Below are 144179 nucleotides of genomic sequence, written 5' to 3'. Positions count from 1 at the left end.
CTTATCCAGTCTGTGTGATAGCCGCAAAGACTCTCGGCAAATTCATAAACCAGCCTTCTGATTTAGAGCCCCCCTTCTGGGAGATTTATTGTGGTCACCCAGTAGACCAAGTGCAGGCCACTCTAAAAACAGTGACAAGAGTGTTTCTGAGCAGGCGCAGCTGAGAGCCCAACCGTGGGACAGGTGGCACCTGTAGGGAAAGAGCTCCCTGTGGGAGACATGACTTTCCCAGGGGACAGCCTGAGCCGGTGGCCCGGGTGTTTAAAACACTGCCGTCAGCAGGAGCTGCTGAGATTTTCCACTCTGCCTGATGCAGTGCTGAATGGCCAGTGTGGAAAAGAACCTACCAGAGCTATGCAGCAGGGCTTCCTGCAGGAGCTCAGGAACGGCAGCTTGGCAGGTGGACAGGACCTGCACGGGGCTGGGGACAGCTTGTTCGGACACTCCCCACCTAGTTCCAGTCCCGGGGGTGTTCTCATGGAGCACAGGCCTCTTCCTTCGGCACCACACCCAGGTGGCACTTACTCATCAACCCCTTGCCAGGCCTCAAACTGGATTTGCTACCTCACAAATGCCCGGCCCCTTCAGTGAGCAAGAGGGAAAGCCATCCACGGCTCGGGCCAGGCTCACCGTCAACTCTCACGGCTGTCTTGTCTCTCACCCTCCTAGCCTCTCCACCGTCAGGTGAGGTTTCCCGACGCTTCGGTCGGTCTCAGCAGAGAGCTGCTACTCTTTCCTTTGACCGAAGAAGATCAAGGCCTCTGCTCTTGCCTGGTTCACACAAGGACCCCCACCAAGGGAGTTGGGGTTAACCTGTGAGGGTTAACCTGCTTCTGCCTCTCTGAGAGCTCAATGATTGGGACTCAGCCTCGAGGCTCCCGAGTAGAACGCTTCTCTGCATCCATGTATCCTCATGATGTGGATAATATTCTCACGGGTTATTTATTGGTGAGATCAAAAGAGTGCTGCCAACATAGGTTTTTTTTTTTTTTTTTAAATACCTGGCAGATGTGAAGCCTTCAATAATTGCTGTGGACAGTTGTATAGGTGGGGCACTGCTCAAGGACACTGAGCTGGAGGTAGTGGGGGTGAGTGGGTCCATGTGCCGCTTACTCAGGCATATGCCTTGGCAAAGTGCACCCGGATAAGACTTCTTTTCCCAAAGGGCACCAAGTGGCCATGCTATTGTTGTTGGGAGGTAACAGCGCCTCCTAATTCGACACCTTATCCTAATTCATGCAAGCTCTTGGCACCACTGGCGGCTTTTATTAGTCGTTCACACACTCTCAGGGCTATATTCTCCTCCCAGCAAGACCTTCCCCAGCCTCATCTCAGTGACTGGCTGATTTTGCTTGGGGACCACTTCAAGGGCTACTCTCAACTGTCTCCTCTGGGGTTGCTCTGGGCAGTGCTCTGGGGACATTCAGTACCAGGGTTCGATCCCGGGTCTCCCTACACACCAGACCTGTATACGGCCTGGCCTCAATGATAACTGCCTCCCACTCAGCTTCCAGCATACACGAGAGCTTGCCCTCAGGACACCACTCCATCAGCCCCAGGCCCACAGGCCCTGCCGCACGGAGTCCCAGAGCCTGGATCTCCAAAGGAACCTTCTCTGTCAGGGATGGGCAGCAGGCTCCCACCAGGGCCTCCTCTTACCCGGTGAGGCTGGATGTGTTTCCCTGCTTCTCCGCCAGGGAGGCTGGAGGCCATAGGAGCCATCTAGGCCTCTCTCCCGTGACAGTGCTTCAGGCTTTGAAGTGGCCAGGAGCAGTGGTGTTGGCCCCTGACCCTCTCCCTCACAGAGGCGCCTTCCACAACAGCCAGGACACCCCTCCTCTCTCCTCTGGACCATTCTCTAGTGCCTACACCTGGCCCTCTGCGAGAAAAGGCACTGAGAGCTAGTGTGTGCCCTGGGGGTTCAACCTACCCTCTCCATCAAGTACAACCCCTCGCCTGTAGCCAACTCTTTCTTTATTGAACGCAGAGGTGTTCAAGAGTGGGAAGCTACAAACCCAGATGCCTCCCCGACAATACTTTCTCAGGTGTGCAAGTTTTAAAATTTTTTCTTTCTTTTTTTTTTTTTGTTTTTGGACCACACTGCCAATGCTTGGGGGTTACTCCTGGCTGTGCACTCAGGGATCACTCCTTGGTGGTAAGTGGGGGATGATATGAAATGCCGGGAATCGAACCCAGGTTGGCGGTACAAGGCCAGTGCCCTCCCTACCTGCTGTACTACTGCTCTGGGCTCCCAGGTGTGCGATTCTGCCAGGAGCATTGCTAAAGAGGGTGATATGCAAAACCTGCAACCCCCACCCCCACCCCATCCCAATGCTGGACCCATCCAGGGAGAAGTCTGAGCCTTAGGCACAAATTTGCTCACTTAAAGATTTCTAGAAGGGCCACTGAGTAATTGTTTTCCGTCCAAAAAGGGGGCAGTAGGTCAAATAAAGTTAAAAGCCTCAGCAGTCTACGCAGAAATTCCTCCTTCCTCTCGCTTTTGGAGAAACGGTTCACCCACATACCCTGTCACCCTTGCAACCCCCCAAGGATTCTGCTGGATCCGGGATCTATTCCTGGTATGATGACAACGTTAGGGATGAAGAACCCCTGGGCTGAAAGTTCAGATGCTTGTCCCTGAAATCCAGGGGTTTGATACGGCAGCACCTCTGAATGTGAATGAGCTGCAAGACAGGCCGTGAACACAAAGGCTTCCTCCCATCCACGGGGAGAGAAGGCTGTACAACCACTCCATGGTTACCCGCAAGTAGAAACTACGAAGACAGAGCGCGGCTCAGGGTACCGGCAAACCAGGCACTGTGGTACAAGCGAGGAGGTGGCCCAGGTTCTCCCTGTGCTTTTGTCATGCCCCGTTCAGGGCAACCCACAGAGAACGGCTTTATCTGGCAGCCTCGGAGAGGTAGAACTGGTTTGGAAAAAAGGAAGGGCCCAAAAGAGGAACAAAAACTAGAGCATGGCTCTGAAGCTGCCCAGGGTGGAGGATCTGGTGCCCTGCCTGGGTTTGTTGTTGTTGTGGGGGGATGGGGGGGGTGGTCTTCTCACTTCTCACACCACACAGAGAGAGCTAAAGTCGCAGTGGGGTCCTGCTGGTTGGCTCAGTAAAATAATTTCCTTCCTCGAGGCCGGCAGCATGTTTGCTTTTAAGGAGCAACTGGGATGAGAAGCCGGGCAGGAGCTTTGGGGAGCGTTTGTGCTCGTCGGCACTCAGAAAGTGGACACACAGGGCAGGTCTTGGGGATGGGCTTCCAGGTCAGCTGGCCGAGACAGCTGCAGTCCCAACAGAAAGCCCCCAAAAGAGGAAGCGGGGGGTGCCTTGCCCCCAAGCAGCCTCTGAGCTCCACTATCTCACAAGGAGAGGGGGTGGGAAAACGAGCCCCGTTCCTCCTCCTTCCAGGAGTGAAAGGAAGGCGGGAAGAGAGCGGGCCAAAGAGCGGGGCGTGCTGGGCCACCCGGCCAGTCCTCGGGCCCTGGTCCTCTGCTCAGACGGTCCAAAGTAACGGAGCATCGGGAACACCGGGCACAAAGTCGTCCCACCGCGTTTGCCCAGGCTCCAGCCTCGATCCCTGTGCGCCCAGAAGGGGAGCAGCGGGCCGCGCCGGGCTGCAGCCAAGTGACGCGGGGGTCCGCCGGAGACAATGCTCCCCGCCCGGCACGGATGCGGGGGGTCGAGGGGTCTCCAAAGTCTGCGGGTCCGGATCCTAGGGAGCCCGAGCTGCCCCCATCGGGCGCAGCTGCCCACCCCCCCCCTCTCCGCCCGCCCCGCGCACTAAGCCCACCAACCCCGGCGACCCCCTCCGCGCGCTTCTTTCTCCCAGCATCTAAGGGGCTCGGGGAGGATGAGCGCCTCGCAGCTTGCGGGCGCGCCACTCACGTTTGCTCCGGGGGTTGGATCCCCGCTCCGGGGAGGTGGCGGGGGGGGGCGGGAAGAGTCGCTCGAACCCGGGCTCCGCACGCGGGTCCCCGGGGAACGTCCGGCGGGACGATCAGGGAGCAGCGAGCGGCGAGAGTCGGTCGCGCTCCCGCCTCCTGGCACCCCTCGGCTGGGCTCTAGCGCGCGGCGCAGTTACTCATTTCCTGCATGTCACAGAAACTTTTTCCTCCAAATAAGAACAAAACACCCGCCTCTCCGCGCGGCCGCGGAAGCCCGTTAAGGAGGCCCGGGAGAGTTAGCGGGAGGCGGCCTGGACTCAGTCGCCCAGGCCTGCCCTTTGAGCCGCCCCCCAAACCCTCCGAGGGCGGCAGCACGACGGCCCGGGGCCCCCGGCGAGGCGGGGTCTGGCGCCCGGGACGCGGCTGGAGGAAACGCACCGGGAGCCGGAGCGCGCGCCCTTAAAAGCGGTCCAGGCCCGCCGTCTGCAGGCGGCTCGGCGGCCGCGCCCTCCCCGCGCTGGGCGCGCGGCGGGGTTTCCGAGCGCCCTGGACTGTCCCTCTGGAGGGAAATATAAATCCAGACCCGACGGCTCGTCCCGTCTCTGCTTCGCGGCTCACAGGCGTGGACGCGAGCCAGCCGGTGGCGGGGCAGAGGGACGCTCGGCGGCTGGGCACAAAGGGCCGCGCGCTCCCTTCTCCAGGGGGCGCTTGAGTCCCCGAAGCCTGTTGACTTGGCGAAGTTTCACCTCCTTTGGGGACAGACAGATCCTGCAAAACCTGGCGGGCCCCTGCCCAGGCTCGGTGGGAGATGAAGTCCATCGCCTCCTCTCTTCGCCCCCCAGGACCTGCCCAAATTCCACAAGTCACTGGAGGCGGCCGAGGAGGACGTGGATAAACCCCACAACTGGGGGAGCCGACGAGGGCACTTGTGTGTGTGTGGGGGGGACATTAGGGGGGAACACAGTCCAAAATGACTGTTAGCATTTCTGCTGTTGTAGGGGGCTTCACTGCACTCCTCTGCCTTTCCTCGCCGGGGGAGCCAAATCGCTTTAACACTCTCTTGGCAGACACGAAGCAGCGGAGTCGGAAAGATAAACAGGCAACAGAAAAAGTTCTAAAAATAGGTACCTCCACTCCCCCTACAGCCCCGCCCCCAGCCCCCAACTCCCCACACCCACTCCTGCCCCCCCCCCCCGCCCCCTCCGCCCCTGGCCTGGGCCATTTTCCTTTTCTAGCCTCTGCCGGCGACCTTTCCTTTGCAATCTCGACAGTTATGGCAGCGGTTTGGGGCCTGGCTGGGAGTGCAAGCGGGAAATGAGGTGATTTGGAGAAACTTAGGAAAGAGCTTGGCGTTTCCAAAACGCCTGCAAGACTGATGGGCATGCGGGGACAGGGGGTGCTGATACTCACCCCTCTTCCTTAAGCAGCTCCCGGGATTCCTGGGAGGCTGGGACAGGGACAGGGACACATCTCCAAAGCCCGACCTTGTATTCTCTGCGGAAGATTCCAGGTCAGGTCTGCTGGCGGCCAGGGGCAGTGCTCCCTCCTGTTTGGATTGTCATCCCGGGTGCTGTGCTGTTTCTGCCGCTTCTAACCTGCTGCCCATTGATGGGATTTGCTTTTCTTTCACACCTGGTCGTTTGACTCTGTGGCCTGCTGGTCGCCTTCATTGGCATGCCCTGAGCCTCAGCACAGTCTAACCCGGCACCCAGGCCTGCTGTGGCCTCTTATCTCACCAGCTTCATATCTTTCTCCTCACCACCCCCCCACCCATGACTCTTGGAACATGCGCTTCTCTGAATGTGTCCTGTCCTTCCTCCCATCCCCCCCATATCCACATGTATCTTCTGCCTACAGGCTTCACCCCACCAATTCCTCCAACCTTGTCACCCCCAATGTACACGCATATCTTTTTGCCTGGCTAATCTGTGCTTATCAGTGTTTAGGCCTCAGAATAGGTGTTTTGTCGCCTATGAACTCCCACACTGGGGGTTTAGACACCCCAACTGCCCTCTCCCGTGACTTTCCACAGCCCCTTCTTACTCTAGAAAAGGTTTTTATTTCCTTAACTTTGTTTACTATATTCGAGATGGAATGGTTACCATGTCACTGTCCCTGCCATCCTGTTGCTCATCCATTTGCTCTAGCAGGCACCATAACGTCTCCAAGGTGAGGCTTATTGTTACTGCTTTTGGGATATCGAATATGCCACAGTTAGTTTGCCAGGTTCTGCCGTGCGGGTAAGATACTCTCAGTAGCTTGCCGGGCTCTCCGAGAAGGACGGAAGAATCGAACCCGGGTCGGCCGCATATAAGGCAAACGCCCTTCTCGCTATGCTATCGCTCCAACCCATAGATAGTGTAACAGGTAGGGCACTTGTTTTATGTGTGGTTGACCTGGGTTTAACTCCAAGCATCCCATAGGGTCCCATCCCCAAGCACCACTGGGAATAATTCCTGACAGCAGAGCCAGGAGTAAGCCTTGAGCATTGCAGGGTGTGGCCCCCAAACAAAACAAAACAGACAGGCGAATCTAATGGCTTCAACTTCTGAGAACAGGAGAAGCCAAGCAGTCAGGAAGTTTGTCATTAAACATGGAAATGATGGGAAAATACCAACAACAGGAAGAAAGAAAGAAAGAAAGAAAGAAAGAAAGAAAGAAAGAAAGAAAGAAAGAAAGAAAGAAAGAAAGAAAGAAAGAAAGAAAGAAAGAAAGAAAGAAAGAAAGAAAGAAAAAGAAAGAAAGAAAGAAAGAAAGGGAAAAGAAAGAAAGAAAGAAACAGAGAAAGAGGGTTGAAGAAAGAAAGGAAGGAAAGAAAGAAAGAAGGAAAAAAAGAAGGAAAGAAGGAAAAAGAAAGAAGAAAAGAAGGGATCTTTTGGTGTGAGGCAGGGAGAGGACCCCAAATGCTCCTTCTGGTGTTTGGGTTAAATGTTAGCCCCAATGGCTCAGTCCTATGGGCTAGGACCCATTCAGGCCTTGGGTTCTGGAAAGTCAGAGGTCTGGACTTAAGACTCCTATCTGAAGCTGGGACCCTGGAAATGCTCTAGTGATGGATGGAAGAGGAAAATTCTCATCCTGGGCCATTGCCACAGCAAAGAAGTTGTGGTGAATAATAATAATAAAAAAAAATCTGCTGCTGAAATTCGCACCCCCAGCCTGCATGGACCTGCACATATGTGACAGCCCAGTCCACCCACCAGTGTATTGGGACTTTCTGAAGCCATAATTAAAGCTGGTTTTAGAATGGAGAAAGTCTGTGGTCCTGTCAGAAGCGGATGCAAACCCCACTGTTCAGCCTGATTCCCTCCCATCACCGAAGATTACCTTATAATGAAAAATTATAAACCAAACTAGGAAATAACCTGAGGGACTGGATTGGTAGTTGCAGTAAACAGGTGTATCTATCCCTTAAGAACTTGAGACAATAGAGCAATTTGCAAGAGACCATTTAATTACGTTCAAAGTAATTACAGAGAAAATGATAAGACATATCATTATGGAAAAAACAGCTTAACATGAAAATTTTACAAATGAAAAGATAGAAATAAATGTCATCAGGGGCCAGAGCGATGGTATAGATGGTAAGATGCTTGCCTTGTGCGCAGCCAACTCAAGTTTGATCCTTAGCATCCCATATGGTTCCTCCAGGAGTGATTCCTGAGGGCCAGGAGTAAAGTAATCCCCGTGCATCACTAGGTGTGCCCCCCACCCTCCCCAAAAAAGAAAAGAAAATTTTAAAAATTGAAATAGAAGAAAAAGGGAAAGAAATGTAATCATTTACATGGGGAAAATAAGCCCCTGGTTGGAATTCTTTTCTGGAGAAATACCAGTCAAAAACTTAACAACAGCAAATGAACAAAACAAAATAATCCTCACTGAAAAGAAAAAGATAAAGAAAAGAAACATGATAATCACATTTATAAACTGGCTTCTGAAATTCTGACAGAACTTAATATTCAAGTAAAAATAAACACTATGTAACATGATGAAAATGAAGCAAAATTCAATCCCAAAGCCAGTATCACTGGAAACAGGGAGAGATCAGAAACCGTTATGCTGAAGTCAGTGTGAGATGAAGATGTCTTCTTTCATCTCTTGTTTATTGAGAACTGTCAACCAAGAAGGTGTGTGGTTGTCAGTTATAGAACACCAGACTATAATTTCCATGTGGTTAAGACTTCCCGAGGCCTAAACAAATCAAGGTCAATTTTTATATAGACAAACCAGAGGCCTGTATATAGGCAGCTGCTTTGGTTCAATGCTTTAGTAGTTTGGGGACTGGCCAAAGGGGAAGTTTTGATAGGCACAGCAAAACTGTACTTCGAAGTATTTCCCCCTTTTAGCCTCTCATCAAGAAAGGATGGGAATCTCTATCTCCCTACATCTTTTTTGTTTTTCTTTTAAAACATTTATTTTTTAATTGAATCACATTGAGGTACACAGTTACAAAGTTGTTCACGATTGGGTTTCAGGCATATAACATTTCAACACCCATCCCTTCACCAGTGTACATTTCCCATCACCAATGTCCCCAGTTTCTCTTAACGCTTGCCCCCCTCATAGCAGGTACCCCTTTCTCTTCCTCTCTCTCTCTCTCTCTCTCTCTCTCTCTCTCTCTCTCTCTCCTTTTTGGGCATTATGGTTTTTAATACAGATACTGAAGGGTTATAAGGTGTATCCCTTTATCGACTTTCAACATTCAGGTCCTGTTCAACAAGATAATTTCCAACTATTATTGTCATACTAGTCTCTTCTGTATCCTAAGTGCCTTTTTTCCCCTTCATACGCTTGTGGCAATCTTCCAACCATTGACCAACCCTTCTGGCCCCTGTTTTCCCTGGCCTTGTATACTAGTTTCATACTATATTTGGCCCTCTCCTTCTGACTTATTTCACTCAGCATAATACTCTCCATGTCCATCCGTTTATAAGCAAATTTCATGACTTCAGTTTTCCTAATGCCTGTGTCCCTACATCCTTTTTGGCATCTCTTTTGGCATCCTGCACTTAAATTCGGAGGGAAACTTAATGGGAGCAACAATATCAACCCATTTTACTTATTATATATGAAGTGTGAACCGCAACAACTTCACCTTCATTCTCTGTTGATTTGTTCGATGTCTGTGTGTGTATGTGTGTGTATGTGTGTAAATGGGATTTAAAAAAAAAGACTATGATTATGGTGTGAGGTGTAGCATCCAGTTCCACAGTGATGGGGGCCTTGTGACTCACAGTGGGCTTCACTATCAGGAAGGCTGGAAATAAAAAACAAGCAAACATAGGCACAGATTTCCGCCCCCACCCCCGGCTGTGGTTATCCCAGTATCTGGAATTAAATACAATACAATGGGAAAGACAGGAAGTCAATGCTAGTCATTAAGGGTCTGAGAGATGGGGGGAAAAGGAGCATTTTCTTCGATTTAGCTAATTTGTCACCCTCCTGATGTCACCCTTGAGTGCAGTTTCAGGAGAGAATATTTTGTGGGCCTGCAGGCATTTCAGAGGTTCAGGCTGCTTTGCTGAGCTCACTGCAATGGTATCAGCTCACTGGCTTTTGGCTATTTCTTTCCTCAAGGTCTGTTTTCGGAAACCCCCTCTTCCAGGAATGGCGGGGGCGGTAGGTTCTGTGCAGATTATTTACCAACAAAGGAAGTCCAGGAAGCTGGGTCACTTGTCAAGTGCATATAGTTGGTTAGTGACAGTGTGTAGCAATTGGTTCTAGACATTGTTCTGAGCACTTTCCATAGGACTCATTTAGTTCTCATAATGGGGGTGGGGGGTGGGTGTGAGGGAAACTGGGGACATTGATGGTGGGAACGGCATGCTGGTGAAGGGATGTGTGTTGGAATATTTGACTGAAACCAAATCATGAACAACTTTGTAACTTGTGTAATCACAAAAAGGGCAGCAGTGCTCTATCTCTCCCGCCGCCCAAGTTGAGTAGTCTCACGCCGCTTCCTCCACCCCCGGGAGGTGGATGATGATGGGCAGGCGAAGGGTGGAATGAGGGCCAGGCCGGTTGGTCTCAGTTGCAGTTTATTCCATTCCCATCTCCATTCTCCTCTGATTCTCCTCCTGCTTCTTCCTCCCCCATGCTACTTCATTCTCCTTCTCGCTCTGGATCTGGATCTGGATTCCAATCCCCCAGCCCACTGTTACAGCCTAGTTAAATCCCCAAGCATGAGGGATTGGGCTTACACATAGGTGTGGTCACAATCAATAGGGTTAAAGTTCTTTCCCCCAGGGGATGCTGCTTCTAGGACAGATTCTCATACAGCAAGATGACCCGCCTAAGGGCAAAATACCATCTAGGGGTGCATTTCTCCTTTCCTTAGTACAACAAGCATACATTCATAATATTAGTCATTTTGTATGGACACGGTAAGAGATACATTAAACTTATAGAATTGCTCTCCTGGGGCCATCTCGATCTCAGACTACAGTGCTCAGGCCAGATTAGTCTTTCCTATCCCTAGCAGGGTCCTTATCTCATCGTTAGTTTTGGATCATGACAACATTTGTCCATGATCAAGCTCTTAACTTATAGTTAAGAATTGTGGCGCTTTTACTTGGCCCATATCCATGCCAGGGTAGCTCACAGCTTGCCCTGGGTCCTTTCAGTCCCTCGTCAGGACCCTACTTTGGGGGTGCTAGGAACTAAGGGCAACTGAGGCTTAAGTTGAGAAAGCAGATGCCCGAGAGTGAATAATATTTGAAGCCAATAAATCCCAAGTTACAAAAGCATAATATTAACTGTCTTCCTTTGTCCATACAAAAAGGACATTGCTTTAAAGTAAACTATTCAAAAGACATAGGGAGAGGAGAAAGGCAATATTAACTTACAATACAAGTTCAGTGTCCTAGAAAAATCTAACCTTACAAATAAACAGAGTCTGATTAGGGGGAAAAGCTGATTAATTGGTTGGGGAAGAGAGCATAGAGAAGTGATTACAGATAAACAAAGGAATGGGAGTGACTCAGGAGCACTGTGATGGGTGTAACCTGATAAACCTAAGCTCCTTGTGGCAGGGGAGAAAGGACAAAGCAATGTTATCCTACAGTAACTGTGTATCTTTGTAACAGTATATCTCACTGTGAATCATTTTTAAAAAATGCATTTTTTAAAAGGAAAACAAAAAAGATGTAGGGAGACAGTGATTCTCTTTTAGAGGCTAAATGTGTGTGTAGGGATTAATAACATACCCATTTAACAGAAGAAGGCTTCTGGCTAAGTCTTTCTTAGCCAGAAAGACTAAGCAATTGACTTGGGGTTAAGCAGCTAATAAGTAGACCCAAAGTTTGAAGCAAAAACATTGGCTTTGGAGTTTTTCCTGTAACTATTCAGATTTTCTTTCTTTTTTTGGGGGGGGGCGGAGAGGGGTGCACACCTGGCTATACTTAAGGTATACACCTGGCTCTGCACTCAGGATTACTCCTGGAGGGGCTCAGGGAACCTTGTGGGGTACTGAGGATCCAATCCGGGTCTGCCACGTGCAAAGCAAGCAGCTCCCCTTTTAATTCAAAGTAAATCCCCTTCAAATGTATAACCACACTGAATTCCCCCAAGAACGAGATTCTAATAGTTGAGTGTTTTAAAACTTAAAAAAAAGAATGTTTTTGGAACCAACATACACATGCATACCAGTGCATTATAGTGAAAGAGTTTTCCTGGAAGCGGTCCTTATGCGCACCATATGTGATATGCTCTGGCATTTTCCTCTTTATTTTCTTCAATCCTTCCTTCCTTTTGTTGTGGCAATAGTGGTGGGGGTGGGGGAGTTGCTGAGCTGGGGGTAGGGTGACTGGGGAATCTCATGCTTTTAGTTGCAGTGCTCATCATTGCAGTGTTGACAGTCATGCTCACCGGGGGGTCACATCCCTGCCTGCCAGGGGTCACTCCCTCCCACTGCCTGTTATGCTGTGGATCTGTCAGGACCACATTCAGTGCATGTGGGGACCTCCAGGGATCAAACTTGTGGCCTCAAGCTTGCAATGCAAGTGATTTTGTTACTGAGCCATTCCCTAGGGTTCTCCTCTTCCTTTTCTTTCACTTCCTATCTCTCACCCTTTGGTTAAAAAAAAAAAAAAGTCTGCAACTTACTTATGAATCATTAACTGTAGTTTGGTACCACCAAGCAGGTAGAATGCTTGCCTAGTGTGTGGCAACCAGGCACCCAGCACCTCATTTGGTCACCACCAGGAGTGATCCCTGAACTCAGAGCCAGAAGTAAGTCCTGAGCACTGCTGAGTGGGCCCCCCCACCTGACCAAATCAAAGCAAGAACAATAACAACGAAAAACCCTTACTCTTTCTAGCATACCTCCCTGTCATGAAAGATGTTAGTGGTTTGTATGTTAAATTTACATCTGCATCCTCTTTGGAGTGGGAAAGATAGTCAGTTATAAAGATGGCGCACTGGGGCTTGAAAATAAGCCACCAGGCTATAAGAGTAGGAAAGCTTTTATTAACCCATTCATTCATTTCTCCTCCCATTCATCCCTTCAGTAAATATTTGAGCACCTACTCCTTTTATACTAAACCAGGGTCTGGCAAACAACAGCCAACTGTCAAGCACCATCTGCTTGAGTAAATAAGGTTCCACTGGACGGCAGCCCTGCTCATTCATTTGTGTATTATCTATGCTGCTTTTGTGCTACACAGTTGAGTAGCTGCTACAGAGGCCGTGTAACCTGGATGCTAACTAGTTTCTTTGGAATTTTTTTGTCTTTTTTTGGAAATCCCAGGGACCAAGCCTATGCAGGACAAATACACAAAACCTCAACTGCTGATTGCTGGTCCTCAAATTATTTTTCTAAGCTGGTGTGTTATAAAAAAAAAAAAGCGGTTTGTAGCTCTGGTGTAAGATTCTAGAACACAGAGGTAATTCAGTCTGGGATCTGCCGTTCTGGAGGCTTACATTATCCTGCTTACTCTCAACCGGTTTCTAAGATGCTTGCCAGAGGGGGAATGTGCTCAAGGCAAGTGGCCTCCCTTGCATTACCTTCGAGAACACCTGTTCACTCAAGATCCTCAGCAGGCATTTTTTGCAGCTGAAATTGTTCGGTAGAATTGGCAGCAGATATTGGGAAGAAAGCAACTACCTACAGGGTGCAAAAGAGAGTTATTCCCTTATAACAGCAAAGAGTTTTTCTTTATAGATGCCTATATTGGCTGCTATGAAAAACCAGTCGTCAACTTACATTGAGTACCTGCTGTGCACCCGCCCTAGGGGTGTAAAAAGCACATGTTTCTTCGGCACTTGGATCAAGGATGGGAAGAGAAAGGAGATACATTGTGCTCTACCCATTCTCTTGTGTATGACAGAACTGCTGTGGCCGGAAATGCTTTTATTTAACTGCCTTAGATTCTTAAATATCTGTGTTCCAGTAGTTGTTTGCTTCCCTCCATCACGAATCACTCTCAAGAGTAATTGCTGTGTGCCTGAATGCATAAGCTAATTATCTTTCTCCTTTCATATCTCATTTCCTTCCTCCCCTCCCTACCTCCCTTACCTCTCCGTCCCTCCCTCCTTCTCTCCCTCTCTCCCTCCCTCTCTCCCTTTCTCCCTCCCTCTCTCCCTCCCTCCCTCCCTTCCTCCCTCCCTCCCTCCCTCCCTCCCTTCCTCCATCCCTCCCTCCCTCCCTCCCTCCCTTCCTTCCTTCCTTCCTTCCTTCCTTCCTTCCTTCCTTCCTTCCTTCCTTCCTTCCTTCCTTCCTTCCTTCCTTCCTTCCTTCCTTCTTTCCTTTCCTTCTTTCCTTCCCTTTTGTATTTTGACCATCTCTCATGTGTCAACATCACAGATGTACAGATATATAAAAGAAAAACCAGGTCCTTCTAATTTGGTATACGAGACATAGAAATAAACACACAATTCTAGTGCAGTGTGTGATAGACGGACAATCAGGATTTCTAGCAGTATAGAGAAAGATTGCCTAGCTAGAAGCCTTCCTGGAGGAGATGACACTGAATAAAGCTAATCAAACACTAAGCACTGGTCTTAGAATATTCTATATAAGGGACCTGTATATGTAAACTTGAGGGTGTTTGAAAAAAAAATGTTGTCTTATGGGGATACTAGACATAAGAACCTTAACTCAGTCGTGGAAAGCTTCCTGCTTTGATTTTCAAAAATCGTATTTATTTATGCATTTTATTGACTTTAATTATTTATACTAGGAACAGGCAGAGTTACTCAAGCTTTAACCGATCTGGTAAGCTAACTGGTATGTCTAAGTCCAGACTGATTGTGGGTTGAATACCAGACAAACTACACTCAGCCTCCTGGAGAAGAATAGCCAGCCAAGCCTGGGAGTCAAACCAATCACGCCCCCAAATCAGTGGCCTGAGAGGTGTGTGCAGTTGCTGCTAAGCCAATGAAATTCAAGGCAGGGAGGAGACCTCTCATTTCGTTTCCTGGATGAAAATGATCCCCTGCAGTGGTGGGTCAGCCCCTTCTTCCACCTCATCTTGACCCTTTAATCTTCCTAATAAATCTGCCAGAGCCTGGCCGCCTGCTCTGGTATCAAGAGGGGAGTTTGCGTGGAGCCCTTCTGGGAGCCGATGTAAGATGTCCAACAAATGCTCTGCTTAGTTTGGTTCGCAGCTGGCCGGGAAGGGGGCAGATTAACGGAATAAAAGATGGCCTGAGCAGTTTGGGAGAGCACCAGCCAGCTGGGACCCCTTTCTGTCATGGAAGGTGAGCTTGGGGTCGACTGATAAATGGTCACAATTTTCTGCAACACGTGGGCTTTTAATCTTCCCAACCGCCTGAAGAAATGTGGCTGGACATAAGACCAGAGCACATCCTACTGTCATTTGCAGCCCCAAATGCAGAGCTCAGATTTTACTCATATTCAATGCAGCAACTCAAACGGGATCTGTTATCTGGGATATTATATTTTTTCTTTTATTGGATGGTGGTGGAAGAAGAATGAAAATCACTTTATCTAGCTTCAACAAATACAATGATTTTAATAGGTGAAGGCGGAGAATCTTGCAGAATCCAGAGAGCAGAGGCTGCTGGACTTTCTTCTCTCTCTGCACTTGATAACCAGGGATAGTGACCCCAGGAGGCCGGGAGACTCAGCCAGGGAAGGCCCTGCTTCCCCACCCTTCTGGCTTTCCCCTTCTCATCTGCTTTATTCTTCCATCTTTATGGCCTTTCCTTATTGGCCCCTCCTAGAATTCACCTGCTCAGTTCCAAAACCCAGTAATGAGTAGCTTCCAGCTCAGTCCCACAACCCCCCAGGAAGAAGAATGAAAGCAGCTTCTTATGGGTCAGATCTCCACCTCTGGGCCTTTCATGGGTGACCTCGAGGAGTTTGGTAGGACTGTAATGAACATATTGGCTTTGAGGAGGAAGATTCTTCTGGGTAGGAATCATTAATCTCAAATAGGGCCCTGGAATTCCTTCTAGGTGCCTTCTGTTTCAATAGAGTGGCCGATTTCATGTGGGCTCTTGCCGCACACACTGAGAATTTACACCTGGGGCTGCTTGTTTGTGCTTCTTTCTGCTTCTCTGGATTTTTTTCTTGATATCCTCAGGGGAGGCTGCTAAAATCTCAAGGCTAGGACAAATGGAGACGTTATTGGCGCTCGCCCGAGCAATGGACGGGACGACAGTGACACAGTGGTAAGTGATCCTCAGTAGATGTTGTTGCAGGGATGAACACTTGGGAAAGCCATGGCACAGCTTAGCGTAACTAGGTGTGTGTGGTAGGAGGCTCTCAGAGCAAGGTTTAGGCAAGGAACTTTGCAGGGATATTTTAGTTCATGAAGAACTCGCACAGCCGAGTTCTCTGGCAGAGCTGATGAGTTATGTCCTTGCCTGTCCCCGTTCTTTGAAATTACAGCCACTTCTCTGCTCTTCTTCCAAGGCTCCATCATTCATCCACACCCTCCTGTCAACATTAGTGCTCACTGACCCACCCTCCCTATTGCAGTCTTGTCTTGGTTTCTGCCCACTTCCGATACTGTAACCCTCCATCCTTATAACTCATGTGTATCATTTAAGGTCAAGTTCAAGGGCTATATCTGTCATGCTTTCCCTAATATGCTTTCATTGCTCTTCCTTATTTTACAGCTCATTTCATAGTCATTTGTTTAATAGTTTTATTCTTAGAAGAGTGATGGGCATTTTTTTCCATCTGCTGGAACTGCCATCATAATGTACAATGGACTTAAACAACATATATGCATTTACTTACAGTTCTGGAAGCTAGAAGTCAAGTATGTGTCAGCAGGTTTGGCTTCTCCCATGGCCTCTATTGGCTTGTAGACAATCTCCTTGTCTCTGTTTTGCGCCGTGTGCAGGCTTCCCCAGTGAGTGTTTGAGCATGGAAATTTCCTCTTACAAGGACAGATTGGGTGAAGGCCCACCTGAATGGTCTCATTTTTTTTACTTAGTCACATCTTTAAAGGCTCTGTCTCCAAATACAGTCTCTTCTGAGGGGCTGTGATGGGTGGGTTAAGGTTTTAACATTTGAATTTTAGGGTGAGATAATTCAGCTCATAATGCTGATGGAGACAGGGATGAAGAAGACAAATATGGTCCATGTCTTCTTGTGTCAGCCTGGTAAGGAAGGCAGATATTAAACGACCTATTGAGTGAATGCATAATTAACCATCACTGTGTCAGCTCAAGAGGGAGAATGCATATGACTTGAAAGGGTAGTCTGGAGGTTGGAGGGGATAGTCAAGAAAGGTGTCCCCAAGAAAGAGATCTGAAAAAAAGGACGGATGGAGACAGCTAGATAAGAGGAAGCCTTGAGTTTGACAGACAGCAGTAACGATTTGCAAATTCCCAGTAGTGGCAAAGAACTCAAAATATAGACAAATAATCAAAAGAAAGCATTTGTGCATTCATTCCTTCCCACAGGGCCATACAATTGACACCCCTGTATGTAGGTAGAAGATACCAGAAAGGTGTCATATCACACAGGGCATTGTGTACTGGCATCCTCATTTCAATGTTTACTACATTCTACCTTGGTCTGTTTTGAAATGTACTGTGTGTGGGAAGGGTGGCATGCATGTTTTACTTCTCCTTATGCTCCTTTAAGGAAGTGATCCTTTGTTTGATTCCTATATAGACACCACAAGGAACAGCATAAGACTGTGTATATAGTAGGTGCTTAATAAATAAACTAAGTGGATATGATGAAAAATGAGGTTGATAGAAGAACTCTTCTTTCCTTATGGATTGACCCAGTCTTGAATTTTTCTCCTAATGGCGCTTCAGAGGGAAGGACTTTTGGTAGCATGATGCCACCTAGTGCTCTGTTTTATTACAACAACGAAGGGGGAGTTGGTGATGAGTTCATTGTCTTTGTAAACTGAAAGATTAGAAAGGAAGGATTTCCTTGAGTGCCTAAGTCAACTTGACCAACCACCCATCCTCTCTGGTGTCAAGTGTTCAACCGTTCATGTTGATGTCCACCCGCACCTCTTTCCTGTGAGTTGGAAATATTCCATTCCATTTCCTGTGTCTTCCTGGGTTTTCATGTCCATGTTTTTCTGTTCTCACCTAAGCAACGCTTTCAGACATTTAGATTTCTGAGTTCCCACAGTGCTCTCTGTCACCAGGCATCTTCTGCCCTGTTGGCATCAAATCAAGTAAGAATTGTGTATTTTTCTCTCTTCCTCCCCCCCCCACCCCCGGACCGATGTCAGATTGTGAAGGCATTTAGTCACCTCTAGGTTCCTGTGGCCAATGTGGCACCTGCCTGTTCTTAAAAAAGAAGGATCTTTAAGGAAAGTGTTTTGGGGATTGAAGTGACCTTAGGAGGTTCTTGGGAAATGGTACACAGCTCATAGCTGACGCTAGTACAAACATGGGGGGACCGGAGCCTTCTAGGTTTCTCTCTGCGGTGTTGCTTCAGGCTAACGAGTCTCGCTTGCAGCATGGCCGTCCTAAAATAGATATTCCCAATGTGAACTTCGGTCTCCTATAAACAAGCAGCTTAAGTCATGTCACCTGCTCCATCCTCTGTCCATATCTATGAACACTATTTAATTGGTGCAACCTGCTTCTTCAGCTTCAGCTGCCACCTCTCACACACTGCATGCATATTATGCCTCAGTCATATTTTATCTTCTTTACCCACCATGTTGGTTTGGTTCTTGACTGAGATATCAGTGTAGAAATGTTAATTTTCTCCAAATTAACTCATAAGGTGATGACTGGTGTTCGAATAGAAATTCTAATAGGCAACTTGAAACATTGAAAATTCTACAGAACGACAAATAAATAGTGGAAGTTTGACAGACACGCAGGGCTGAGGTACTTGTCCTCCAACCATGATGACTGGCTACCAAACCCTGGTAACAAAATCTTGTTGTATAAACCCAGGAACAGACCAGAGTGTTCAGAGCAGACCCAGGTAGATTTGCAAAATTCAAACTATTTTGGAAAGAATGGGTCAATCAAAGACATTGAAAAATTGGCTTATTCCATAAAGAAAAAGAAAATCAGATCTTTATCTTGCATCATGTATAGAATTGAACTCTAGATGGATTCGTGGACTAAATGTAAAAAACAAAAAACAAAAATAAAAAACAACCCGCCCCAAGAACCCACCAAACTAAAAGCTACAGGAAGAGATACAATATTTTTATGACTTTGGGATTGAAAAGGATTCTTTAAATCATACTGAATGGGGATGCAAATGGTGCAACCATTCTGGAAAACAGAATGAAATTTCCCTAAGAAGCTAAAAACAGGGCAATATGATCCAGCAATCCCACTGCTGGGTGTATATGTGGAGAATAGGAAAATAAGCTAAAAGTTAAGTCCACCCCAATACATATGCAGTGTTACTATTTATAATAGCTAAGATATGGAAGCAAAGTTTTTTTTATCATGGATAATGAAGATGTTCACACAAAGAAATATTATTCAGGTATAAAAAGATAGAACTTCACCATTTGCAAAGAAAACTGAATGAACTTGAGGGGTTAAGTGAAGTGAAATAAGTAGGAAGAAAATAGAAGCGTTACATGATTTTACCCATCAATGGAAAGTAAAGGTATAAAAATTTATGAATGAACAAAATAAAATAAAAATAACCAGTGGACATTAACAACAGAACTAAGGTTATCCGAGGGAAAGCAGATGGGTGAGAAAAAGATGAAAATAAGCGGGTGATGCTGGGAAATGTACACTGGTGGAGGGATGAATGTTGGAACACTGTACGACTGAAACTAAATTATGAACAGCTTTGTAAAGATCTGTCTCACAGTGATTCAATAACAAAATCTTAGAAAGAAAAAGAGGGCGATGGGATTATTTTTTTTCTGTAAATTAATCATACAAAATATCTATAAAAAGCAAAAAAAAAACCCAAAAAACAAAAAAAGACGCAGGGCTACCAAATTAAAGATTGTTTCACAAAGGACAGGAGAGAAGTTTCCAGCCTTTGGAAACAGATTAAAATTTAGGCTGTCCAAAAATGTTTCACGAGTCATAAAGAAAGAGACCAATAGGAAACTCAGCAGGCAAGTATAAGTAGACAACTCACAGAAGGGACCCCAAGTGATCTAAAGGTGCATGAAGAAATAAATATTCAATTTTACCAGGAGCCTAAGAAATGTGAATTAGAACAAAAATGTGTTGATACTACCTCCTCTGATATTGACATGTTAGAAAATTGCAAATTCCACGAATGGGTATTTGTAAGGCACCTAGAATGGAAGCTGGTGTAGGAAACAGTATTTGTTTATGAAGGAAAGAGAGGAGTGAGGACAGGAAGCCCAGTTGTACATGCTGGAGTGTAGTCAAGGGCACAGTTCTGGGGTGTGACCTAGTAGTGCTTGGTTAAGGACTCAGGTTCCCACCAGGCTACCACCAGTCACTTTGTGCTATTGTGCCCCCTATAGGGTAGATGAATTTGAAAAAACCACACTTTTTGTCCACTCTTTAAAATCCGGACTTGATTAAGGAGCTGAGCTCTGAGGGAAGAAGGGCAATTTTTTCTCTGGTAGCTTACTTGACATGGAAGAGAAACTCTTGGCTGTTTTTCAGTCCTCATTGGCCCCTCTGGAAGAATGTCTGCTTGTATGGGACAAGACCTTAGCATAACTGAATGTGATGGCCCCTTTCACCTCCTGTAACTTTAACACTCCCTCTTCTTAAAGTAGATATATCTACTACAGAAAGTAGATATATGTTTCTACACAGAAATAGATATATCTATGTCTATATCTATTTCAAGGGAACTTTGAAACACAGATCCATAAGGGGCCATGGACAAGGAGAGCCATCATCACATTGCTTGTGGCATGGAAGTCTTGATAGATAGCCATCACTTCGTGGGCGGAAGTTAAAGTGAGGCAGACATCTAATATGGAACATTATAAACAGCAGCCAGAAGCAATGAACTGGATGACAAAAACAAGTGCAACGGGGATCTATCCTCTAATTGAATATTGAGTGAAAAAATGCCCAAAATGCAATGATCCCCATGTCCAATATCAGTACTAAATTTTAAAACTTTTCACTAGTGAAAATGCAATCCATTTTTCAAAGCTGCCTATCAACCAATCTAGCTTAAATGACTCCATGGGAGAGGAAGGGTTGATGGGAGAAAGGGATCAAATAAAATATGGGGTCTGGAGAGACAATGCAGCAGGTCGGGTGCTTGCTTGCACGCAGCTGAGCCAGGTTTGATCTCGGGCGCCGGCATCCCATAGGTTTCCCCTGAGCACTGCCAGGAGTGATTCCTGAGTGCAGAGTAACTTCAGGAATAACTCTGAGCATTGCCACGCGTGGCCCAGACAGACAAAGGTGTCCTACACAGTTCATGAACCAAGACGTTTAATTTCTGCAGTTCCCTGGCCCTGAAGGTGGCGGGAAGATGAAGGAAGGGCCATGAGAGAGGAGCTCCTGATGCTGGGCACATTTTTATGGCGTGACTCTATGTACATTTTTTGTTTTTTCCCAGACAGCCTTGAGTTCTGTTCCTTATTTTTCTCACCTTTCGTGACAAAATACTTTGGAAGCAGGACCCGTTTTCTCTTTCTTCGTTGGCCTTCGAATCTTCCCTTATTCAGAATCTTCTGGGCCACATTTCCTTCTAAACGTGGGCCCTTGCTTGTATTTTGCCATCACCCTCTCTGGCTTTGTCTCAAGTGCACGCTTGGCTTTTCAGAAGCACCGCCCCGCTCATTACAGCCCCGCCCACAGGGGAAATTTGCATGCCCGTCTCCGGCCAGGCGCCCGCCTCCGAGGCTCCGCCCCTTGCGAACTTCCCAGGCCCCGCCTCTAGGGGGCGTGGCTGTTGCCAGGCGACGGGAAGACGCGCCGAGGGCCGGGTTACAGCCATCAGCCGGGCAAAACAAAATAACGTGGCGCCGCTTTAGACGCTGGGGTCGGGGATTCTACTGTCCCTTCCTCAGACTCCGGTCCACTCTCCGAGGTCTTCACAGCGGCCGCTGAGGCCATCCCCCAGAGAGCGACAAGATGTCCGAGGTCAGAGTCAGCGCCCTCTCTCTCTCTCTCTCTCTCTCTCTCTCTCTCTCTCTCTCTCTCTCTCTCTCTCTCTCTCTCTCTCTCTCTCTCTCTCTCTCCTCGCCCCTCCCCAACGTTCTCACCGATTGTTGTCACATCCTATTGTGTTTCTGTTCCCACAGCCTCCACCGATCCTTCCCACCCGCGGCCTTACCCACCTGTTTTCTCCCCTTTGACTCTGACCATCCTCTTACCTTCTATTCTTCCCCATTATTGATCCGCACGGTAGGAAAACTCATGACTCCTGAGTGATTCACGTAATTGAACCCTCCTCAGTTTTGAGTGACTATAAGGTGATACGACAAGAAAGGTCCTTCTAGAAGGATTGATGCCACATTGATGGAGAAGACCTAGGAGAAAGTTTCATCTATAACCACTGCTACTATCGTTATTCATCGGTACTGCCATCCTATCACCAGCTGACACACCTTCATCAAGGCCCCGGAACACAACACCACTGCCCCCTCTTACCACTGACCACCCGCCTAGCCCCCTCCAGTCTGTCCCCCATGTTCTAATTCACAGGCACCCTTACTGATGAGGGGTCGCTTCTGTCACTTGTTCAATGATCCCTTAGAATTTCTGTAACCTTGGCAACCTCAAGTTGCCATCATCACCACATCCTCCCTGGCCCTGCTCCAAAGGACTTCATTCATCAGATCCCTCCCCCAATGTCATTCATCTCGTGGCTAGTGTCCAGCAGGAGCAGCTCTGCTCTTTTCAAGGCTGAGTGAGAAATGAAAATGTCCTTGTTAAAGAATTGACAGTAGAATAGTAAAAGCAGTGTGGGCTCTGCCTGGTGCCACAAGCTTGGGGCCTCCTACAACTGCATATGTTACATTCTGTGAAGCCAGCCCTGATCCCAGTCGCTCTAATCACCACCATGCCTCCACCTCTAGTTGCAGTTTCTTGCTTCTTTCACACCAGTGGTTTTCACCCTTCCTGTGGATTGGGTTTCAACTCTTTCATACCAGTGAATTGTTGAATGTTAAAAACCACTGTCTACACCAGGAAGATCCCCTATCATTCCAGCTTTTCCATCTCTAATCTCCATTGTGTGGACTAGCAGAGTAGATAACAAATGCTCTTGATCACAACTAAGAGCTATTTTTTTCTTTTGCTTTTAGTAGTATATTTTAATCCACTAAAAAATATTGGTGGTGCTCAGAGCTACTCCTGACTCTATGGTGGAGATTAGGGCTAAGTGCCCAGAAATGCTGGGAAACCAAGTGGTACCAGGGATTAAACCCAAGCATCCCACATACAAAGCATAGACTCAGTGTATTAAGCGATCTCTCCGGGCCCTGGCCTGAGTTATAAATAAGACCCCATTCTCCAGCCCCAGAGTATATATTTTTAATGATAGGAAAACTCTCTTAGTTATAAAAGTTTCCTTGAAACCTTTCTTTCTTTGATAGTTTCCCATTCCTTTGCTAATGCCAGGCATACAGGGAAAACTCAGCCTGCAAACAAATCATTAGGCTGGTGATCAAGTGTTGACGTTAATACCATTTACAGGGATAGAACTGAGAACATTGCTGTGATAAATTTTCGTGTGTGCTCATGTTTAGCATCGACAAGGGGAAAGCATAGAGCAGTAGCAGCAGCATATTTTCTTAATATGATTTTTCCTCCTTTGTGGAATTTCTATATTGTGATCTTGGCAATAATCTGCTTTTAGTCAGGAAGGAAACCTCTGTTGAGTTTAACATCAGAACTAATATTATTATACAAAAATGTTTTAGTTTATGTATGTGACTCTACATCTATTTTAAGATGCGAGCTCCGTTTCGCTTACATGTCATCTTTAGAAATTTAATCAGCAGTAGAAATGTTTTGGAAAACTTAAGATATGTAGTTTTATCCAAATTGGACAAAATATAGAAAAAAAAACTCAAAAACTAGAAAAAAAGGATTGGGGGTAGAGAGATAGTACAGCGGCTAGGGTTCTTCTTTCTTTTTTTTTTTTTTTTTTTTGCTTTTTGGGTCACACCCAGCGATGCTCAGGGGTTACTCCTGGCTTTGCACTCAGGAGTTACTCCTGGCGGTGCTTGGGGGACCATATGGGATGCCGGGGATCGAACCCGGGTCAGCCGCGTGCAAGGCAAATGCCCTACCCGCTGTGCTATCGCTCTGGCCCCTAGGGTTCTTATTTCTGGTGTGCTCCCCAAACAAACAAAAATCAAAACAAATTGGACAAAATGGGGTTGTCTAAGCATAACTAGATTATTTACTCAAATATTTTTAAGAAAATTTGAATTTTACTCTATTATTGGGATTAGACATGCTCTCAGCTGATTTTTAAAATTAGTAATTGAATTTTGATGCCAAGGTTTACTTTGGTGTAGGCTATAAATGCATATCTTACAAATATCAGGGAGTTCTTTTGTACCATAACAGTTTCTTGTTCAAAAGTCACGAGTGGTTCCCTGTGGTTTATAGAATAATTAATTCCATGCTCCCTAAAATCCCATTCAAGGTCTTCATTGTCTGTGATTTACTCCTTGCCTAGTTTCCTCCTTCCCTTTGCCATACTTCTTGCATTTTAGCCAATTTGAGCTTCTCCCCACCATCTCACAACTTGAGCTTTTAAAGCAATTTCAAATGCTGGATACTTGTTTTGTCTTAAAACTTTTGTCATGCTTTTTTCCTCTTTATCCATTTGGCCTTACTCAAAGATTGCTTCCTTTTAGAAATTTACTCTAATATTTGCTGTTGGGGCAATTCCTTTCTACTGTAGGTCCTCATAGAACTTAAAACCCACTTTATGGCAGATATCAAATCAGACAACACCATAATCTTGGTGCATATCCCATCAGTCATTGATATTTAGGCTTTATGAGGAAGACCTATTTATTGTTACTATTTGACTAACAAACTCAATCCTATTGGTGTATCTCCTAAAGCCTTTACTGTTCCAGATTACATGTTGCAGACAATCAGTATTGGATGAGAGGTGTCTTGGTCATTTAAAAACTATTAAAAATTGTGCTATATCTAACAAGTACTATGTGTATTTATATGCTAGGGCAGCTAAAGTGTCACAAATTGGGTAATTTATCACTGTTATCACTGTCATCCAATTGCTCATTGATTTGCTTGAGCGGGCACCAGTAACATCTACATTGTGAGACTTGTTTCTGTTTTTGGTATATCAAATACACCACGGGTAGCTTGCCAGGCTCTGCCCTGTGGGCGAGATACTCTCGGTAGCTTGCCAGGCTTTCTGAGAGGGACGGAGGAATCGAACAGAGGAATCGTGATTTAAAGCAACAAAAATGTTTAAGAGTCTTGAAGCATGAAATCAAAGTGTTGGATGGGGGCTGTGCCACTGAGATTCTTTCTAGCTTCTGGGTATAACCTGAAGTTGTTAAATTTCCGTGACGTTTTTTTACCTCTATCCTCACATGATTTCTCCTGTATATGCTCTGGGTTCAAATTAGAATTCCTAATTATGTTGAGATATAATGGACATGTACATTGTGTAATTTTAGGAGTATAGAATAATGATTTGATATATGTATGTACTCTAAATGATTAGCACAGTAATGTTAGTTAACATTCATCACCACACCACACCTAGTTCTAAAGAATTTATAACTTTCTTAAAAGGACACTAGTGATACTGACTAGAGCCCACCTTACTCTGATATGACCTCAACTGAACTAATTATGCTGAAGCTTTATTTCCAAGGAAAGTAATATTCACAGGCACTGGGGGTTAGGACTCCAACCTACCATCCTGGGGGACACAATTCAATCCACAAAACTAGAAAAATAAGAACTCTTGTGTAGTTAACCCCTGGGTTCTTATTTAAATCCTGGTCAGACTTGTTTAATTTACATCTCTATATCTAGTCTTAGGACTGGAGCGATAGCACAGTGGGTAGGGCGTGTCTGGCTTGCACATGGTCAACCCAGGTTTCATTCTTCCTCTGTCCCTCTCAGAGAGCCTGGCAAACTACCGAGAGTCTCCTGCCCACACGGCACAGCCTGGAAAGCTACCCGTGGTGTATTCGATATGCCAAAAATAGTAACAAATCTCACAATAGAGATGTTACTGGTGCCCGCTCGAGCAAATCAATGAACAATGGGACGACAGTGCAGTGCTATCTAGTCTTACATTTAAAACTGATTTGCTGCCCATTTAATCATGGAAAGAAAATTTGGAAAAGTCCTGTGAACATCACATATTTCAGTATACTGTGAAGATAACCTAGCCTAACTTTTTAAGGGATAAAAGTTATCGATGATCTTTTCGGATCATGTTCCACTTTTTAGATAAGTTTCACCTGGAGTGTCCATCATTTCATGCTACTTATTCCAGGATAATCTTTGTGACCTCAACGTGTCATGCCTTCCCTTGGTAGTCCTGGTGTCAAAAAGAATTAGAATGGAATGAAAAGAAAACAGGGTTTACAAAAATTATTATGGCTATCAAAACTTAGCAAGTGCCTACTATTTTCCAGGCACTTGGCAAATATTAAGCTTAGGTTATCTCATGTAACCTAATCCTTAACAACCCCCATGATGTATGTAACCTATGATGAAGGATGCAATGCTCAGTCCCATCCTTCCTCTTTTGTACAGGAAAAAAATGAGAAGCCAGTGCTGGAAGAAATGGCATTTGAAGAAATCGAAAGGGATTTCCAGCAGGTTCTCAGTGAACTTTCAGGAGACAAGAGTCTGGAAAAATTCAGGGTTGAATATGAAAAACTGCATGCTGTCTTGAAAAGGTCTTATGATAATGAGAAGCGCCTGATGGCCAAATGCAGGGAGCTCAATGCAGAGATTGTGGTGAATTCTGCAAAAGTCGCCACTGCCCTGAAGCTCTCTCAGGACGATCAAAACACCATTGCATCCCTGAAGAAGGTCAGTGATCTCTGAGAAACAGAACCAGTGGGGAGTTGTCATAAACGCATCCTGTATTTAATGCCTCATTCTTTCATTATATTGGCAGCTCTAGGCTGGCAGTAAAAGAATTATTAAGTAAAAATTTACTTGATTTATATATCCATTACACCAAGGGAATAATGTTTTTAGGAAATACTGAGTTAGCAAAAATAATTGGAAATGACATCTAATTATAAATTCCAAATTAATATTTAGGCATTAAGAATGTCATACTCTATCTCTAATCTTAATCTTAGTATGTCTTGTTGGAGGCAAGATGAGTAATTCAATATCTCAGGATGATAGCCTATTTGAGAGATTTGCATATTTATAATTTACATACTATTTTAGGAGAGATTACCTTGGAAATGCCCAGATGTTAATTTTCATTATCTTATTTTTCCTGTTGCCTTTCCTTTCACCTTAATCTTCCCAGCTCCTCATAATAGGGAAATGGGGATTCAGTCTGGAGAAGAAGTATTGTTTTGACTTACACTTTAATTTTTTGTTTGTTTTGGGGTCATGTCAGCTGTTCTTGCACTACTCACTACTTGCTGTTCGGAGCTGATTTCCAGAAAATGCTTGGGGGAACTTGTAGTGTTGGGGATGAACTCAGTTGTCCAGCATGCAAAACCTGTGCTCCAACCCTTTGAGCCATCTTCCCAGCCCTACACTTTAATTTTTTGTTCTTAAATATGTCCATTATTTTGAAGGCAAAACATAGATGTTCCTTGGAGATTATAGAGTGACATAAGATTAAGATATTTTACCTTGTAATGAAAACTCTAGTCCCAAATCATTTGCAAATTTTCAAGACAATTTTTTTTGATATCATGCAATTAAACTTATTCCAGTTCAAATTAATTTCCAAGACTGGTGCAAAGTAAAACATAGCTATTTTCTTAGAAATTTAATTTTTTGGGGAGGGTGGGGACACATTTGGTGGTGCTTAGGGTTAATTTCTGGCTCTTTGCTCAGAGATCACTCCTGGCAGAGTTCAGTGGATCATATGGGGTGTCAGGGATCAAACTCAGGTCAGCTGTATGCAAATAAGCACCCTTACCCATTGTACTAAGTCTTCAGCCCCAGAAACAATTTTTACAGTGTTATTTTTTTATATCCTTGCTGAAATACCTATCTAAAATAATTTTATTATAAAAACACTTATAAATAAGAGCTGGAAATGGAAGTAATAGAATCTAATTGGGGAAGTTGATTTGGACAAAATTTCATATAATCATTATTCCATTAAATATCCTCCATTTCTTTTGCTAAAATAGTGCATATGGTTGCTACATAAATACATAAGACTAAACTGATACTTGTTTTGAAACTCTAAATTATGGGATATCATTACCCCAGAGTCATCTGTCTCTGAAATGTGATTGTTGGCATGGATTTGTTAAATTAAATACTGTTTTGCTCTCATTTTGTTCCTTGTCAACATAAAAGTAGAATATTTTTACCTGTGCCTTGTAGTGTCTTATCTGTGTAGGATTCACATTATACGTGGCAGAATTTTGCAAGAAATGTAATGGCAAGGTAAAACTTGGGGTCGTCGCAACATTTGCTGTGCTCTGATCATGTACTAAAAAGGTCAGTTTCCTCTTTTAAGTATTTATTTACTATTGCACTTTGAATTTCATCATACTATGAAAGACAAAGCTGCATGAGTCACTGCTTTCATTTTCTACTTAATATATATATACATACATATATATATTGTTTTTTGAGAGGCCAGAGAAATAGTACAGCAGATGGAGCACTTGGCATGCATGTGGGCCACCCAGGAACCCAGGTTTGTTCCCTGGAACCACATATAGTCCCCTGAGCCCCACACACTTGCTTGAGAGACTTTGGAATCAACAAGGCTGCTGTATATAATTAAGTAACATTGAAGACCATCCTCTGACAGCTTACTCTAAAACTTCCATTGCTCTCCAGGAGCTCCCTTGAAACCTGGAATCTGTCAAGAGCTTCTAAATTAGAGTTTTGGATCCAAGACTAGACTGTTCCTCCCCACCCCCGTGCTGCATAAAATATCTGGACTTGAAAAGTACCTAAGCTTACTTTTTTTTTTCACTTTTGTAAACCTATCTTAACATCTTCATTAGACGTAGTCTCCCCAGCTACAGTATATAAGCTTGTGGCTATACTCACCAATATACTAAAAAATATTCATTGCTAGTATCCCTCTATTCAGCAGTACATGGTGAAAATTCAATAAGCCTATGTAGATTTTCTGCATAATAGATTAATATATCTTCTTGCTTCCTAGAAAGGACCACTCTATGGTTAATCTCTCATTCTTGTTTATTTTGCTTCTTCATCCTTGTGTGGTGGTTCTCACTGATATCCCATGACCTATCTAGGAAATTGAAAAGGCCTGGAAGATGGTGGACGTAGCCTATGATAAAGAACAGAAGGCGAAGGACACAATTCTTGCCCTGAGAGAAGAAATAGTGAGCTTGACCAAACTGGTGGAGCAAGGGTCTGGACTGTCCATGGACCAGGATAGCAAGTAGGACACAACCTTCTTGATACTGAACTTGCTTTTACAGAGGCCTCCTTAACAGACGGGGAACTGGCTACTGCATCTAGAACAGTGTTTCTCAACCAGGGGCCATATGGTCCTCTGTGGCCTTCAAGATATTCCAAGAGGACCACAGATGAGATCTGTATAAATGGGGGCCACAGCACAAAATTAGGGGGATAACTGATCGGAAGGAAGGAAACAAAGTCATGAGGGGCACAACAAAGATGGCAAACACTGATCTAGAACTTTTGTGTGTGTGTGTGTGTGTGTGTGTGTGATATTGCACTCTCCTTCCTTGTGTCCCTAAAGATAGTTTTTTCTTTCATTTTCCCGTCTACTACTTCTGCACACTCAGAAACACCCGATTTGTGGTTATATTAAATTGCTCTCCCCCTCTTTTAAAGAACCAAAACTACAAATGATCTTAGGTTTATTTCTCTTGAAATTGGGCTAGAGTCATCTGCCTTTCTGCTCAGATTTTTCAGTCCTCTTGTTAGTGGGCTTCCATTCTGTTAACTTCCCCATTATTTCTGCTCTAAACTTTGTCTTCTTGGCTCAGTCTTCTCAGTATTACTTGATTTTCACCCCCATGACAAGTTGTGGCTATCTCATGTCTGGCCCCATGCTAACTAAGCTGGATTTAGTAATAGACTCCTAGCTGATCTCCCCATCTTCACCAGGGAGACTCTCCTCTTTCTTTTAACTATAAGTCTGGAACATTCCAGACCGATGCTTCTGAAATGTGTACCTGCATGCTTCCACTTTCATGGACCTGCCCACACCTAAGTACAGAGCTCGCAGTCTTGAACATGATCTTCACAGCTCTTCATAGGTCTGTCCCAGTCAGTTTTGGGACAGTTTCACGTCATGGCCCCATACTTTTGAGCAGGATGTTTTAGTATGCCAGGAAGACCTTTTCTACACTGTGAAAAGAACATCTTTCAAGATTCATTGCAAACACCACCTTCACTTAGCAACACCTCTGTTCTAGTTCCTCTCCATCTCATCACTGCTGACCAGGCTGAAGAGTGACCACGCAACCCAATATCCATCTCCTGTGTGGTACCGATTACCTTGTATTTTTCTGTGTGCTTCTCTACCCATGAGGATGTGAACTTCTTGAAAGGAAGAGTCTGGGCAGGGCACACAGTGCCTTGCATTAACTAAGGAATCATGAACCAGGATAGCTTCTGATTGAATCTCATTGTTGAATTGAATCTCATTCAGCTCCTGACTGAATCTCATTGTTGCCTTGGGTTCCTATGCTTTCTAGATGCATATGTGCATGCTGATAGAGAGTTCTAAGTATAGGGATTGGGATGATGGGTGGAAGAGAATAAAAAAATCAGTAGATGTGTATGTAAAGATGGGTCCTGCTTTTCTTGCTAGTAAAGTCAACTACATTCAGAATCACTTCTAAAGAGGACGGTGAGGGAACAGATTCAGTCAGGTGTATGTTTAAGTGACAATGGAAACCTGGTGAGGGGAATGGAAGACACTCTGGTGTACCTGTCTTTTCATGATGACCTGATTATTTGAGGTTTTCTTTCTGGAAAAGAGTTTGAGTGCAGCTTAAGAAATTATTTTTTAAATTGAGATTGAGATTCTGTGGTTTGCAATACTCATGCATGTAATTCCAACACAAAAATCATAATTATTGTACTTACCTCTTTCTCCCAAGGACCCACCATCTCTTCTCAACACCTGCCTTCTCCCAACCTCTACCCCCGCCACCTTTGGCCTATGTTGCAACCTTGCCTTGTATCTTTAAGTCCCAAACATGCACGAGAGATCATTCTGTTTCCTTTCCTTCTGACTGACTTTCTGAGTGCAGTTTTGAAGGCTCCTTATTAAATATTTATGCTATAGCCAAGCTGTTGATAAGTAAATATTGTCAAGTTGACTGTTTCGAAGCTATTTGATGACTGTCAGCTGCCAGGTCTCTTCTGCTTTCTGGCTCTCAAAGAGCTGCCGTACTCTAGAATATCTCTGCTGCATAAGGCACATCCGACAAGGTGTCCACATCCCTGATGTGCAGAAAGTGAGGCCAAATCATATATAATGATTTTCAAAATGCACAGGTGACTTTGGCTCACAGTTCAAATCAATACATAGCATCACAAATCCCTCTCCATGCCTCCAAAGAAAAAGGCATTATGGAAGATTTTGCAAATTTTGTTCTTGGGAATGTTTAATCTAGATCATGTCCAGGTGTGGGAAACCAGTCCCTGTGGTGAACGGTTGGAAACCAGCAGAAATGTGTCTGATGTACTTACGCTTATGCTTCATTATAGGCTTCATAGTGGTGATAATAGCCCTCCAGTAGGTGTATTAAACAAATCATTTCCTAAATTGACATCTCCTCGAGGTTAATTACATCCATTGCCGACAACAGTATAGTCTCATGGTAGCTAGATTAATTAAGAGGTGGGGGAAAATGGAGAGAAAAAAATCACCCACCCTGCCTCCCCAATTCTTTCTCCTATATTCCTTTCCTCAGAGGTAACCAGTTACCAGTTGGGGGGCGGTCTGCTTTTTTGCAATTTCCATAAAAATGTCAACAAAACACAGGTATATAGAGATCCAGTGATTTCTTAAAATTCAGAAAAGTGGACATGTTGCATATGCTTCTATAGAACTACAGGAGATGTATAATACTATAGAACTATCTAGCACACAGACAGCGCCTGGCCAAGACATACAGATCTTTCTCTTTCTCACTCAGATCATGTTTAGGCTTGACCCGAATGAATCTTTCCCGTGAAAATGAGCCAGAGGCTTTTAGCGAAGGAGCCCTGAGCAGAAGCAACCGTGCTCTGATTTCTGTGTTCTCTTTTAGCATCCGGGATTTACTGAAGTTCAAAGAAGAAGTGACCAAGGAGCGAGACCAGCTCTTGTCGGAAGTGGTGAAATTACGGGAGGCCTTAGCGCTAAGCACTGACCAGCAGCAAGAAACCGAGCGCAACCGAGAAGAGGCCGAGCAGGCCATCACGCAGGTGGGGTTGGTGCAGACGAGGGCACCTGCGAGGAGCATTGCAGGGGGGCACAACGCCTTCCCCAGCTCCCTTCCTTTCCTTCCTCGCTGGCGTTTTCCTGTTGGGGCCCAGAGGAAGCATTCACTATTCTGCCTGTTTCTCTGGCTTGTTCTTACTGGAGCAGTTTTCCTTGTCATTCTTCCCAGCGTTTACTGTTGGAAGTCAATTAAATAGGGCACTGCTTAGAGTTTTGGCTCAAGAAAATCTCCCTGAGGAAGACCATGGCACCCTTAATCTGGGGGAGAGTGGAAATAGTTTCTTTGGCTCTTGGTGAGGAAACCCTATAGCAAATTCTTTTTTTTTTTTTTTTTTTTTTGTGTGTGTGTGTGTGTGTGTGTGTGTGTCATACCCGGCGATGCACAGGAGTTACTCCTAGCTCTGCACTCAGAAATTACTCCTGGCGGTGCTCAGGGGACCATATTTGAACTGGGATTTGAACCCGGGTCGGCCACGTGCAAGGCAAACACCCTACCCTCTGTGCTATCGCTCCAGCCCCCCTATAGCAAATTATTTTCCAACATTTTTCTACAGAGCCAAAAGTCCGACAGATAACACATACTCGTAGGCTCCAGAAGAAAAAGAAGTGAACAGTTATGAGAAGGGCTTTTCAGGGACTTTCCAGATTAAACTAGAGTGCTTTGTTTAGAGATGTCTAAGGCACATGTAAAATACCATTTCATAAATAGGGCGGTGGGCTGTGTTTTATTTAGTTCCAATTGATGAATCCTTTCCCTGTTGAACCTGGCTAGAATTCTGGGCTTTCCTGTTTTATTAGATTTTATACCATTCTTGGTGGATTTGTTCCCACCCTCAGTGTGTCAAGGCTATGGAAAACAAAGCAGTGTGTTCTTGAAAAATTCTTGAACACTCAACGTGTAGCTAAATATTCAGGGCAGGCTACTACCTGGTGGCCACCTTGAAAAGAAAAGATCCGAGAGGGGAAATTTGATGGGTTAAGTGAGAGTCGTTCATCTCTTTCCTGTCTTTTCTCTGCCTGTAGTTCCAACAAGAGATCCAGCAACGTCAGAATGAAGCTTCCCGGGAGTCTCGGAAGAAGGAAAAACTAGAGAAAGAGCTGAAGCAGATTCAGATCGACATGGACAGCAGGCAGACAGAAATCAAGTCCCTGCAACAGTATGTGCAGAAGAGCAAGGAGGAGCTGCTGAGACTGGAACAGCAGCTGAAGGAACAGAAGGTGCGCTTGGTGTGGGTTGCACCACGGGTCCCTCACACAAGTAACAACCTCTTCATGGTCTGTCGGAGCATTTAGGATTTTCTTTGGTGGCTTGTAAACACCCTGCACTGCATTTGGTTTTTGAAAGCTTATTTTGGAGGGGGGTGAGCATGGGGCAGAAGAACAGGTGGTACTTAGTATATACTCATGACCCTGTGCTAGGCTTCACTTTTATGTGCGGTCCAAGGTGACATGCCAGATATTGAACCCACACTGGCCATGTACAAAGCAAGTGCTCTACCTGCAGTGTTATAGCTCCAGCCCCCAAGAAGCTCTTACGGGTGCAGAAGCTTTCTCTTTTTCTCTTCCATCTTCCATGGGCTCATTTCTTTTTAATCTTATAATTGTATAGAAGAGTGCGCATGTCACAAAAATATCCACTCAGTGAATTTTCTCCATTGTATCTAGCTGATCTTGCTCTTTGGTTACTTCTTCTTTGAACTTCAGTCACCTAGACTTTGCCTAAGGAACAGCACCCAAAAGCCCACTTGAGATTCCTCCTCATCCCTCTCTCCCTGAATGGTCTGTTCGGAATTTAATCAGACTTTACAGGCTTGGAATCTTATATAGAATATAGTCACTTTTGTCTAATCTCTGACAGTATTCAGTCCATGAGATTTATTTATGTTGATGCCACCTGGTTATAGAACTGTGTTTTTCAGTATGTAGCCATGAGCCATATATGGCTATGCAAATTTGGGTTATTTTGTTTTATTTTGGTTTGATTTGGGTTTTTGGCCACATCCCGCAATGCTCAGTGGTTACTCCTGACTCTGCATTCAGGAGTCACTACGGGTGGTGCTCAGGGGACCATGTGAGATGCTGGGAATTGAAGCCAGTCGCTCACATGCAAGTCAAACGCCCTACCTGTACTCTCACTCTGGCCCAAATTTGGGTTACTTAAATAAAATAAATTTAGTTCTTCGGTTGCACTAGTATTCAATAGCCACAGGAGACTAGTAGGTAGCAAGTTGTAGAGAGAAGTTAATATATCATTATTGAAAGTTTTATTGGACAGAGTTCAATAGACTATTTACCCTTGTTGCTGTTTTGTAATATTCTATTATATAGCTCTGACATGATCTATTTATTTATTTATTTATTTACTGAATCATTGTGAGATACAGTCTAAAACCTTCATGATTAAGTTTGTCATATGATGATTGAGCACCCATCCCTCCACCAGTGCCCAATGTTCCCAGTATTCCTCCCACCATCCTCACCCCACCCTACCCCCTGCCTCTGTGGCAGGTACACTCCTTACTCTCTCTCTACTTTTGGGCATTATGGTTTGCAATACAGATACTAAGAGGCCATCATGTTTGGTCCTTAGTCTACTTTCAGCATGCATCTCCCATTCAGAGTGACCCCTCCAACCATCATTTACTTAGTGGCCTCTTCTCTGTCTCAACTGCCTTTTCCCCCAGCATGTGAGACCGGTTTCCAAACCATGGAGCAATCCTCCTGGCCTTTATCTCTACTGTCCTTCGGTGTTAGTCTCATTTTAGGTTATTTTATATTCCACAAATGAGTTCAGTCATTCTATGACATGATTTATTTTAAAATTTTTAAAAAACATTAAAAATAAAAAATTTTATTGAATCACCACGAGATACAGTTACAAAATTTTTATATTTGTGTTTCAACCATGACATGATTTATTTTTGACATGCTTATTATTTTTAAAGTTTCAAGTTTAGGAAACTATACTCAGTCTTTACGGATTTTCTTTTTTTTGCTTTTTGGGTCACACCTGACAATGCACAGGGGTTATCCTGGCTCTGCACTCAGGAATTGCCCCTGGCGGTGCTCAAGGGACCATATGGGATGCTGGGAATTGAACCCGGGTTGGCTATGTGCAAGGCAAACACCCTACCTGCTGTGCTATCGCTCTAGCCCCCAGTCTTTACGGATTTAAAATATGACATTATTCAAAACATTTACTCAATAGTGAGTAAATGCTTAAGAAAACTCAGGTTAAATAGTCATCCCGCTGCTCATCGATTTGTTCGAGCGGGCACCAGTAACGTCTCTCATTGAGAGACTTATTGTTACTGTTTTTGACATATCCAATACGCACAGGTAGCTTGCCAGGCTCTGCCAAGTGGTCTTGATACTCTCGGTAGCTTGCCGGGCTCGCTGAGAGAGGCGGAGGAATCAAACTTGGGTTCCAATTTGTCTTTTTTTTTTCATTTTTTTTCCTTTTTGGGTCTCACCTGGCAATGCACAGGTGTTACTCCTGGCTGTACACTCAGGAATGACTCCTGGCGGTGCTCAGGGGACCATATGGGATGCTGGGAATCGAACCCAGGTCGGCCACGTGCAAGGCAAATGCCCTACCCTCTTTGCTATGGCCCAGCCCCCCCCACCTTTTTTCTCATTTCTTAAGGAAGCAATTCATGCAACTAAAAAAGTAGTTTCTTTCTTTTTCTTTCTTTTTCAGGTCACACCTGTCGATGCACAGGGGTTACCCCTGGCTTACTCCTGGCGGTGCTCAGGGAACCATATGAGATGCTGGGGATCAAACCCGGGTCAGCTGCGTGCAAAGCAAACGCCCTACCCACTGTGCTATCGCTCCAGCCCCCCTTTACCCCCCTCATTTCTTTCTTTCTTTCTTTTTTTTTCTTTTCTTTTTTTTTTTTTTTTGCTTTTTGGGTCACACCCGGCAATGCACAGTGGTTACTCCTGGCTCATGCACTCAGGAATTAGCCCTGGTGGTGCTCGGGGGACCATATGGGATGCTGGGAATGGAACCTGGGTCGGACGTGTGCAAGGCAAACGCCCTACCTGCTGTGCTATTGCTCCAGCCCCCTTTTCCCCTCATTTCTTAAGGAAGAAACTCATGTAACTAAAAAAAGTAGTTTCTTGAAATTATTTTATCTTAGGAAGTTTTCAAAGAGTTGACAAGTCATATAATATTTTTCTACTTAAAAAAGTTATGAGAATACCTATTTTTGTCATCTGCTTTATTAATCTTATGTTAAGCAAGAAATTAAACTGATAATGCATTATCTGTAATATGCACAAGAAAAAGTCTTTCTTTGACCATGAAATTTGAGAGGATTTGAACATCAAAGACTTTGCTTTGTTTTGCAGTATCCAGGATTCATGTGAAACACAACCTCAATTTTAGCGTAGCTGGCTATATTTTATTTAGTACCTATCAATGAGAAATTGGATGCTTAACTTTTGCTGGCATGGAAATTCTATTTTAGAAGAGTGTTCAAGCAATCTTCTTTCTCTCTTTTTTTCCTTTAACTGCTTTCTTATTCTCTATCTTCCCAATATTCTGCCAATAGCAATGATTTCCACTCCTGCCCTCCAAAATAATCCTCTGTTTTATAAAAGCATGTCTCCTTAGAATAGTTAAGGTAGGGAGAGGAAAATCTGACAGACATGGATATAAATCACTCCACTGCTGTTACCTGGTTTTGACTTAAGTTGTATTAAAAAGGAATTGTTTCTGCATTAGTGGTAGTGAACAGTTCCCTTTCGAAAATGTTGGAGGCACGTTAAAGCAGGGTTTGCCTCTGAAGATATAGCTTTGGAGCTCCATAGCTGATAAAACCCATTTGAATCTCGAGTTCATTTGCAATGATTATAGCAATTGTTGTATGAGATGCCTGTGAAATCTGCCAAATGGCAAAGAGGCATTAAAATATTTATCCACCACCTGTGAACAAGACTTCCCAAGGCTCCCAGAAAAAAAAAAATGATACTCACTGTGTTATTCATTAGGAGGCGTCATTTGCCTCAGCCATTTAACATTCATCATATATGAGTGCAGTAGTGCTTTCATAGGGGATAAAGAACAATTTCTACAAAGACAAAAGAAAGAGTGGCTGTTGGCATCACCTCAGGAGGTTTGTAGGGCTTCCTGTGTGAATATGCAGATACAATAATCAGATTAAAAAGCCATAACCAGCTCCTTTTACACTTTCAGATACTGAACGAGAGAGCTGCAAAGGAATTGGAGCATTTCCAGATGAGAAATTCTAAACTTCAGCAAGAAAACGAGCAACACATTTTGGTTTGTGAGCAGTTAGCCCAGGAAAACCAGCAGAAGGCGTTGGAGCTCAAAGTAAACACCCAGTCACATACTGACCCCCTTGTACTTTTTCTCTTGTTCACCCTATATTAATAATATAGGTGGCTTCTGTGGTTGGAATCTTTGGCTGGTTAACCTGGATACACCAAGGGCAGGCACAAATCTACATGTTGCCTTATACCTGGAGGCAGACAGTTCCCATTCTTACTTATAAAATCTGACTATTGATCATACACAAATGCAAATGATTGATCATTCCCGAAGCAAGCTCAGAAGTTCATCTCTGTAATCTTAACCTTGCAAGTAGCCAGTTGCCCAGAGCTAGAGACCATTGTAGGTAAAGAACAAAGGAATCAGATTCTATTTTACTACTTGCATGGAGTAGGTGGACTGGGAAGACTGTGGGAAGAGACTTTGGGCCTTTGCTTCTAGGTTTGTAAAACCATGATTTTTCACTTCTACCCAATACAAACTTCAAGGCAGGTTTCCTGCTCTTTTCTTTTTCCTCATAGAAGAGTGCTGGTAAATTAGCTCGGATAACAGTTTTATATGTTGATACATGCGGTCTGGCTACATGCTGAGCAGAACAGCTTTACATTGAGCATTTTAATCCTGATATACCTATAAACCCTATTTTGCTTATACTAGAATACTGCACATAAGCGAATGATGATTCAAATATAGTACATGCTTTGAGCAGTAAATCATAATATATCACAGCAGAGGCCTTTTGTGAAACTAAAGTACACGTACTGGTATGTGTGCATGCATGAGGTACACACATTTATTTGCACGTTTGCATTTTGTTTGCTTGTCCTTTAGCATAGAGTTCTGGGATTTTTCTGAAATCTAATCACAGGGTCTGGATTGATCACTACTGAAATTAGAACATCTTAGAATCAAAAGGGACCTTAGGTCAACTAATTTGGGCCCTGTTGGATGTAAGTCTGATAAACCATTAAAGCTGCCCAGAGGTCTTAATTCAAAAGTGTTCTTTATCAGAATGCTGTAAGTTGGAGCAAAAATGAAATGACTGCTTCATGGAAAAAATGTATTAGCTCCTAAGGTGAAATTAAAGCAATAAATTTTTATGCCATGAATTCTCTCTTTTGATAACAGGCGGGGCACCTTGAGAGATAGAATATTTTTGTTAGCAGATTCTGAACCTATGGTATTCTTTCTCTAGCCATAATCTAAGTATAAATTCAGTCTCTCCATTGTTAAGTGCTGGGAATAATCACAAGCCTTCATTTGCAGAAGATGCACTTTTTTTTTCTGCTTTTTGGATCACACCTGTCAACGCACAGGGGTCACTCCTGGCTCTGCACTCAGGAATTACCCCGATGGTGCTCAGGGGACCATATGGGATGCTGGGAATCGAACCCGGGTCAGCCGCATGCAAGGCAAAAGCCCCAACCACTGTGCTATCTCTCCAGCCCCCACACTGGTTTCTTTTCCAGTAATTTCTAAGAGTAAGAACACTTTAAACGCAAATTAAATGATAAAAATCCGTAGGAAAAAAAATCTGGTTCCTTGCTATGGGAGAATGATTATTTTGGGACTCATTGCCATCTTGTAGACCTCCTTTTATTGTCTCCCCGCTCACCTATTGTACATCTTGTACAAATTGTACATCTTGTACAAATCTGCATAGAGAAAGGAAGACCCCTTCTCTAGTTAGTACAGTTGCACCACAAACCACAGGGATCCAAATGAGAGTTGGGATATAATATAGCATTTAATAACCTTTCGAGAAAGCGCACTATTTGATTCTATAAAAACTGCTAATTGATCTGCACATTTGACATTTTTATTTATGATAGCGACCACACAGCATTCTTGTGTTGGTATCTGGAGACATATTTAGCTTTATAGCACCACCTAGTTTATTCTAACAACATAGTTTTGAGATTTCTCTGAGAACCGGTGTGTGTTGATTTAACCCCATACAACAGCTTCTCTCTGCCACAGGGAGCATTGCCCTTGATTGATTCTGAGTTTGCCAGCATCCAGTCATGGCCCTTTGTTTACACTATCTCTGATTAATTCTTTCTCACTAATTACAGGCTAAAGAGGATGAAGTCCATCAGATGCGCCTTGACATTGGGAAGCTTAATAAAATCAGAGAACAAATTCATAAGAAATTGCGGTTGATTGAAGAGCAAAAGGTAGAAGTGGAGCAGCATAAAGAAACCCTAAAGAATCAGATTTTGGCACTGGAGAGAGGTAAACGAAGAGCTATTCTATGCTTTGTCTGTATTGTCTTATTTTATGAACGTTCTAGTGGTAACAAATGTTTTGCAACTCAGGGCTCCATATGTGCAAAGCAAAACCATGAGAAAGTTTCAAAACAGTTTCGTCATTGAAACTGTACAAGGACTGGAGCTATAATACAGCGGGGAGGGCATTTGCCTCATACATAGCAGAACCGGCTTTGATCCCCAGCATCCCATATGGTGCCCTGAGTACCGCCAGGAATAATTCTTGAGTAAAAAGCCAGGAATAACCCCTGATCATAGCCAGGTGTGATGCCTCCCGCCAAAACAAAAACTCCAAAACAAAACAAAACAAAACAAAACAAAACAAAACAAAAAAGAAACTTCAAACTAGTAAGCAGAAAATCCGCAGGGCATGCCACTTTGAAACCTCAAACTTTCTTCTTTTTCTATTTGTTGTTGTGTTTGGGCCACACCCAGCCATGCTCAGGCCTTACTCTTGTCTCTGCATTCAAAGTTCTCTCCTGTCAGTGCGCTAGGGACCAAATGGGATGCTGGGGATTGATCCCAGGTCAGCCATGTACATGGCAAGCACCCTAGCCTCTGGACTACTGCTGCAGCCCCAAAACTTTCTTATCTTAAAAAAAATCCTCAATAGACATTTTTGGCTCAATATAAATCTACCTCCAAGCATTAGTCAATATTCGTTGATGAAGAAAATAACATTTATACTCTAAGATCTGGGTTCTTCATGATCTTTTTGCCTTAGTCCCCCTTTCCAAAGAAGATAAAGGACAGGCTCGAATGACTTTCCCAATTGTACCTAGAATCAGTGGGATAAAACTGAAGGATTTATAACTTCTTATTTTTCTGTTAATACTTTTACATATGGTGAATTCTTGTTCTACTCAGCTACTGACTCATTGACCTGTGAAGGAAAACTTTATGAGGGCTGGAGATACTGAAAATCATTAAGGATAGAAATTCTGGAGTCAGTTCTGCCTTGACTCTGGTCTCATCTCTGTCACAGTTGTTGAGGGAGCGCACTGAACATAAAGTACTGTGCTTGGTGCCTAGTACATATGTAAGTGCTTTCTAAATGTCACCTATTAGTATTTAGTGTTGGTAGCTAAATTTAGTACTGGTTTCTAATGGAAGTAACAGGATAGGCTCTTATCTCATTCTGAAATAGAATTATATAAGTAGGGCACAGTACGAAGTTTGGGAAGTTAGAAACACTCTGAACTTGGAAACAGATAATCTGGGTTTGCATTCTTCTTCTTCTTTTTTCCCCTGCTTTTTGGGATACACCCGGAATTGCACAGTGGTTACTCCTGGCTCATGCACTCAGGAATTACTCCTGGCGGTGCTGGGGGACAATATGGGATACTGGAAATTGAACCCGGGTCGGTCACATGCAAGGCAAATGCCCTACCTGCTGTGCTATCGCTCCAGCCCCACATTCTATCTTATTTATGTGTGTTGTTGAATTGTAACTCACTGACTGAACTAACATACATGAAGGCATAAAATAATCTTGTTAAAAGCTCAATGTTTAGATGAAATTATTAGTGATATTAACATATCTTAGTGCTTGAGGAGCAGATATTTTTCCTTCTAAGACACAAGGAAATTGTTGTTTTGGGGACAAATGTAGTGATGCTCAGGGATTACTCTTGCCTCTGCACTCAGGAATTACTTTTGGCAATGCTTGAGGGACCATATGGGAAGCAAGCCCCTGTTGACTGCTTGCAAAGCAAGCACCGTACCTACTATATCAACTCTGGTCCCAGTATATATATATATATATATATATATATATATCCTGGAATATATGGAACATATATGGAATATATGTATATATATATATTCCCATATATATATATATGGGCTAAAGCAATAGCACAACGGGTAGGGTGTTTGCCTTGTACGCGGTCAATTCAGGTTCAATTCCTCCGCCCCTCTTGAAGAGCCCAGCAAGCTACCAAGAGTATCTTACTCACACGGCAGAGCCTGGCAAGCTACCCGTGGCATTTTTGATATGCCAAAAACAGTAACAACAAGTCTCACATGGAGATGTTACTGGTGTCCGCTCGAGCAAATCAATGAGCAACGGGATGACAGTGATACAGTGATAAACATATATATTTTTAATTGAGGTATAAAATTGAGGTTCAGTTGTAGATTGTCCTGATTCATTTCTTCATTTCATTCATTCATGTACCAAATTGGGTGTATTCTAAGTGCAGGCATGAAACTGGACTTCCACGATGCTTACATTCTAGCATGAGCCGAAATCTAGTGTCCTTAGGGACAGACATGAATAAAAATGGAACTGCTAGAACTTGTTTTGTCACTAGCTTAGTAATTTCAACTTAGTGCCACATCTAAATTTCTGTACTTTTTTCTTTTAATAACTTAAGCTCAAAATAAAATTTAATATATGTTTATATTAGGGGATCATTCTCTCTCCCTCCACATGTCAAATTCCTTAATCTTGAACTCAATTCTTTATCCTTAAATTATGTGTCCAGAAGTTACTATGCTGTCTCTTCCAGCTATGTTATGGATATCATTCATGTCATTATTTATTCTTAGATAACTCTTTCTTTTCATATGCCCACAAAGAGTGGCACTGGACATATTTGGCAAGAGCATGAATCCTCCTATGTTAATGACTTTCTTCCACAGAATCCAAGAAACAATTGAAAAAAGCTGGCAGACATAAGAATTCTACATAGTGGCTGTTTAGAAAATAACTATATAGATATTGATAGCTTTCTCTCATACAAAGAATCAGGATACATAATAAAAAAATCCCTTTTGCAATGCCAACTAAAAAATTTTAAATCTACAATAAGATATTTATAAGACATAAAAATACCACTTCAGATGTCTGTTGAGGAGGTTTGATGGAAAGCCTGAAAAAACTGGAGAGATGTATCAGATTCCTGGAGGATAAAACTCAATATGAAAGAAATATGAATCTGATCAAGTTAGTCTCAACATTTAATATTTCCAAAAAAATTTCAGTGATTTCTGTTGTTTGGGACTTGAATACTGATCTAGTGTTCTTCCAGAAAGATAATTGAATAGTGCTAGAGAAATGGCTGAATAAACAGACCAATGGAAAAAACTGGAAAGACTCCAATGTTCTAAATTAAAGATAACTCTGCTTTTCTTTAAGAATATTATCGAAAATAAAGATGCTTCATGCCACTGTTTAGTATGGATTAAAAAATGGTAAAATAAACAACAATAGCAACATGTTAATAAGATTCTTTAATTAATTTAATAATATGTAATTATTTAATATAAAATTATCTAATGTTTTTAGGGGGAAAGAATAATAAAAATTATATAAGTTAAAAAGATTAACAGCTTGGAAACTGGCCTCACATGCTGTGGGAAAAGGCAGCTCAGATAGAGAAGGGAACACCAAGTAGAGGACGTTGGGAGGACCCATTCGGGTTGGAAGATACGAACTAAAAGTAGACTATAGACCGAACATGAAGGCCACTCAATACCTCTATTGCAAACTACAACACCCAAAAGGAGAGAGAACAAAAGGGATGCCCTGCCGCAGAGGCAGGGCGGGGTAGTGGGGGATGGGGTGGAGGTGGTGAGAGGGATACTGGGATCATTGGTGGAGGTGAATGGGCACTGGTGGTAAACGATCACTGTATGAGTGAAATGCAAACACAAAAGTTCATAAGTTTGTAACTGTACCTCACAGTGATTCTCTACAAATTCTTAATGTAGCAAGCTGTATATATAAAGAAATTGACCAACAAATTGCCATATCATTATTGTACATGAGAAACTTATGAATCCACAAAAAGGATAACAATTCTTGGTAAAAAGGGGTAAAGTGACAAGTGTGGAACAGCTTGAAAAAATATAAAAAGCCATTAAACATGAAAAAGTAGTTTCACTATATCTACTAATCAAAGTAAAGTGAGTTTAATGTGTAAATACTAATTTAAAAAAACCCTCTAGGACTGTTAAAGATAAAATATAAGAATAGAACCCAATGGTGACTTGAGTGGGGATTTAAATCACTGTTAATTTTTTTGGGAGATATCTGACAGGAGAGAAATATTTTTCAAAAATCCCCCTTTCGGGGGCCGATCGATAGTATAGCAGGTAGGGCACTACTTGCTAAGCATGAAACTGATTGCTTTGATCCCTGCCATCCATATGGTCCTCTGAGCCACCGGAGGGGATTCCTGAGCTCAGAGCCAGAAGAAAGTCCTGAGCACGGCTAGATGTTGCTCCCTCCAAAAAACCCAATCTAAACCAAACCAACAAAAATACCCTTCCAAAACTCCCACACCTATTGGAGGCTGGGGTGAAGGTGCTTGCCTTGCTGTGGCCACACCAATGGTTCAAATCCCAGCACTGCATATGGTCCTCTGAACACTGGTCTCCCCACCAAAATCCCCTTCGGTACAGGATCTCTTTGTCTAGAGAAACAAATGAACAAAAACTCCCACCAGATTATTGCTTATAATTGCCTGAAAAAAGGAGAATCAGCTTACATGTTAAGATGAGAGAATTAGCTAAATAAATTATATATATATATTTTACTCCTGCCCTAAATTATATATTTTCATATAGTAAAATTAGTTTTACTATATGGTAGTTACAAATTCAAGCTACAAAGCAGTGTGCATTGTGCTAGTCCATTTTGGAGTGCAAATATATGAACAAATAAATGTATATATTCTGTGTATTTTTATAATTCTTTACATTTATGTGGATTGGAGTGATAGCACAGCGGGTAGGGCATTTGTCTTGCATGCAGCCGTCCCAGGTTTGATTCCTCCACCCCTCTTGGAGAGCCCAGCAAGCTATTGAGAGTATCCCATCCACACAGCAGAGCCTGGCAAGCTACCCGTGGTGTATTAGATATGCCAAAAATAGTAACGAGTCTCACAATGGAGACGTTACTGGTGCCCGCTCAAGCAAAACAATGAATAATGGATGACAGTGCTACAGTGCAGTGCTACATTTATGTATATTTTCATAGGAAAAATTCTTGAGAGAGACATCATGACCCTAAATTGATTCTAGTAGATGTAAGCTTTCCCTCTTTTTGTTTATTTATTTCTCCAATTTCTTCGTGTGTTCAATAGAAAAAGATTTAAGGAGAGCAGTGCTTTTGGAGTCAAAAATGGTTCTCCCATTCTCAGCCCTGTCTTCTGTTGCTGTGGATCCTGGGACTGCAGCTTAATCCCTACTCCACAGTTTCCACTTACTCAGTGGGACAGGAAGACGGGCTCTCTGAGTTGTAATGGAGACCTGCTTACAACAAACAGCAGTTCTACAGCTCCTGATCACTCAAAAAGCCACTTTTGTGCCACTTTGGTTTAGGCAAGATGCTCTCCCAGGTGGACTTGACATTCTTCTTAATTTAAAAAAAATTTTAATTGAATCACCATGAGATATAGTTACAAAGCTTTAATGATTGAGTTTGTCATACAATGATTGAATACCATTCCAACACCAGTGCGCATTTTCTACCACCAATGTCTCCAGTATGCCTCGCACCATTCCCACTCCACCTGCCCCCTGACTCACAGGAGGAAGTTTCTTTCTTACTCTTTGTTTCCTTCTGGGGCATCATGGTTTGCAATAAATACTGAGAGGCCATCATGTTTGGTTCTTAATCTACTTTCAGCACACATCTCCCATCCTGAGCGATCCCTCCAACCATCATTGACTTACTGGTCCCTTTTCCATCCCAACTGCCTTCTCCCCTAGTACTTGAGGCAGCTCCCAAACTATGGATTGATCTCCTGGCCCTTGTCTCTACTTTCCTTGGGTGTTGGGCACATATTATGTTATTTTATATTCCACAGATGAGTGCTGTCATTCTATGTCTGTCCCTCTTTTTCTGACTCATTTCACTCAGCATGATACTTTCCATATCCCTCCACTTATAAGCAAATTTCATGTCTTGATCCATTGTGTAGATGTATCATAGTTTCTTTAACCATGGACTTGACATTTTTGTTTGCCTTCCTTCCTGGTAATTTAGAGGTGGAAGCGTCAAAGAAACAGGCAGAGCTTGATAAGAAAGCGATGGATGAACTTCTGAGAGAAAGGGACATATTAAATAAGGTGAGTGTGTCATAGTAACATGGGATGTACAGCCATAATCGCTGACTAACAGGTTTCAAACAAAACCTGAGGCAAACAAAAGTAGGTTAGAATGAATAATAATGCTCAGTTTCCCCCTAAGTCACAGTCCACTGTTCACTGTACACTGTCCGAAACCCACTGTTCACCACTCTATGTTTGAAACTGTATTACCACCACTTAGGACACAGAAGGACTTAGAAGAACTATCAGATAAATGCTCGGGATATTCATGATTTGTGGGTTTTGTTTTTGTTTCTGGTGTGTTAATTGATGGTATTCTGAGCTGCTGATCAACATTTTTGCTGAATTAGATATCTATAATCTGTGGTTTTTGCTACTTCAGAAAATACAAGTAAATGCTACTTTAAAAAAATCCCCTAATGTTTGAGGGTGATAGTTGGTGGTAGGAAATACTGGTGGTGATAAGGATGCCTAGTGGGTGGTAGGAAACACTTCTAGATTTTCTTCTTTTTAGGATTGTTGCAGGCTGTGGACCTTCTGCCGCACCCTACCCCCACCCCTGCTCTGATCTCTTCTGGTATTTGGGTGCAATATGATACAAAGCTGGGAGATCTTGAGACCCTCTATTCCAGCTCTCTCCTTCACCAGGTCCCTCCCAGAGGTTGTTTTCCATTATAGTCACTCTCAGGAGATTAGCTTTTTTCAATGACTTAGGGGCAACTTTCTGCTCAAGAACTTCCTTCAGGAAGGCACAGGTACACTGTTCAGAGTCAGCTTCCAGAACAGATGACCTGATGACTTTTGGTCAAGACAGCTTCATCTGGGCTAGAGTGATAGCACAGCGGGTAGGGTATTTGCCTTGCACTTGGTCGACCCAGGTTCGATTCCCAGCGTTCCATATGGTCCCCTGAGCACCGCCAGGGTTAATTCTTGAGTGTAGAGCCAGGAATGACCCCTGTGTCTCGCTGGGTGTGACCCAAAAAGAAAAAAAAAGACAGCTTCATCTCTTCAAAGTTGAAACAACCTCTATTTGTTCAGTTTGATTTTCATTCTTTCTTTACGTTTCCCAGAACTGAACAGATGTTAGCAAAATGAACTGCCTTTAATCTTTAAATAAAGAGTCTTGAAGGGAGAAATACCAGAAAATAATAGGCTATTAGATGATAGCTTTATAGCATATATCAGATAGCTTTAGATGCTAAATACTTCTTAAGAAAAATCATAGAATTTCCTGATATAATATATTCATTTTCTCCATACATTTATATATGAAAATAGTATTATTATATTTAAAATTAATTTTTAACAATGCAATTTTAATACATTCATATTTTTTTTTGAACTCATTTTACATGGACTTATAAATAGTAAGTTTTCTGTTATGATAGGACATGTAGCCTGAGTTTTATGTTTAATTTGATTTGACTGATGCTAACGTCTTCTTTAAGGCAGGGCAAACCTTTTTCTTTTTTTCCCTACTGGCCATGGCATCCTTTGTTGCTACACAGTGCCCAACATTTTGCAGGTATTCAATCAACTTTTCCTGGTAACACATTATTTCTCCATAGTCTTGATACGCTGCCTTTGTCAGTTGAATGAGGGATACAGTTTTGACAGCAGGCAGTGTTAACGTATTTCGGTTCTTTCAGTGTCATGTCAAAGTGCTTTGTCTCTTAGAGAGAAAATGTTTAATTCAGTACTTGAAAACAAAGCTGACCTTTTCTATTTTCTACACTATCACCCAACCAAGGTTTACGGTGTGCTTTACCTGTTTATTTTCTAGTGCTTCTCAGAGTTGGCAAGTTGTAGGCAAGTATTGGTTAGAGGCTTGAGACAGGACTCTTGACGTGCCTATGGTAACCTGAGGAGACAGAGGTGTCAGCAACTGACCTGGCCTGGCATTCTTGGGGAGGTGATTGATGTTCTCTCTTTATCACTTGACTTAAGTTTTCCCTCCATCTGCCTTTCTCTTTTTTTTTTTTTTTTAATTTATTTTTTTTATTGTGGAAAGTTACAAAGTTACAAAGTTTTCAGGTTTAAATCTCAGTTATACAATGCTCGAATACCCATCCCTTCACCAGTGCTCATATTCCACCACCAAGAATCCCAGTATAGCTCCACCCCGCCCCCTCACACCCCAAACACCCCCACGCCCCTAGCCCCCCCACCCTAAGCCCCCCATCTGCCTTTCTCTTTAGTGAAATTGTTTATTTCCCAGGTCTTATAGCAGAAAATTGCTATCACCAACAGCTTCCTATTTATATCTTCTAGTGAGTTGCAAAAATCTAAAGATCCTATTTCAAAAGTCCATAGGGGTTTTTGATGGGTGATTGGGTCCATTCAGCTGTGGCTAGGGAAGTAGCCACACCATCCTGAGTTATCTGCTGTTAACTCTGTGATTCAGGGGAATGACCTGGCTTCTTAGGGGACCAACCCAAGGCATTTCCACTTAAGTGTCAGAAACCAATTCATCTTTAAAAAAATCCAGGATGGAAGATAGCTCAAGCAGTAGATCACATGCCACGCTTTTGCAAGACCAAATTTGATCCCTGGTACCACATGCCCCCCAACAATTAGTGGGTATGGTTCTGAAGGCCCTCAATACCTTTATGCTGCGTGTTGCTAGATGTGGGTATATGAAAATAACCTAGGTGCTTCGAGTGTCATCGCAGATTTTGTGAATATAAATCTTTAGAGTTGAGACACCGACATCTGTGTTTTAAAAAAATATTGAGTTAATTTGTGTGTGTGTTAAAATATGCATGAGACAAAATTTGCTTGATACATTTGTATGTGTATTTAGTGTCTTGTACAATATTAACATGACAAGAGAGGATATGGTTCTTTTTATCCATCAAAAACAATGCATCTAATTATTTCCAAGATGAAACAGTCCATAAAGTTCACTAAAAGTCTGTATGAGTTTGGAATCATGTGAGGGTTATGTTGTCCTTTTTTTTTTTTTTCAGAATATGGTGAAAGCAGTTCATGCAACCCAGAAACAGATGGACCTGGTAAAGCTCCATGAACAGGCCAAGAGGAACCTGGAAGAGGAAATCCAGAACTACAAAGAGGAGGCTCAGAAGCAGAGGAAGATCATCTTCCAGCTGGAAAAGGAGAGAGATCGGTACATCAACGAAGCCAGTGACCTCACGCAGAAGGTAAGCTGCCCCTGGGTGATGTGGGGGAGCACCAGCCTGACTTGGACTGTGACGCACTATTGCAAAGTGGACTGATTCCGATTTCAATTTCAAAAATTCGGTGAATGGGGCTGGAGTGATAGCACAGCGGGTAGGGCGTTTGCCTTGCACACGGCTGACCTAGGTTTGATTCCCAGCATCCCATATGGTCCCCCGGCACTGCCAGGAGTAGCTCCTGAGTGCAGAGCCAGGAGTAACCCCTGTGTGTCGCTGAGTGTGACCCGAAAAGCAAAAACAAAAACAAAAGGGGAGAGAAACTTATTATCCCCTCCACACAAAACAAAAAAAGTCCAAAAATTCAGTGAAGATCTAAGAGAGCTAACGTACACAGAAGAAGAACAGTCCAGAGCTGTTCTGGGTAAATAGTGAAATGGATAAGGCTTGGCTTGGTGGGTTCCATTCTCCCTTTCTGGGATCTTTCTCTCAACTTCTGCGCTCTTTCTCTTCCCTGTGGCCCTGCCGTGTGGCACCCTCAAGTCTGCCTCACCAGGGCTGTAGGCATCATGGCTCCTTGGTTCTCATGCTCCATCTGTCACGGAAACTCTTGTCCTCTCACAGCCAATATTCCAATAAGTTGTTAGGAGAAAAGCAACTAATTAGTGGCTCTTGGCCTCAGAGAACCATGTGACATATTCACAAAGAATTCCCATTTTAAAACAGTTGCAAGCCTAAAATCTCACCAGGGGTGGACATCCACAGGCTAGATAGCTGAGCTCCAGACTGTGCGTCTTGGAAACTGCTTGTGAGGGTGAGAGCTCGGGACAGAATCTTTGAGAATGACATTAGGGATCTGGCTTTGACTCGAACCAGTTGTCTTAGCACATTGCCTGCACTGAGCACAATGGTTAAACGAGAGCTCTCTTGAGAGCAATCACACAGGGCCCAGAACTGAGGTTTCAAGATGAGGGGCTGTGGAATGGAGAAGCGTTTGAGTTACGAGCCTTGAGGAGACTTGGGGAGGCCTGGGAGAGAAGACTCATTTGATAAGGTTATTTCTTTTTCCTCCAGCAAAATGTGGTTACACAGTGCAAGTACTCTCTTCTGTCTCCGCAACGACACCTTGCAGTAAAGCCTCCAGTATTTACTAATGCTCGTGTAGGGGTGTTTTATTGGGGTTAAATCTCCAAGAAGATGACAAAAGAGACAGATACCGTTTGAGTTGTGAGCGTAAGGAAAGTGGGAAATAAGCTTTGCTGTTAGGAGGTCAGCTTCGGTCGAATAAAGGCTCTGCAGGTGTTTTCAGAATGTAGCCGTGGAAGGCACTGACGCTGACCAATGCACAGTCCAGCCCTGGGCAGAGGTTCTTTGCCTTTTCAAATATCCCCAAGTGATTCTCAGTCCCTGACTAGGAGCCTTTGTAAGACAGCATATTTCCCTTCTGATTTAGCTGATTTAGACGCTCCATTGATTGGTTTTCTAACTCCCAGAGGGATAGTCAATTTCCTAGCTTGAACTAGCCCACTAAGTCTCTGGATGAGTCATCTTAAACTGCAATAAATAACCCTAAACTCTCATTGGTCTGTAGCAACAAATACGGTTTTTTCCTCTCTCATTCTAGTGGCCTATGAGAGTCAGCCACAGCCTAGTCTGTCCTCTTTCTCCCAGGCTAACCCTGTCAGGGCCACTGCTGGCAGGGGACAGGCATGGGACCTTTGGCCAAGTCATACAGTCATATCTGACATTCCTGGGTAGGACTGTCATATTCTAAGGGGGCATGGTGACTGTATCTGAACATATAATTTGTTGCAGCCTTTTATTTCTTCCTGATAATAAGTTTCTCTCCCCTTCTGACTGCCATCACACTGTTAAACTAGTGAAAGTGTCAGTGTGAGACATTTTTTTCCCAGTCTTACAAACATGTCGCCTCTCAGCAGTGTGAGTAGTACTTCCTAATTTTTTCTTCCTAATTTTTTTACATCATGGAATATTATAAAATATTATATTTACATCCTGTGGGAATAAGGGGATGAGTCTGTTCACAACTGGGTAGGACTAACCTCAGGTTATCAGCTGTCCAGTTCCCACCTGACTATTCTAGTGATAGAATCTATCAATATTTTGCAATATATTTATAACCCATGCAAGACAAAGCTCTTGGTTTACCCCAAATCCAGACTCTTTCTTATCCCTAGAAGTCCTTTCCCTCTTGCTCTGCATGAAAGCCTTTTTCCTTCAGTAACCACTTGCAAAGAGACCAGAAAAGCAAGTAGACAAAATCCAAAGAAAATAAAGGCAAGTTGGGCCAGGGAGTTAACTCAAAAGGCTTGAGTGGATACTTTGCATGCTGGAGCCCCAGATTTGATCTCTGGTACCAGATGGTTTGCTGGGAGCCACCTGGAGTGAACCCTAAGCTCTGAGTTGGAAGTATCCCCTTAGCATTATTATGGGAGGACCCCAAGCCAACAACAAAGGAATAGATTTAAAATCGACATTGAGAGAGACTGGAGCAATACTATAGTGGGAAGGACATTTGCCTTGCATGTGCTGACCCAGGCCTGATCCCGAGCATCTCATATGGTCCCCCGAGCACTGCCAGGAATAATTCCTGAGTACAGAGCTAGGAGTAGCCCTTGAGCATTGCTGGGTATGATCCAAAACCACGAATAAATAAAATAAAATCCACATTGAAATTAATAAATAACAGAAATAATGTGAAAAACAAAAATTTCAGTTCAAGTTTGTATTTGAGGAATCCTCTTAGAATGCGGAGGGAAAAAAATAAAAAGAGCAAAGAGAAGTTCTCAAAGGGCATGTAAGCAAGGATGGGGAATGAAACCAGCACACACAGAGGGTTTCTGACAGTGGGACTGAGTCACAAAACAAAGATGTATGTAATGGGGAAATATTTTTGGTAGATAAAGAAAGCCTTAAGCATGCAGTCTGAACACATTCCAGATAAAATTAGTGATAGGAGAGTCTCATAATCTCATCCTAGATGGAAGGTTGTATATTGGGACAAGACAGATAGAAAAAGGATTAAGGCACTTTGCCTTGTATACAGCTGATGTCAGTTCAATCCCTTCACTACAGTTGGTACCGTTGAATGCTGAGCCAGGAGTAAATCCTGAGCACCACTGTATTCCCAAAACAGAACCGAAAAAGTTTGTGTGTGCATGTTCATATGCTTTTATATTTACTTTGCATTGTTTTTACCCACAATGAGGCAAAAAACTATTCTCTGAGAATTAGGTAAGAGAAGGGAACACCTAGTAGAGAATGTTGGGAGGACCCACTTGGGTTGAAAACTGCGTACCAAAAGTAGACTATAGACCGAGCATGATGGCCACTCAATACCTCTATTGCAAACTACAACACCCAACAGGAGAGAGAACAAAAGGGAATGCCCTGCTGAAGAGTCAGGGTGGGGAGGTGGGGGTTGGGGTGGTGGTGGTGGGAGGGATACTTGGAACATTGGTGGAGGAGAATGGGCACCGGTGGAGGGATGTAAACCAAATCCAAACATGAAAGTTCATAAGTGTGTAACTTTACCTCATGGTGATTCACTAATAAAAATTTTTAAAAAGGTATTTTTTTCAAAGTAAAAAAAAAAGGAAGATGAAGAAAGAACAGAAGCTGAGTTGCCTTTCCTCTTAATAGGAAAAGATGGCAGGAGATATACCTCATATTAAACAGTGATTATCTTTGGATGGTAGTGAGATAAATGGGTTTAGTTTTCCTCTTTTGTACTTTTTGTATTTCCCCAGTTTTCTAAAATAAATACAATTTACTGTAGTATCTGATCAAAAGAATAAAGACAAACTATTAATAAAATCTTGCCCTTTTTTCAAGAACCAAATGAAATTTCACTTCCCCAAGGAGCATTATTAAAAGTGATCTCTAACCCCTCCGTACTTGGTTCCCTGCCCTGGCAGTGGAGGAAATTCTGTGTTAACTCACCTTTGTTTGCATATCTGCTTCCTTCTACTTACAGAGACTCCTGGAAGGCAGGTCTTACTTCCTTCTGAGCTCTTTAGAGTAGTTTTTGCTAAGTAGATTTTCAAATAATTTTGAAAGATTGAATAGGAAGCATCATCAGACATGTGACTTAGCTAGCCCAGGCTTACTTTTGGGTTCAAGGGCTAATTCTTCAAGGGTGTATATATTGCTGTGGATGTGTCCGCCCTCCGAATCCCCGTGATACATGCTGCCATGGCATCGTCTCTGGATCAGCCTTGGCAATTGCAGCCGTGAGCCACTTGCAGCTCCCTCTCATCTTCCCTGTGGGCTGCAGAAAATAGTACCAATTGTTTGCCTTCAGGCAATTTCTGTTTAGAGAAATATGAGTAAAATCTACAATGCTGAAAGCTCCATGTTACATTTTATTAATTTCACTTTTGCGTTTGCAAATTAGAAAGAAGATTTCTTTGTGTGTCAAAATTGAATTGCTCAGAATCTCAAGGTCTTTTCTTAGTTTTTTTTTTCTTAATCAATGCTCCATAATAATGCTGCATAGCACACAATCATTAAGTCTCACTGTCATGCCTTTACTTTTCACTCACACACCTGCAATTCATGGAGCTCAGCTGATCTGGGCTAGGCTCGCCTCCAAGATGTGCCTTGGGTCCTGTTCTGTTTGATGGGTTTCTCATCCTCCCAGCACCAAAGATCTTCTCAAGGAGATAGGAAGAAACACAAAGGTAGCCCTTTGTAAGGGACCCCACAAGCACATTTCATGACTCCCTTCTTGTTTTGTTTTCTGGAATTCCACTGGGCTCGAGTGTGAAAAATCATGCTCACAGGACGAAGGAAGAACGAGGGCCAAGCTGGTTGCTGATTAGTTGCCGTTTATTTAATCTCTCATTTCTCCCGGCTCTCTCCAACCCCCCTTCTCTCTCTCTCTGTCTCTGTGTAGCCGCATAGTTTTTTCTTCCCGCTGTACCCATCTCATCTCTCTCTGCTGTCTCTTTTTCAATCAATCAATCAATCAATCAATCCATAATCAATCCAACAATCAATATCTCCAAAAACCTCCTTCTCCCTGCAGCTGCTCTTTTTCATTCTCTCACCACACCGCCCCAACCACGCCTCCCCATGGGAAGCGTGATCAAAAATGTTTTTCCAGGGGCTGGAGCAATAGTACAGTGGGTAGGGCATTTGCCTTGCACGTGACTGACCTGGGTTCGATTCCCAGCATCCCATATGGTCCCCTGAGAACCGCCAGGAGTAATTCCTGAGTGCATGAGCCAGGAATAACCCCCATGCATTGCTGGGTGTGATCCAAAAAGCCAAAAAAAAAATGCTTTTTCAGTCTTCCCAACCACCTGTAGCCCATGAAGGCAAGACAGCCTTTAGGTTTGTTTCTCCTCTCCTTAGACCTGCAACGTAATTAGCATCTTTAATTCTCCTAATATTTACCATTCTTTTTTTTTTTTTTGGCTTTTTGGGTCACACCCAGCGATGCTCAGAGGTTACTCCTGGCTTTGTACTCAGGAATTACTCCTGGCAGTGCTTGGGGGACCATATGGGATACCGGGGATTGAACCCGGGTTGGCCGCGTGCAAGGCAAACGCCCTACCCACTGTGCTATTGCTCCGGCCCATATTTACCATTCTGTATGGACACAGTAATAGACTCTTTAGGCTTGTAGGGTGACTCTTCTGGGGACATTTTACCACAGACTCAGACTACAGTGCTCAGGCCAGATCAACCCCAGCAGGGTTCAAATCTAGTTAGTACTTTTGGATCATGACAGAATTTGTCCATGACCAAGCTTCTTAACTTATAGTTAAGCATTAGGGCACTTTGGCCAGGCCCATTTTGATGACAGTGTAGCTCATAGCTCACCACTTGCCCTGGGTCCATCCAGTCCCTCATCAGGACCCTGCTTTTGGGGATCTAGGAAGCGAGGGCAACAGAGGCTTACGTTGAGAGAGCAGATGTCCAGGAGGTAATATTTTCTGGAGTCAATCAACTCCCAAGCCACAGGCTTGTCTTTTTAACTGTCTTCCTGTATCCATACAGAAAGCAATTGCTCTGAAAAAAATAACCCCGCAAAGGACATTAAGGAGAAGAGAAAGACAATATTTACAAGCCAGAGTCTGGTCAGGAGACTAAGGCACTTGACAAGTTGGGGGGCAGTCAACAAACACAAGCTCCCAGCGGCCAGGGAGGCAGGGCAAACCAACGTCATCTACACTTGAGTAAATCACTAATCCAAGCTCAACCTCAATAATTTGGGGCAAGAGGTGACTGCCTGGAGCCTGTGGGAACAGGGAAAAGGGAGTAAGGGTGTCCTGAATGATAAGGTAATCTACTACTGGGTCACAGCTTTTTTATTCTCGTGGACTTTCCTCTACTGCATTCTAAAAGTTACTATTCAATTAAATCAAGACACCCCGGGAATGAATGACATTATAAGTTTTGGTCCTCCATATTTATTCTTCCAAATATTCACAATTTCTAGATAAAACAACCCCTGTTAATTATTAAATTTGCCAAACACTTTCCACCCGTTATACATTTGGCTCATTTTGGGATACTCCTTTATCATTCTAAATATTAGTCTTCTGATAACCTAGACATTTTGTATGCCAAAAAGAGTTCCTTCACAATGAATTCCTATTTGTACATTTCTTAACTCACTGCTTATTTGCCTATAATAATGTCAGGCACAGGTCTTTTAGACAGAGGTGCCAAGACATGAATAAAAATGTACTTTAAAGGGCTTAGAAGGAAAGCAAAGGTGATCAAAGGAATATCATTCACAAAATAGGTATCTTCACAGTAAAAAAACATCCTGTTTCCTTGATATTAATTTGAAGTTTTATACAAAGCATCTTTAATAAGGTAGAATCCTGAAGAGATGTTTCAAAAGGACAGATACAAATTATAAGCTATTTATGCTCTATTAAAAAAAGTATATCATGGATCATTATTTTCTTGAAGAACAAAATTTGTCCATAGAAAAATTAAATTTTACTATACATTGCTAGTTTATATCATATAATATAATATTAACCTATCCTATCATGATAAACCACTAATCTTTTAGAATAATTAAATTGCTATGGTCAGGTACCTATAAGGATGACCCAAAGACTTATTTTTATATAATTGTGTGTGTGTATGTGTGCTGGGGGCACAACCAGCTACGTTCAGGGCTTATTTCTGGCTCTGTGCTCAGGAATCACTTCGGGCAGGCTCAGAGGATCAGGTGGGGTGCTGAGGATTGAACCTGGGTCAGCCACATACAAGGCAAATGCCTTACCAGCTGTAATATATCTGTCCCCCCTTCCCAAATGCTTATTTTAAAAACTTATTCATAATACCAATCTAGGGTAGATATTATCCACATTTTATAATAGAAATAATTTATACCATACTATTAAAAACTATAAACAGGACTGGAGAGATGGCACAGGGGTTAAGGAGCTTGCCTTGTATATATGGCTGACCCTACTTTGTTTCTTAGCACCACACATGATCCCCTGAGCATCACTTGAAATTGAACCTTAAGCATAGAGGCAGGAGTAAGACCTGAACACCACCAGGTACGACCCCCCAGATCAAGATTCCAAACCAAACTGACCAAACAAACAAACAACTCCAGAAACATGGAGGTTGAGGATAAAATAAGAAAGCAAGAAAAGTAGAGGAGACTTAAAAATTCACATTCCTAGACACCTGAGGTTTTTCTTTTTCCAGACAGTGAGCTTTTTCAGTTTTATTATGGAGGCAAAGGCATTGTCAGCACTCAAACCATTGACATTGAGTCAGAAAAACTTATTTGAGAAGTTTATTGTACTGATATTTCATCAAATGTAAGTTAAAGGGTTCCAAATTCAATGACCTACTTTCTTATCCTGCCTTCGTCGCTATGATGTTTTGACTATGCTGCAGATTTTTGGCATGCGTTATTGATTTTTATCTCACTCATATTTCTATTGGCAGGTTGTTTTAACAGTGAAAGAAAAGGTAGGATTAGGTTATAAACTGGAACTGTACCCTCAGAGTGCACCATAAGCATTTTCTGGGCTCCTCTGAAGTGCATCTACAACTTTAAGAAGATCCAACTCTCCAGTCATAATAGTAATTTCTATATTTGGATGTGATTTATATCATGAGCTGGGTTGAAGTACTAAAGGGCAGTCAATTAGTTTAGTTCCAGCCCATCACTGGCATCCCACATTTTGTGATGTGCCATTTTTGATGGGGGCGGGGTGGGGGAGGGAGCATTTTGCTGATGAAAGGTTTTTGCTTTTACATAACACTTCCACATTTTATGAATTTTTAGGTTTTCCACTTTTACCTGATATTGGTTTGAATGATTTCCACCAAAGAAAATTGAATGCCAACACTTAGAATTAATTTCTCTGTTATCAATTCTTAGTGTATACATATATATGTATATGTACATATATATGCATTTATCTATTTTGTCATGGCATTGAAGTTTCTTTGAGATTATGGATATTCTGATAGATTCTGATTACTCCCAGTTTTAAGGGTCCAGAGGTAACTTCATGATTTTTGTGCATTATGTGGACAGAAAAATGGGCTCTGTTAGTTGGATGCCACAAGAAGAAATGCTCCAGGCTGTAGCTTTCCTCTGCCACAGTATTCTGTCTGTGCAATGGATTATTCCTGTTTTCCCTTTTCTCAAAGTGATTGAATAAGCAATTTTTTCTCTTCTCTGATGTGCTGCTTGATATTCTGAATGCTGATGATGCTGTTCAAAGTATTTTCACTCTATTCATTTCACTGGCCCCAAAGAAGATGATGTCACGTCCATAGGAAGACTAAATTTTAGACAGAGACAGTCTCTTTCTTTAAAAAAATCAAGCAAGTAACAAATCCAGAACAAATCCCCGACTTAGTTTCACATTTATTTCTATATGACACTTTTTTAATCACTTGTGGTATATCGTAAAAGACACCGCATTACTCATTATTAAGAATTCTAAAGATTTCAGACAAATGATGGGAGAAGGAAAGGGATTTCTTTTCACTTTATACCTATCATTCTGCCTCTTCCCCCAGGTTTCTGGGATCAGAATTTCTCATTTTTCTCTTTTCCTGTACCCATTGACCTCTGAGTTTATATATACTTTTACCTTGGGCCATTTTCTTTCCATACAAAAGGGATAGTGGCAACTATCAATTTAAAGATAATCAAATAGTAAACTATATAAAATATTTTGTATAACTCTGGCCTCCTAACTCTAAATAATTGGTTAAAATAGGTAATTATCTCTAAGATGCCTACATCTTAGAAAATAGACAATATAGATAGATAAATTAGGGGGACTCAATAGGAGTCAATGAAAAAGTTGAGAAGTTAGCTCCCATACAGTTTCTGAAGGCTTAATGATTTTTTTTTTGGGTCACACCTGGCAATGCACAGGGCTTACTCCTGGCTCTGTGCTCAGGAATTACTCGTGGCGGTGCTCAGGGGACCATATGGGACGCTGGGAATCGAACCCGGGTCTGCTGAGTGCAAGGCAAACGCCCTACCTGCTGAGCTATTGCTTCAGCCCCAGCTTGATGATTTTAAAATTGCCTTTCCTCAAACTTTTAAGAATCAGATAATTTGGGTGTGTGGGGGTTAGTAATTTGGGAAAGTGCTCATGCACTTTATATTCATTGGGGTATTGTTTGGCATTGCTTTACTGCTACAACTCATTCCTTCTGCACTGATTATAAATAAAATTTCTAGATCCAAAAGAAAGTTTGGGTTGTAATGAGGGACCTTGGTCGGACTACGTTAATTGGGTAAGAAGGAATAGGCAGTTCCCACAAATCATGTAAATCCCAAGTATTAATTTTTTAGATAAATGGTTAGGCCCATTATTACAAACTGTTTGCTAGCTCACCAGTATTTGATTTTTAATGCTTGGTGTGTAACTTGTTGTATCCCTTCCTTTGTTATTTAAGTTGTGGCAAATTTACTTACCAGAGGTGAACTTGGGGTAGGGAATGTGTCTTATTCCTCTCTCTACCTCTGAGTGCCTGCCTTAGGTCAATTTTACAGTGCCTGAGTAGGTCAGTTTTAAACAATGTCTCAGATCTCACAAACATGTCTTCATTGAATGAAGAAATAAATGGATGAGTGGATGAATGAGAAGAAATAAAGGTGAGCTATTAACTTTATGAAACCAGAAGAAACCTTCATTTTCAAAAAGAACTGAAAAGAAAACTCTAGACCAAGATTATTCATGACTATGTATGCAGAATCCTAAATGGAATTGTAGCAAACGAAATTCAACATACATTAAAAGAATCATCCAGTATGACCAAAGAGGGTTTATCCTGACTCTGCAAATACAGTTTTCTATTAAGAAAACTCTTTCCAATGGTCTGGGTATGTAAAGTGTTACAGTCATTCTGGAGAGCAGTCTAGCAGTACCTGTTAAAGTTAAAAATAGGGTTCATTTTGAACCAGACATTTAACTCTTGGGAATCCATCTCTTGGAAGTAAAAGCACAAGTGTATGATGCCCTATGTACAAAAATATTACTGCATTATGATTCAGAGTGTCAGGAAAAAGGAAACACTTTTAAAGTCCATCATTAGAGTTTAGTGTACAAATGCACACCCACATGGTAGGGTGTTATACCATTTACAAAGACTGATCATCTATTCCAATGATCTTTACAAAATATGATATTGTGGAGATGGGGGTTGGGCCATACTAATCGGTGCTTAGGGATTACTCCTGACTCTGTGCTCAGAGGTTACTCCCTGATGGTGCTAAAGGGACCATAGGTTGTGCCTAGAAACACCTTAACACCTGTATTATCTCTCTGGCCCCAAAGTACAATTTAGTAACAAGCAAGGTAAATAAAAGTATAAGGTCTCATTTTTCTAACAAACAGAAACAATACCCAAAGTGCAAAGCAAAGATATACATGTATGTATATGTATGTGTGTATACATACATATATACATATTACATGAATTGCTAAGCATGGTATTTCATTGGCTATCAGTTTTTTTTCTTTGTAATATTGGGGCAAAAATACATATTGTAATTCTCAGAGTTTTTAGACAAAGATTAGCACTGTAGTAGCACGGTCGTCCCATTGCTCATCGATTTGCTCAAGTGGACAACAGTAACGTCTCCATTGTGAGACTTGTTACTGTTTTTGGCATATTGAATACACCACGGGTAGCTTGCTGGGCTCTGCCGTGTCCGTGAGATACTCTTGGTAGCTTGCTGGGCTCTCTGAGAGGGACAGAGAAATTGATCCCGGGTCGGTCGTGTGCAAGGCAAATGCCCTACCCGCTGTAAATGCCTGGTGCCTAAGACACACTGGCTCTTATGGTGTTCATGATGTTTGTAGATATGTGTAGAATATGCAGAATTCAGAGAAAGATACGGAAGAACGTAAGCTACATTGTTTACCTGGTTATATTTTAGGTAGTTGAGGGACTGGTGTTGGCTAAGGAGAGGAGGGCAGAAAGAAGGTCAGGTAAATATAGAAAGTATTATTTCACATGTTATGCTTATATTTAAAATTAGGGCATGAGAGGCTATGTCTAAAGAAATTAAAAAATAATTTTCAAAGGAAACATTTGTTGCCAAGTATTTTAAAGCAGGGGCCAGAGAGATAGTATAGCAGGTTAGGCGCTTGTCTTGCACTCAGCCGACCTGGGTTTGACCCCTGGTACCACATATGGTCCTCTGAGTTTGCCAGGAGTGACTCCTGCGTGCAGAGCCAGGAGTCATCTCTCATCATCACCTGGATGTGACCCCAAAACATAAACAAAAGGATTTCAAGTATAATAAAGCAATAGACCACCAAGAAAAAAATTATACAGAACTATTTATGATAAAAGGCATTTAATAAAATTTAATATTACCCCTTTCTTAAATGGAAGTCTAAGAAAATCAATTGATCCATTTTATTGCTCAAAATTTTCTTCTTAAGGAGGTAAACAAATTTTTTTTGGGGGTCACACCTGGCATTGCACAGGGGTTACTCCTTTCTCTGCACTGAGGAATTACTCCTGGCGGTGCTCAGGGGGCCATATGGGATGCTGGGAATCGAACCCGGGTTGGCCAAGTGCAAGGCAAACGCCCTACCCGCTGTGCTATCGCTCCAGCACTTCTTAAGGAGTTTTAAAGGAAGTTTGTTTTTTCAAAAAAATTGTCGTCTGGGGTCTTCACAGCTATGAGAGAATCTTGTCACTTCTGCTTGCAGGATGCTTGCAGGGGTGTAGGAGTCGATGGTGGAATTTTGTGCCTCTGTTCTTCTTCTTGCTTGCAGAAAGGAGACTGTTATTCTCATATCTCATCTTTCTTCAAAGCCTTTAGTGTACAATAGAATGCATTTTTATGAGGTCTTTTGAGTTTCCCTGATGGAGTGAGGTTGATGTTGGCAAGGCAGCGTTATGATTGCTATCAGTGTTCAAAGGCCATTTTTCTTTCTCATGGTCAACTCCATAAAGCCATGAGTGTGGCACAGGAGCTAAGTTATCTCTTATCTTTCTTCATGCTTGGTGTTAAGATCTGTTTAAGCCGGGCTTTTTCTTTGCCTTTTTGGTGCATAGGGTGATTAGGAGAGATTTTAAGAACTGAAAGAATTTCTTTCTCCACCCCCTCCCCACGCTGTGATCACAACTTAACTGTGCTCACACCTCCTACACCAGCTGAATGGCGGTGTCAATAAAATGTGTTTTATTGATGCTCATCAATGGGCTGCATTGATATACTGCATACTACCTGGTGATTGCACTATGGTCAGCTTTTCTGACTGGTGGTTTCTTTGATAGAAATTTCTTGTCCTGAATTCATAACTGGAAATTGGTGTTTGAACCAACTGCACTTTTCTCCCCCTTTCTCCTACAGGTCCTCATGAACATGGAAGACATAAAAGTCCGTGAAATGCAGATCTTTGACTATAGGAAAAAAATCGCTGAATCAGAGACTAAATTAAAACAGCAGCAGAACCTTTATGAAGCTGTGAGGTCAGACAGAAATCTGTATAGCAAAAATCTGGTGGAGGCTCAGGTAAAGAAAATATTTATGCATTGACTTTTTTGATGCTTCCTGTCTGCTATACTAATGGCAGAATTTAGAATAAATCAAGAAAGAAATCTCATGGTGCTTGCAAGCAAGGGAACAACAATTTATACATACCGTCGTGTTGTCTGAAATGGAAATGATACAAATAATAGGACTTGAGGATCCTGGCCCAGTTTTTAAATATTAGATAGAATCACCATACTTCTGCTTCTGCTGTTTAAAATGGCTCGCAACGACCGTGACAGAAAGGGGAGCAGCAGTCTCCTGTCACCTAATTACAGACTCTGCTTTGTAATATGTCAGTGATCATGTTTGTTGTCTTTCCAGATTGTGCCTGCTAAAATTAGGAATAAAGTGTATGAATTAGGAATAATGTGTAAGTATGTGTGATTTGTGTGTGTGTGTGCATGCGTGTGTGTGTGATATTCACTATGAATGCTTTGTATATGTACCTCATGAAAGTATTAAGAGTTGATGCTGTAAAGTGCTTTGAGGGTCAGTGGGTCCAAGTTACAAAGGAGTAGTCCACTTGTTATTGGTCAAGAGATCTTTGCTGTAAAATTCTCCCTTAAAAGCTCTTGCCTATGTATGAGCTCTTGAGGATGGCGATGTCTATTTAATTCCCTTTCAAACATGCCTCCTTTGATTTTGTTAGGATGAGATAACGGAAATGAAGAGAAAGTTAAAGATTATGACCCACCAGGTAGACCAGTTGAAAGAAGAAATCTCTTCGAAAGAGTCAGCACTCGTGAAGCTACATCTGGAACAGCAGCGGATAGAGAAGGAAAAGGAAACCCTGAAGGTACTTCAGTGTTTCAGCCTCATGACAAAAATGATGGCCAAGAGTCTGTTTGTTCCACCTGAGGGTGGCTCCAGGCTAGCTGAAGGCAACACAGGGTGAGGACAGTGACTGAGGGCGAGAAGGATGAGCCTCGCCCTTCCTGGCCAAGCCTCCAGGCAGGTGGTGGTTTCAGATGGACATGGGAAGGGGCCCACCTCACCCATGCAGACTCCCTTCACATTGGGGGAAGGGCGAACTGCTGGTACACAGCCCTACCCAAGAAGCACTGGAGCGTGCAGGTTCCCTAGAGTCCTTTTAGTTTCACCAGCCAAATCCAACCCTGTGCCCACACCCCACCCTTCTACCCTCTCCTTGGGTCTTCTGTGAGGCAGTTGAGACAGGATACTCGTCCCTCTGCTCCTTATCTTTGTATACATCTTGTGCACGTGCCTTTTCTGCCCGTGTTGTCATAAATTACCAGGTACCATACTTTGTGTTCACTTGGTTTGCTCGCAGTGAGATTAATAGTCCTTCTTACATCTCTGGGTCTTGGAACTTTGTAGCCACTTCTGCAATAAATTACCTCTGAGGTGTTTTTTTTTTCTATTTTATTGAGACATACCCATTTAAGTCTATGAATTTAGAATCTACTAATGTAATATAAAGAATCTTTCCAACAGCACACAGCGAATAATAATGCCCCTTCAATTCCTTTAACCAAATATGTTTTACTATCCAGTCACTAAACCTAATGTATTTTTCTTTTCCTATCAGTCCAATAGAGTTCTCTCTTGATTCTTTGACCGAAGATTTAAAGAGGAGCTAAGAGAATGATGTCACTTTAATTTTGGAAATACGTGTGCAGAATATTCATGGATGCTAATGAGCCATGTGTAGGAACTCTTTTCAAAATGTGTTTGAAGATTGTGGTTTCTTTACCTATTAGTTTTCAAAGATAGTGCTGACCTGGAAAAGTGTGTTGGTTTTGGGAAGGCTTACTATATTTTGGGGGTTATTGAATAGCTTTATTTTATCTTTCTGGAAAGGGGACAGCAGGCCAAAAATGTTTGGGAACCTCTGTCTTAAGGGAAGGTGGAATAGTATTATACAAATTATTTCACTAGTGTTGGCCAGGAAATTTCAGATTAATTGGCTTTGTTTTGTTTGGGGGCAGGTTTAATACTAACTCTTGATTCTAAGATGGAAATATTCTTTCTAAATTTAATAATGGGTTTGTCAGCTTAATGATAGGTCTTCATGGAAGTAGAACTACTGCATCAAATGATATTAAGGCACATTACTTGATCTAGGGAAGATTAAAATATAACAAAATTTCTTTTGCAAAAAAATGCTATGATAACTGATATATTTATCTGACATACTCCCCTCCCAGCTTGTTCAATAAAAAAGGACAGAAAATTCTGCATTAAAACTTAACTTAAAAAATAACTTAACTTACCTGGGGGACAGAAAAAGAGTATAACAGGTTTGGTGCTTGTCTTGCATGCAGCTGACCTGGGTTCAGTCACCAGCACTCCATATGGTTTCCTGTGCACCACCCAAAGTGATTCCCGATCACAGAATCAGAGTAAGCCCTGAGCACCACTAGGTGTGGCTCCAAAACAAAACAAAACAAAACAAAACAAAACTATACTCAACAAATCTTACAGAGATAGTAGAGGAGGTAAGGTGCTGACTTGGATGCTGTTTGTCCCCAGTTCAATTTTCAGCACCATATACATACCACAGCACTTCCTGTGGTGATCCCTGAGTGCAGAGCCAGGCATAAGCCTTGAGCACACCTGTGTGTGGCCTAACTTACCCCAATCTCCTCACTGTCACTGTCACTGTCATCCCGTTGTTCATCGATTTGTTTGAGTGGGCACCAGTAACGTCTCTCAATGTGAGACTTATTGTTATTGTTTTTGGCATATCCAATACGCCAATCTCCTATAAAAGAAAGTCTACCCAAAAAGAGAAAGGATAAAATATTTTTTATAAGGTCTGAAAAACTCTGCTTTATTCCCCCTACTTATTCTACAGTTTAGGTGTATAGAAGGCAGCTTCCTCTAATTTTGCTCTTATAGTGTACTGGGGTGTAATTGCTGAATGAATTACAGAAGAATCTTACTGTAAGTGTTTCTTCATCCATAAGCCTCCAGGACCTATGTAAGACAATTCAGGAACTTGACAGATCTCACATTCCTTTTAGAGGGTTACACTGAACCTCACCTCTTACTTTTCTGAGTAATTTTCTCTTCAAAAGATATATTGCTAGTATATATGGGGTTCAAGGGAGAATTAATTGCCATCTGCTTTAAAGTCTGGGTTTAGAGTAAGCAATATCATATCAGAAGAGGTATTATTCCTAATTTGCAGTTTTACTTCAGTTAATATTTATTTCAATTATACCCTCCATCAGCCAACCTATACACATATATCTCCAAAGAAATATAATAACAACATAAACTGAAAGGCAGCAGAACTCTGATATTTGATACTGGGCCTGTAGAGTTGGCAGGTGGCGGACATAAAAGGCCATTAAAGGATTTCTTCTTGGTTTCTTCTCAGATCTAGATGAGGAAGCCTAGGTTTGGACAGCCTTGGTCATGGATTATAGGAAGATGACTGCATAGGACTGAAAATAGGGTGCTGCTCCCACCGGTTTTCCACAAAGGCAAGAATGAGGAGAAGGAACAGGACACCTGCTTGATATATGATTTGGGGGCACCTAGGGGAGACTTGCAACAATGCTTCTCCTGGGAATATTTGACCTGTCAATATGCCTATTTGACATTCTTATGTTTTGTTTTTGGGCCAAACTGGGCAACACTCAGGGGTTACCCCTGGCTCTGTGCTCAGGAAATACTCCTAGCAGGGCTCAGGGGACCATGTGTGGTGCTGGTGATCGAGTCTGGGTCAGCTGCATGCAATGCAAGTGCCCTACCCACTGTACTATTGCTCTAGCCTCTGCTGGACACACACACACACACACACACACACACACACACATATATATATGTATATATATATTTTAAAATATGATAGTGCAACTCTTGAGTTCTAGCCTTTTGGCTTTTTTTTAGCCTCAAATTTGAGTCATGTTCCCCATGGGTCTCTGGACTTTTGTCATAGAAAGTTTGCCAATCGAAACTGTGGTAGAAAGGACAGATTTTCTAGTGACTTGACTCCAAGAGACATTTAGCTGATTATAGAAAGTTCTATAAAGTATGCAGACACACGAGCCCTTCTGCAATTGCAAGGATTCACCTGATTTGGATGCAGTGAGATGCCTCTTGACAGGGCAACCTAATTTTTGACTTCTCCAAGCAGACAGACAATTGTCCATCAGAGATCATCCTCAGCCTCAGTCAACCCCCTCGGGAGGGAAAACTTGCTCCTTCCACATTTCTCTCCCCTTCTCCGTTGCTGCAAGGCTCTGCTGTCGCCTCAGGATTCTCGACGTTGTCAGCACATTATGGTCCTGACAGAATGTCAATAGTTCTTTGTAGATGCCACTGCCTCTGCGTGCGCGTCTACCCATTCTGTCCCTGTCTTGTTTCATCAGCACTGAAGGAGTCATCTCATTTGGAGTGTCTGCCTTCCAGTCCTAACAAGCCCCCGAGTCTGGCTCGTCACTTCCCAATCATCCCACATCAATCTGACAGCCCTTTGATACTTGGTGAATAATTCAGCAACAAATTCTCTCTGTCCAGAGCATAGCATCATGTTAGCAACTGACTTCCAGGCCTTTTCACTTATTGGGTGCTCTAGAATGACATGGATGGAAATGGTCCTAGAGAGGCACAGAGGGAGAAAAACCTGAAAGTTCAGGAGTCCCTGTTTGTGTTGCTGGGTGGAAAGAGGTGACTTCTTTAAGTCCCTCTGGGTGATGGGCCAGTATCCTGCCATTGTGGGTCTTGTGGTTTGTTTTATGGCTGCACCAAGTGAGATAATATATATTCCATCAAGCCATATCACGTGACTGTATAATTGTGGGGGCAGTGATTAAAGAGTGTGCATGCCATCATATTACAGTCAGTCACACTTCGATAGATGCTAATATCTTGGGTCCCACCTACAACACTGCTTTGATGGGCTTTTGGGAGCAGAGCAGTTGTTACTACCTTTTCCTGGGCAAGACAGCTCAGATTTATAGCTGCTAAATGCATTAGACCCAAGGTATTTTGTTGATGTTAACATTTGCTGCCAATGTCTAATGCCACATCTTGTTTACAGCCCATAAATTTATGACATAAGGAGACCACTCAGAATTTTGATAGATTATGGGGAGGGGGGAGAGCAAAAAAACAACCACTCAGCAATGCCAAACGCATGGATGGTTTTACATTTCAGACAGATACTTTTACACACCGTTGATTGCATTTTAATATAACAGAGGTTTCATTTTGTTGTGCTGATGGATTCTGATCAGCTTTTGGCACTTAGGAACAGGCAAGTGAGTGTCCCACGTCTGGGAAAATAAAAGTTTTATTAAAGAAAGAATGAGACAAACAGGTATTTCATTGCTGTCTTCTCTATCACCTTAAGTGATTATAGAAACAGTAAGGCTGGCTCTTCACTCTCTTTCCTAACAGGCAATCCCCCAAAGTGGTAAACACTAGACCAGCTATTTTATTGATAAGCATTTCTTTTTGCTTATCCCTAGACCAAAACACATTTCATGAATGAACAAACAAAATGTCATGAAAGAAGCCCTTGGCTTTACAGTAGCTGGCTGCCTTTAGTTTTGACATTACACATCTATTACTAGGTGCAGTTATCTCCTGCTGTTAGGGTAGGTATGAGGTGTGGAGTTAATGACTCTTGTCTTTATGGGTTAGAGGCAGATCTCAACTAAAGTTGACTTGGTTCATAGACACTTACAAATATGGGGGTTTCTGTTACTTTGGTCCTGTTTCTGGGTGGATGGAGATGAGGTCCATTGTGTCTTCGAAGGAAAAAAACTTTTCATGATCATTGATTGACTACAAGCCTTTGAAAAGTTTTGTCCTCTCCTTTGTGATCTCAGGCATGAGGCAGTAGAGCTCCTCTTCCAGATTGTTTCTTCTATGCTAACCTAGTCTGTAGTAGCACTTCTCCTTTCCCTCTAGGCATGGGTCCTCTCAAAGACGTATTGTTCTCTCCCTTTGCATAATTCCCCATTGCTTATACTGTATAGTGTGTGGCCTGCAAGGCCCTGTTGCAATCCAACTCAATGGTTTTGCTAGCCTTCCCTCTTGCCATTCTCTATCTAACACTCCAACCCAATCACATCGGGAGTTTTGCGGACTGTTGAACACACAAGGAGCTTTATAGTTAGTGTGCCTTTATTCAGTAAGCTAGTGTGTTGAGTTCCCTTTCCCTTACACATACTTCTTGCATTTAGAAATGTGTCAGTGACAAAGACCCTGCCTAGTTTTTCCATTCCAACATCAGACTGAAAGAGAAACTCATTCCTGTGTCCTCCCTTGTTCTTTTTAGCCACAGTAGTTGGCATTTCCGTATTTGTCACATCTAGTGCACGGTAAATCCTTCAAGTTATGCTCATCTTCTGTATCTGACTTTGAACTATTGGGTGATGACACCAGAGGGACCACTGGCTCCAGAATCAGAAGAGCTGGGTTGTAATCTCAATTCTGTGACTTCTAAGAGGTGAGGTAATCTCCTTTTGTTCATCTCTGTAATTGCGCTTATGAAATGGGGAGAAAAATGTCATAAAAATGCCTAGGATCATGCCTGGTATATTATTGGAGACCAAAGACATATTTGTGGCATGTCAGTGATTGTATCCTTGATGAGGGGAATTTTCTTCTTGAAACTTTTATAATCTATATCACCTCTTCCTCCATGTTCTTCTGATTTCGAGAGCCTTGGGATCTGTGCTTTCCCAGGAAACCTGCCTGACAAGCCCAGTCCTCTGACCCTTTGTAACATCAGTTCATGGTCTGTGGAGTAATTAAGATTCTGAATAAGTGTTGCCAGCATCTAGTATTTGGATTCTTGCATAGTTTATCCTTTCATCCAGGAGCAGAATCTCTCTACCATCTGTATCAGGACATCTCTTCTGTTCCAGCATGCTGTTGTATAGGATATAGACATTTAATGGTTACCTTCATTAATTTCATATTTGCATACAATGAGCTTTGCCTTTTTCGTCTGACATGCTGGTGGACCATTACAAAGAATAGGTTCAGATAGAGCTTCACTCCTGCGGCTGCCCTCATCCCGGTGTCCTCTGCACTCTTTTTTGTGAATTCTCTTTCTGTTTAGTTGATAAGAAAAGTGCTGCCGAATAACAATGACTTGCCTACTGCACATATATAGAAAAATGATGGAAACCCCTAAAGGGCACAGCTCATAGAATAAACATTATTATCATAATGTTCATTACTCCTTTGTGTGTGTGTGTGTGTATGTGTGTCTACAACGCATGCACATGTGTCTACAAAGCTTGTCTTGCTTCTGAGAGTGATGAAACTCCGTTAAGTGAAACATATGAAGAAGGTTTAAGAAGCACAACTGTGCATCTAAATCTGGGCCTCCCACTCTTGGTTTGGGCTGTTACAGGGTGAAATTGTCTGTATCTTTTGCTCATTGCCAGGCTGAACTGCAGAAGCTAAGAATGCAGGCCCTGGAGACTAAACACTTCATTGAAAAGCAGGAATCTGAGGAGAGAAAACTTTTGCGGATCATTGCTGAGGCTGATGGGGAGAGGCTGAGGCAGAAGAAGGAACTGGACCAGGTAGGGATATCTCATGCACACCTCCCCTTAGACACAAGTGTTTGATCTAACCCTAACACACACTCATCCTGCTTTCAGCTTTTCCTTTCAATCCACTGGTCCAGCATTAATCTGTGGTTGATTATTTACTATTCACTTACTCCACTCCTCTGGGAAGTATTTTCAAGTACCTACTATGTGTCTGTCACTCCTCTGGGTACTGGGGACATGAAGGTCAACAAGAAAATAGAGTACTTGTTTGTAGGAAGCCTAACTGCATTCTAGTATAATACAATTGCTTGCCCACAAGTATAATTTACACTTACCTCATTGGAGACTTAAAAACTTAAACAGTTCCAGAGATTTGGCGGGTTAAAAAAAAAAGCAGTTGGCTAGCATAAAACAGTAAGGAGTGGAAGCACTTGGCAAGAGCTAAACCACTATAGAGGCCTTCAAACATAAATATTTATTTTTAAAAATGGGCTGGAGGGCTGGAGCGATAGCACAGCAGGTAAGGCGTTTACCTTGCACATGGCCAACCTGGGTCAGATTCCCAGAATCCCATATGGTCCTCTGAGCACTGCCAGGAGTAATTCCTGAGTGCAAAGCCAGGAGTAACCCCTGAGCATCGCCGGGTATGACCCAACAAACAAACAAACAAACAAAAAGGGCTGGAAGGACTGGAGCAATAGTACACTGGATAGGGCATTTGTCTTGCACCCAGCTGACCTGGGCTTGTTTCCTGGTGCCAGGAGAGATCCCTGAGCACAGAGCCAGGAGTAAGCCCCAAGAATAGTTGGGTGTTCCCCCAAACAAGCCAAAACAAACCAGAAAAATGGCTGGGGGCGGGGAAGCAAATACCCATGAGCCAACAAACATTGGGTGATGATGAGGAGGAAGGGGGTGTAGAGGAGGAGAGGGAGGAATATGATGACAAGGATGGAGTATTTTTTGTTTCTATCTTCATTTCCAATGAGTTTTCAACCTTGTAGGGCACTTCTGGTGTTGGTTGTCTGAAGTCTGCTTCCAGGGTCCTGCCTTGGGCACCCAGCAGAGGGGAACTTATACTGCACCAATGGCTGCAGCTGCCAGAGTGACTTACTGGACTTGAATTTGCTTTTCTCTCTTTCTAGGTCATCAGTGAGAGAGATATCCTTGGGTCTCAGCTTGTTCGGCGCAATGACGAGTTAGCTTTGCTGTACGAGAAGATAAAGATCCAACAGTCTGTGCTGAATAAGGGTGAGAACCAATATAATCAGAGGTTGGAGGACATGAGAATCCTCAAACTCGAGATCAAGAAGCTTCGCCGAGAAAAGGGGATCCTTGCCAGAAGCGTGGCCAATGTTGATGAACTAAGGTAATGGGTGCCTCCTCAGAGCTCTGGAAATGAATATTGGCTCCTCTTGTTGGGCATTGACAGTCTTCATCAAATCCTAAAGAACATTTTTAAGTGTATGGACATTATCACCACTATACCACCAACACATAGCACAGTGGATAGGGCGTTTGCCTTGTATGCAGCCGACCCAGGTTTGATTCCTCCATCCCTCTTAGAGAGTCCGGCAAGTTACTGAGAGTATTCCACTTGCTCAGAAGAACCTGGCAAGCTACCCGTGGCGTATTTGATATGCCAAAAACAGTCACAACAAGTCTCACAATGGAGACGTTACTGGTGCCTGCTCGAGCAAATCAATGAGCAGTGGGATGACAGTGATATAGTGATTGGCATTATCAACAAATTTTTACAATTTTTCATTTTTCAGAATTTTCATATTTCAGAATCTCCATGTTTCAGAATGGGTACATTGTACTCATCCTATCTCACAAAAATGCATTAACTTACTCTTGAGGAATGTAAATAAGTGCAAAGAGACTTTCAAAAAGGATTTTAGTCTGGGAACCAGATAGCTTAAGCAGTAGATCACATATTAAACATGTGCCAGTCTCTGGGTTGGGTACCCGGCATTGACTTCCTGCCCCCACCAGCCCCTCACGTGTAACTCACAGTACCTCAGGTATAAACCCTGGTTCCTGAGTACCACTGGGTGTGGCCCCAGTGGCCCCCAGTATTGCCAGGTGTAGCACCTGCACACCCCACTCCTCAGCACCACTGGCCTAACCCCAATCTCTGCCTGAAGTGATTCCTATTAAAAAAGCAACAACCTAATTCTGATTTTTAAAGAACTAAAGTCAAATCACTAACCAAAGTCATTATAATTCAGAAAAAACAATTTTAACAGGTGCTTTAGAATTTCTTTAATAAGGCGGCATGCACTAGATGGAGCATCAATATTTAAATTTAATCCTAGTAACATTTAAACATCTCTTTCCTGGAATTACACACAGAATCAAAAGGGGCAAATTTGATTTTATCACTCTTTGAAAACTCTGTTTCCTCAGAAGGCAGTCAGAGTTCATATCTCACTTTTGGTGTATCTCCCTGCAGCTTTCACTTCGGCTGCGTGTGCCTCCTTCTTTAAATCTTACATTATACAAGAGCTGCTTTCCCTTGGGGAAAGATCCCCAGGCTTTGTACAGGCAGTTGCAGGAGGAGGAGGAAGAAGGTTGGTGTTGACTCTTTAGCTCCCCGATTCTCAGCAGACCAGAAGATGAAAAGGAACTGTGACTGTCTTGGGACCAAGGCTGTAGGGGTCAGCTTTTTCAATTAATAAAATTTGGAAGATAGCTTTTTGCTCTTTAGATGCAGTGGGTATATCCAGGCAGGGGAAGTTGCCACTATCAACGAGAAATCAATATATTTTTTTTTTTAGTTGCTCATATTTCAGATGATGCAAGTAATCCAAATTCATTGTAAAAAATGTGGGAAATGCAGAAAAAATATAAAGCAGGTGTTAAAAAATGACTCACAAGTTTACTACCCAGAGATAACACCATTGGTTTTTTGAAGATAAATGGATTCATACTAAGTAGCTATTGAATGATCTCCAAGGCCCTCACTAAACTTGTCAGGCCTGAGTTATTTTTCTTATAAAAACAAATGACCATATATGACCCCTTCCTAAAAATATTGTGAGTTTGTTGATAATAGATTGTCTTTTCTTTTCAATGGAAAGAGAACTTAATCAATATCTTGATGCAAGCAACCAGTCTAGCCACCTACAAGCCGTTTGACCTCGGTCCTATAATCTAACTTCTTTGTACACTAGATGTGTGGTTAAAATCAAAGATGAAAACACACTTCATGTACCCAATATAGAGATGAGTACAAAATACGCCATCAACCCAGGTGGCTGATGCTTTTTACTCTTCTTTTCCCATGACACTCTAGAAAATCGAAGTGTTAAAAATATGCTTTTAATTCTAAGCAGCTTGCTCCGAACTCCCCGTTGAGTGAACACCATGCAGTTAATTCTAATGGTTTGTCTTGCTAATGAGGGGAAGTTGTATTATTGGTTTAAATGAAGCAATTAAGTAAAAAGAGATGGTTATATTAGTAATCTGCACACTTGAGCAGACGAGGACAGATAATAATATCCTTACCAGTGTCTGTCAATGCAAGAGTTTCCCTCTTCCCTACCTCCCCACAAAGCTTCTCCATAGGAGCTCACAGGGTCCTGGGGAATGACTGTAGTAGCTTAACTGTTAGCTAGAGATTCCCATAGATTTTACAAGTAGTTTGAGCTGGAACTCGTGCTTCTGGACCGAGCCAGCCCTCTGTATAGTCATGGAGCATGAGATAACCTGTCACTGTGCACTGGAGAGATAGTCCAGTGGGTAGGGCACTTGCCTGGCACACACCAGATATGTGTTCAATCTCCGGTACCCAATATGGTCCTCTGAACCCGGCCAAGAGTAATCCCTGAGCCTAGAGTCAGGAGTAAAATCTGAGCACTGCCAGGTGTGACCCCAAAACAAAACAACAAAATATTAGAGTTGTTTAGTGTTTTTCTATTCTGGTGGTTCGTTAGAAAGATCAGCAGAACTTTTGAATGTATGAAACCCAAATGCTAGACCAGTTAAGGCCGGCTCCCCTTGGAAAGGTGTGTGATCAAAGTGCCCCAGGTGCCTCAGATGATTCCAGGGCCAATCAGGGCAGCAGCAGGCACACAGACATAGGGGACCTATAGGCATGCACCCACGCCGCAGTGACTAGTGTCAGGTGACTTGGCACATGGGTCTCAAGAGCCTGTGGACAGGGGCCAGACCCGGTGGTGAGATGCAGGTAGTTCTCTTGCACTGCTGTTGAGATGTTGGCAGAAAGACAAAAGCACGGCGAACCTTGCACATATTCCCTCCCCACTGTCTTTGCCACCTAGTCTTAAAGTCTGTGGGTATCCAGAATCATGATTCGGAAACTCTGGGGCTTCTATCATTGTTTTGGTCACACCCAGTGGTGCTTGGAGAGCCGAGTGGTGCTGGAGATCCATCCAACCTTGGATTCCTGCCTGCAGGGCACAATGCTCCAGCTCTTTGAATCAGGTCAGACCCTTTCTGTTTATTAAAGCAAAACTAAAGTTTGATCTCTGTAAGAATTATATCACTGTCATCCCGTTGCTCATTGATTTGCTTGAGTGGGCACCAGTAACGTCTCCATTGTGAGATTTGTTGTTACTGTTTTTGGCGTATTGAATACACCACAGGGAGCTTGCCAGGCTCTGCCGTGCTGGCCGGATACTCTCAGTAGCTTGCCGGGCTCTCCAAGAGGGGCGGAGGAATCGAATCTGGGTCGGCTGTGTGCAAGGCAAATGCCCTACCTGCTCCAGCCCCTATAAGAATTACCTTCAAATTAGGAGGCTAACATTCCTTCCTCCCTCCCTCCCTTCCTCCCTTCCTCCCTTCCTCCCTTCCTCCCTTCCTCCCTTCCTCCCTTCCTCCCTTCCTTCTTTAGTGCTTTGACGGTCGCTCCAGATGGGGCTTTGGGAACCATGATATGCCGGGGATTGACACCAGGCATCCTGTGCACACCATTGAGGAGTCTCTCCAGCTCTCCCTAATTCAGATTTTTAATATAAAGCTGCCGGTGTATGTAACTACTTAAGGATAGGATATTCAAGTGGCCAAAGGATTTCTTGGAAAACAAAGTTTGATCTTATTCAGGCAGGAGCTTTTTCACATGCAAAGAGAGTTCTTGAAGGAGAGGACACGCTGCAGAGCCCTGGAGGAGGAACTGGAGAACCCCATGAATGTGCACAGATGGAGGAAGCTTGAGGTAAGGAACATCTGGCAGAACCTTCCTCCCACATCCAAATCTCTCCTGCTCCTTTTCTTCCTCAAGCACAATAAGAAGCACAGTTTTATTTAATACTATGCAAAGTGTCACCTAAAATGGAAAGCAGGACAAAGGTAAATTGGATCCTTCCAGAACCAGGTGGCTTACTGGGGTTTTGTTTTAGAAAAAACCTTGGACAAAATCTTTTGTGTCTAAAGATCCAATGATCACTATGAACTGACCTTCCCCACCTGTAGGATAACATAGCCTCGGGTAGTTTAGGTTTATTGGGTTACTCCTGTTACAGTGCTCCCACTCCTCGGTGTTTATTTGTAACTTCTTTCTTAGTGTTCTGTTGACTTGCAAATATTGTTTTTCTCTTCTCCTTGAGTCCTTTGCATAGTTTATTCAGAGCCATGTCTTTTTTGTATGGACACAGGAAGACTTAGCAAATGCTATGCTTTTGTAACCTGGGAGTCATTTGACTCTACATGATATTTTCCTCCAGGGCATCTGTTCTCTTGACCTAAGTCTCAGCTGCCCTTACTTCCTAGCATTCCCAAAGCAGGGTCCCGAGGAGGGACGAGATGGACCCAGGGCAAGCGGTGAGTTGTGTGCTACCCTGGCATCGAGATGGGCCTGGCCAAAGTGCCTAATGCTTAGCTATAAGTTAAGAGCTTGATCATGGACAAATGTTGTCATGATCCAAACAGTGATAACTAGATTTGGACCCTGCTAGGGTTAGGAGTGATTAATCTGGCCTGAGTGCTGTGGTCTGAGTCTGTGGCAAGATGTTGCCAGGAGAGCTGCCTTGCAAACCTCAATGTATGTCCATACAAAAATAACTAGTATTAAGATGTTAATAAGTGTTTGGACTAAGGAAAGAAAAAAAACCTTAAGAGTCAGGAAGGGCTTTGGAATGCCCTGCCCTCAGGAAGGGCTTTCTTATGTTGATTTTGCTACCTGGCTGGGTGTAGCCTAGAGGGCAAGGTGGGAGAGACAAGTAGGAGAGATGAGAGAAGCAAGAGAGGCGGCAGTTGATCCAGAGAGAGGCCGGAGTTGGGAGTGCGGGAGATGAGAAAGATGGAAGACTGAATAAACGGTAACTAATCAGCAACCAGCTTGGTCCTCGTTCTTCCCTTCCGGTCCTTGGCTACCGGCCGTCCCGATCCAGTCCACACACTGCGGTTCCAGAGCACCGAACGCGGGTGGTGAGACAGAGCTGCCTGGAGAGCCCGAGAATGCATGCGCCCCTCGGCGAGCTTTAGTTTTTTACACCCACCAACATTGATTTTTTTGGTATAGGGAGCTAACGCTCAGACCAGTAGCCTTCAACTCTTTCTTAGCCCTGGGCTGTTCTTCGCATCAAGATACATCAGCTACTAACATCTTTAGCATTTTTCAGCTGGACCCTGCATCCTTTTATTTCAGGCAGGAAGTTGGGTATTTGTGAACTAGCCTTGCTTCTTAGGATTTAGAGACATGGTCAGAGTCCCATTGATAAGCGTTAGATAATGGACCTCATATTTTCTGACTCTCCTACTAGACCATGCCACTAGCATGGCAGATTGCAGCTAAAGATAAGTCCTGTTTATTTCGGGGGCGGGGGGATGGTCAAGTATAAGCGACACTCAGCCATGTGAGTGTGGAAAGGGGTCTGACTAAATAACAGTGAGGGTGCTGGGAGAATCTATGTAAGTGACATAAACAAGAACAGGGCAAAGGAGAAAATCCGCCAAGCTGGCTTTTGTTTTTCAATTTTCTTTTTTTCCTTTTAATGAAGAGAGCATTAAAGATAATGCATTATAAATCGTTGTGTAAACACGAGGCCTGAATTTTAACAACATCCAGTGTTGCCAAGTGAATGTGTGCCAAGTCTAATCCCAATATATGGATATCAATTGGCACTGCTCAGGATTTCTTTTTTTTTTTTTTTTTTTCTTTTCTTTTTGGGTCACACCCGGCGATGCACAGGGGTCATTCCTGGCTCATGCACTCAGGAATTACCCCTGACGGTGCTCAGGGGGACCATATGGGATGCTGGGATTCGAACCCGGGTCGGCCGCGTGCAAGGCAAACGCCCTCCCCGCTGTGCTATCACTCCAGCCCTGCTCAGGATTTCTTAAGCAAAGTTGGAGTCAAAGGGATCTCCACCTTCTCCCCTCCCCATCCCCATTTGGTGCCTCACTTAATTTGTCTTCAAATGCCAAGAGTGGTGCGGTTTACTAAACTAACAACGATATGGATATGTCTGGGGAAGTGGGGCTGAAGGTTTAAAATTCGTTTACTGCCACATTAGTTGATTCCTTGTGTTTCCAAGCAGATCTATAAAGTTTCCAATTCCCCGTCAATTTCTATTAAAAAATTGGAAGATAGAGACACGGGAGGTCGTTGAAAATATTTAGCTGCTAGATTAATTTAAAATGTCAGTACAGTTGGAAGTGACACTTTGGCTCAAAGTCTAGAGGACAAATTATCAGTTTATAACTGTCGCTCTTGCCTGAATGGTACACAGATAGCTACTGAGGGCGCATCAGTGCTTTACGGATTGATAACTCCATCTGAAAGCTAAATGCCATGATCGTGTTCTGCTGACAATTTTCAGCGGAAGTCCACATCCTAGAAACTTTCTTCATCATGGACTGAAATCAATCTTTTCTCGTTGGCAAGTAGCAAAAGAAAAGGATTCTTCCCTCCCCCCCCGCCCCCCCGCCTTATTTATTTATTTATTTATTTAGGGTTTTTGGCCACACCTGGCTGTGCTTAGGGCTTTCCCCTGGCTCTACACTCAAGGATCACTCTTGATGGGCTCAGGGGCCCAGGTGGAGTAATGGAATTGAACCTGGGTCAGCTGCAGGCAATGCAAGCTCTCTACCCTGTACCATCACTCTGACCCCCCAAAGCGGATCCCTGAAACTGCATGAGTTAGGGCCCAGCTTATCAACCTCTTTGATCCGTCTCTGTCCTATTGATCAGCCCCTTAGTCTTGTGTGGTGGCCCCCATTCTACTCGATTTTCACTGTGACCCCCTTAGAATACCCTGGAGGTATAAGGGGACCTCGGGCCCAGTGCTGAACGAGGGAACCCTGTTTGGCTCCTACAGAGCTCAGCAACTAAGTAGGCACACACGGATTTGCATACAGCTCTGTCCCTCCCACCAGGGCAGGAAACAACCCTCTGAGTCTTAGTTGATTTATCTGTCGAAGTGAAAGACTGGCAGCTATTCTGGCTGTCACATGGTTCAGATTTGATGATGCGTTGGGTGGTGTTTGCATGCTGTTGAAATTTCGGGGATCTTGCACAGCATTTATCATCACTGTTATTGTTGCCATCATCAATACTATTCCTGCTCGTGGAATAAGCGTACTCCTTTCCCCTTGATTGCTTAACCAGAGCCACAAGCCAAGCCATTAGCTGAACTTCCACCTGGTTTGATGACCATCCTCATTGTTATGCTTTGTGGGAGCTTCTGCGTTTCTCTCTGTGTTGGGCCTGGAGGTTGGCAGTAGATTGTGATTAAACAGTGATTGTGTTGCTCCGGAATCTTGGTGCTTTGAAACATGGTTCAACTGCTTCATTTTGTTCTCTCATAGGCCAGCGACCCCAGTACCTTTGAGCTGATAGAGAAAATCCACACTTTGCAGAAGCGTCTCATCAGCAAGACAGAAGAGGTGGTGGAAAAAGAGCTGATCTTGCAGGTAATCCCCTCATTTTCTGCACTTGGGTAGCAGACCTTTGGGCCCAGTGGCACCCACCCCGTCCCTCAGGAGCTCTGTCTGTTCCAAGCCAAGCCTTACCGCCAGACTGGGTAGTACTGCAGGTCCTGCTTCTAACTGCAGATGGCAACAGTGACTCACATTCAGAGAAATAACAGCCTGATTAATTGGTCTTTTATGCTCCCATCACTGATATTTTAAGAATTCCAAAGAATGAAGTTTAAGACTCGATGCACTGAGTAACGTTAGCTTCTGCCCCTTCTTTTCATTTTTGTCAGATTCTTTGAAATACCCTTCTTCATATTTCACACAGCATGAAATGCAATGATTTTGATTTTTAAACTAAGCTTTCAGACGAAGCACACATCATCTGTCCATGTGAAGACTTGTGGGGGTGTGCTGGTGGGTGGGTGGGGGAAGTAGCAACATTCCTTAAGGACTTTATGGAGTAAATTATATGGGTACATTGAGAATCAGGAGTGTGTTTTAGCTGACAATAACTTCTTAAACCGTGGGCTGTGACCCCATGGGATTGAGGAGGTCACGTAGACTATGAAACCCACCCAAAAAAGTGCCCCTTGGAGGGGCAAACTGGTGTGTGGGCAGCCAACTGGAGGCGGGCATTGGTGGAAGGAAGAGGACACAGCTGAAGGAATTGGCGTTGAAACACCGTATGCCTGAAACCCAGTCATGATTAACTCTGTAATTTCACAGTGACTACATTAAAAACAAATAAACAAAAGGTTTCTGAATGCAGGGTCACCACAAATGAACAGAGAATCAGTTGCACTGTGACTCTGAGGTGTTTCTGGCTGCTCTGGTCATGGTGACTGTTTCAGGTGGGAACGTTTAGAACCCCTGCCCCCGTTTTAGACTGTCTTTGCAAGTGCCAGTTCCCATCATTACCTTGTCAGATGCTAAGCCGGTGGCTTTCCTTGCCTTATGTTATTTCCACTATACTGGTCAGGGGTGGCTACTATCATCTCCAATCAGTTGATAAGCAAGTGGGGTCCCAGGAATTTTGTGTGGTTGAGAATGTAATCTCTGGTGCTCGAGGGTCTGTGTTGGAATCCTGCCTCTGCCCACTTATGGCTGAGAGTCAAATTTCATTGCATCTGAGCTTCTTAATCTGTATTATGGTTTTTTTTTCCCCCATTTTGGGTCACACCTAGTAATGTACAGGGATTACTCCTGGCGGTGCTCAGGGGACCACATGGGATGCTGGGAATCGAAACTGGGTTGGCTGCGTGCAAGGCAAATGCCCTACCTGCTGTGCTATGGCTCCAGCCCCTCTTAATCTGTATTATGGGCTAATAAAAGAGCTTTAGCATTATGTTTGGCACATATACATGCCTAATAAATATTAGCAATTGTTCTTATTGTTGGACTGGAGCTATAGCACAGCGGGTAGGGCATTTGCCTTGCATGCAACCGACCAGGGTTTGATTCCTCCACCCCTCTCAGAGAGCCTGGCAAGCTACCAAGATTATTTCGCCCACAAGGCAGAGCCTGGCAAGCTCCCTGTGGTGTATTCGATATGCCAAGAACAGTAACAAGTCTTACAATGGAGACGTTACTGGTGCCCACTCGAGCAAATCGATGAACAACAGGATGACACTGCTACAGTGGTACAGTTCTTATTGTTCTGAATGGCAAAGTCCACTTTTTTTGGTTTTAGTTTTTGTCTTCTGACCACACTGGGTGGTGCCCAGAGGACTGTAGGAATGTGAGGTGCTAGGGATTGAATCCAGGGCTCCTGCATGCCAAGCATGTGCTCCAGTTCTTTGAGCCTTCTTCCTCTGCTCTCAAGTCCACAGCCTTAGTTGGTGGGTGGGTTACCATTAATTAGTATGAGTGGGAACTCCTGTTTACGATAAAGGGCCACTTAGACAATTAAAGGGCACTTTATAAAAACATGTGCACTGAAGTCTGAATATAGTAGAGAGCTTTCCAGAATATCATCAATTCTGAGTGACTAACTGTAGTTTTCCTGTTCTATTATAGTTGAGAAATATATATAAATATGTATGATGTTTGAGAAACCAGACAGTGAAGTCACAAAGATCTGGTCTTAAATCACGGCCAACACATTATAATTTGATGACTTTGGGAATATTCTAAAAATTCTGCAAATCTCAGTTTTACCTATCTGTAAAATGGGAAGAACAAGATCCAGTTTGATCATGGGGGTGGAGTGATACTCTGATTAGAGTATCTAATTAGGGTATGAGAACTGGGCTTCGACCTCCAGGAGCGGAGGGGGTGTGATGCCAGCATGATTGGCTACAGGTCTCTTGCCAAGACCCTGCCTGCAGCTGGTCCACAGCAGGGTAGACATCCCAACACACTGCTCCAGAGTGCAGTGCATGGAATAATAAAAAAAAAATCCATGTTTTATTACCTGGCCTTTCCTCTTATTATGGGCCCTTTGATGGTTTAAAAGAAGCACATTCTGTGTCTTGCCAAGTTTCTCTATTGTACGTTCATCTTATATGAATTCATTGTGTTCATTCTCATGGCCTGCTTTAGCTTTATTTTGTTCTTCCTTTGGGGTTATTCTGCTCTTTTTTGATCTTAAGATTAATGCTCAGCTTAGTGTTCAGTGTGGTTTGCTAATATGAACAGTTACCGTGATATGTTCTTCAATTTCCTTAGTTCTTCTCCATAGGATTTGCTATGTGGTATTTTCATTTCAGCTTAGTTCTTCTTCTATAATTTCAGAATTAGTTCTTGTTTGAAAATAAGCCTTTAAAACACCCATTATTTTCTTAATCTTATTTACTTAAATTAAGGATTTTTTTAATTTGTATTTTAAACCACACGCCAAGACTTCTGTACTCCTAGCTCTGTGCTCAGGGGTCCTTCTGGGGGAGTTCAGAGGACCATATAGGGTGCTGGGGATTGAACCCAGCTGGCTGTGTGCAAGGCACTGCACTATCTCTCCAGCCCTCATAATGATATTTAAAACTGCAACTGGCTAACAATCTTCTTTGCTTATCTGAAAATGATTTTCTTTTGACATTACTCATAAATGATTGTCTTAAAATCTTATTTTCAGTTGCTCTTTGAAATCATTTGTGTCTACTTCTAGTTATATTTTTGGGATCTAATTATTATTGCTATCTAATTATTATTGCTCCTTTTAAAGTTGGCTGCTTTTTTCTCCCTGTTTGCTGGAATATCTGTCTTTGGTGTTCTAGAGATTTTAGCATAATGCATTTGTTATGAATTTAATTTCACTATTGTGTGTAGGAGTCATATTTTATTAATTTGAGTATTCCATGTCTTTTTGGATAGTCTTCAATTATCCTGTTACTTCTGAGCTCTTAGTATTAGTTATGTTGGATTTGCTTACTCTTTCTCCCTTATTTGTTAGCTACTTTTTTACATATTTCTTCCTTTTATTCCTTGTGTGACATTTTCTCAGCTTCACTTTCTTTATTTTCTCTTAAGGTGGACTAATCTGTTAACAGCCAATCCACTGATATTCCTCTTTCAATGCTTTTATTATTACTTTTTTAGATTTTTTTTTAAAATAATTTATTTATTTTTAATTACAGAATCACCGTGAGGGTACAGTTACAGATTTATACACTTTTGTGCTTATACTTCCCTCATACAAAGTTCGGGAACCCATTCCTTCACCAGTGCCCATTCTCCACCACCCGTAAACCCAGCGTCCCTCCCACCCTCCCCAATCCCATCTCCCCCCCAACCCACCCTGCCACTGTGGCAGGGCATTCCCTTCGGTTCTCTCTCTCTAATTAGCTGTTGTGGTTTGCAATAAAGGTGTTGAGTGGCCGCTGTGCTCAGTCTCTAGCCCTCATTCAGCCCGCAACTCCCTTCCCCCACATGGCCTTCGACTACAATGTAGTTGGTGATCGCTTCTCTGAGTTGCCCTTTCCCCGGAACGTGAGGCCAGCCTCGAAGCCATGGGGTCAACCTCCTGGTACTTATTTCTACAGTTCTTGGGTATTAGTCTCCCACTCTGATATTCTATATACCATAGATGAGTGCAGTCTTTCTATGTCTGTCTCTCTCTTTCTGACTCATTTCACTCAGCATGAAACTTTTCGTGCCCATCCACTTAACTACAAAATTCTTGACTTCCTTTTTTCTAACAGCTGCATAGTATTCCATTGTATAGATGTACCAAAGTTTTCTCAACCAGTCATCCGTTCTGGGGCATTCGGGTTTTTTCCAGATTCTGGCTATTGTAAACAGTGCTGCAATGAAAATACATGTGCAGATGTTGTTTCGATTGTACTTTTTTGCCTCTCTGGGATATATTCCCAGCAGTGGTATTGCTGGGTCAAATGGGAATTCAATATCTAATTTTTTGAGAATCGTCCAAATTGTTTTCCAGAAGGGCTGAACCAGTCGGCATTCCCACCAGCAGTGAAGAAGGGTCCCTTTCTCCCCACATCCTCTCCAACAGAGGTTGCTTTTGTTCTTTTGGATGTGTGCTAGTCTCTGTGGTGTGAGGTGGTATCTCATGGTTGTTTTGATCTGCATCTCTCTGATGATTAGTGATGCAGAGCACTTTTTCATGTGCCTTTTGGCCATTCGTATTTCTTCCTTGGTAAAGTTTCTGTTCATTTCTTCACCCCATTTTTTGATGGGGTTGGATGTTTTCTTCTTGTAGAGTTCAACCAGTGCTTTATATACCATTGATATCAACCCCTTATCTGATGGGTATTGTGTAAATATCCTTTCCCATTCTGTGGATAGTCTTTGTATTCTGGTCACTGTATCTCTTGCGGTGCAGAAGCTTTTTAGTTTAATGTAGTCCCATTTGTTGATCTCTGTTTTTACTAGATTGCTTAGTTCCGTGTCACCTTTGAAGATACCTTTATCTTCAATATCGTGGAGGGTTTTGCCGGCCTTGTCTTCAATGTACCTTATGGTTTGTGGTCTAATGTTGAGGTCTTTAATCCATTTTGATCTGACTTTTGTGCATGGTGTCAGGTCAAGGTCTAAACCCATTTTTTTGCATGTGGTTGTCCAGTTGTGCCAGCACCATTTGTTAAAGAGGCTTTCTTTGCTCCACTTCACATCTCTTGCTCCCTTATCAAAGATTAGATGATCATACCTTTGGGGTTGTGTGTAGGGATATTCCACCCTGTTCCATTGGTCTACGGCTCTGCCTTTGTTCCAGTACCATGCTGTTTTAATTGTTACTGCTTTGTAGTAAAGATTGAGGTTGGGGAGGGTGATGCCTCCCATCATCTTTTTCCCAAGAATTGTTTTAGCTATCCTTGGACGTTTGTTATTCCATATGAAATTTAGGATTGCTTGATCCATTTCTTTGAAGAATGTCGTGGGTATACTTATAGGGATTGCATTGAATCTGTATAATGCTTTAGGGAGTATTGCCATTTTGACAACATTGATTCTCCCTATCCACGAGCAGGGTATATGTTTCCATTTCCTCATGTCCTCTTTGATTTCATGGAGTAGCGTTTTGTAGTTTTCTTTGTAAAGGTCTTTTGCTTCCTTGGTTAAGCTGATTCCGAGGTACTTGATTTTCTGGGGCACGATTTTTAGATTTTTTTCATGATAACTGATCTTTGTGGAAGGTGTTTTGATCATTTATTTTGTTTTTATTTCTTTATGTTTATTAGATGAAATTTACTTAAACTTCAGTTAATTTTTTTCTTGTTGTTATATATATGTAAGTATAGTTACAGGGCTGGAGCGATAGCACAGTGGTAGGGCATTCACCTTGCATGTGGCCGACCCGGGTTTGACTCTTTTGCCCCTCTCAGAGAACCTGGCAAGCTACCGAGAGTATCTCGCCCGTACGGCAGAGCCTGGCAAGCTCCCCGGGGCGTATTCAATATGCCAAAAACAGTAACAACAGGTCTCACAATGGAGATGTTACTGGTGCCCGCTCGAGCAAATCGATGAGCAACAGGATGACAGTGACAGTGAAGTATAGTTACGATACTTAACCTCCACAAAACCCCTGCCACTGTTCCTTTTTCACCTTTACTATTATCTACTTGGTAATCTGTTTTATAATCCAAGGCCAAAGTTTGTCACTATTTAATCCTGCTTATACACTATTCACTATAAATAAGTGAAATCATCCAATATTTGTTCTTCTCCTCTGACTTATTTCTCTTAACCCAAGGCCCTCCAGTGCCATCCAAGTTGCACCAAACTGCAGAATTTCACCTTAGAGCTGCATAGTTTTCTATTGGGTAATTAAGCCACAGCAGCTTTAGCCAATCATCTGTCATTGGATATTTGGGTTGTTTCCATGTCCAGCTCTTGTACTAAATGCTGCAATGAACAGAGGTGTACATACATTCTTTTGAGTGAATTTTTTTTGTGAATTGGGGGCATATGCCATGAAGTAGAATCACTGGATCATCTGGAGGCTCATTCTTACTATTTTTGAGAAATCTCCATAGCCAAAAACAGTAACAAACAAGTCTCACAATGGAGATGTTACTGGTGCCCGCTCAAGCAAATTGATGAGCAATGGGATGACAGTGACAGTGACAGTGAAGTATAGTTACGATACTTAACCTCCACAAAAAACTCAAAAATAGTACCAGCCTTCTTTTGGCTGGTTAGGTTGCTCTGGGTCTGTCCTGAGGTTTTCCTGCTAGAGTTTGAGGGTATATCCTTGGATTATAAACTGTTTCTTTTTATTCTCTTTTCCCATTTTTTATTTATGCTGGTGGGGGTGGGAGTGGACAGAGTGGGCACCATCAATGGTGCATTCCAATTTCTGTGCTCAGGGTTGCTCCTGGGATGCTCTGGAGACCATGCAGTGCTGAGGACCGAGCCCACATCTCCGCAGGCCAAGCATGCACACTTAGCCCATTGAACTATCTCTCTGGCCCCGGGTACACTGATTTGACAGTTTCTCAATATCATCTGTTTTATTACCTGGTTAAATAAATTCTCCGCACTCAAAACTAAATAATTTCCAGTGAGGGAGTTTTTTTGGTTGACTTCTTCTGAATGGGCAGAGTTTTTAAAATAATGACTATCTAAGCTGCGGCATGGAGAAGCAGAGAGCTCTCATTTCCCAGCAATAGGTGGGATGGGAACCCATGTGCCTGTCTAGACTGTGAGCAATTTGAAAAAAGGCACTTGACCCCTCACCCCTTCATCCAATGCCAGGTACAATCCCAGGCACTCAGTGCTCAGTAACATAGACTAGGACCTCTGCTTCATCAAAGGCTACCCACCCCTGGAGCCTGAGCTTAAGCGCCTTTTCCTCTAGGGCCCACTAGTTCATGGTTAGTGGTTGGGTCTCCTGGTAAATGTTCCTATACCTCATCACACAAATAATTAACAAAATGATTGTACCTGTGTGTTTAATGATTCTGGGTAGAAAAGCCGTAGACTTCAAAAAGGCTGTCTCGGTGATCACCCCTAGTTTCAGGCTCACAGGTAAATATTTGTTCCACGACTGATTTAGTTTTGAAGGGTGGTGGTTCTTCAGCCAGGGGTACTGTCTCATAGTCATTCAAGTTCTGCCTTTGAACTCTGAGAGGTCAAGAAATGATTCTTCCTGTTGCCTTGGCATTTTTGTTATTAACTTCTAAGTTTGCATGAGGCTGGAATTTACTGTGGGTTTATGGATCTATAAACTTGATGCAAACTGGCAGTGCCCTTTCTGCTTGCAGAGGCAGGCTGATTCATGAGGTCCACTCAGTTCTTGCCAGGCTCTGGATTCATATGAAAATGGTAGTTGAGCTGACTTTTTGCATCATTGGTGAGATGAAGGCAGCTATTCTTGGCAGAGTTGGCTCTCAGATGTAGAGGGGAAGGATATTTTACCTCTTACTCCCGGCTTGGTAGGTGCCGTTGGATTGCTCCCAGATTGGGGAAACTGGTTTGCAATATCAGGATTGAACAGGGCTCCACACACAAAGCATGCAGTTTCCACCTTCTGATCCATCTCCCTGACCCAAGAATTTCTCTTGCCACAAGGCTCTTTCCCCTTTAAAGAAGCAAGGAGAATGCAAGCTTACCTAAAAGGCATTTCCTCTGGTCTCTCCTTTCTACTTTTGCTTTCTATATTCTTCATCCCTTCTGAATTTCTCAGCATTGATGACTTTTTTTTTTCTTTTTGGGTCACACCCGGTGATGTTCAGGAGTTACTCCTGGCTCTGCACTCAGGAATTACTCCTGGCAGTGCTCAGGGGACCATATGGGATGCTGGGAATCGAACCCGGGTCGGCCGCGTGCAAGGCAAATGCCCTACCCACTGTGCAATTGCTCCAGCTGTGATGACTTTTTAAAACAAACAAAAAAGCATCCCAGGGCAAAGAGCTAGGACAGGGATTAAGGTTCCACCAAATCTTAGAATCACCCCACCACATATGGTCCTTAAAGTTCCCAGGGCTCACTCCTGAGCATAGAACCGGGAATGGCCTCTGAGCACTGCTGGGTTTGTCCCCCACTCTCCCCCACCCCAAGCTTCTGTAGGATTCGACAGGCATATGTGCCACGAGTAAATGCTGCCCATTACCTGGGTATCATTTCCTCGTCATTATCGTCACCAAGTTGCGCTCCTAATAATGGCAGAAGGTTCGATTGCTCGAGAGGAGGAAGCTCCAGTCCCTTGCCAGGGGCATTTAGAAACACAAGGAACATTCTCAGCAGCTGGGCCTTGTCTTTTCTAAGTGCTCGAGCTGGGGATAGTCAGCTCAAATACAATCACCCTCAGGGCCAGGCAAGTAATAAGAGCAAAGTGAACTTTGTACATTAGTCACAAATGTCAACGGGATTGCCGGCGCCTCAGAGTCAGCGGGCCAGGCACGGGCGGGGGACTCAGACAGGATGCGGCGGATCCCACACACAGCCCTGTGGGATCATGCCACTTTTTAAATCTTGAATTTTTCACAAACAAAAATGTAGATTTTTTTTTTCAAAATGTTCTCTACTTGGAGCCTGAAGCAGTTCCAGCTTTTAAGAGTGTTGCCTTCCGGAAACCTATCTGCCAGCCACTCTGGAACCGCAGGAGACAAACTGGCAACCTCCCCCTTCCAGGCCTGCGGGGGGAGGGGGCGGGGAAGGATTGGAAGGAAGGCCGTGGCATCACCAGCTCCACTGGCTTCAGTCTTTGCTCAGTCATTTGTTGTGAGGCCGTGACGGGAGGGCAGCAGAGTGCCAGCATCAAAGGGAGAAGGAGGCGGAGGAGGAGGCGGCAGCCGCAGTGAGGGGCAGAGGTGAGTGAGCCCGGATTCCTCCAGGAGGGGAGAAGGGTGGGAAGCCGGGCTGTGTCCTGTGGGGCAGCAGTGGGTGGATTGAACGGAAATAGGTCCCCCCTTTCTTTTTTAAATGGAATTACCGTGAGATACAGTTACAAAGCTTTCATGTGTGAGTCTCAGTCATACAATGATCGAACACCCATCCCTCCACCAGTGCACATCTTCCACCACCAATGTCATCAGTATCTGCCCTCCCCCCATCCCAACCCTCCCTCTGCCTCTGTGGCAGACAATTTCCGCATACTCTCTCTCTCTCTCTCTCTCCTCCCCCCCCTCCGTTCCTCCCTCCCTCTCCTTTTGGGCATTATGATTTGCAATACAGATACTGAGAGGCCATCGTGTTTGGTCCTGTATCTACTTTTAGCACTCATCTTCCATCCCGAACGATCCCTCCAACCATCTTTGACTTAGTGATCCCTTCTCTATGCCAGCTGCCTTCTCCCTCAGCTCATGAGGCAGGTTGCCAACGATGGGACAATATTCCTGGCCCTTGGGAGATGGGCCCTTGTGAGGAGGCCTTCCCCCTGCTGCTAGTGGCTCTCCGAAGTTTCATTTCACAACAGAGAAGTGCGTCCCTGAATTGGTAGAAAGGGCACAGGCAGCATTTACTCAATCACAATTACTGAGAGTGCCTTGGACTTGGTCCTGCCCAGATGAATGAGAAAGGCCGCAGCTGTGTATGGAGACTTGGGGGCAGAGGGGCCTCTGCATAAGACTTTGGATTTATTTTGCTTTGGTTTTGGGGCCACACCTAACGCTGCTTGGGGCTTGCTTCCTGGTCCTCTGTGCTCAGGGCTTGGGGGCTGTTCGGGCTTCTAGGGACTGACCCCCAACTGGCCTTGTGCAAGGCAATTGCCCTCCCCACTGTACCATCACTTGAGCCTCCGCATTCCCCACCCCCAACCCCGCACAAGGTTGAGTGATTGTGGGGGTCCCAGTTTGAGTTCCGTAAATCTAACCTGAGAAAATTATGCTGGTGCCTTGGAAGATGGTTCCAGGAAGCTGGCCTGGGGCAGGAGCAGGAACTGGGAAGGGGGAGCCCCAGGGGGAGGAAAGGGACTGATGCCTACTGTTAAGGCAGAGTCTCAGTATCACTGGCGTTCCAGCGGGGCTCCATCATCCAAGCCCTGCGAATGTCCCTTGAATGTCCCTTCAGAGAAACGCAGGCTCTGACACTGAGCCTGGGGGTGGTGGTGGTGAAGGGGGTGGGGCAGGGGTTGCCCCTGTGGGCACTGGCTGCTTCTCCACTGAGGCCCTGGGTACATTGCCCTGGCTACAGGCGGAAAAGAAGCCTCAGGCCCCGGAGGTCAGCTGCCTGCATAGTCCAGGAACTCCAGGCCAGCGCAGCGTCTGGGCTTCTCCACAGGACCATGAAGCGGCAAGTTAGCTTTACTCTTCAGCTAGGAGGACTTGGCCTTTGTCTGGGTTCTTGCTTTTAGAGACAGAAGGGCTCGTTTCTGAAAGCACCTTCCTTTATTCGTGCTTCCTCCCTTGTATGAAATGCCTGGAGGTCCTGACAGTTGCCCACATGTCAAGCCTCTGGATCCTGGAGCTGGATGACCAGAGGCTGAATCTTGGCTCTGCTACTTACGGTGAACCCCAGGGTAGGCTAATTAACCGGCTCACAACTTGGTGTCCTTCGGAGGTCAAAGGCCTCATCGTACCTCTCATAGGCTTGTTGGGGGGAACGATGTTAAAGCATGTTGAAATATTTAGAATTGTCTATGGAGCATAACAAATGCTTCTTTAATGTTCTCAATTAGTTATTTTCTTCTCTCTGTGACAGTGGAGCTATAAAATCTATCCTGAGCCTTCAAGATACCATAGGACTGATTCTGGCCCTGAGAAATAGAAAATTAAAATGGTAGCTTAAGCTCTCACTTTCTTAAACTCCATTTAACAGATCAGGTGAGCAAATGACCAGCTGTTTATGGACGCTGAGGAAATATCTAGGTCTTTGCTGGCAGGGTTGAGAGGGGGGGGAGGGCGCCTGGGAGCCAGGGTTTCCTTTAAGATATCAGGATTTTCATATGAAGATGTTTGAAACTTTTAAGATTGTGTTCAGCCTCATTTATTGTAACTAAGTTTCTCCACCTGTGTCTTCACTCTTGCTCCATAAATTTCACCTGTTCAGTCAGGACGCACCATCTTATCTCACTCTTACTGTTCCCTTTGAATGTTTAGTAACTTCTCAAATCCTCAGAGCCCTGCAAGTGTTAGGGTTTTTTTTTTTTTTAAAACTGTTTGGCTCTGGTTAGAGACCAGAGTCTACTTTAAACACTTGTTATTTCAGTCAACCCCGAAGAGCCCCAGGCTAAGCCTTGGACTGGATCTTTGACAGGACTCTGTTGATGCTGTATTTTGAAATCAGGGGCTGTGTGGATTGACTTCCTTTTTCTTGTTCCTGTTTTCATCTTAGTACTGAGAGTTAGGGTCGAGGCATTTTAAACCGTCAGCAATCCAGCAACTGATTCCAGAGGTTTCATTAACAAATAATTGATAGCTATTAAGTATGCAATTGCTATTACATCTCCCCTCTACTAAACTTTTACCTGAGTTACAAATTTTTTTTAAATTGAATCAATAACACTATGAGATACACAGTTACAAAGTTGCTTGTGATTGGGTTTCAGTCATGTAATGTTCCAACACCTGTCCCTTCACTAGTGTATCTTTTCTACCACCAACATCCCCAGTTTCCCTACCAAGCCACCTCCATCCCCCATCCCCGATCTCCCTGCCCCAGCTTGCCTCTATGGCAGGCACTTTTCCCCCCTTCCTTTCTCTCTTTTTGTGTAGTTATAACAAAATCATCTTTATCAGGTGTATAGGCCAACATAGGCATTTAATAAATATTAATGGTTATTATCATGGTATTTGAATGCAGATTTTAGAAGGATCTCCAAAATTGCAGTTTAAGAAGTGTGTAGATTGACAACTCAGCATCTCACATGCAAACACAGGACAACTTTCATAGACTCACTCATCCCTGGGGCAGTCTCTCTTGTTCCTTCTATGGGGACTTGCTTACAAATGGGCTTTCTAAGCAGTAAAAATTAATTGCTCATAAATTAATTGCTGTGACTATAAATGGTCTCCGTGATGTCAGCAATAGTCTTTGCCGTATATAAAAACCATTCGGAGGCAAAGTGGCTTAAGATAATCGTTTATTACGTCATAATTCTATCAGTTGGTAGTTTGGGCTGGGCTCAGCCGGCTGGCTTTTCTGTTGGGCTTCCCTGGCCTCATTCATGTTCCTGCAGGACCAAGTGGGCTGCTAGGAGCTGGTTGGTCAAGATGGCAGCAGTCAATGCATTTGTTATGACCAATAACCAGTTTGATGCTCATGATGACAATCTCAGGATTTGTTCTAGAGGGACAAACCCTGGGCTAGGAGATAGCTCCGAGGGCTAATGTGCTTGTTGTGTATATGTGAGGCCCAGGTTTGATTCCCAGCACTGTATGCTTCCTGAGCACTGAGCTGGGAGTAGCTTCTGAGCACCAGTGAGTGTGGACCCAAACAAAAATAAAAATAAACTAACAGGCAAACCTCAGTGTACAAGCATTTTTTGAACCTTCATTTGTGTCCTGTTTGTTAATGCCCCATTCACAAAAGCAAGTCACACGGCAGGCCCAGAGTGAGGGAGATGTGGAGGAGAACTGTCTGGGACCTTGGATCATGCAGCTATTATTGCGGTAATCCATCACCATCTCTTTCTTTTGGTGAGTTTAAGTGCAAATACTTGGCTTTTAAGCATTCAAGTAGTACAAGATTTCTTGTTTTAATTCTTTGTCTCATGGTATTTTAATATGCCTGGCATCTGGTCTCTATCCTTAGATTTTATTGCTGACATGTTCTTCTTTTCTTTAATCTTTTATTCCCTTTATTTGGGAAATTATAGTTTGCTGCGGGACATAGTTCTTTTTATAGGAGAAACAGCTGTGATGTCATAACAGCATATTTCCTTAGGGATATATATTTACCCGCAGGCATTTGGAAATATGATCCACAATTCATGTGTTCATTTCCTTTTTGGCCTCTGACTTCAGATGAATTAGAGTAAATATACAGATCAAAAAAATGCTTCAGTTGATAAATTAATCTTTAAAAAATATTACTTACGGGGCTGGAGAGATAGCTTCATGCTCAGGAGTGTATAGTTTGCATGCACTGACTGGGACCAGAGTCCGAGTTCTGTCACCACATGGTGCCCCAAGCACTTCTGTGTGTAGCCCTGTAGGTTCCCTCAAGTACCACGTGGGGGTGGCCTTGGACAGCCCTAGGCTCTCTGGGGTGGCTCTGATGATCTCCATAGGGCTGAACAGCTCTGCATACTCAAGTCTAGCATTGACTGAACCACCTGGCCCTGGAACCGAGTATTGCAGGAAGTGTCCCCAAGTCCCCCTAAGTCCCACTTAAGACCCTCCCCCTATCATGTTATCTACTATTTTTTCTAGTTATTGAGCTCTAATAGGAAAGGGATGTTAAAAAAAAGACAATTCATTTTCTTTCTGTTTTTAGGGTCAGTTTAAATTAAATTTCACAGTACCAATGAGAAGCAGAATAGTAAGAGTTTCTGCTCTCAGAAATTATTCGAGCTGTATGTCAAAAACTATGAATAACTTTGTAATTCATCGTGCTTTAATAAAATAAAAATTTAAAAATTAAAAAAATTAGTCAAATTAAAAATAGATAAAAGAGCAGTGGTTAATGGTTAAACAGGACTTTTTCTTTTAGTGAGAGTAGTAATCATATGAATGAATAGTAACTGAAAGTGGAAATATATAGGTTACTTAGAGTCCCAGACAAAATATTTTCAATAAGGAATTTCTCAGTGGAACATTTAGGTTCTTATTGAATCTGTATACAATTATATCTTACTCCCCAAACAAAACAGATTTTCAGTGATAAATGGTTTTGGACAGCAGCAAGATTCAATTCAGCTTATTTCAGGATGCAGGTTTATTTGCAAAATTAGAGGAAAATAGTTGCCAATCAGAACCTAGGGAGTCCTAGCTATCTTTAGCATTTCTGTTGCTCTTACACCCAGCAATATCTCAGAGTTGGAGGGACTTTTTACAAGTATAAAAAAATTGCAACTGGAGCAAAAATTAATTTGTATTTATAGTGCAAACACCTCCATGAATCCTTAATCTGATTTTTTTTATGATTTTAGGGGGATTTATAGAAGCATTTAGGTTAGAAGGAATCTCCAGTGGGTCATCAAGTTCCCATTCCTTATAATGGCAGCAACTGATTTTACTATCCTTAAAGTAGCTCTGATAGATGGGTGTCAGGCCTGGCTCCTGTTTCATGCATTTAAAAATGTATATTCTCTACCCAGAGTTTATTTAATGTGTAGGAAACAGACTGAAAGCTGCCTATATGCCCTGGAGACCTTTTCTGAGTTCCTGACACAGTCATCTCTGAAACAGATGCCAAATGTGTAGCCTATTAAGCATTATGTTGATGCCATCAAACCCAGTTTGCTTTCACCTCTTGACAAGTGGAAGCATTTTTCTTTTCCTGATGCAAATAGGGACCCAGTTTGCTGCCTGTCCCGAAATGATAACAGGACGTCCTTCCCTCTAACACTCCTTGGTCTTGCTTGTCTCTGGGAACCTGCTTTCCCCCAGTTAAGAGTGCCTGCTCAGGAAAGCCAGCGATGAACCAAAAGGTATTTGGGGGTAGTGGAGGGACTATAATGTCTGCAGAGATCTGAAAGACACAAAAGAATACAAAGCACGATCCTTTCAAGGAAGAAATGTATATTCTATTTGGGAGGATTCCTAAGGTCCATGTGGAATGGTGTGAAAATGGTCTCTCCAAACATTATATGACAACCCAGGCCATTACTTTATAGTTCTACTTACTGAACAATACTCAATCAAGCATAATAACATTATGCTGGAAAATGACAATAGTGGGTGACCACTGCAGGAAAGGCTGTGTCTAGGAGGGATAGATTATAGTGCTTGTTGTTTAAAATAGCTTTTTGAGTCAAAGTGATAAGAACTAGTAAGAATTGACTCTCTTGGGCTGGAGAGATAGTACAGTAGATAAGGCACTTGCCTTGCATTCAGTTGACCCTGGCACCACAGATGGTCCCCAAACCCCACCAGGAGTGGTCACTGAGCACTACTGGATATTCAAAATCAAAATGAAAAACCCAAATACAAACCAATGGACTAAACAAAAAAACAAAGAACTGGCTTTATCAAGGACAAAGACTGTGATCAGTTAGGTTATTTTGACTTATTGCAATAACTCAGGATGATCTAATTTGGAACCCTGGTTTTACTTGTGGCACTTCAACAGCCTAGGGAATACAACTCACTCTCTCTAAGCCTCAGTGACATTAGCCATAAAGGGGTGAAGTGTGTGGTACCCTCTCACGGAATGTGTGTGAGGATCAAGGAAAAATATTCCTCAAAGATCTGAAGCAGAGCAAGCACAATGGGTAGCCGGAGCTAGCTGCATATAGTAGGGGTTGTTTTGGCTCAGAAAAGGTAGCAGGGAAGCGTGCTGATAAGGCAAGTAAAAAGTTTCTTGCAGAAAGCATACTTGAAAAGGGCAATGGAGGCTGAGGAAAGATGAGTAGTCAACATTGAGGTGGGCTGTATATACTCTTGAATATATAACTTGAACTTGGATGAAATTGAGGAGCAGAGCCACAGAGCAGAGTATTTTGTGTTGGGGGAGAACCTTTGGTTATTCTATGTGGGGTACCATTGTATGGCCTTTGAGGCCAAACCTTGGCACTAAGATTCTTTGGGTGGACAATTATTGCCTCTTGACCTTGATCCTGATTGCTATGCCCTTTGGAATTGTGATAGAACTAGGGTGTCTATTGCATTGTTGCGCATCTCATCCTTTGATACATATATTATGTATTGTTTACAATTATCACAATAATTTTATTTATTGTGGGGTCTTCTTTTGTCAACGAGGAAGTGATTAAGTAATATGGTCAAGATTACAATGATAAGCAATGGTAGAGTTGACTTAAGCTGTCTGTGGTGAGAAGAGAATCCATTCCTCTTGCTGGCCTGTGTTCTGCAGGACATGACACGGTAATGAGGAAGAAGACTGAGGAGGACTTGGGGGTCAAGGGATGGTACTGAAAGAACCATAGAGAGATAGGCATAATTTGGGTCCTTGTTCTAGGATATTATAAAGATGAGGTACTGGAGATGAGGAGGAAGAAGTAAATTCATGAGACTTTCTAAAAGACCAACTCAAGATCAAAGGAGGAGAATCAAAGTTTGTTTGATTCTTTCCATTTTTTTTTCTTCTCTCATCCCATTTTTTTCTTTTCCTGATATGTCTCTGGTGGGGCACATCAATTATGGAGAAAACAATTTCTTACTTCTCTTGGGTGTTCTAACTGGTTACTGCTGGGATATTGGAAACTTGAGTGATTTTCACATTCTTATTTTTATCTAACTTATAATTCTTTTTTTTTCTTTTTGGGTCACACCCGGTGATGCACAGGGGTTACTCATGGTTTTGCACTCAGGAATTATTCCTGGCAGTGCTCAGTGGACTACATGGGATGCTGGGGATTGAACCCAGGTCGGCCATGTGCAAGGCAAACTCCGTACCCACTGTGCTATCGCTCCAGCCCCATCTAACTTATAATTCTAAGCAGCTTTGCAGTTAACTTGCGGGGCTCTCTAGGTACACAATCATATCTGTGATAGTTTTTCTTTAATTGAATCACCATGTGGAAAGTTACAAAGCTTTCAGGCTTAAGTCTCAGTTATACAATGCTTGAACACCCATCCCTTCACCAGTGCACATATTCCACCACTAAGAATCACAGTATACCTCCCCCCACCCCCCAGCCCCCAACCCCACCTGTGTAGCTGATAAATTTCACTTTACTTTCTCTTTATGAAGTGATAGTTTTTCTTAACCTTTTCAATAATGATTCAATTTGCCTTTATCTCTGAACTCATTTGTCTATATCATTTATTTATTTTTAATAAAAATCATTCTCAGTAGTGCTGGGAGACCTGGTGATACTTAGATTAATGGTATCACCATTAACTGGCAGTTTGGTCCTTGGGTCCAGAGGTGCTATGGGGTCACCAGAGTTGCACCCAGCAGTGCTTCATGGCCATTAAGCATACACCCTCAGGAGTGCTCAGGGGGTTATGCCATGCCAGAGATTGAACTAGGGGTCTCCTTGCACATACTAGGCATACATTTTACCACTTGATCTATGTCTCTGATCCCAATATAAAATCGTATGGAAACACCTTTCTCATTGTCTAGTGATATGGAATGACCTCTTCCAATCTTTGGTAAACATTAAAAAATTTGTTTTAATGTTTTTTTCTTAAATTTTTTTAAAAATAGAATCACTATGAGATAGTTACAAAGTTGTTCATGATTGTGTTTCAGTCATAGGATGCTCCAATACCCATCCCTTCATCAGTGTATTATTTTCCACCACCAATGTCCCCAGTTTCCTTACTGCCACCATCCTTATCCCCTATCCCTGCCCCAGCCTGCCTTTATGGCAGGCATTCCCCCACAACTCTCTTTCCATCTTCTTCTGGGCATTATGGTTTGTAATACAGGTACTGACAAGTTATCACCTATATCCCTTTACCTACTTCCAGCACTCAATTCTTGTTCAGAGTGGTAATTTCCCAATCTCATTGTCATAGTGGTCCCTTCTCTGTCCTAACTGCCCCCCTCTACTTGTGACAATCTTCTAACAGTGTACCAGTTCTCCTGGCCCTTGTTTCTACTGTCCTTGGATATTAGTCTCATACTATGTTTTGTTTTTTATCCCACAAATGAGTGCATTTATTCTATGTCTGTCCCTGTCCTTCTGACTTATTTCATTCAGCATGATACTCTCCATGTCCATTCATTTATTAGTAAATTTCATAACTTCATATTCCCCAATGGCTGTGTAGTATTCCATTGTGTAGATGTATCATAGTTTCTTTATCCAGTCATCTATTCTTGGGCACTTAGGTTTTTCCACATTCTGGATATTGTGAATAGTGCTGCAATGAATATAGAGGTATAATGGCATTTCTGCTTTGCATTTTGGGCTCCCAGGGTATATTCCCAGAAGTGGTATTGCTGGGTCACATGGAAGCTTTTTAGTTTTTTGAGAAATGACCATATTATTTTCCAAAAGGGCTGGACCAGCTGGCATTTTCAGCAACAACTAATGAGAGTCCCTTCTTCCTGCATCTGTGCCAGCACTGGTTGTTCTTGTTCTTTTTTGATGTGTGCCAGTCTCTGTGGTGTGAGATGATATCATTGTTTTTGAGTTGCATCTCTTTGAAGATTAGTGATGTAAAGCATTTTCCATTGTACCTATTGCATTTGTATTTCTTCTTTGAGGAAATTTCTGTTCATTTCTTCTCCCCAGTTTTTGATGGGGTTGGATTCTTTAAAAAATCTTATTTAAAAATTTAGTCGCTATGATTTGCAATATGGTTAAGGGTAGGGTTATGTTTCATGCAAATTCCAACCCCAACCCTCCATCAGAGTGACTACTTCCTTCCACCATTGTCTCGGGGTCCCTCACCACCACCACTCCACCCTCTCCCTGCCATAGGAAGCCCATTTCTGTAAATTAGAATGGTCTGTTCTATAACTAGATTCTGTTGCCTTTGGCCATTTGTTTTTCCCTTCCTGTGCTAATTTAAATCCCACATGGAAGAGATCATTCTGTATTTGTATCTCTTCTTCTGGCTGACTTCACTCAGCGTGAGATCTTCCAATTCCAGCCATGTAGACAGAGATTTTGTCTGTTTGAAGATTTGAGTAGTACTCCATTGTATGTATACATATACTACATAGGGTTTTTTTTTTTTTTTGTCCAGTCATCTGTTCTTGGACACTTGGGTTGTTTCCAGATTTTGGCTGTAGGGATTAGGACTGCAGTGAATATAATTTTAGAGAAATGTTGATATCAAGCATGAGTGCAAAAAGTCAAAGATGGGAAAACAGGAATTCAAGATGCGCAGTAACTTTTTGTGTGTGTATGCGTGTGTGATATATATATATACATATATATATGTATATATATATATATATATAGTAGATGTGAGTTTTTTGGTGTATGTGTATAAATGTGTGTGTGTTTGTGTTTGGTATAGTGGGATGTGTTTTTTTGTGCATGTATATGTGCTTACATATTTATTCATACACACATACCAAGAGGGAGGATGAAGGTTACCAGCTCCTCATGTAATATGGAAAGAAAGCAAGAGAGAATTTGTACAGCATCTCTGTCTTATATGATGAAGTGTGAAACTGGGTCCTAGGGAGAGAGTTCTGTCAAGGATGCTGAGGAAGAACTGTTGTCAGGATACAGACAAGAAATGAAAATGAGGGGCTGGAAGTGCAGCTGGAAAAACTCATGTGTATGAGATTGTGGGTTTAATTCCCAGTATCATGCATGTGCACGCGTGCACACACACACACAAAGAGAGAGAAAAAGAGAAAGAGAAAGAAGGAAAATAAGAAAGAGAAAGAAAAGAAAAAGAGAATCACTGAGCAGAGGCTTGGAAATAGTTGATTGGACAGCTTGCATTTGCCATGGCTGCTCTGTGCAGAATGCCCTGGGTGGGTGGCAGGGAACTGAGGAATTGGGCTGGAGAAGAGGGGATGGACTTGCACAGCGGCTGTGACAGAGGCTAAGTATGAGCAAGGTCCAAGTGCTGTAGCAGTGCTTGAAATATTTGTCTCTGAGGAAGAACAAGGAATGGAAAAGGGAGGGGGTGGGTTAGGAGAGTTGAGTGATTGTAGGTCCTGGGGGTTGGAAGCAGAGATAGCGTGAGAGACATAATAAGGTAGGAATCTATTTAGTTAGGAATACGTTAGGAATCATATTAAGTTCGGAATCTAATATGCTCAGGGCTTATTCCTGGCTCTGTGCACAGGGATTTCTCTGGGCAGTGCTCAGAGAACCTTATGTGGTGCCAGGGATTGACCCCTGATCTCTTAAGTGCAAGACAAGCACCTTACCTGCTGTATTATCTCTCCAGCCCCAAGGAATCTGTGTTTAGAGAGGAAGTTACATGATGCTAGAGTGTTTGAAAGGCAGCTCTTGAATAGTCAATTGACTATAAAATTTCTGTTATAATATTTCAATCAGATAAGAATGGAAAAACCTTATTCTCTGCCAGTGCCTATTGTGGCATTTCAGACCCTGCTCCCCAAAATAGTTTATTCAGAGTTCTTTGTTATTGAAGGATCCTTTGTGTTATTTATGAAAACCTACTGTGTATATAAATCACAGTGATTTGAAGAAGCCCTGTTTCCTAGTTAATATAGAATATTGAAGGTGTTTCCTGACTTGTAAAATCCATCCATCATGCAAGGTCTGATACAGCCTCAGTTTCTCCTGGGTCAAAATGATTCAAGGTATGCTCTTGTACCATCCCGTACGCATTTGTTTTTATGCAAAAACATTTAAAAATTTATTTTCATTTTGACATTGATTATATTATCTTTTAGGTTACACGGCTATCACAGTGTTAGTGTTTATGATGATGATGTGTAGCGTTTCCGAGCTGACCCTTTAGCTGCACAGAGACCCTTTAGCTCCTGGCTTCTGTGGGTTTAGATGGGGCACCCAATGTCAACTTCCTGTGGAAACATGAAGAAATGGTGCCTTGGGAGAGCCCTTGTTCTCATGGCTTTTGAGACCCACAGTCATGTTAACAGTCAGAGACAGCTAGACAAGCCAACCATGAAAGGCAATTTTCTATGGAGTGGGATGTCCAGGATGTGAGAGAAGCCGCAGGTTGTGAGGGAAAGGCTATTTTTAAGTACTGATGTGGACAAAAAAATTGTCCACAGTAGTTGATACCAATGGACTACTGAAATTAGTTCAAAATTACTTTTTTGGCCACTTTCTTTGGCCATAATAGTTCTCTAGACCTGGGCCCCATGGGTCTTGGTGTCATTAGGGTGACACGAGAAATAATTTTCAGTCAGAAGTAGACTGCATGAAATAGAGTAGCCTCAGGACTGTAGAAATGATACAAGCTGATATAGGGCACCAGATCATTAGGACTCTGACAGAAAATGTCATTTCGGTGTAGTGGTTGCCTTCCACATGTCTTTCTCACCTGACGGTCTTATTTTAGAAAGGAATCTGTTTAATATTACAGAACAATACAAAATTTTCCACTTCTCTAGAATCTTATTAAGTTCTTTATGGAGCAGTTTGTGTGAGGTCTAATTTTTCTAAGTTGTCGGCTATACAGCATAATGTCCTCATACTTTTTCATTTAGTTTCATGACATTATAAAGAAGTGGTTGGTTTGCATTCAGAGCAGGCAAATGTGAAAGCTGGACCTGTTTTTCAACTTCAGTTTTAAAATCTAAGACAACATTTTCCCTGTATTTCTATGCTGTCCAAAAAATTATTTAGTGCAAGCCATATTTATAATTGTATATTATCTAGTAGCCACAATAACAAGGTGAAAAGAATCAGGTAAAATTTATTTTAACAATACGTTGTTTAACCAAATGTATCTGAAATGTTGTTATCTAAAATAGGAGATAGATTTTGAAAGTTATTAGTACATTATTTTATCTTCCTAATTTTTATACAATGTCTATAATCTGGTATGTATTTTATACTTACCAGATATTATAGAACACACATCAATTCAGACTGCTCCTTTTAAGTGCATAAAAACCCATGTGGCTGGCTACCATATTGATTAGCATGAGTCTGTTCTATAGCCTTGAATTCTTGGTACTAGTTCATCCTCCCCCTCTAGGACTCCAGTGATTCATATGTTGTTTCTCTTGGCATCATTCTGATTTTTCTCTTGTCATCTGTTGGTTTATTTTGAGGGTCTTTTCCATCTTCTGCTGTAGTCTGTACCTCGTCTTGGAGTTCACTGATTTTGTCCTCAGCAGCTGTTACTCTGCTGGTGAGGCCTTCCAGTGAGTTTTTCATTTTATCTGCCATGTTTTTCAGGTTTGTCATTTCTGCTTGTATTTTCATTTGCATTTTCCTCAATTCTGCTCTCACATCCTCCTGTATTTTATTGGTGGTGCATTCCATGGTTTCTTTGAGCTCCTTATGCATCCCTAACAATTCCATTCTAAATTCCTTATCAGAGAGGTTAGATAGCTCATTATTACTTGTTGAGTCACCTGGCCTAGCTTCTACTCACTAAGCCTGGTGGATTTCTGAGTTGTTTTACCATCATGACCTGTGCCATTTGGGGTTGCTACCTGTGTGCTTTTGTGTGGTTAGGAGACTAAGTTAGGATGTATTTGTATGTGTAGGATGAATGACAGTGTTTAAATGAATGGCTACGGAGCAAAGCAGAGTGGCTGAGCTCTTCGGGCCAGTCCGGATTGGGAAGCTTCCTGGAAAACTGACACAAAAAGTACCCTCCAATGTCCGTCCGAGTGCCTAGCCTCCTGAGTCCTGGTTTATGATTTAGTTTTTTGTATGTGATTTTTGGATGTTTATCTAATCTATGAGTTGTTCATTCACTCATCTTTTAAAAACTTTATCTTTGTTTCTTAAACCACACTGGGCAGAGCCAGGGATTATTCCTGGCTCTTTACAATCGGGATCATTCCTGACAGGGTTCAAGGCAGACCATATGTGGTACTTAGATAGAACCCAGGTCTGTTACACGCAAGAGAAGTGCCTTACCTATCTCTTTTTCTCCACACTTTTCATCTCACTCATGTTTATTAATTCACTAATTTATTAGAGCTACACTTCATACCATACACTAAAGTTTCAGAAATATTGCCAAAATTTGAGAATGTAATAAAATGGATTTCTACATATTTTGGGGTGTATGAAAGGCCCCCTTATTTTGGGGACCACACCCATGGTGTTCAGAACTCTGAACTCAGGGATCCCTCCTGGTGGAATCGGAGAACCATATATAGTCCTAGGGATAAACCCAGTTTGGCCACGTGCAAGGTAAGTACCCTACCCTCTCTTTCCACTAGCCGTTTCCCACTAATCCAATCAGCCTCCTTTCTTTGTTCCAACCCTTCCCTTCCCTATGATAACCACATTCTCTTTTCAGTCTAAGGGTTTTTAATTTTATTTTTATATTCTACAAATAAGTAAAATTGCTAGGTATTTTTGTCTTTCTCCTTCTGATTCATTTCACTTGGCACAATCCTCTCAAGTCCCATCCATAGGGTCATAAGTGGAAAGATTTTATCTTTTAAAATGTGAATTAAAAGTATCTTACTGTGCATATATACACATCTTCTCTATCCACCAATCCATGTTGGATAGTACAGTGTTATACTATGCTATGTGTAAAACCAAAAGTGAATCAATATAAATAAGTCAACCTAAAGCTAAGAAATCCAGCAATACTGTGATAGCCCCGAGAGTGTAGTTAATCTGAAGACACTGGAATGTTCTGCCAGCGGAAGTTACTTTGAGCAGGACCCTGAAAGATGAAGAGGTGTTTAATAAGGGTGCAAATAAGAGTCAGAACTGGGGGTGAGGGTGGGGGTGGGATGGTTGGCGGTGGCGGGAGAGGGGTGCATTTTATGGAAATGTGTGACCAGGGCAAAGGAGGCTTAAATGAACTGGTAGATCAGGGTGTGAAAGCCACTTCATAGTGGTGGGCATAGAGGGACATGACGGAGGGGAGCAGGATGAGGACAGAGTTCTCTCAACTGTGAGGGCATCCTCAGACATGGTCCTGTTATTGCTTGGGAGTCTTTTGAAACTTAATCACAAAATCCAAATTACTTGGAGTCATTTCAAGTTGATGAAATAATTCCATCAAAGTATTTTCTTGTTTTAAAATTTGATTTGGCTTGCACAAAACTAAATGATTCCCAGAATTTTCCAAGTTAACAAGATTTCCCTGAACTCCCTTTCATTGGCACCATTGCCTGTTTTAATAACGTGGTTGTTGAAGGCCCTTCCTTTCTGCAGCACTCATTCTCACAGAGCAATTACACAGTGGTCTGTTCTCACCTCATCCCTTAGTACATTTGCTGTACCTCCGGGTTAGCTGTGACAAAGTGGTGGAGGCAGGTTCTTTGGCAACAAATTGGTAGGAAATCAAGTGTGTTGATCCACTGACTTAGAATCCTGACCCTATAGTTCACAAGTGTGTGATCTTGCCCCCTACCCCTCCACCCCCCCACTAAAAAGCTCTTCTGAGTTTCAGTTTTCTTATCTGTGAAGTTGATATGTGAGGATTATATGAAAATTGTTAGCAAAGGGGTTTTTAGAATTGTGACATGTGCCAAACAATGGTGATTCTCAGGGTTTATTCTTGGTTTTATGCTCAGGGTTCACTCCTGGTGGGCTGAGAAGTTCATATGGAGTGCTGGGGTGCCAGGGATTGAACCCAGGTGGACTGCATGCAATGTGAGCACCTTACCCACTGTATTCAACCTTCAGTTAATTTCAAGGCATAGTATAGAGCAAATTTTAGCTATTTATGATTCTAGGATTTTCTTTGTGTTTCCTACCTCGGTGACACTGAGATGAAGCTGAGATTCTGCTCTCTGGCCTACATTTTGACTGTCAGTTTTAAGGAAAACAGCATATGAGATATCCCTCTAAGTTTAACAATGTAGACAGGGCTTAAAGAAGGATCTCCTTTTAGATTCAAGGAATGTGTTTGATTGAAGTATACCCCTAGATTTTCTCTCTAGAATTCCAACAAGAAGAACCTAGTTTTTGAACTCAGAACAAATTACCCAGAAGCAAGGATCCTGGGACAGAGAGATTCAGAAGAAAAAACATATGAACCCAGCCAGGTTAACCTTGCAGAGGAACCAGTCCCTTGGACCTTTGGAAAGTGAAAGTCCATTATTAACAATGGATCCTCAGGGACCTTTTTTTTCTCCTCAGGAGTGTACCTCTTTAATTCTTGTGGCATTATTGATACCGGCCTATAGTTATTCTTCTCACAATACCTGTTGAATCACTTGTCTGACTCATTATGACTCTAAATCCCTCGAGAATAACTGTCTCCAAGAAGGAGGTTGGCCTATTATAATTAGGTTTACTTCAGAGCTGTTGCACTAGGGACCTTGGCCAAGATATTTAACCTAATTACTTATTTGTAAAAGGGAGATACCTAATGATGTATAGAATTGTTAGAACAATTGGACATGATTTGTAAAATTTATTGGCATATGATAGTCACTCAATAAATGATTTTGGGGGACAAAAGAAGAACCACAAGAGAAAGGATGATCCCAGTGTGGAGCCTGGTGACGGCACACCTCTCAGCTTGGGACAACAGCACGATGCATGGATGCTGGTTGCATAAACGAATGGTTGATGAATGTCTATTTAAAGAGATGAGGTAACGATTCCTGTAGAGCAATGTCAACTTTTGTCCTTTTCGACCTCAACCACAATTGATGCTGTCAAACATGCTCAAGGCTTTGCTTCTCTTTAATCTCTCACAAGTTTTCTGATTCTCTTCCCTTAATAACTATCTCTTCTCTCTTCTTTCTTGCCTCTTTTTAAATTTTCTTCTTTTATTATTTTAATGTTCACCATTTCCCAAGGAATAACATGAAAGCTGTTTCTGAGGTTTTTCTCTTCAGGATTTCATTCTTTTGTAAGGTCTCAATTTTCATCCTTATTTAGATACAGTTATGATCTACCTTCTCTTACATACCAGTTTCATATGTCTTAATATTTGTCAATAGCATGTTGTGTTGACTTTTAAAAGCTAAACTTAGTATCTTCTTCCTAAAGACACCTCTTTCCCTGACTTGGACATGCTCATGTCCATGGTTACAACAATAATTTCAGGCACACTAGAGGCTTGGAAAAGGCCAAAGTCATTTCTGACCTCTGTCCCCTCCCACCATGTCACTTGCTGGGTCTTGTGAATTCCATCTCTTCCTGCTTTTGCATCTGTTTATAGACGTAGTGTCTGAATCTGCTTCTTAGTTGTATAATCTTATGTTCGTTGGAGTTATTCCTCCTGTCACTATCCTGATTCAGAATCTTATTTCTATAATTTTAAACCAATGCCCTCCAAAGTGGAGCTCTGAAGAAAAACTACTGATTATTGGAAAAATGGTTAGAATTTCAACTATGGATGCATTTAAAATTTTTTTTTTTATTGAATCACTGTGAGATAGTTACAAGCTTTCATGTTTGGGTTGCAATCACACAATGATCAAACACCCATCTGTCCACCAATGCACATTCCCCACCACCAATATCCCGGGTATAACCCCCCTTTTCCACCCTCCCCCTGCCTCCATGGCAGACAATATTCCCCATACTCTCTCTCTACTTTTGGGCATTATGGCTTGCAACACAGATCTGAGAGGTCATGTTTGGTCCATTATCTACTTTTGGCTTGCATCTCCCATCTCAACTGATTCCTGCAGCCATCATTTTCTTAGTGATCCCTTCTCTATTCCATCTGCCTTCTCTCCTCCGCTCATGAAGCAGTCTTCCACCTATGGGGCAATCCCCCTGGCCCTTGTATCTACTGTCCTTGGGTGTCAGCCTCATGTGATGTTATTCTGTATTCCACAAATGAGTGCAGTTATGGATGCATTTTTAATCTTTTTGAAGTATTCTATTTAGTGTATATGTTACAAGCAACTTACAGGATCATACATGTCTAGAAATACATTAAAATAATTTATATTCAAATAATATATAAAATATTTTATATTTTTTAGAAATGTATACATTTTATAATTTTCATAATTTTGTAAATATATAAATATAATGTAAAATATTATATACTAAGGAACCCTCAGTGTTTACTATCACATTGAAAACAAATTCATCTTTCTAGTCTAGAAGATCCTCCTTCACATCCTCCATTGGGCATATTGCAGGTTTACTGAATGCTTGTATATGCTTTCTTCTGACCGTTGAAACTTTGTATTTTCTTCTTATTTTACTCTCCACTTAATATAAGAAGCAGTCTGTGTACTATCTGAGCAAGGACTAACATATGTGTATATATTTTTATCTTAGTCTTTGAAGTGTTTCCTTTGATAATGCTCAAATATTTGTTTTGCCACTTTCTATTGTTTCATTTGGGCAAGTTGCTGGCACTGCTAAGATACAATTTCCTCATCTGGAAAATAGGGATAATTATAATGAATTATCAGGATTGATGTGATGAGCTATTAAAAAATATGTGTTGTGCTATCATATCTATCTTATTGGTTCTATAGAGAAGAGCTACTGCTACTGATTCTCTTATATCCCCCACCACAGTATCCTTTGTTCAATCCTTCCAAATTGTGAAGTTGTACAGTAAAGCAAATGTTGTCATAATGTAAAATATTCATTGCTGAATTTGCAATTTACAAGACCATTGCTTACTCAGATAACCTTTCCAGGATCATGTAACTCCTGTCCATCTTACTTTTATTGGTCTCTTCATTTTAGGAGAATTGTCCCCTAATATCAATACCGTACTTTAGATGCAAATACAATTCAAAGCAATTATACAGTAAAATTGTAAACATTCCAAAAGATGTCAGATACCACAAAGTCGATGCAATTATTACTAGAAAAATGCTAGAATCATATACCAAGTCAAAGACAAATCAGCATCTAATAGAAAAAATTGAATAAGCATGAGTACAGGCACCTCCAAACATGTCTTAAATGCTAAAAGATTAATGGAGAACTTGGGAGAAATGAAGCCATTGAATATTTATGCTAAAGGAAGTCTTTTAAAAATAGTTGGTCAGAATGCTTAATTATGTACCAAAAGCATTAGCCTATAAGAAATTATGGATATTCTGCATTAAAATGAAGAATGTCTGCCCCTTCAAGAAATCATAAAATGTAAGGAACAAACTTATCTTTATCTAGACTCTATAAAGAATTACAAATCAATAACTAGAAGACAATTAAGTTGACAGATAGGAAAACAATGTTTGTGAGCAGGCATTTCCTCAGCAAAGAAAATACAAATGATGAATAAACTTGTGAAAGGTGAGTCCCCTTATTTAATCAGCAGAGTAATGAAACACATTCCCATATCATTTAACTATTTCCAGAGAGACAAAAGTTAAGATAATCCTGTTATGTTTCCTACTAATCTATTATAAATTTTGACGAATGTAGAGACTAAAGGCAAAAATATTATCTTCTAGTTTCAGTGGATCAGGAGTCTGGGTGAAACTTGATGGGTCTCTTGTTTAGAAATGCCTGAGAACCACAGTGATGACAAGATGCAGATCAGTGGGGAGTTTCATACAACAGTTTGGAAAATAATTTTACCTGATCTCAATGATATTATTTTGTAATATATTACATAATATATTATGCATTAGTGTCCATGCTAGTTTATCTTACATAAGCTGAACATTCCTGTATCATTAAGACTCTGCAATTCCACTTCTAGGTCTGTATCCTGGGAATAATTGAACTAGTTTTGAACTAGTTTCCTAACTAGGGAACACACACACACACACACACACACATATACACATGTATATACATATACACACATATATATACACATATATTTATATTTATGGTCCTAGAAATCTTATGCATAAAGAAAAATCTCTGGAAACAATCCAAATGCCTACTAGCAGGAGAAAGGGTAAATTCTCACCCAGAAGAATATCAAAGGAACTGCATGCACAGAAATACACAATGGCATTGATAAATCCTAGGGCCATCAGGTTAAGTGAAGCTAAGTAAACTCAGGACACACGGGTATCTTATTTTTTTTTCTTTTTGGGTCACACCCGGTGTTGCACAGGGGTTACTCCTGGCGGTGCTCAGGGGACCATAATGGATGCTGGGGATCGAACCTGGGTCGGCTGCGTGCAAGGCAAACACTCTACCCACTGTGCCCAGCTGATCCAGCCCCCACACGGGTATCTTATAAAGCTCAAAGCAAAGCAAAAAGAGATATGATAAAACTCTCTGAACAAATGAGGGGAATGATAGTAAAAGGACTCAGAATAGTAGTTACCTTGGCTGCTGGTGGCAGTTGTGTAGGGACAAGGAGGAGGAAGGAAAATAGAGAGCCTCGAAGTATTGATAATGTTTTCTTTCAGATGATGAATTAACTAGGAGCAATGTCTTTATTGTTTTTGTGGTTGCTGTTTGTTTTAAATTTTTATTTTAGGCCCATAGCTTACAATACTGCTAATGATAGAGTTTAACACATGACATAATCCCTTACCACCCCCTTAGAGTGTCCACTTCCCTCTATTATTGTCTCAATGTCCCCCCACTCACCCTTATGCTTCATAGTCACATATGTGACAGTCTTTTGTATGATGGCTGAAAAATTAAAAAGATCAGACTTCAGGAAATTAGATGAAGGAAGTTAAATTATACCACAATATGTTGTTCAAATTCTTCTAGTTCACTATTTACTTCTTCCAGCAATTAGTAAACTTGTTAGAATAAAACAATTTAAACTATATAATGAAATACACTTATTTTCCAAGTTATAGATTTTTTTTATAGACTTTTCAAGGACAAAGTCATTAAACATTTTTTTATTCAAACTTTTCTCCTTCACTGTGTATTATAGAAAATTGGTCACCACTTTGAGTGGGTCAATTTTTAGATGTTTTATTGATTAAATTTGTCCTTTGATAGTGAAGCTTTTCTTTAACTCATGAATATAAAGATCATTGCTTTTATTATTACAATCATCAAAGGCCATCAGAATGATTTCCCTTCCTCTGGCCTAATAAGTGGCTGTCCCCTCTACCTTCCTGTCTACACTCTGAACATCACTCCCAGTACCTCTCTGGGACCTATATTACTTTCATTTTTGACTTAGTATATTTACTTATTTGTTTATTTCTCAGTATACTTGTAATATCCTTAAAGTTGTGGGCCTTAACTATATGTAAAACTGGCACAATTATACATATGCATGTATATATACAAATATGTATGTATACACATATATATAATGAAAGAACTTAAAGACAACTAAAGTGGCTTGAAATTTTCTTGCCCAGTTTTATTACAGGCTTTAAGAACAGCTAAAGTGGCTTGAAATTTTCTTGCCCAGTTTTATTACAGGCTTTAAGAACAGTTATCACTAACTGTGAGACTTGTTGTTACTGTTTTTGGCATATCAAATACACCACAGGTAGCTTGCCAGGCTCTGCCATGCGGGCTAGATACTCTTGGTAGCTTGCCGGGCTCTCCAAGAGGGGTGGAGGAATCGAATCCAGGTCCGAACCCGGGTCGACCACGTGTAAGGCGAATGCCCTACCGCTGTGCTATAGCTCCAGCCCTTAAGAACAGTTAGCACTATTATTATTATTTTTTAAATTTATTCTTTTATTGAATCACCATGTGGAAAGTTACAAAGCTTTCAGGTTTAAGTCTCAGTTAAACAATGCTTGAACACCCATCCCTTCACCAGTGCACATATTCCACCACCAAGAATCACAGTATACCTCCCCCCCCCCACACCTTCCCCAGCCACCCACCCCGCATGTGTAACTGGTAAATTTTACTTTACTTTCACATTACTTTGATTACATTCAATATTTCAACAAAAAACTCCTATTATTGATTTGGAGTTTCTCCCCCCTAAAGTCAACCTGCTGAGAAGAAAGCATTTGATAATTTGTTTTCCATTGCTGAGAATGAAGAGATATGAGGTCAAGAGGCCACACTAGCAGCCGCATGGGTTTGGATTTCTGTATTTTAGTAACTAAGTCCAGAGAAATATCTGCCAGAAATTGCATCATTGTAAGCTTGTACCTCTCAGCTACTTTATATTCCACATATGAGTAGCACGATTATTATTTAAGATGTACAAATTCACATACTTTTAATGGATAGGGAAGGAGCTTGGTAAAACCAAAAAACTGGTACTATAAAATTTAGGCTAATTTAGACCACTTTTTATTGTGTATGGGATTTCACAAACATTATTTGCATTTGAAAATAAAATATCTTGTCAAAGATCATTTCTTCTCTCTCTCTCTCGCTCTCTCTTTCTCTCTCTTTATTCATTTGGATTTTGAACCACACCCAGTGGTTCTTCAGGACTTACTCTTAGCAGGTGTCAAGGTACTATACAGGGTGCCAGAAATAGAACACAGATCAGCTGTGTGCAAGAAAAATGCCCTACCTGCTGTACTATTGCTCTGGCCTGCTTGCCTGCTTGAAAGATCTTTCAAGAAAATGTATTTTGCTTGTATCAGAAAACACCAGAGGCATCTTTCTTATTGTTAAGAAAATGGTGAAGGTAGAGCATGCATGTTTCTTTTATGCCTCATAAAATGTTTAATCATCTACATCCAAATCTAAGAACCACTGTGTAGCCAAGTGGTTTCCTGCTCATAAGGAAGGGTGTGTAATTCTGTTTCACTCCCTAATTCAGCATCTCCCTTCCTCTCTAGGGGGCTTTCCCACATCATGACATCATAAACAAGATAGGTCCAGGGTTCAGTTTGGTTATTTTCTTATAAAGCTAATAAACGAGAAAGCCCCAAGCTACCAGCTATTATTTTTTTCCCTCTTCTCAAGCTAGATAGAAATGTAATGTGTTTACAGTTTCTAATTTATTTTTATTAACAAAAACAGGCATTTATAGAGAAATTAGGCAATGCTCTAGAGTGACTTTATTCAGAGAGAAGGGAATTTTGCTTAAATTTTAAAATCTGGCTTCAGTCCTTTGCTCAGAACTATAGGTAGAGGAGGAAAGATGGCAAAAGGGCTGAAGCTGAGCAGAGACAAAAATATATTGCATTGTTTAATTATGCAAAAGAGTTATGTGTGCAGTTAGAGTTTTTGTTAAGGAGTTTGTTTTAGGGCTGGAGAGATAGTACAGGGGCTAAGGCCCTGGCACCACAGATGGCTCCCTGAGCACCACCAAGAGTGACTCCTGAGTACAAAGCCAGGAGTAGACCATGAGCACTTCTGGGTGTAGCCCCACCCCCCTTTCCCTCCACAAAGGAACTTGTTTATAAAAAATCAACATGTTGGGCCGAAGCCACAGGACATGGATAAAGGTGCATGCCTTGCATGCGGAAGACCTCCTTTCCATCACCTGTATCACATGGTCTCACAAGCACCTTCTGGTTCTGTGACTGAGCAGCACTGTATCCTTGGGCCCTTGCATTAAACTATCAACCCCAGTGGGCCAAGAATTGGTGGGTGGGCTGAGTCCCTGAGTCTCCTGAGCACAACTTTGGAGAACCCCCCACTATCAAAAAAATGCCATATTATTTTGAGGATGGTAGTTTGGGTCACATTTGTATTTCATACTTAGATTTATCAGTATAGACATGCAAGTGGGTTTTAGAATCAGTTAATGTGGATTAACTTGCAAGTTTTGTAAATTAAAAGAAGTACTTGAAACCACTTGCATGGTTAGAACACATTCTGTAAGCATGTAGCTGAGAGATCAAGCTTTCATATCAAATGATATCCAAAGTTTTATACAACATGTATACATACTGAAGAAGTATAACTCAAAGTTATATAATTTTCAGAACCAGCTTGATAGTGTGAATTATACAAGTTCTGCTAACTGGAAAGTGTTACCCAGTAGTTTCATTCCCGGGATGGGAGATGTGTGCCGAAAGTAGACTAAGGATCGAACATCATGGCCTCTTAGTATCTCTATTGCTAACCATAATGTCCAAAATTAGAGAGAGGGAGAGAGAGAGAGAGTAAGAAGGAAGATGCCTGCTGCAGAGGCAGGAGGTGGTGGGAGGGATACTGGGAACATTGGTGGTAGAAAATGTGCACTGGTGAAGGGATGGGTATTCCATCATTGTATGACTGAAACTTAATCACAAAAGTTTGTAACTGTATCTCATGGTGATTCAATAAAAAAACTTTCACCATATAACTTACTTCTGTTGAAATATACTACTAAAATATAATGGGTATAGTTGGCCAACAATATAATTGCAAGCAACAAAATTATTGACATTTAGGATGAACAGAGATTAGTAGGTACCGGGTATATTTAGCAATATTCTCTATGGTGCTGACCTTAAAGACTCATTATTCAATTGGAGAGAAAAAATGGATTCATAAAGATTAAATGCTGAAGCTACAGAGATGGTGTCTGTTGACATTTTAGATAAGAGATTTTATATATAATTTTTGAAGTAGGTTTTCTCAGAAGTAGCAGTTAGGGGATTTAAAAAAAATCCAATTTCATTTTGAACTCATTGGGCCAACAAGAGTGAATCCAAGATGGCGTCCCTTTCCTTAGAGAAGACGAAACCTGAGTAGCTGAATGAGAGACTTTCACCCTGGTGGGTGTAGATAAGCATGTGTCGGTATCTGAGAGAAGCTTGTCTGTTTCACATGAGTGTGTTAGTCCCCTGACTTCCAGTGCTCACCCAAGCCAACTGATGAATTCAGGCAGCAGAGTCAGGGCACTGGTATTTGCCAAACACAGAACTCAGGTTAAAATAGTATAAATCAATTCCTCTCAGTCTGTCATAGGGGCTGGAGCAATAGCACAGCGGGTAGGGCGTTTGCCTTGCATGAAGCCAACCCAGGTTTGATTCTTCTGTCCCTCTCAGAGAGCCTGGAAAGCTACCGGTGGTGTATTCGATATGTCAAAAACAGTAACAACAAGTTTCACAGTGGAGACGTTACTGGTGCCCACTCCATGAACAACGGGATGACTGTGCTACAGTGTAGTCAGCCATTGAGTAGGCAGACTGAGGAAGAAGAGGTGCCTATTGAATATGAACTACCTTCTGTTTTCAGCTGAAGATGCAAAACAAAACTCAGGGATCCCAAACAAATAGTGAATATAAAACTATAGCTTGGTGAGGTAAAGACCTCTGTGCACAACTCAGTTTTCCCCTCTGAATTGTACTCAGAATAGCACTGACTCTTATTTGCCCACACTGTACAGAATGTGGACTTTTAATTTATTGTCAGATAAAATCCAAATAGCTAATGTCTGAATGGTTCTTTATCTGAATATTCCTGTTTTGGGGTAGAGACTGCCACCATCCAATGACGGTGTTTTGTGAAGGCTAATACTATAATTAATTTCTTACTATACTCAGCCAATATTGACAGTGAACCATGCTATTGTTAGCATTACTTGGCAGGGACTCCTGCAACAAAAGAATCTATAACCATGTTTGACAGTTTGTCCAACCAGAAGAATGGGATGTTTAGGAAAAGAACACTGTTTTCAGAATGGACACAATATGGTTAATGCTGTTAAGAATTAAGAGCATTAAGCTTTTAAGCCAAAAAGAAAGCTCGATGCTAGCTGCCCACCTCAATCCCTCACCCCCACTCCTGTATAGCTGCTCATAAAATGATTTGAAGAGTAGGGCATGCTTCAAAGTACTATTTATGGTGTATTATGAAAAACCCTGAGTAAGGAAATGCCAAACAATAGATTTAATCTTTTGCTAGTAGGGAAATAATAAGCTATTTATGATTTTCTTATGATGTTTCGATGACATATGGTACTTCTAACCTAGTGACAAATTAATTGACTTGGTTTAAAAGGAAATGGAAACAGTTAATGAAGAAGGACAGGATATGTATTACCAGGCAGCTGGTTCTGCCACTGCTGGCTTATGGAGACAATATACATCGGACAGCTAATGAGTCTCTGTTGCATAAGATAGATTCTCTTTATAATAGAATTGCACGCTTTGTCTCTAAATGGGGTTATTATACACACCATTGCACAATGTTTGAAGAGCTTGGTTGGCCCTTGTAGAGGGTTAGGAGAGAAATAAATTGAAAAACAATCGTACTTAAGACCTTCAATCCATCAAGCACTCCATATTTATCTAAATTACTCGCACGTTCTCCCAAAATAAAAATCTGCATGATACACATGGCTAGAATGTTAATGATGACCAGACTTCATGTTGGCTTTATTAGTTAGGTTTTTCTATTGTCCAAATAGAGCAGAATGTATGCTTGTAGAAGAAGTTCAAGCCCCCATTCCCCCTGCTCTTCATACTTTCAATGTCTCAGACCCTGAAGTTTCACTGGTTACTAGCAACACATATGCTTTGCTGGATTCCAGGTATTTAACTCTCAGAACTTTCTGAACTTGAATACTCTGATAGTATTAATGCCAAATTTCTTTACATTTCCCCACAAAGTCTAGTTGCTTCCTTCGCTTTTAAGATAAGTCTATTTCAATTCTTTTACACCCTAGGAAAAACAAAACAAAACAAAAATTGGAAGTGATCAAAAAACAAAAAAGCTGCACCTCTTTTTCCCTCTGATCATGCAGATATCATGCAATGTGAGTGACATGAACAGAACTCATTCCAGGCCGTAAATCAGGAGAGGGGGGTATAGATTTCTGCTCTGACATGCCACACCCTTCACTTAGCTTTGAACTTGACTTCTTCTGGCTCCATTTTTCTATGAATATTATGAGGTAGTATGTATGAATGATGTCGTTCACTTGGATACAGATTGATTCAGGGTTCTAACATGCCCCACTGGAGGTGAAGTTACATGGGAAATGTCAATTAGGACTAGATTTAATTTTGACTTAAGGGACTTGGACTTGGAATTCATTTGTTCATTCCCGTTTGACCTCAGAATTCTCACCTGTGTGGGCAGCAATGCTATTAGTTTCCTTATGTCTCTCTTCTCTGGAGCTCTTGCCTCTCTCCACTGGGAACCACTCAAAAAGAATTGCATCTGTGAAACATTGGCAGGTTCTTGGAGTAAGATGGTCTTTTCAGTTTAAGACATTATTCGATCCCATATCAGATTGCTTTCTCCTCGTCCTTGTGAGGTTCTTCTCAAGTCTGCTTCTCTAGTACTGGAGAGAGAAAGCCGAGCTGAAAGAAATGGGCAAAACAGTTTCCTGGGCTGTGCCTCCTATTTATTACCCTCTCCAAATGGAATTTTGAAGCCTTGTCAGAAGTGTTATTTTTCCAACAGAGCAGGCGTTAAGAGGCTATAGAAAATAAACTCACCTCCCGATATCTTCCTTATTGCCTGCTACATCCATTTACTGGGAAGATTATATTGTAAGGGGTGGCAAAAGGTGTTGAACAGCCTAGGAAAATCACCACTTTGTAATTCTATTTGTTCAAGCTTTCTGTTTTTGCACGGGTTTTAGGATTTTCTTGTCATTTCTGAAATTATTTCTTTAACAGAAAGTATTATTTTGCTGGGTGTTTCTCTGGAAACTTATTCCATCCTACCAATTTTAAGTTGCATACTCTTAACAATTGAGCTGTGTCATTTGTAGTCAAGTTTCTGTAATTTTGGTCAGAAAAAGATTGGAAGGAGAGGGGCTGGAGAGATAGTTACAGGGGTTAAGGTGGTTGCTTTGCATTCATTTGACTCTTTTTATCCGTGGTTTTGGGTCCCCTTGGCACTGCCAGGAGTAGCCCCTGAGCACACCTGGTGTGGCTTCCACCCTCCAACCCAAATATTGAAGAAAGGAAAAGGAAAGCAAACAATGACTAGTAAATTTTCTTTTACCTAATTTTTTCAATGACTTTACTTGAGTATTCTTTGGGGGGTTGCGGGGGGAAGCAATGGAAATCAAATAAAAAAGGGCACAGACTATTTGATATTAATTCTTAAAATAGTTAGCTCTATGTAAAAATTAGTTTTCATTTGACTACAGTTTATTCAATGAGAACTTTTTACCCGTATTTCCCTATTTACCATAACATGTTATGTTAAACTTATTATATTTAAACCATGTTATGTATAACTTAAGGAAACAAATGTACAGAGTAGATATGCTTCCTTCTTTCCTTCCTTCCTTCCTTCCTTCCTTCCTTCCTTCCTTCCTTCCTTCCTTCCTTCCTTCCTTCCTTCCTTCCTTCCTTCCTTCCTTTCTTTCCTCCTTCTTTCTCTCCTTCCTTCCCTTCTCTCATTCCTTCCTCGTCTGATCATTGGCCAAGTTCCAGGGGTTCTTCTTTAGTACTGTCATTGCACCCATCTATTCTCCATCCTAAACACTTTAAATGCAACTTTCTTCACTTTTTCTATTGTCCAGGTACCTTGAGCTATTTCCTCATTATGTTCTCTGTCTCTCCACCCAAATTCTTCCTTTATTTCTTTTTTCTTTTCATTTTTTTTTTTTGCTTTTTGGGTCACACCTGGCTATGGACATGGGTTTTTCCTGGCTCTGCACTCAGGAATCACTCCTGGCAGTGCTCAGGGGACCATATGGGATGCCGGGAATTGAACCCGGGTCAGCTGCGTGCAAGGCAAACGCCCTACCCGCTGTGCTATTGCTCCAGTCCCCAAATTCTTCCTTTAAAGATAAACTCATGTGTGGATCATTTTGGACTCCCAGTTGCCTGCTCCAATGTGTCCCAAACCCCTTTGTTCTCCCTCCTTCTGCGCTGCACTCCTGATGCAGAGATGCCTTTCTGCTGTCCTGTCACTGAGCGAACAGTTCTCTTTCCTCTGCCCAGGGCAGGCTCCAGCTCATTCATTCTGCTTGTTTGCCTTATTGTCTTTAGACCTTTCTACTGGTGCTACGCCTTGCAGTGCACAGAAGGCCACGTGGTGTTGGGGATTGAACCTGAGTAAAGGGACAATTCAAGTAGCATTTTTGTAATATTTACACTCCCCCACCCCCACCCCCTACATTTCCCCCAATACCGCCAATTCTTCTAATCCCTGCTTCTGCTGGCCAGCACTGGCTTTTCTGCCAGCACTGACCTTGTGACTCAGACATGTGACTCTAACCTGAGGCTGAGGGGGTCTTTCTCATTCTCATTTCTTTGCATTCAAATGTTGGGCACATGCTTGGACCTCGGAGGCCTCTCTGCATGGTGGGATCACTCTCAAGGTGCACACAATCGGCCTGGAGTTGTGCAGTCACTTTAGATGCTTTCACATACCCTGCCCGGGCTGTTCAGGACTCTTTCCCTGTGGGGTCATTCACCTCCACCTGTGGACATGCTCTTTACCAGGAAAAGGAGAAACTGTACGTGGAATTAAAGCACATCATCGCCCGGCACCCTGGTCCCGAGGCCGCGGAACAGCTCCAGATCTACCGACACACGCTGCGGGAGAAGACCAAGCAGCTCAAAGTAAGTGGTGGCTCTGGATATAGAAGGATAGCCACAATCAAGGTGTGGGGGTGGGGTTGGGGGACACCTGGACCAGCCCCCTCCCATATGACAAACTTCAGAGAGATCAGCTTTGGGCAAGTTTGGTTCCAGGAGGAGCAGGTCCAGCCTGAGACACCCCTTTGCCCCTAGACTACAAGGCCTGCCCTCCCCCACCCACAGTTTTCACCGCCTGAAAGAGCGTGGTGAGCAAACGAGAAAGGAAGAAGATGGGGAGAAGATGATGGCCATGGAATGGAAATTAGGGTTTGCCTGGGTCTCGGATGAACTGAAGGGCTTGAACCGTGAGGAACAGAAGGAAATGTCTGAACCGCTGTTATCCACAAAAGTAGTTGTCTGAACCGAAGCAGGTCCTTGCTGTTCTATTCCAATGGTAATAAATGCACACGAAGTTCGGGCTATTCCCCAGCCCCATGGCCCTAATCATCTATCAATTAAGTAGCCATGAAAGGGAAGTAAAATTGTGCATGAATTCTTTCAGCATAAAATTTCCTTCTAGGTTTTATAAGAGCCTCAACTGGGGAGATAGAATGTTTTACATGAGCCTTTAAAAAGTTTTCTCAAGAACTACATTCCAGTATGTTTGGAACTTTGCCTCCTAAGTGTGTACTTAGATATTCTTGGCATGTCAGGAATCTCTCTCTCTCTCTCTCTCTCTCTCTCTCACACACACACACATACACACACACACAATACACACACCCTTTAGCACAGTCAACTAAATCCTGCCACTTACCTGCGCAGGAGTGGCTGGTCATTGCCATCCTGCTTCCCGGGTGAAATAGATGCCCTGATACCAGTATAATTCTGATCTTTTCACTGATAAGATGCTATAAATCATGTCCTTTTGCTTTAAAAGGGGCAGATGCAACCAAAGTCTAATTAGAGCATTCCTTGTCAGCTCTCTACTCTGTGTACCTTTCATAGGAGGCATCCTGGGACATAAATTGAGTTTTGCATGGGGCATAAGCTTTTGATGATTTCCATCCCTTTAAACAGTGGAATATTTTAAACTAAATAAACCCAGGTCTTTATCTCAGCGGTAGGCATAGACAGGAAAAGCATGTGTCTGCATTCATCCTACCGTGGAGAAACTATTCAGGCGCATTTAGTGGCTCACAGGAGACTTGTTACTTTAACCCTTAAGCTTGGGAAATCCAGATTTTTGCTCTGACTGAAAATTAACCTTGTGTGGAAGAGGCTCCAACGTGGGTGGTATGGAGCTGGTCTGTTACTCTGTCCTCATGACTGTGGACTTTTTTAAAATGGAAGTTCTGTTTTCATTGGAAACAGGGTCATTGTTCCTAAGAGTTTAGTTCCTGAGACAGATTTTCATCTAAGACAAAGTCATATTCTTTGGACAGAGAGAAGGTCTAGGGGTTAAGGCACTTGCCTTCTATGCTGCCTGACAACCCTGGTTCAATCCCCAGCACCACACATGGCTACCACACATGGTCAGCACCAAGCATGACCAGGAGTGATATCTGAGCCAGTCCTGAGCAACCCCTGGGTGTGGCCCCCAAACAAACAAATTATATTCTTTAGCTCCAAGATAGAAGAGTTGTTATAGCATGAGACATAAAAGTTCAGAAGCTGGAAGACACTCAAAAGGCACATGCTATAATCACAAGCAAGAGGAAAGAAATATGGCATGCACCTTAGATCAACAATCTTCTCTCTGTCTCTCTCTGTACCTTTCTGTCTCTGTCTCTGTCTCTCTCTCTCTGGAGCTTTCCCTTTCTCTTTTGTTTAAAAAATTTTTTATTGAATAAACATGAGAAAAGTTACAAAGCTTTCAGGTTTAAGTCTCAGTCATACAATGATCAAACACCACCCAAAACCCCAGTATACCTCCCATCTCACCCCCCCTCCCCTGTCTGTGTGGCTGATGATTTTCACTTTACTTTCTCTTTACTTTGATTACATTCAATATTTCAACCGAAAACTCACTATTATTAATTGGAATTTCCCCCCCAAAATCAGACCTGCCGAAAAGGCATCATTTGATAATTTGTTTTCCATTACTGAGAATGAAGAGCATATGAGGTTGCACAGCCACTTTCGAGTTTTGGATTACTGGTATTTTAGTAATTAAGTCCAGAGAAATTTATGCCAGAAGTTGCGTCACTGCAAGCTCGGACCTCTGGTTAGTGGGCTCCATAAGATGGCGGTCGCCACACCTCTGGGACAGGAAAGGCCGAGAGAGAAAAACCTTTCACTTCCCAGGACGGCATGGGGCCGTAACTTAGTTCACAGTCTAGAGGCATTCTGCAAGAAGCCGCTGGGTGCCGAAAGTAGTCATTAAGCCTCGGGATCATGGTCTTTTAGGAGTGGAGGAGCTGTTCTTGTGAGGCCACTCTTGGGGTCTCCGCTTTCCCTCTCTTGAGCATGCTTTGTAAGTTCTATTCAAATAAGTAAGCCCTCATTCTTCCTGACCATGTTTAACCCAGGAGCATCTACCTGACATAACAATATGAGTGCAGATAAACTTGACTATTGCAGCCCCCCCCCACCCCATTACATTTGGCTCCCCCCTGCCTCTTATCAGCTAAGCTGTAGGCCTTTGCTTTGTGGCAATGTGTTTTCAGAGCCTAGGTAGAGAGTCCATGAATCAGTCCCAAACCCAAAATAAAAAGGGAAGAGGCATTTATCAGAAGAGCAACGTAGGAAAACACAGAAACTCAAGGCTAGTTCATAGCAATGGGGGTAGGATTATCCCAGAATATATTTTTTTAAATGATTCATATTCCCTAGTGATGTCTGACTTGAATAGTTTTAAAAAGAAAAAAAAGGCTTTAGAATACTTTTGTATTATATGTCTGGGAATTTTCCTGTCCCTACTCACCATGTACCTTGAAATAGTCCCATTCACTTTGATCATGTTTGAATGTTGCCTGATGGTTTTCCTTTGAAGCGTGGGAATGAGGTTTCATTTACACTTGTCACTGGGTCTTAGGAGTCTTCAAACCTTGTCAGGGTTTTTACACAGATGCAGACTTGGAACCTGAAGAAGCATGCAGGTGAGTTATTTAGGCCTGGCCATGGTTTTGCACCTTACTGGCAAAATTGAAAAAATATATATTTTAAAAAAAAGGCTAGTTGTCTCAGAATGTATCTTTTGTTAATGCTGCTTTCTTTTTCACGTTAGGTTTTGTCTTCAGAACTGAATATGTATGAGTCCCAGAGCCAAGAATATAAGTATGAAATTGAAAAACTTAGCAATGAACTGCTGAATTTAAAGAAGAAATACCTTGCTCAGAAACGCAAAGAACACATTCAGCGGTAAGAATTGGTCCTATGCTCTGCTAATTCTGGTGTCCAGAATTTGTTGTCCAGACTTATTTTAGGGTGAGTCCCTGTGTCATTGCAGATTGCACTGGAGGCAAAGTAAGATCAAACAATGCTCCCCCCTGCTCCCATCCCTGGTCACTCATGGGGTTCAGGTTTGAACCCCATCACAGGACTCAAATAGGGACCTGTGAATATCTGCTCACTGGTGGCCCTATCAGAGAGCAGAGGGAATGCCATGGGGTTTGTCCTCAACCTTCTTTTCTTGGTTTGGAGGCAATGGTGCCATAATTAGGTTTGCAAACAAGTCAGGCTGCTTTGGGCTGAAGAACCAGTCACATTCCAAATCGAGTGCAGAAAATTTTGCCAAGGGATCTTGCTTATAAACATGAGCACTTAAAGCCCTCTGACCCATCTCTTTGTCTAGCAACTGGCTCCAAGTCCTGCTGTGGATGTCTTCATGAATACTTATTCCTGAAGGATGTGATGGATGATGCAAATACATTGGTTGGACATTTGGGGCTTGCTTTGTTTTCATAGTTTGCCCAATTCCTGGTGTTTAGAGCGGGCTCAAATTAGCCAGTAGGTTTGAATCTTGAAACTTGGTTTGATTGGGTAGCAGATGAGCTGGTTCATTCTGTAGTGGCTCACCTTCTGGGGTGAGAGTCAAGTGTGATATTTCACCCATATATACCCTTCCGGGGTCTGCTGCGAGATGGTTTGAACGCATCTGCCCGTATGATTCATTCACGGCAAACAGCTATTTAAAGTAACTGGATGCAAATTCATCTGCTCGTAAAAACCTACTCTTCTTATAAATCAGAGGAGTCCCCCATTCCACATTTAGATGCCCCTGCCTTGGTAGAATAAAATACTGCTAAAAATTATAGCTAATTATATGAATCTGTCTTAATGTGACGGCCTAGCTGCGTCTCATTCTGAATTGTGGTTGAGATTTATTAAACAGGCAGATTCTCAGACTGCATTTTCAGAGATTCAGATAGGCAGACTGGGGTCCTGGCTGTAGAAAGTTCCTATTTAATTAATATTGGAGTAGAGGCACTGCAGGTTTCTTTCAGGCTAGGATGGCAGTGTTTCTTAGGCTCAGGGACCTGCTGACACCCTTACCAGTAGAACAAACTGAACCTTTAGACTACTCTTTGGATAACTGAAAATATTTTAAAACATTTTTTTAAATTTTAGAATACTTAAAAAAAATCTCCATTATATTTTAACTCACAAATTCCATGAAAGTGCTATTGTTACTTCACATCATGGTTATTCAGAAGTTGACTTTTAATTCTTAAAGATCAAAGAATGTATAAATAGAATCTCTCTTTTTCTTCTTCCTCTCGAGCCCCTTGGTGGGTCCTTTCACTCCTCAAATCCAGGTGCACCAATTTAGAGACCAGGGATCTGGCTTACTTAGCTGCAGTTGGTTTTGCTAAAGCATTTGTTTCCTGAAGCCAGTTAACTTTTCTGCATTGACCCCCAGGGTTTGACCTATACTCTGGCTTTATTGACCCCGCACAGTTGAGTAGACACTGAACTAACCTAACAGCACCCCTCTGTTGTCCTAGCCCTTCCCAATAGCCCATTCATCAGCAATCATATCTACCCCTCATGACACTCTTAATGGAAATGAATTATAATGAACCAAATGAAAAATTCAGTTGCAGTTGTCATATTTGAAGTGCTTTCGAGCCACATGGATGAGTGGACAGACTCCAACCTTGTAAGGCCCCAATGTACAGGTCCTTCTGCTTTTGTGGAAGGTTTTCCTGCAGAGATTGCTCTAAAAATTGGGCCTTTGTGGCCCCCCTTCTTTTAATTGTTGGTTTTTGGGCCACATCTGTCAGTGCTTCAGGGATTATTCCTAGCTCTGAGCTCAGGTATCACTCCAGTCAGGGTTTGGGAGCCCCCAAAAGTAGAAATAGAATTTGGGGTACCAGGGATTGAACCTGGCTCAGCCATGTGCAAGGCAAGTGCCCTACTCATTGTGTTGGTTCAATGAGTCCTTTTCTTCTTTTCATTTGCTCCTTATTTGTAGACACTTTGACCTGGTAGGGCTTTATCCGTGGTTCCATTTGGTTGGGGATGCCTGGAGGTGGACAGAGAAGTTAGATTGGGGTAGGGTGAGGTGAGGGGGGAAGAGAAAGAGAGAGGGAGGAGAAAGAGAACTGTAGAGAAAAATGCAGAGGCATGAACAAAAGTGCTGAGATGGTTTAGACTAGAAGGAAGAAGGCTGAAGGGAGTCATTATAATGGTCTATAAATACATTAAAAATAATATAGAGGAAGCTTATTCCCATTACTCAGCTTAGACTAAGCCAGAAGCAGTAAGCTTAAATTTCTTCAGATGGGAAAATTTAGGTTATTTAAGGCAAGACATACAGGGGGCTGGGCGGGGTTGGCAGGGGGAGTATTGGAGTGGAACGGTGAATAGAGATGGGTGGGGTGGGAACCCCATCTCACCATAATCAGGAGGTGGCCAAGTTGCCAAAGTGCTGGAATGAATTCTTTCTGCTGGATTGGCTTAGGGCTAAAGTTTTGGTCCTATTTATGAAGAATGGTTTTCTATAATAATGAAATCAATTTTGCTAAGGAAAAGCTGGATTGATTAACCAATCCTCTATAGGTTCTCTTCAAATGCAATAATTTAGAATAATCACTGTAGAAGTTCTTCCCAAACTTGCTCTTTACAAATTAGTATTTTATAGAATTTCTTCTTTTTTTTCTTTAACCTTCTACTTTTCTCATACACCTGATATATATATATATATACCCATGCACTTGCCCTGGAATACCACTCAGGCAGGTCCAAGAGTCTGCAGTACATATCCTCCCCTCTCAACCCACCTACACACACAAAGGTAGAGTTCAGTCCCCTACAGCAAATCATTCCTACTTGTCAAATTAAATTTTTGACTTTTGTTTGTTTTTGTTTGGGGGGCCACACCAAGTGATACTCAGGTCTTCCTCCTGGCTCTCAGGATTACTCCTGGTGGTGCTTGGGGGACCATATGGGTGCTGGTAATTGAATCCAGGTCGGCCATGTACAAGGGAAGCGCCCTATCTGCTATACTATCTCTCTGGTACATTAATTTTTAAGACAGGGTTCCAAAGATTATACATTCCTTAAATGTACAATAGATAACTTGAGTAAATTTGAAGTACTTTGGCAGGACAATGGAATGGATATGTGCTTCATTTTTTATATTTGTTATTTTGTGTTGGGACCACACTCGGTGTTGATCAGGGATGGCTCTTTGTGATGCTTAGGGGACCTTGGTGTGCTGGGGATTAAGTCTGGGCCTCCTGCACACAAAGCATGTGCTCTAGCACTTCCATCTGTCTTTGGGTCCCTCGTGGGGATATATATTATAGAAGATGCATTGTAGATTTTAGGGTAGAATTTCCTTTGCCAATTTTACTATTTTATTTACCTTTCCATGTTTCTTTCTTTTTTTTTAATTTCCCAAGTTTTGGTGCTCAGGAGGTCCTCCCGTTCCCCATTCTCCCTGGAATTCTTGGCCTTCAGTTCGGCACATGGGCTGGAGGATATGATGCTCCTGAGGCCCGAAGTGTTGGGAATACCAGGCTGCTCAGGGCTCCAGGACTGCACCCCATGATAATCAGGGGGTCATATGTCCCAGGCATCTAACCCAGGTTGGATGCATACCCGGCATGTATCCTAACCATGAGATTATCTGCCAGTAATATTTTTTACTATTTTACTATTTACATAGGCATGTATCCTAACCATGAGATTATCTCCCAGTAATATTTTTTACTATTTTAAATATTCCTAATAATAGCTGCTGCTTGTTAGGAAAAGTCACAAAACAATCTGCATTTTATAAATGTTCAACTTTGATGAAGATTTCTTATGCATAGTAAATATTGATAAGTTTCCCCTGGAACTTTGGAATATAGAAGTTGATAAATGATGAATTAGTCATTATCATTGAGCCAAGGGAAATCTTTTGACTAATCTTTAAAACTAAACAAGTATTTTATAAATCAGGAAGATGATTACAAGTCTGAAGCTGTAGGCCCATAGTGCTTAGGTTATAATGAGGTTTTCAGTCCCTATTTAGATCAGCATTAGGAGGGCACATTTAATTGTGTCGTTCTCTAATTCCATGTGTTATTGATGAACATCTAATTAGATTTAAACAACCACCTTGTCTAAGACTGGAAGCTTTAATCAAAGCAGTTTTCAGTGGCTAACACACCCTAAGAACTTAGAGAACATCAAACTTAGAAAAGGAAAAAGATATTAAGGAAGTTAACTTTCATCTCCGCTCTCTTACAGAAACAAGGACAGAATTCTCCTGGATCCTTTCACAATGCCCAGACCAAATGTCTCCCAGTATGCTGGGGGTGGATTTCCTCTCAACAGGTCGTCCAAGGTGAAGTCCTAACTGGAAGCTTCTGGCCTGGTCCAGTTAAACAGCTTCTAAAACTCACAATCTGGAGCATCACAGAGGAATCTTTTCCAGATCCCATGGATCACAGATACATAGTTTGGAAAATCAGTGCTGTTTTAAAAATGCAGAAGTATTACAGTTATATTCATATAAGAAGGATATTGCTCTACTTGGTCTACCTGGATATTAACAGATTGTAATTATTTCTATTCAGTTTGGCTGACTCATTTCATGAAGCAAATCTTTTGTTTTGTACTAGACTGATTGATCTGAAAATTACCACATCTAGACATTCCATATGGATGAAGCTTTGGATATTAATTTCTCTACTAAAGACAATATGACACTTGAAGTTTTTATACTTAAAGCATATTTTTGGAAGTACAGTACATTCTTATTAATAAGAATCTCCTTTATTTATTTTTCTCATCAACAAGTCATCGCCTGGGATTTTTATAAAGAAGAATAAAATCTCAAGTATCTAAAAGCTATGATGAGGATGATTTCTATATGGAATTCTTTTAAGACCTGGGGCATGAAAATCTATTCCAAAGAGACATAATAGTACTTCATCATAAAAACATTTTTTTAAAAAAGCTTTGTAGATATTTTGATCTTTGTTTTGGGAGAATATGTAGCTAAAGTTTAAAACTACTGTAAGAGGGTAGGGCGTTTGCCTTGCACGCGGCCGACCCGGGTTTAAATCCCAGCATCCCATATGGTCCCCTGAGTACGGCCAGGGGTAATTTCTGAGTGCAGAGCCAGGAGTAACCCCTGTGCATCGCAAGGTGTGACCCAAAAAGCAAAAAAAAAAAAAATTAAAAAAAAACTACTGTAAGAATTGTTTAGCATGAGGGTTTGATTCAGAGGAACCAGAACTGTGAGATGAGTTTGGTCTGGTATCCTCTGGAGACTGGGATGGCACAGGAAGTCTGTCTGGCTTCCAGGCTGCAGACTAGCATTTTGAGATGCTGAATCTACTGTGTTTTTCTGTTGAAGCCGCCATTAAGTGAGAATCAGGTTAAAATTTCTATATAAAGGGGACTCATTCAGTCATACTAGGTGAGGACACTCTGAACATCTATCTCCCCATAACTTACATTCAATAATTTTTTGAAAAGTTGTGAAGTAAGTGGCTCAGGAGTAATGCAATGACAATGCAAGTGGATTGTTCCTTTCATGCTGTGAAACTCGTTTCCAAGGTGGGGAGAGGTAGACTTAGTGACCCCGAGATATTTGTTCAGATTATCCAGGGAAGTGGAAACTTCTGCGTATTCTGTTGTCTCTCTCAACTCACCTTCCCAAACAAACCCAAGGCAACGATGACCACGACAGTGGTTTATTCCAAAGTCATCCCAGAAAAGGTAGGAAGGGTGGGGAAGTAGAACTGAGAAGTGACAGGGAAACCAGGCTATGGGATAGTCAAGTCCTGTCATGGGAGACTGCATCTTACAGGGACCTCTGAAGACCATATGATCTTATCTCAGAATTGTCCCTAGCAGGATGAGGGATCTGGAGTAAATATATGCCCCGGATTGTTAGTCATTGGGCAATGACTTCTCTGGAGAAATCCTTATGGCTTTACTTGGCTGCTGGTAAATCAGGGTCTGCCATCCTGGGGGCAGACCTTCAATAAAGGAACTACATGTACTGATAATGGGAAGCGTCAAAGTGGTGCAGGGCTAGAGAAAGGGTTGAATAGTGTTAGCTTCTAATTTACTTCCCAGTGGTCCTAATGGGAGGATTATAGCTGGAACAGCCTCCAGTGTAGCTGGTGGCCCCATAGTGGATGGTGATCATTCGATCTTTACACACCATGGAGGATGAGTGTGTGTCCTAGAGATTTTACCAAGAGCACACCAAAAGCCAGTGGGGTCTTTTCCATTTTTGAAATCATACATCTCCCCACTGTTTATGCTTTTGCAGTTAAGGTAAGGTGGTTACGACACATTCGCAGTACTGGAGATTTTCTTCTCTGGGAGGGATATTTTTTATTTTTATTTTTTTATTTTTTTTCAGATACTATAAACATATTTATTTTTTAATTAATTTTTAATGAATCACAGTGAGATACACAGTTACAAAGTTGTTCACGATTGGGTTTCAGTCATGTAACGTTTTAACACCTGTCCCTTCACCAAAGTGCATTTCCCACCACCAATGTCCCGTTTCCCTCCTGCCCTCACCCCACCTCTGTGGCAGGCACTGTTCTTCTTTCTCTTCTGTCTCTGTCTCTTTGTCTCTGTCTCTCTGTCTCTGTCTGTCTGTCTCTCTTCCTTCCCCCTCTCTCTCTCTCTCTCTCTCTCTCTCTCTGTCTCTCTCTCTTTCTCCCCCCTTTTGGGATTTATGGTTTGTAATACTGATACTGAAAGGTTATTAGGGATGATATTTACTCTTTATTCTAAGTGAGCATGAATAAAATTTTCACTGTAATAAGACAATCATTCCTCCTGGCCTTTGTGACTCATGCAATCATTTATGTTTCTCAAGCGTAGTAAACAAACTTTTTTTTTTTAGTTTATTTTTAATTAGAGAGTCATCGTGAGGGTGTAGTTACAGATCCATACATCTTTGTGCTCATGTTTCCCCCATACAAAGTTCGATAACACATCCCTTCACCAGTGCCCATTCTCCACCACCAGTAAACCCAACATCCCTCCCACCCTCCCCAGTCCCGTCTCCTCCCACCCCACCCTGCCACTATGGCAGGGAATTCCCTTTTGTTCTCTCTCTCTGATTAGGTGTTGTGTTTTGCAATAAAGGTGTTGAGTGGCCATTGTGTTCAGTCTCTAGTCTGTATTCGGCCCGCATCACCCTTCCCCCACATGACCTCCAACCACATTTTACTTGGTGGTCCCTTCCCTGAGTTACCCAGAATGAGAGACCAGCCTCCAAGCCATGGAGACAATCTCCTGGTACTTATTTCTACTATTCTTGGACGTTAGTCTTATAGTCTGTTATTCTATATTCCACAGATGAGTGCAATCTTTCTATGTCTGTCTCTCTCTTTCTGACTCATTTCACTTAGCATGATACTTTCCATGTTGATCCACTTATATGCAAACGTCATGACCTCATTCTGGGAGGGATATTTTGAAGTATAACCATAGCCTGCTTTGTTCGGAGCCCTTGGGTGACTTTATTAGAGGTTCACTTCTCTAGTAAATGATTTCTGTGATTTTTGAGCAATTCCAATATGGCAGAGTCTCTGGAACAGATTCAGGATTCCAATCTTGACTTGGTAGAATGGGTTGGAAGCATCTATACAACAGTTGCCTTCCACGCAGCTGAACCAGATCAATACCTGGCACCACCTATGGTCCCTTTGATATTGGTGGGCCCCACAAGTGACTTTTGTGAAGCAGGGAGGAGAAAGACGATCACTTTCTCCCCATCTGCCTCTTCCACCTGGGACCCAGGGTCACTGTGTTCTTGTCTCGCCTTGCAGAAAGGAATTTTAGGAGTAGACGAGCAGTGAAATTACAGTTTTCATTTGGAGATTTTGAAGGGAAGGAGGGAGAGAAAGTGGGAGAGAGTGGAGAGCAACCTGCTCAAGAGAGAGTCCAGGCTTCTCCAAGGGCGGAGAGAGCCCCTACACACACCCCAGCATTAGACATGAAAACATGAAAGTACACATCTCAAGAGAGGAGATGTGGGCGATTCATGAGCTCGGCCACATGGACGCAGGCAGCACATGAGCTCGGGCAGCATACGTGCTCCCTTTCTTTGTTCAAGGTGGTTTATAGGGTTTCTCCAACCTGCCCCCATGTGGGGCTTCTACCTAAGTAAAAGTCCGTTGCTAGGGAGATTACCAGGGGGTTGGGAGTGATGATGGTGTTCTTTGAAATTCCTTCCTTGACTTTTGTTTCTGCAGGAGCTTCTGTCCAGCCTCTTCAGGGTCTGTTACAGACAGGCATCAGTTCTCCATGAGGTCAGGGCTATCCCTTCCCAGGAGACTTACTGCCATTGCCTTGGGAAGGGCCTTCCCTATCTGCCTGCCTACATCACCTTGAGCTCTGCTAGGAGTGATCCCTGAGCACAGAGCCAGGAGTAATCCCTGAACACCATTGGGTATGACCCCAAAATAAAAAAGCCCAACCAAACAGAAAAGATTAAAAAAATATTTGAATTAGAGATTAAGAGAATTTTGAATTAGAGAATCACTATACATTTTATATTAATTCAAAGATGTTTCTAGTCCTCATTCAGAAGGTGAAATACACGAAATGTCTGGATGAAGCTGTACGTGGTGATGTGATTTGTAATGGAATATCTGTGGAGATGCCACATTGGCTACCTCATGAAACTCCTGCGTGTTTTTCTTATTCACACATCTGGGGGACATGTTCTTCAAAGGCTCCCTTCTAGTGGTTTCGAGCTGCCATCGTGTTTCCTTCCTAGTAATGGAGCAGAGTGGTTAGCCTCTGCTGATAAGGGAGGTCACATGAGCCCAACAGGCTCTAGGAGCTGACCGGAGGATGCTCCAGGAATAACATGCTATGTCCAAATGAAGGAGAGATGCGTTAAAGCTAGAAAAAGAGATGCCATCACTGCCTCTCATTTACCCTGCACATCCTGGTGGCCCAGGGTGATTTGGGCAGTAACTGTTTAGGTGCAAGTGTTATCACCTTAACCACAAGTACCAAAATCTGCCTTTAGAAACATGGAGATTTGCAAATCATTAAAGATAACTGTGAACTCACAGTGGGAGGAGGTGCTTTTGAAACTCCTTTTGAGCTGCATTGTAAAGCAACATTGGGAGATTGTACAGAAGCACTGTTAGACCCCTGGTTTTCAGAATCCCTGAACGAAGTCGTGTCACTAAACCAGCTATTGACTTGACTAAGATGGTTCTTCTGTTGATAGGGACATGATAAAGAAGACTCCCTGGTCATTACTTGATGATTATAGCTTCTCAGCAATTACTCTTATTGTCAGGTTCTTACTGTGCTTACCTCTAAAGAAGTTGATTGGAGCAAAGGTTTATTCCATTGATAAGCTATGGAGACAGGGGTTTATGCTAAAAGGAGATGCAGGCAATTTTTGTCATGGGCTATAATTTAGCTATAAAAATTTATCCTGGGTTGATAATTGTCATTCGATTTCCTGGATTGCTGAACCATACTCTAAAGTCTGATGCAGGTCAAGATGTCCACTGGAATATAGCAAATATCTAATTTTGAGCCACTATGGCATTTCCAAGCCTGGACATTTGAGGAAAGATAAGTCTCTTAAACATAATTATATGGAGATCTAGTTGGAATTGGGAATAAAGGGAGGGCATTTATCAATATTAAATAGTAAAATAGTTTAAAATACATCTTACTATTTTGTTTGAGTGGATAAAAATATTTTTATAATGGTATCCATTTTTAACTTCTATTTCAATGTTGTTTTAGTATACCATTTCTCATATTCATTATTTAAAAGTTTCATTAGGGTTTGGAGGGCCATTAGGATTTTATAACAGTATGAAATGTGATAGCAATTGGGTAGTTTTTTTAAATAATTAAAAATAGATTTTCCCCTTGCTTTTACCTGATTAGAAACATGGGCAGAAAATTAGAAAATAGAGATGAACAGAAGAAACAAAAAAGAACATCAATAATCCCACTTACTGATATCTATTATTTTTCTGGGTTAGTACTAGTCTTTCATAGTTTGGCTGTATGAATTCTTTACATCCATTATATACTGATTGCTTGGTACTTATAGTTTCCATTGTTAAATTTTCAACAAATTACCTCTGAAATACCATTGTTTTATAATTTTGAGTGTTATCTACCTGGACACTTAATATACATGTAAAGGTAGATAAATATAGAATTTTTTAATCTTGTTTCTATATTTGAGTTGTAATTTACATGTAATAAAAGTACACATTTTAAGTGCACTATATAGCAGGTTTTGGCAAGTATTTATGCTCAAGGAATCACTGGTACCATCACAACCCATAAAAGTGTCCTATTCGTTGGCATTGAAAGATCCAGACCCTGTCCAAGCAATGCTTGACCATTTATCATTTTGTATTAAGTTTCTTTTCCTTAGAATTGAATAGAATTGGGCTGGAGCAATAGTATAGTGGGTAGGGCATTTGGCTTGCACATGGCCAACCTGGGTTCGATTCCCAGCATCCCATATGGTCCCCTGAGCACCGCCAGGAGTAATTCCTGAATGCAAAGCCAGGAGTAACCCCTTTACATTGCCAGGTGTGACCCCCCCAAAAAAGAATTGAATTGTTTATTATGTGCTTATTTAATGCTTCTTTTTGTTTATATAGTATATTATTTGAGATTCACTCATATTTTTTAGATAGTGGGGAATTCGTTCATTATTTTATTGCTAAATCATACTTCACTTCATCAATGTAGAAATTTGTTAATTAATTTGCCTATTATGGAAATCCGAGTTTTTTCCAGTGTATTAATATTATTATGTATAAAGTTGTCATACATATTCATGTATAAATCTTTTTGTGGGGAAGTATTATTACAACTCTTGGGTAGATACTGGAGAATGGGCTTACTGCATTTGTACCAACAATATGTATCAACTCTGAAGTACTCTTTTTTTTTCTTTTTGGGTCACACTGGGGATGCACAAGGGTTAACTCCTGGCTCTGCACTCAGGAATAACTCTTGGCAGTGCTCAGCGGACCATGTGGGATGCTTGGAATTGAATCTGGGTCAGCCACGTGCAAGGCAAATGCCCTACCCACTGAGCTATCGCTCCGGCCCCTGAAATACTCTTAACATACCCTAATTCTTGTTACTTGACACTGTCAGTATTTTTCATGATATTCTATCAGATATATAGTAGTATTTATTGTGGTTTAAATTTGTTTTTCCTGAGAACTAATAATGGTAAGCACTTTTCCACGTGCTTCTTGCCATTCATATGTCTTGTTTTGCGAGGTGTCATACTATTTTACCCATTTGTAATCTTATTTGGTTATCAAGTATCATATTTTATGGGCAAAACCTTTGTCATCAATACATATTGGACAGGCTGGAGCAATAGCACAGCGGGTAGGGAGTTTGCCTTGCACACAGCAGATCCGGGCTCAATTTCTTCGCCTCTTGGAGAGCCTGGCAAGCTACACAGAGTATCCTGCCAACACAGCAGAGCCTGACAAGTTACCCGTGGAGTATTCGATATGCCAAAAACAGTAACAACAAGCCTCACGGTGGAGTCATTACTGGTGCCCGCTCAAGCAAATCGATGAACTATGGGATGACAGTGACAGTGACATATTGGATATGTATTTGTTTAGCTCTGACTTGCCTTTACATTTTATTAATAGTGTATGATGAAGGAGAGACTTTGTGGAGAGCATTGCTCAGGGCTTACTTCTGGCTCTAAGCTCAAGAATCCTTCCTGGCAGTGTCGGGGAAGCTTGTGGGGCGCTGGGGAGCTAACCTAGGTTGCCTGAGTACAAGGCAAGCACTCTATCCACTGTACTATCACACCCGTCCAGACATTTTAAATTTTAATAAGATCTTCTTTTAAGTAATTTTATCTACTTCTTCTCTTAAGTAATTTTATCTACTTCAAGATACTAATATTTTGTTCGCTTTTCTCTATAACATTTTTTTTCTTTTTGGGTCATCCCCGGCAATGCACAGGGGTTATCCTGGATCATGCATTCAGTAATTACTTCTGGTGGTGCTTGGGGGACCATGTGGGATGCTCGGAATTGAACCCAGGTCAGCAAGGCAAATGCCCTACCCTCTGTGATATCACTCCAGTCCCTCTTCTAGAATTCTTAACTTAATTTTTGAAGCAGATTTATTTTTAACGTTATATAGATTTTAAGCATATAGCATTATAATTTGACATTTATAGATATGACTTTGTGATCAGCAAAAGTCTTAATTTCTATCCTTCACCATACAGTTAATAACCTGTACTCAATTTACTCATCTCGCTTCTCCAACAGCTACTATTTGTTCTTTAGTCTTTTGTTTACTCTAATTTTTTATCTCCCACATGGTAAAATTATGCAGCATTTGTCTTTCTCCACCTGTTCTATTTTATTTAGCATAATGCCTTCAAGGTCTACCTATTTTAGTGCAAATAATAATATTTTGTCTTTTTAAAAGAAACAAACAACTGAGCAGTATAAAATTGTGTATGTACACCTCATGGTCTTTATCCATTCAAGGTCTATACACATTTAGACTGTTTTCAAATTGTAGCTATTGTAAATATTCTTGCAGTGAACATGGGGGACGGGTTATAAAATTCTTTGAGTTTGTATTTTATATTTGTGTGTTCCATATTTTTAAGATAAATATCCAGAGATGGAATGTATAGGGTTTCCCTTTTCTCCACGCCATGGTCAATAATTATTGCTTGTTGTTGTTTTGATAAATAGCCATCCTCATTGGTGTGAAGTAATATTTCTTTGTGATTTAAATTCACATTTCACTAAGTAGTGGTGAACATCCTTTCTCCCGCCTCTTCACCATCTTTGGCCATCTTGGGGAGGAGTCCAGATGCTTTATCTATTTTAAAATTGTTTTGTTGTCGAGTTGCAGATAACTTCTCCCATTGAGTTTTAATATTGGTGATGTCTTTTGCTGTGCAACTTTTTTTGTTTGTTTAATACCAGGAGGAACTCCAACACCCATTGACTTATTGTTGCTTTTGTTTCCCTTGCTCCAGGATAGCAGTACAAGGAAATAATATGACTCACTCAAATTATAGATTTGTTCCTTTGCTGGGGGGCCCAGGGGCCATTTCCAGTGATGCTTAGCCAATCAGGACAGACAGATGCTTCTTGCTTAGGCCCAGCTGTTCTGAGACCTCCAGGGTTACACCAGAATTTCTGGGGGGGAGGTGCCATGCAGTGCCTGGGATTGAACCAGGGTCCTACACATATAGAGCAGGCATCCCTGACCCCTGTTTCCTAAAAGAGTAAGTTTTAGCTTTAACATGAGGAGCATTTATCTTTGCGGTCCACCTGGAGTTCATTTAATTAAGGTGTGAGGTTAATATGTAAAGTACTCTATTCCACGTGGCTAACTGTTGCTCAGCATCATTTGCTGAAAGGCTCTCATTTTCCAATTGAGTTACCTCCACACTTTTGTAGAAAATCAACTACTATATTTGAGTTAATTCATTTTATGAATTCTTTATTCTGTCATATCGGTCTATATCCCTTTAACTGGCTTAAAAATAGCATTATAGAAAGTCTTGAAATTGAATTGTAAATATTTCAACCACCTTGTTCTTTTTTAGATTTTTGGTATTCTAAGTTCTTTCTGTATCTATACATAGATTAGTACCAGCTTTTTAATTTCCAGAACCCCCCCCCACCCAGAAAAAGAAGGCTGGGAGTTTGATTAGAGTTGCATTCATTTTATAAATCAACTTTGGGATAATGGTTACTTTCAGCAATACTAAAAGTATTGCTTTTAGTACAAAATGCAAGTACAATATGTACTTGTGTGTGACATAAAACACATGTGTGTTTTACATAGCTTCATGCCTCTCCTTGTTCTCAGGATGTGCTGTGCTTGGGTCACAGCTGGGATCTCACTCATGTTCTGTATATGCTCTTCTTGATCAATCTTTCCCCACTATGAAATGCTCTCTTGGGGCTGGAGCGATAGCACAAGGGGTAGGGTGTTTGCCTTGCACTCGGCCAACCGGGGTTCAATTCCCAGCATCCCATGTGGTCCCCTGAGCACCGCCAGGAGTTAATTCTTTAGTGAAAAGCCAGGAGTAATCCCTGTGCATCACCGGGTGTGACCTAATCACGAATCACGAAATCCCATTGATGGTTGATTTCTCAAGCAGGCTCAGTAACCACTTCATTTGTCCTATCCCTGAGATTTTAGAAGCCTGCCTCCACTGGGCCTTCCCAACAATGCCACATTGGAGGCTTTTTTCAGGGTCAGGGGAATGAGATTCAGCTTGTTACTGGCTTTGTATATGAATACACCACAGGAAGCTTGCAAGGCTGTCCCATGTGGGCAGGAAATTCTCAGTAGCTTGCTAGTTTCTCCCAGAGGAGAAGTAGGTTATAAGATATCAAGTGGCCACAAAGCAGCCGCGCGCTTCTGGGAGCTTGCTGTTAAGTCTCTGGATGTTGGCCATTGATGGGACTACACACACCTGGGTTCCTCTGCTGGTACCTTCATGCATGAGGCTTGTCCGAATGTGTGGAGAGGGGCCTCGAGCATGGCTGTGGTTAGGTTCTGGTGGTCTTTGGCCGCCGGGAGCTCTGCTCGGGGCGGGGAGGGAAGCTGGATTCCATCCCCTCTGAGGGGCCCTGGGGAAGACAGCCAGGTGTGCGGGCAAGAGACTCAGGCAGAGTGTGACCTAAAAAGAAAAAAAAATCTTGTCTCTGAATCACAGAAATGAATACTTCTAGAATGGTAAATGCCATTATGAGTTACCAATTCCTGCATGGCAGAGCCTGGCAAGCTACCCATGATGTATTCAATATGCCAAAAAAAGTAACAAGTCTCACAATGGAGATGTTACTAGTGCTCGCTTGAGCAAATTGATGAGCAACAGAATGACAGTGATAGATATATTATATGTTTCCTTTTATTTAGATCTTTTAAAATTTCTCAGCAATATTTGGAAAATTTTAGTATATAAATATGGCACCTGCTTTATTTAGATATTTCTCATGTTTGATATCATTATAAATGGTATTTGAAACATCATTTTCATTTGTCATTAATATGTGGAAATTGCTTACTTTTACACACTCATTTTTATGCAATGCAATTCTAAATTCATTTTTCAGAGGATCTTTAAATTACTTAGGATTTTCCATGAACATAATTTCATTTTCTATGACTAAGGACAATATTGTTTTGCTTCCAATTAGTTTACTTTTTATTTGTTTATAATCACCATACTTGCACTGGCCAGAGCTGCTAGCACAATATTAAAATGAAGTTCTTAAAGCAACATCCCATTTTAATATGGGGGATGTTAAGACTTTTTTTATCATGAAGTATGATGTTAGCTATAGGATTTTCACATATGCTTATTATTAGGTTGAGGAGGCTACTTTTCACAAAAAGTCTTTAATGAATAGATTTCATCAATATCATTGTATTTTGTATGGTTTTGAAATAAACATGTCCTTATTTTTTATCTTAATTTTTTTGGACATAATTTCAAAGTTTAAACTAACTTTGCAGTCTTTGGGTAAATCCTATGTAGTCATGATATATTTTTATGTATTGTTGAAGTAAATATTATTTTGTTAAGGAACTATTATAATAATGTTCAGAAATTATTATTTTTTGTTGTTGTTTCTTATAATGCGGGTCTGAGTGATAGCACAGTGGGTAGGGCATTTGCCTTGCTCTCGGCTGAACCGGGTTCTATTCCTCCATCTCTCTCAGAGAGCCCGGCAAGCTACCGAGAGTATCCCGCCCGCATGGCAGAGCCTGGCAAGCTACCCATGGCATATTTCGTATGCCAAAAACAGTAACAACAGGTCTCACAATGGAGATGTTACTGGTGCCTGCTCGAGCAAATCGATGAACAACGGGACAACAGTGCTATAGTGCTTCTTATAATACATTAAAACATAATAATGTTTACCAGGGGCTGGGCGAGGGATGAGTAGGGAGTTTTTATTTCTTTTATGGGGGGCTTCTTTCAAGCCATACTCAGGGATCCTGGGGGTCACTCCCAGTAATACTCAACCTGACTGTGTAGGCCTGAGGGTTCAATTCTGTGCCCAGGTGACACAGTGAAGCTCAGGGAAACAATGCTTGTGACTGTCAGGGTCACACCCAGTTGTACTGGGATGGGGGTGGGGGACAGCCTTGTGAGGTTTGGGGTTGCATTTTTATCCATTCATACCAAGCATACACTCTCTCAAGCCCCGTGAACTGTCTCCCATCACTGTTTTGAGGTGCTAGAGATGGAATCCAGGACCTCACAACTGTGAGGCAGGTACTTTATCCCTGGGCGCCATACCCAGCCTTCATCTTTGGCTTGCCAAAGTTTTGCTGCTCTCATAAACTGAATTTGGAAATTCTCCTTCTCCAATATTTCTATAAATGCTTCATGTAGAAATGGCATTATTTCTTCCTCAAATATTTGATATAATTTCCTGGTAAAGTAATCTGAAATTGTAAATTTTTGTGGGGAGTTTTTAAATAAACAGAACTATTGAATTGTTCTGTTTTATTCTGTCACTTTCAATAATTCATATCTTTCTAGGTATTTGTGGGTTTCATTTAATTTGTTGAATTTACTGACATCAAGTTATTCAAAGTATTCCTTAATTAATGGTGGGATCTAGTAGGTGTTCCCTATTTCATTCTGGATATTATTAACTTATCCAGGGTCTCCTCAACTTCTTTTGTTGCTTTACAGATCTAGTTAGAAGTTTATGGATAAAATTTTATAGATATTTTCAAATAAAAGATTTTCATTTATTAATTTTTTTCTGTTATCAGATTACTTCAGTGATTCTTGGTTTAGGTTTAATTTTCTTATAGTTTAGGAAAAAGTAATTTTATCATTTTTCTTTAAAATATATATATTTCCCTCTAAGCTCTCTTTGAATCCTTTCCACAGATTTTAATGTTATGTTTTTGTTATTATTCAGTTTAATTAGCTTCTATTTTCCTTTATGACTGTTTTTCTGATGCATGGGCTCTGTAAATGTCAATTAGGTCAAGTTGGTTGCTAGCAGTATCCAACTCTTCTAAATTTTTAGTGATTTTCTGTCTGCTTGTTCTATTGATTAGTGAGAGAGGAGCATCAAGTCTCCAATGAATGTGGTTTTGCCTATCCTTCCACCACTGTCAGATTTTGCTCTCTGCATTTTGAAGTTATTGCATGAACATTTAGGGTTATGTCTTCGTAAGTAGACACTATTATGGGATCTCTTTATTTCTGCTAATATTGCGTGTCTCAAAATTAACTTTCATGTTATTATAGTTGGACTGGAGCGATAGCAAAGCAGGTAGGGTGTTTGCCTTGCACGAGGCCAACTTGAGTTCAGTTCTTTTGTCCCTCTCGGAGAGCCTGGCAAGCTACTGAGAGTATCCTGCCCGCTCGGCAGAGCCTGGCAAGATACCTGTGGCATATTCGATATGCCAAAAACAGTAATAACAAGTCTCACAATGGAGACATTACTGGTGCTCGCTCGAGCAGATCGATGAACAACAGGACAGCAGTGCTATAGTGCTAGCTTTATTATGATCTATATTTTTATTTGTATCTTTTTACAACTTCTTGCTTTTAAGCCATTGATATCCTTGTACTACAATACAACACTGTGTATGTAATATAGCTGGGTATTGTCTTTTTCTTTTAAATTTTAGTTTGTCAATCTTGATCTTTTTAAACATATGCAATTCAAATTATTTAAGTTGACCATCCTGCTGTTTGTTTTCTATTTACCTATCATTCTCCCTCTTCTTTTTTTAAATTGTATTTAGCTCTCATGAGGTATAATTAACAAATAAACTTTTAGAATATTAAAATGGTGACTCTAGCTTGTACCACCAGTGGCTCACATTTGTATGTGGTTTATTTATACAAATTGCAATGCTGGTGTCAACATGTTTAAGTGTACAATGTAATGGTTTTGAATAAGCATTCATTATTAAAGAATTCTCCCCACTGAGCTAATTAGCACATCTATAATCTCATGTATTTACTTATTTTGAGGGTGAGAGCATTTAAGCTCTACACTCTTAGGAAAGTTCAATTATATAGTAGATTGCTATCAGTTATAGTTGCCATAATTATTTATTTAACAAAAGGAAGGTTGTGTCCTTTAAACAACTCCCACACCCTCATCTTGCCATTCCCCAAGTTCTTGACCAGTTTTCTAATCTTTGTTTCAATAAGTTCGATGATTTTAATTTTAGATTCCATATATAAGTCTTATCATGCATGTTTTGTTTTTCTCTTTATGGATTTTTTGACTTAGAATAATGCTTTCTGATTTCACCCAACTTGTCATAAATGACAGGACTTCCTTTTTAATGACTGAATTATATTCCATTGTGTGTTTATTACTATATTTATCTTCATCACTTGACAGACATTTAAATTGTTTTATATTTTGACTACTGTGAATAACAGGATATTGAGTTATAGCACTACAGATTTTTTACGATTGGTGCTTTTGTTTCTTTTGGGTTAAATACCAGAAATGGAATGTGATCAAGACATGTCTAGTTGGTGAGCAATTTGAGAATATTTAAATATTTGAGCCCTTTTTATAGTTTTTCAGCTTCTTTTAACACCACTGATAATTTTTTCTTGAATCAACAGTATTTATAAATTTACTAAATGATTATTTTATTATTTCATTATTCCTTCTACATTTATTAGCTGGAGGTTTATGCTGAGAATGCTTTCTCCCCCTTTCCCTTCCTCACATTTCTTTTTAAATTTTTTTAATGTAGGAGTACTACTATTTATTCAGCCATTGATTAAACTGATTGAATTGGGCATGAACTCCACATTACTTAAAAAAATTTTTTAATTGGATATTTATGAGATAGATCATTACAAAGTTGTTCATAATTGGGTTTCAGTCATACAATGGTCCAGCACCCATCCCTCCACCAGTGACATTTCCTACTACCGATGTCCCCTGTTTCCCTACCACCATCCCCCAACCCCTCACCTCCTACCCCCAGCCTCCATCTATGGGAGACACTTTCCTTCTTGCTCTCTCTCCTTTTTCTTTCATGTATTATGGTTTGCAATACAGGTGCTAAAAGGTCATGGTACTTGTTCAGGGCACTGGGTATTTTAAATTTTTTGTTTTGTTTTTGGACAATACCCTGCAGTGACGAGGGCTTTCTCTGCACTCAGAGATCACTCCTAGTAGGGTTGGGGTACAATATGGGGTACTGAGGATCAAACCTAGGTTGGCTGCATGCAAGGCAGATGCCCTCCCTGCTGTGCTTACTATTGCTCTGGTCTTCTTTTTTAAATGTCTAAAAGTCTGTGTGCAAACTATTGTTTGAAAAGATAAAAATAACTTTAAAAAATTAAAAGCTGGGTTTTAATTTTTTTTAATTTATTAGATCTTGGCCCACACCCAGTGGTGCTCAGGGCTTACTCCTGGCTCTGTGCTCAGGAATCACTCCTGGTAGAACTCGGTGGAAGCTATGAGGTACTGGGGATGCCCTACCTGCTGCACTTTCACTTCAGCACCCCAAAATTTTAAAACCTGAACCCTTTCACAATTATTTTTCCATTTATCTAATGGTACAGTGACAGTTCAAAGAGTATTCATAGACTATTCCTAGAAATAGCCATAGTGTGTTCTGTGTTTCTACTTTATCAATTTATTGCACTCAGCTCTTTAGGAAATATAAAGGTGCTCTTGTAAAATTTTAGAACTTTTATGTTTTTCTTCATTTTCAAATTCCTTCACTTTTTTTCTGGCTATCATTCTTGTGTACCATCAGAAAGAGAGTTACCTCTGCTTTATTCGAGGTTAATTATTGGAGGTTAATTTCTCCATTTCTGCCTACAGTCTGATTCCCTTTCATGTGGCCTGCACAGACAGAAACGCTGTAAGTTGACAGGAAAGCATAGTGGTTAGGAGCATACATCATAAGATGACCTTTTGAATCGTAACCCTTAACACTTCTGATTATGTGTTTGATTTCAATCCAGTTAAATAAAACCATCTCACCTTCAGACTCTCTTCTGTAACATAGGATAACAGTATTCAGAGAGCTGTTATGATGAATATAGGAGGCTGCACAGTGCTTGGCACATAGTAAGTGCTTAATAAATTGTCGGTTTGAGTGATGATTGTCTAGAAATCATCTCCTTGCTTCTAATAATAGTCTGGGAAATTTTAAAATATTGTCCTGTGTGTTCAGATGAATGGCTAATAAACATTGTGAGAATTGCTGAACTGGCATCTCAATGGGCATAGTCAAGAGCCTTCTCTGGAGTGTCTTTTATTATGCTCTTTAAATAGGTATTACAAGATTGAATGTCTATTCAAGTGTATTGTGTCAGTTCTGTTTCTCTCATCTAAAGTGATTAGTCTTTCCTTCTTTTAATCTGAGACAGAATGCCAGGAACTCTCTCCTCTGGTTCTAAAATAGCACTGTTCTCTATGGAGAAACTGAATTCTTTGTTCTCCCTCCCATTGTGAGCACGAAAGGGAATTGAAGAGGAAACAGTAATGGGAGCCATCACCAAAGCCCAGACCACACCCCAGAATCTTTAGGAGAGGATCCCACGTTCTCAAGCCCAGGTGCATGTGAAAATCCCTTGGGGAACTTGACTGAGGTTTGGTTCCTCTCCCAGAGAATCTGCTTTCATTGTTTCAGGCCATATGGGATCCCTTCAAGAAGCTCCAAGTGTCTGATAGGCTGGCATGTTTGCACCTGGCCACTAGAACCTTCCTTCTCACTTTCATAGTCTTACCAAGAGCCACATAGGTTGTAAACTTGAATTCCAGGCCCAAGACCTGAGTGTTCTAAGCCTCTTCGCCTAATGCCTTAAAGCCCCGCATACTGGCATTGAGGATTCTCTCCATCTTTGATGGACACATAAGCACCCACCACCACCATATCACAGCAACGGACATGATCCTCTCTTCTTTCCATCATTACTCCCACTGAATGCGGCCTGAGCATCAGCAATAATCTACATGCTCCTCCTTTTATTCCCAGTGGGAACACCCTTCCTCTTCCTGCCCTTCTGAAGGGCTGGTTTACCCACCCCTGTTTATCTTGTACTTTTTTTTTTTTTTTTTGCTTTTTGGGTCACACAGGGGTTACTCCTGGCTCTGCACTCAGGAATTACTCCTGGCGGTGCTCAGGGAACCATATGGGATGCTGGGAATCAAACCCGGGTTGGCCGTGTGCAAGGCAAATCGCTGTACTATTGCTCCAGCCCCCCTATCTTGTACTTTTCTTAAGAGGAGATCTTTGTCATTTTAAATCTCATACTCTGTTCTTCCGGTTGAGATAATGAATTTACTATTCTTGTCTTTTCTAGTTCCAAATCAATTTCTCCTTCAAAATATGAATGTTTAAAGTTGATCCATCTTTCTCACTAATTTTCACATCCACCTGTCTGTCCTCTCCCCACATGCTCTCCTCAGGCCCCTCGCCCGAGCTCCTGCCTCGGCGTTTGCTGTCACCTGTCCGCTCCTCTTGTGGATTCTGGGGCCTTTAGTGACTGTGTAGACGGCACACACAGTGCCCTGGCCTCTCTGTTCTCTGAGTCCTTCACTTTCAACAATTTCCTTCTGTTCCACCTTAGATATTTACCTAATTATTTCTCCAGTCTCTAATTCTTGATTGAAATAGTCTTTCTGACCACAGCCTTGTCTTCCATTTAAAGGCCCCAGAATAACTGATTTGACATATTTCCATTATTGAGCCCCTCAGCACACAGGGACTGTTTTGTCACTGTTCATCTTGCTTCTTCCTTTCTCTTCCCTGTGTAGCTCTAGGGACAATGACTCCCATTCCTAGCAGGCTGTTCTGACCTCTCCATGGGAATTGCTGGCAAACTCCGTGGTGATATTGCACTTGACTGCCCTCTTTTCACCACCCTTCCTAGGCCCTGGCCTTCTGACTTAGCTCATGGATTGCTTCATAATTCATCAAGAATATTACAAGTTGCCATCCTCCCACCAACAAACAGAAATTTTGTTGGCGCTGTGCCTCTTTTCATTTCCTTCCCATTGAAAGCTGAGATGTACCCCAACTTTATTAAAGGGCAACCTCTTCTTGGGCTCTGGGACCCACCTCCTCACTTTCTTAAGGACTTGTTGATCCAGTAAGTTTTCTCATCTCCTCTCCCTCATTGCTACTCTGTCCTAGTCCACCCACTGGATCATTTCCTTTCACTTAGCAACAGTGATTTCTTGATTTCATATCTTCCCCCAACGCTTACATCAACTTCTGTTGTTTCTGTTCCAGAAAAACACCTTGAATTCATTATGTTTGCTTAGTTACACTTATTTTCCAACCCTTTCTAATCTACCTTCCACCTATACTTCTTGTTCTGGAAGCATCTGTGAAGAGAACCATCTTGTTTTTTGGGAGCTGGGGGCACACCCTGCATGTTCAGGGGTTACTCCTGGCTTTGTGCTCAGAAAATAATTCTGGTGGAACTTGGTGGACCATGCAAGGCAAGCACCCTACCCACTCTCTTAATCTTAGATCACTCTGGCCCTCCTGTCTTAATCTTAGGTCCTCTCACCTTGCATCGAATTCCCTTCCTCCCTCTTGAAATCAACTACCTGTCCCATAAATAAAACAATCTGATGCTTTTATGTCTGGATTGGAGTTATGTTTTGGAAGTATGAGGGAAGAGTACCATGAAGATGAAGGACCATGCTAATGTTTTCATACCAGGATGGACATGATGGCCTCGTGGCATTCAGCAGTGCTCATGGTCATTAACTGTAGATGGTGATATCTGCCTGGTTTGTCCATGCCCACATGGCCCTTTCCATGTTCTGTTCATTAGAAGCAAGTTACTGACTCTAATACAACCTCACCCATGACAGGATGGTAGTAATAAGTTCCACCAAGGAAGGCAATTTTGATTCCTCTTCTCAGATGTAGAAAATGAGCCTCAGAGAGATTAAGTGAATTTTTTTAAGGCCACAGACTCCTGGACATAGGACCAATAATATTGACTAATTACTTAAGCTGTTCAGCCTGAGTGTTCCTGCTGGCAGCCTTGTGGGAGAGTTTCATCTGGTTGCAATGGTTTCAGAGAGAGAGAGAGCCTGGTGAATGCAAACAGACATTGAAAGATGCTTAAGCGTTTTCTACAGGTTAGTGTGTTTGACAATAAATGAAAATAAAAAGGTACCCCAAATAGTGTTTTCTGATATTGAAACCATTACACCTCTGATTCAGAAAAGAGATTTTGGACAGTGGACTCCCACGTATGTGGTTGAGAGTTGAATTGCAGGTATATTACGTATACTTTACATGATATTTAGAACTGTTTTCTGGACTTAGTTGTCAGGGAAATTTTACATGTAAATCCAGGTTGCACCTTTCTCTCATATTGAGAGATCTGGTGGCATTGGTTCTTTTTTTTTTTTTTTTCTTTTTTGGGTCACACCCAGCGATGCACAGGGGTTACTCCTGGCTTTGCACTCAGGAATTACTCCTGGCAGTGCTTGGGGGACCATATGGGATGCCGGGGATCGAACCCAGGTCGGCCGCGTGCAAGGCAAACGCCCTACCCGCTGTGCTATAGCTCCGGCCCCTGGTGGCATTGGTTCTTAATTTATCCATGACAAAGGTTGCTGATCCCCTTGGATGAGCTACGGCCTGGTTTCCCAGAGGCCCACAGGCTCACCTCCTCCTGCGTCAGCTATTCTAGATGCACAAATACTCTCACTGAGAAGGGTGACATTTCTGTCTCCGGTTGGCGCGAAGCGGTGTTGATGTATTGTGCAGAGCTGTCCACCCCCACCCCAAGATTGAAAACACTATCAACATCCGACTCTGTATGAGCCGGTCTCCAGCAGCTCCAAGGCAGCCTCATCTACAGATGCTCGCAGTTTGGCAACAGGCTGCTTCCAAGATGGTCAGCGTCTTTTCACCTGCAGTGTTTCAGCCGAGGGGGAGAAGAGCGTGACTCAAACTCCTGGAGACAGGCTGTGTGCCCCAGAGTGCGCCGGAGCAGACACGCTGTCAACTCGATTATCACGTAGCCCTGTTTTTCCGAGGAATGAAGAAATGCGATGGCCTGGCAAGCCTACTCATAAGGAAGCAATTCAGCCTCAGAACTCATCCTGCAGGGGAGACCACAGTCAAGCTCCCACTTAAAAAATAGGGAAACCAAGGAGATAATTTGGACTGAGCACATGCTTTACATGCAGGAGGCCTGGGTTCAATCCCCTGCACCCCAGGGTGCCCTGAGCACGGCTGGGCACAGGCAGGAATCTCTCCGGAGGCCCCCAAATAAAACAAGATAAAAAATATGGGAAGCAAGACAAGAGTGAACAAACTCAGAGATGAACTATGGGGGAGGTGAAAGCAGAAAAGGAGGGAAAACGTGGAGAAAGCAGGGTTTGGTTATTTCTGCTGTGCTCAGGATGGAAAGAGAGGGTCGAGGGGATGGGTGGAGTGATCTGGAGCAGGGGAAAGGAGCAGCATCCTCGTCTCTGGGCAAACTGCAAGCCTGGATTTTTTCTTTCTCACAGAAA

At 42.1% G+C, this 144179-nt stretch overlaps 2 protein-coding genes across 2 annotated transcripts in view; one reads left to right on the top strand and one right to left on the bottom strand.

Moving 5' to 3' along the window:
• Window positions 1-4073, bottom strand: part of ITPRIP (inositol 1,4,5-trisphosphate receptor interacting protein) — a 22078-nt gene extending 18005 nt beyond the window's left edge. The window contains exon 1 of the mRNA XM_055119065.1: window positions 3893-4073. The gene's annotated coding sequence lies outside the window, so the exon portion shown is untranslated. The remainder of the gene's footprint in view (window positions 1-3892) is intronic.
• Window positions 4074-25926: 21853 nt separating this feature from the next.
• Window positions 25927-124003, top strand: CFAP58 (cilia and flagella associated protein 58). The gene is made up of 17 exons (XM_055119165.1): window positions 25927-26268; window positions 28662-28810; window positions 31665-31821; window positions 32861-33055; window positions 37038-37175; window positions 39209-39368; window positions 45402-45484; window positions 48436-48627; window positions 61457-61618; window positions 62289-62435; window positions 69019-69159; window positions 70272-70495; window positions 74197-74308; window positions 77902-78006; window positions 116131-116250; window positions 119438-119571; window positions 123895-124003. The coding sequence occupies exons 1-17, from the start codon at window positions 25927-25929 to the stop codon at window positions 124001-124003; spliced, it is 2670 nt and encodes an 889-aa protein (XP_054975140.1).
• Window positions 124004-144179: the final 20176 nt, after the last annotated feature.

Source organism: Sorex araneus, chromosome 11 (assembly GCF_027595985.1).
Source record: "Sorex araneus isolate mSorAra2 chromosome 11, mSorAra2.pri, whole genome shotgun sequence".
NCBI lineage: Eukaryota > Metazoa > Chordata > Mammalia > Eulipotyphla > Soricidae > Sorex > Sorex araneus.
This window is presented reverse-complemented; position numbering and strand designations above follow the sequence as displayed.

Excerpts from the sequence above, each read along its gene's own strand:
- CFAP58 (XM_055119165.1), top strand. The coding sequence starts at position 25,927 with ATGTATGTAACCTATGATGAAGGATGCAATGCTCAGTCCCATCCTTCC. Across the intron at positions 31,822-32,860 it reads CCGAGCAGGCCATCACGCAG|TTCCAACAAGAGATCCAGCA; the intron begins GTGGGGTTGGTG and ends CTCTGCCTGTAG. Across the intron at positions 78,007-116,130 it reads AAAAAGAGCTGATCTTGCAG|GAAAAGGAGAAACTGTACGT; the intron begins GTAATCCCCTCA and ends GCTCTTTACCAG.